Here is a 144,179-nt window from a genome sequence, read left to right on the forward strand (position 1 = left end):
AGTGGAATACATTTTAAAAGTAACCTTCCCAACACTGGTTATAATGGATTTTGGCTAATAGTTCTTCAGGAATGGCCTTGTTGGTGCAGAAATGCTATTTTGTGCCTGTGTTGGCCTTTACACTGAAATGGGAACAAATCGTGTTTTGTGACAGGCACTTTGTTACTGGCAGGCTAAGGATTACAATCTAAAACTGGTTCTTTTATGGAGACACTGGTTCATCCTTTTACGGTCATGATTCATAGGTTTGCATTAAGTTGCTTAGCAAAACAAACAAAAAAAAAAAAAAGTACAAAAACTGAAATGAGTGAAAAAGTAGCCAATGTCCACAGAAAAACTTTGAAAGACCTTCAGAATTAGTTTAAGCTAACTAATAACCCCAAACAAAAATAAAGTAAGGGCACTGCTTTTTTGGGGGAGGGGGCACAGTACTCCCATCTCACAACTAAAGTGTAAAGAATCACACTTGTGAGAGCTATCAATCTTTCCTTACATGCAACAGAATAAAGTAATGAGTATTTTTGAAAGATCCAAGTCAGTTTTAGTAATTTGACTTAAATTTTAACCCAAAGACTTTATTTAAAACATGGGTAAAACATTGGCGTGGCCGACTTGTATAGCCAGAGCTTAAATATCAAACTACTAATATCCTACATTATTTATGACATTCATATATGTGTAATTTGAACATACTGTTCAGTAAGACTTCCAATGTAAATACCAGTGAAACTGCTTGAGGAATTCAGTGTCACAATTGTTTTAGACCTGATAGTGGGTGCCTAAGTATACCCTTTATATTTCTGACCATGTACAAGTAAACTCGCAGATAAACCAAAGTTAACCTCACTTGTATTATCTGTACAGTTTGGCAACCTTGAAAACACCCACACAGACACACACATATAAAAGAAGGGTCTGAACAAATCACATTTAATGCCCTGGGCTTTATTGTCTTATTTTAGTGAGAGTTTTGTCACATTTTTTTTTAGTCTTTTCAGCCTCCAGGTGGGACAAGTAAACCTCAAGGATATATCCTGCCATTGGACTGGGCATTCAGATTCTGACAAAGACGAGAAGCACTACTAAGTAATGCTGCCTTTGTGCCTAACTCTTCATAGAAGAGAGAACATAAAATTCCCCAAAGGAAGGCACCCAATACTTGTGGTTTTTGGCCTTGCAGCCGTCTGGAGATTCTTTTTTCAAAGAAAAAAAAGAAAAGAAAAAAGAAATAAACAAAAAAAAGAACTTGAAGAAAAGGGAAGAGAGGAGAGAACAGATGCTTTCTCACAACTCTCTGCCCCTTCATTAGCATTTTTTGTTATTAAAAACTGGAATGACGAAACACGTACAGCGATTACTGTCCATTCACCTCCCTTATCACCTATGCATGAACAAGTAACAAACAAACAAAAGAATGAAGTCTTTCAATGAACGAAGGCTTACAATCAAGTTTACCACAAGAGAGAGAAAAAAAATACAAAAATAACTGATTTTCTTTTACATAAAAATGTTTGTGGGATAAAACAAATACAAAAACGGGGGACTCCGCTTGCATGAAAATGAAGGACAACCCCATAAAGAACAAATAAAATATAAAAGCAGCATTGATATTCATCAAAACCATCAAAAAAAGAAAAAATACAATAGTGCTTAAATCAGAAGCGGCAGAAGCTTCTGGGAAGAGACTTCATCCCTGTTTTGTTACTTGTAATTGGGATAATGTTAATGGAAGCCCCCTGAAGAGAGGAGTGCCTCTCCATGAGGGAACCACACCACCTCCTCTTCAACCACCTCCTCCACCCACTTCTCCTGGCCTCCAGGTCTGTCTGTATGTATGTCACCACTGATTTTAACACGATCCACAGAGAGAAGCACGGGGAGCCAAAATAAATCTGTGTGTGTGTTTGTAGGGGGGGTGAGACCTGCTTTGTGTTCACAATATACAAAAATACCCAGGAGTCCGTAGCTACCTAACATTTACTACAGCACAGGAACCAACAAAAGGTACAGTGTACAAATAAAAATCAAAACAAAACAAAAATTAAAAAAACAAAACAAAGAAACTGTAAACACAGCACAATAAATAGATAAAAACAGCAGGCTCCGCACCATGCACATGATGTAATAAAACTCTTCTCTATACAACTCGCACGTCTCTCACACTCGCCACAAGTTACTTGGCTCACTTTTTTTTTTCCTTTGACTCCCAAGTGCAAAACATCAAAAATGGACAGTTCTGTATTCAAGTAGTATATATACACTGGGTGGTGGGGAGGATATTACAAATATGAAGTTACTGTACAGATACTAACTTTGCCATATTCATAATTTACAGGTGTCAATATTTTACTTTTAACAGTAACAAAAAAAAACCAAAAGGGAAGAAAGAAAAGGTTTAAAAAGTATGAGAGAGATGAGAATTGCGAGCGGCCGCGGCCACACGTCCCGTCTGCGAGTCCGAGTCCTGCCGTCCCTTTTGCATTCCCGATGCTACGATGCACAGCACCTAAAGAGCGGACTCTTTGCTGCACCGCTACTACGTCACCTCCATGGCCACTGTGTTGTCTGCTATATTGTTCAGTGCTGGCTTTTCTTCATCGTGATTTTCCCTGTGGAGACAAAGAAAAACATTAATCCCTGCTGTTCTTCAAACTTTTCTCCCACACACTTTATGTGCCACTTGTGGCTTGCTGGCAGTTATTTTGGTCATATCTGCCAGGTCCAGCTGACTACTTAAACCAGGGATTGTGTCTCGTAATGCAAAAGCTTTAGCGCTTATCTCGAAACAAACATGATATAAAAGTGAATCTGAGACTTCTGCAACACTGACAATCTTACAATAAAGTCTCTTGTGAGTTGTTTTGTACAGTCTGTGTAATATGTGATGACTGAATGAATACATATCAAAATATCTCTTCCTCTATGCATGTTTATGTTTCTTCAATTCAGGTAGGTTTATGTTGTGTCTGGGCAGCTTTGGTTCTGCTGTAAATTAATTAAAGATTGTGACAGTGTGAAGTCAGTCAAAACAACAACAACAAAATGAACAGAACGCAATGCCACAAAGTGTAATGATGCTGAAATCCTTTAACTCTGAAAGGGTGTGTACAGGCAGGACGGAAGGAAGTGATGTGGCAACTACGCCAATAAAACAACAGGGGGGAACAAAATATTTTAAAAAAAAATTGTAACTCCGACTCGAGTTTTGAACTGAAGCAACGAATAGTGCTGACTGATATTACAAATGTGACCAACTGTCATCTATGTAGTTATCAGCAGCGAGTTTTACTCAGATTGATCCAATATGCAACCTCTGAGTGCCAAATCTGCCTAATATTTCAAGAAGTCTGTCCAGCTGCCTATCTGATGATATTTAGATCAGCAATTGTCATATTTTGGCTAAAGATTCTCTGGGCTCTGTTACCAGTGTTTCCCCAGTCAGTGCTGGGGAAATGCTGGTATTTTCTTGTGTATTGGAGATGACTGGACACGTGTAAGCCTCATTAGTCAATATGCAGTTAAGGCAAGGGGCCTGTTAATGTCACTTCATGTCCTGAACAAAATTAAATTCCCCTGAATGGAAAGTCAAAACCTCTTTCATGGGGGCTAAAAAGAACTGAGCATGAGCATGTAGGGATAAACCCTTACCCTAACCCAGGAGTTCTCAAGCTTTGAGGCACCAACAGATGGGGGATGACAAAAAAATTGAATGGAGAAAAATTTCTTGGGGAATTAAACATGACATACTACTGCACTGAGGTCTTTTTTTCTTCTTCTTTAAAAAAATAAAAATAAAACTCAGCTTGAGTGAGGAAATAATTTGTTGGGGTGGGGCGTAAAAATGTTTTGCTTCTGAAGGGGTTAGGTCAGGGCAGCATGAGAGTTACTGCCCTGACCTAAACTCTCCTTTTCTTCAAGTGTTAGCACTTAATTAGGCTTTTGAAATTGTGTGAAAAAAGACGTTGAACTAAATGTAATCACAAAACTAAAAATGGTTCTCATAAAGATAGCTGGACGTGGTTGTATTTTAATTGATTTTTTTGGCTTCGGTTTCCTGTTTATACATGACAGCAACCCAAACCCATACATGACTGCCACAATCTCACACAGTGATTATATTCAACAAGTGTATCTTTCTTTATGGAGGCATGTGGGACATTTGTCCAATGGTTCTTATAGGACACAGCGTAAGTACAGTACATATAACAGAACTTAGCAATTTCATGCTTACTCAGCATTATCCCAGTTCCCTTAAGCTTAACAATAAAGATTAGTAAAAAACAAACTTATATTTACCTGCCACACATTAGAAATGCTGAGCAAAGCCTCACCTGGAGCTCATGTCCATGGATGTTGCTCCAGATACTTTGGGGATCTGCAAGTTGGTGGTGGTGGACAGCTTTAAGGCAGAGGATGGCACATTGCCAAGGGTCCGGGGGATATGGCGTGCAGCCAGGCTGGCGGCCGACGACACGCCCAGACAGATGTTGTTCCCGAGGAGGACCTGAGTGGTGGCAGGGGTGGCACTGGCAGCGCTGCACCCCAGGAGCCCCAGTGCCGCTGCTGCATGAGCGCCGGGGTTGGAGTTGAGGGAGGTGGGGACGGCATTTGCGGGCGAAGGGGTGGCCGAGTTGGAGGAAGGTTGGAGGAAAGTGGGGGCTGCGGTGGTGGTAGTGTGCGTCGTCTGGTTGGTCTGGTGATGGGCTGCTGTTGTGCTGGATAGGTGCAAACCTTTGAAAACACCTGGTGGATGAAGAAAAGGTCTCATGAATGCAAATGATAACAGCTAATGTAGTCAGGCAGCCACACAAACCTGGAGCTATAAAGTTCCCTGTGCAATGACAAAATACCATTTTGGATCAGAGGTGCACCTGCACAATCTAATGCAACCCTAACCAACAGTGCTGCAATAACTTCCATCTCTCTGAAGCTTATGTTAAGTTTGTTGACACTGTCAGAGGTGCTGATGCAACACTATGGTAATTGTGAGGCTGTTGGCAGCGTTATTTTTTTGTTGTCGTCGTTTGCTTTTTTTTGGGCTTGTTTTTTCTCCCCAGCCTCTGAGGTGACATGAATGCACAATCTAAACCAAGTATTTCCAAAAATTGAGCCCTAAAGACATTACTTTAAATTGGTCTCTCCAACTATTATGTATCCTAGAAATTGTCCCTCAGATCTTTGGCTCATGCTCCTTTTAACATAAAGATATATGCACATAGCGACTACATATTTGTGTCACTCACCTGCACCTGGGAGGATCCCATTGACTCCACTCGTGACTACCGGTACTGGGTCCTCTTTGGACTTACAAGCCAGCAGCTGATCCGTGGTGACGAGGGCTGAAGCAGCAAACTGGGCACTGGCCTGGTCTAATGTCTTGGATATGAGCGCCTGGAAACCAGAGACATGTAGAAAAAAGAAAACGTGGGTCTGTGCCAAATACTTGACTCCTGTGTTAAAATGTATGAAACTGCTGAAACAACTGAGCTCAGCACTTTTGTGGCCAAATCAGCTAAGGGCATTAATGCTGCTCGTGGGAATGAGGATGTGTCCCACTTCCTAAGGATGAGGGAAGTGACCTTCAGCTGTAAATCAGTGGGAGAAGTCTGGCTCATTTAGTTTGACTACTTGGCCAGAAAAGCACATTTTAAATGTGCCACTTGGTTGCAGAGAATGACACAAGTGTTGAGAATCATCCCAGCAATTCTGGACAGAATATTACACTTCTGTGGTAATACCACCTCCTCCTAATCCCGTTGCCTTCTTAATACTGGACAGCTACCCGAGTCTACTACAATAAAAAGGTACAGAAAGAGTACACACTGACCTGTGTGTTGGTAGTTGTAGGAACAATGTTGGCTTGTTGCTGCTGCTGTTCGCTCTGCTCCAGCTGCTGTTTCTGCATGAGGGCCAGCTGCTCCTGGTGCTGCTGGTACTGCTCAGCCGTGAACACTGTGTGAGAGAAAAGGCAAGGGTGAAAAACAGGATGGGGGAAATGCGCTTTTTCGCTTCAACATTCCTTGGATTGGCTTCTACACAGCAGTAAAGACTGCAGGACTGTTAAGGGTGTGTGTTTATGCTCCAGCTGTCAGCAAGCAGATTATGGTTGTTAAATCAATTCCCAGATAAAAATTGATCCTGAAAATGCTTACTATTGGATTATTTACTCATTTGTGACAGTATTGATACCAACAGTGCTGTCTTTGCCTCCTCCAGCTTACACACAACTTCAGCTAACACTGCTGCCGACAGGCAGGCACACAGTCCCCCTTCACTAGCAACTGCAGTAGTTCACCTTTACAATGCTAAACAACACAAGAGGTCACTACTCCTGTTTCAACTCCTTTTAATGAACACTTATCCATAATATTAACCCTGGCTGGTGCATACATACAAGGTAGCCACTTTTAGCAGCTACCCAACAGTAACACACCCAGCTTCTGGGAGTCACAAGCTAGTGTACTCCTGGTGCCTGTTAAAGGCTCAGATAATTGGCAGAGCTGCGACAGGAAGCTCATCTGGCATAAAAATCAGTGACAAATTAAACATGTGGATTAATGTGCTCTGTCAGCCTTTGTGGAAATAATTTGTTATGATAGCAGCAAGCAGATAAAGCAAATTTAAAACAGCTAACTATAGGTGCTATGCAGCAAGAGCCATCAGTTTGTCCATTTGTAAAGTTAATAGATGGTTAATTTAGCAGCATACCATAGTTTTATTTAAAGACTGTGGTTTCTCTTAAAGTCCCAGATTAAAGCTGTGAAATTTCTAGCATCAGTCAGAAAAAGGGGCCGCCAATAACGGTCCTTTATCAAGCCACTTCATCAACATGCTTAAAGATGAAGAAAGCTAATCTTTTCAGCTGCTTCCAACGACCAACACGTTGTTTTACATAGAAATGAAGGTGCTGAAGTAAGAACAAGCTGAAACAACACATTTCTAAGCAGATGTTGGGTTTAGCGTAATTTTTTAATCTGGCTGATTTCTTTGGCTGCTGATAGCCTGCAGGCATGTCAAAAGAGGGAAATAGTGTTTGGTTTACTACATTAAAAAAAAAAAATAAATCTTTAGATACTTTATTAATAATGTTATATGAAGTATCTAAAACATGATTCCATATTGTTACAATTCAAGCTACTCCCGCCTTTTTAGCAGACAAAAGAAAAACGTAGGCGGCCAGTAAACCCGATCTGCTGGTCGAATTCATCTGCTCAATGAATTTAAAATAAATTACATATACATGCAGCATTTATTTATTTCAAAATCATTCAAGAATGATTGTTAATACAAGCAGTTACAGACACAACTTGGCTTTCTGCAGATGTATATAAAATGTAGTTCCTTTGGGGGGCTTTTAGAGAGAACGATCCAAAGGTTTGGTTGGTGTAGGCGTCTTGCCACAGGGTACAGAAAAATGTATAATAAGCTAGAAAGACCAGTTTGAAGGCCTCTCAAACACAGTCACACAGTGGTTTATGCTCAGGGGGCATGACTGTACATTTCAAACCTGTATATGCACAGTGATATAAGGTTCATGCTAGCAGGGCTTGTGGCCACTTCGTGAGCTTGCACATGTTGGAGAGCTCAACAGTGTACGACACTGCACTGTGACCAAGAAGGTGTCAAGCTAGGACAAGAATAACAATAGCAAACAGGGACATATTTCATGTTTTCATACATAGTTTGTTTTACACTGTATTGTAAACAGTAGAGCAGGGCGATATGGCCAAAAATATTTATCACGATATATATTTGAAAATTTGCGATAACGATATAACTGACGATATAATTGATGCGAGACAAAATGCAACTCCACAACATTACTAGCGCAAAAAGACAACCTTCCATTTATTTTCACTTAAACAAGAAGCTGGTTTTTATGTACATTAAAGCTTTATAAAAATGTAACAGTGCAAATGCAAATTCCTTGCTGAAAGTTTAACCAAAAGGCATTTCCAGTAGAAATGGGCTGACATATACTGAGCATAACCATGTATAATATCCACTGAAATTAAAAAGGTGCTTTGCAACATTAAACTGTAGTGTGCAGTACGTATTTTTCGGACCATAAGGTGCACAGGATTATAAGGCACATTAAGCGAAACAAAGCAGTCAGATAAATCAAACTTTATTAAACTCATTCTTCTTGCTTCCTCCACTTCTGTACCATTGATTCATTAATGTTGAATTCTCTGGCAGCTGATCTATTCCCATGTTGTTGCAGTATATTAATGACTAACCTTGTATTGTGGATGGATTATCTCAGTTGTTCTCCTGACTGAAGTTTGGTCCGTTTACAGCATCCTGCCATGCGATTGCATTTGTCTCTAACTATCAGGAACCTTAACGTTAACTTTTATAAGTGGAAAAGTGTTAGTGTTCGTCCTCCAGCTTCACTGTTTATGTTATGCTAACATAGCTGTGTCGCTAGCGATCACGTAGCACATCATTATATATCAGCTAGCCCAACTTCAGTAACCCCACAAACGTCACTGCTTTTTAGTTTTCTGTCTTCATTTATGTTGGAAGTGATAGCAGAGCTGTACGTTTGAATTTTTTCAGATATCTCTCAGTCAGAACGTGCTATATCATGCTTAGGTAACTAGCGAAACTAGCGAGCTAACTTCCGCTAGCTTCCTGCTAACTTCTAACTCCGTTAAATGTAATAAATTTTGTTTTCATGGATGCCTGGAAGTTAAACTTCATAGTTACACCTGGTAAAGCAGCAATGCTGATCGTTTTATTAAAGATGAAAGAATTTAGACAGTTTTTAACTCTCAGTGATGCTGCAGTGTTCGTTTGACCTGAAAAAGACGGAGTTTAGGACCCAGATTACTCCCAGATTTAAGAGCATCTTAGTCCGACAAACACGGCAATAACGACGGCCGCTTGCATGTTCTGCAAAAAAAATGTGCTTTGTCGTGTATCTGACGGACAAACACCAAACCAGTTCCACATCACTGAAGTTGCACCATTTTTACAAACCAATTCTGGTTCATCTGTTTCACTCAACAATCGGCCATGTGCGTATGAAAACAAAGGCACTGCGCATGCGCGTTTTACTCATATTCTATCGCGATATTTCATTTTCCTATCGTTGCCTAACATTATACCGGTATTACCGTGAACGGTATAATATGGCCCAGCCCTAGTAAACAGCAAAATCTCTATTCATGTTTAAACTATGGCTCAATGATTTGAAAGAATGAGCTCAAATGCTTAATAAGAGAAGACAACCCCCCCCCAAAAAATGTAGTTTACAGTTATTATCTGAAGCTAAATAGCTTCTCAGATATCCACCAATTACAGGCTATCCAATTACATGACTGCCACCTCATGACTCCATGCTGTGGACATGCACACAATCAACATCATTTCATTTCAAGTTTTTCAAAGGTGGCAGCAAAGGCTGGGCAAAAAATACATTTTAATTAAAAATAAGATTTTGTTTTTGAATAATTGAAAAGAAAAAAAAAAAAAAAAAGCTGAATTTTTGGTATAAATGTTCACTACTTGCTTTTAGGAAGTTTGTCCTATAAAATAGTGTGTCTTTGCCCCTCTCTGAAAACCCTAACTCAACTATTTAGTTAATTTTGGGTCAATAAAATGATTCATAGATCAGCTAGACCATAGGTGTCAAACTCTGGCCCGCGGGCCAAATTTGGCCCGCAGCCTAATTACATTTGGCCCGCAAAGCCATACCAAATTACTATTAGAGCTGGCCTACTGGTATTATACAGCTAATATATATATTGTTTAGTATTAAGCTTTGCTTGTTCCATATTCAGTTTTTCAGCAAAATGTGTTTGAGTCCATAAGAAAAGATTCATTCTTATATCTGGAGGAATAAATATATTTCAATAAATATTAACATTAGCCCGTGACTTTGTTCCAGTTTTGAATTTTGGCCCACTGTGTATTTGAGTTTGACACCCCTGAGCTAGACTAACAGGTGCCCTCATGCCCTTGCTTGGTCAGGAACCAGCTCCTTACCAGATAACCTTGTGCGCCCCACCTCCCCAACGTCTGTATTTTATCCATTTATTTCACTCTCCCTTAACCACTCATCCTACTCAGGGTCACAAAGAAGCTGGAGCCTATCCCAGTCACAGGGTGAGGGAGGCTACACCCTGCAGGGGATACCAGACTTATTTTAAATTAAAATTATATTTAAAATATAAAGAAATTTGGTTCTTTCTTTATTTACTAAAGGGACAGCCACAGTAGATGGATCCACATGTTTAGTTTGGCACAGATTTTACACTGGATGACCTTTCTGACGCAACACTCCCATTTATCCGGGCTTTTGACCGACAATATGAGCACACAAGCCCCATGAATTTGTGTCTCCTCTTAAACTGAGGATTTTTTGCAATGTATGACGCTTAATGTCTGAACAAATCTGCTTGGGCCAAATTCTTACATGTCAGCTCATTCTGACACAGCTGCCAGACAACCACTTATTTCCTACACCAAAGTATTGCAGGACTGCACTGCTCCTCACAGCTTTCAGCTGACTAAACTTTACATGTTGCTTATCTAAAATGTCCCATCACAGAGAGAGGTGGAGTATCTGTCTGAGTTGACCGTACTTGTTTACAGCATCCTTTACAGATATAAGCACTGTCAGGAGCTGTGAGGGCTGAACAGCAAAACAGTGAACTGGTGATAGTGAGTAAGTAACCTGGCAGTCTCATTGCTTTCCTTTTTTGTAAAGGCAGACGAAATGTTGAGAAGACATGGAGGAAAAATTGGTTTCATCTGTGCTTAATTTTTGTCGTTACACAATAAAATCAATAAGAGTTTCCTCTTTAACTTGCCAGTACTGTCAAACAAATAAGTGTAAACTAAGTCAAGCCAGGCTTCTGGTAAATTCATATCCTCTTTAACCCTTTAAGACCTACCATAGAACCAAGTCCGCCAGAGCTTATATTATATTTTTACATGCTGTGTAGCCATTTTTGGGAGCATTTCAAGTTGCTATACATCAATACAACCATTATAGCCCAAACTTTAATAATATGTCTGCATTAGGTGCATAGTAATTACATAAATTGCAAAAAAGTGCAATAAACTACAAAAAAAATTGAAAATCGTTTTTGTTTTTTTAACATATATTTCTAGTTAGAGAAATTTAAGAGGCTCATCCCTCAAAACTGTAAATACAAAAAAGTTGCACAAACTAGTTTCCCACCACAGGAAATTTATTTTGAGTGTCTTCATAGTTTTATTTTTGAAATACACCAATTTTTATATACTGCAGGAAAAACGAAAATAAATATTATAGTGCAAATTTGCAAAATAACAGCATATGCATCAAAATAAACTATTTCCAGCAGTGCAATATGAGTCCTAAGCATCCCAGAAACGACACAGAAAGTCATAAACTCAAACATAACTTTTTAAAACACAAGTATAGGCTCATAAGGCCCCGATCGTAAAAAAACTACATTTCCGCAAAATGACGTCACTTCCGGTTTCGGGCAGGTCATGCGGTCATGTGATAGTTCGCGCTGATGGACGTAGGAAGTGTTACAAACAGCTGATCGGATCGGCGAAGCGTGTTTCTGGAATATCATGTTTTTGTTGCTGCAAGTGATTTTTGTGGAAGGAAACTGTGACCTAGGACAAGCTGATAGCATAAGATGTAAGTACAACTCCTCCGGTTTCATATGCAAAAAAAATTATTGCACTAGCTTACGTGGTTGCAGTGCTACCGGGATTTAAAAATAGTTACGCAAAATGGAGCGTGCCCGCTCCGATCGCCTGTAAAGGGTTAAATTGTTACCCAGTCTCTGAAATCACCACCCTGTTTTCCTATCTCCAGCATTGATTCACTTCACAGGATATTCCAAATCTGTTTAGAAAAAGCCATGTTCTAAGTGAATCCCCCAAGCTAGGGGAACATATCATTTTATGTATGAAAAGGAAAGGGGGAACGAAAGTACAAAGTTTGTGATTTTACTAGGCATGAGCAGCGCAATCTACCTTTAAGGTGCCTCATCAAAAAATGTTACACAGGTCACATCCCAAAATAAATGCCAACTAACACCATTATTGTTGCATTATGCGTGGATAAACCTAACTGCACTGCTCCATGTGCAACCCAGAAAAACAATTCTGCAGGATGTGTTTTTGTAAACACAAGATGAGCTGAAAACTGACAAAATCAAGAAGCAATAAGAAAACAATCATAAAGTACAGCACGGTGCTCTACAAACCCCACTCCAAACAAGTCTCCAGATTCTTAGAAGATGACTGAACACCCATAATTAAAGCAGCTGTAAAATTAACTGAAAACAAAACTGTATTTCTTCGTGTGTGTGTGTGTGTGTGTGTGTGTGTGTGTGTGTGTGTGTGTGTGTGTGTGTGTGTGTAAGTAAAATACAAAATGATGTGTTTATAGTTGTGACATGGAGCTAGCAGTGGCTGCACACTCCTGATGCCATAATAAACTTCGTTTGAGCACAGAATGCGTTTATAGAACTGTTGGGACATAGCGTAAAACTTCAAAACACTTAAAAAAGAAAAAAAAAAAAGTTTGATCATTGGCAAAAAAAACCAAACAAACAAAAAAATCAATACCAACATTGTGTAATGCACACCAAAAGACAAAAAATAAATAAATCTCTGGATGCAGCAGCCAAAGCTGGAAACTAACGCAGGTTCTGTAGTGAAAAATCTATTCCTGGACCTCTCTGAAAACCACTGTCAGTGAACACAGTGGATCACTGAACGCAACTGAAATGTTTACCATGCAAAGAAAAACAAAGCATAGATGTACAACAGTCTCCAATAGGCCCTAGTTCATTTTAAGTAAGACTAAGGTTTAAAAAGGAAAACTGTCTGCATAAAAACTGGACACTGAATGGCCCACGAGATCTGTTATTATTCCACAGTCCAAAATTTCAGTAATGAAGTTACATGACAGCATAGCACTGTATCTACACCAGCATTTGATAACACTCTGCTTTCAAAACTAGAAGAATTGGTTTTCTCATTTCAGCGCCCTCCAAGCAAGCACTGTTTAAAGATGAGGTGATCCTCAGTGGTACCAAGGCTCCAAAACCAACATTTTACTGTTTTTTAAAAAATTTGATGCCAGCAACACATTTCCGAAAACAAAATTTGCCTGTACATTTTATGTGCTGGCCTATTTCCAATTAAAGATTGTCTTACAAATGTATATTTTACTCAGATGAACCAATTTCTTCGAACACACAATTCAGTGTTTTACCATCTTCCACTCAGAGCTATGACAATAAACACAAAGTGAAAACAGCCTTCCCAGAGAGTCCCACATTTGGGATTTAAACCTTTCAGTATACTTTTTTTATAGCCATGTAGACAACTAATGTTATTTAACTGGATGCGTAGGGACACTTGTGACTGAGTAATGTAAACCTATCCCTAAAAAATAATAACCAGCATGGTAGAATAAACAAGTGACTTACCATTTACAGGAGTGGTGGCTGGCCCAATGCGATTCTGGGCGCTGGCTCCTCCAGACAGGGTTCGGTTTAGTCCCGACACAGTCCAGCTAAAATCCCTAAATCCTCTGCGTGACAAATCTCCACCCAAAGGGTGATGAGATAGCGTCCGTGGTCTGAAGTGCCTCCAGCGGCAAGATTTAATGTTCAAAAGAATCTGGCTGAGGTCCTTCGGTTTTAATGACGACAGGGGTGATGAAGATGGGGGAAGGTGGAAGGAGCTGGCTGGGTCCGAGGTATTGGTTTCTGAGGTACTGGCGTTGGAGATGTGGAGCGGAGAGCTTGGAAGTGGTGAGGCGAGTGGTTCGGGCTCTGGGTCAGAGTCCAGGCTCTGGCAGATGTTGTCTACATCTGTGTGCGCTCTGTCCAACAAGATCCTAAAACATCAACATGTTACGTGAGCTTTTTACTACTAGTCATTAAAGGTCTGTTTACATGAAAAACATGCTTTAGTCATTAACAGCACAACATCAAGGTCCTACGATAATGACTGCACTGAGTGACGCATTTCCCTGTGAAACAATAAAAATGTTCACTGGAGAGGACCTCATATAGTGGGCTATTTCATGAGAAAAACAGAATACTTTTGTAATGACATAAGTCTAGCTTATTACTTCATAGGTTCAGCTGGGTAATATTTAGCAAAAAATGAGACAACTGCTGTTAGAAGTACAGCCTTATCACTCAAACTGCAAGGCCATGTTCTAGCCCTAGTAAAAAACATACAGAGACATTTTAAGATGTTATAATATTTAAAATTGTGCTTGAAATGTCAGAAAACAACCCAAAACATAATGCACTGAAGCACAGTACTACAATTTATACGTATGTCTTACAGGTTTTAGTTAAGAGTTTATTTTTTTAAATAACACTTTATTTGAAGTTTAAGACCAACTTGCAGTTAAAATGCACATTAAAACTGAACATAATCAAATCAGTTCTTTGTGTTTTTAATGTATAGTTAAAAAGTGAATGAAAACATTTGAGACCATTCCAACTTTAAAACAATTTAACACCTTTAAAGAGTGTTTGTTACAAAATATCTTCTTAAAAAAAACAAAACTTTATCAACCTACACACATCCTCTTAAACAAAACAAGGCAAACAACTGAACCGTCACTGACATTACAAACCCCACAGCCACACTATTGTTAACCCACTTTCCATGCTTCCTAACACGATCAAGTATTACCATAGTACATTATACTGAAAAGATGTTTCAATTCAGAGCTAGAGGAATCCTTCAATCTCCCTTGGGGAAGTTGATAAGGTCACTGCAGACACAAACAGAACATTGCTTATCTCATGTGTGCCCGGGGAGCAGATACTGTGTGACCCTCGTTTGGTCTCTTTCACACCTGGCACTGAGGAAGCTGCTACCCAGCTCGGTGTATTTAACTGTCTGTGTAAATACTGAGGAGATATCAGAAAAGGCTGCAGGGCACATTTAAGTTTTGTTTTTTAAACTAAACACATGCTACAGTGACAGGTAAATCCTAAAATGGGACTGTCATGTTCATTTCACCTGCCAGCTTGATATTTATAATAAAATGTGCCTGCCAAACGGTCGCTGGTAACCTGCCAAAGAGTTGGAATGGTAAACAACCTTGGCAGTGACAGCTAACACTTGGCTCAATTTCCTCTGCTCCATTTGATACTGGCAACATTCCTAAACACATTTCATATTTAATTTCTCCAGAATTTGGAGAAGTTGGTACATCATGAAAACCATGAATAGTAATACCTTCGTGTCACCCTTATTGTTCTTCATGTCAGCAACAAGGGATGAAGTGCTTCGCAAAAATAATTAAAGAAATAACACTGTTTTTTCTTTTTTGTTAGAGTGGGGTGGGGCGGGTTGATTTACCCAAATGATCAACACATGCATGACCCTCAAAGGCTCTGTAACAAACAGCCAGACTGAACTCACCTGCCGCCTCTGGCCACACGGCGCCTTGACAAACCTATGCAGCGCCTTGGGATGTTCAGCGAGGTCAGACAGTAGCGGAAGCGTGGATTGCCGAGCCCACCATCTGACGGGCTTACCCAGGGCCAGCTGCCACTCTCGTCTGGACGATACTGAGGGAAGATAAAGGGGGAAAAAAACAAAAAACGATTAGATCTGAGAACAAACAGAAGTTGAAAATAAAACAGGTGATTTCATTATTGCATTGTTCTGTCCAGTAGAGTGTGGAAGAAAGAGCAGCCAGACTGGCCAGCCTGCTGTTGGCACTATAAATAGAAGCACGGGAGTCACAGGAGGGCACTCACAGCGTAGTACTGACAGCCGGCCTTCCTCCTGAACGCATAGCAGCCATCTGGGTCATTCTCTTCTTCTGCCTCTGAGGAACCTGAATGAATCTACACGACACAAAAAATGTAAGTAAAGGAAAAGCTAGGAACTTCAATTCATGCCCTCCTAAAGGGAAAATAAGAAATGTATTACTAGCCAAACATGGTTTTTACAGATGGAGCACACAATATCACTGCTTTCAACTTCTGTTCCATGTTTGTTCATGTATAATATTAGTCTCTGTAAAAATCCCACTGAAAATGCATCACAACCGAAGGGCTGGAACCAAATGTTACCTGTGAGAATGGTTCTTCATCTGAGCTGGGGAAATCATACTGGTTAAGGTCCTTGGGATTGAACACAGGGGGCCCTGAATGTTGAGGCGCTGACATAGGCAGGATTTTGGGTTTCTTTTCATATTTCCTTTTGGTTCGAACTGCCTCCGTCTTCTCAGGCTGTGAAGAAGGAAAGGAAATGAAAACATGTTTATACTGCAGTCTGTGTAATCAAGAACACTTTTTCATACGCGACACAATACTGCTGGCGGCAATTGAGTGTTGGTGGTCTATGCACAGGCACCTAGAGTGTGTGCAGAAACAACAGCAAGTAAAGAGAGGCATTGATATGCAGATGGTGGCACGTGCCAGATGCCGCTGCCTAGCCAGATGGCTGTCCTCCCCCTCCCTCCTAAATCTACCCCGTGCCACCTTTCACCCCCAAACTTCCCCAGTGGGACAACCCCTCCCTGTCTGAACACGATCCAACTTCTGCTAGGATTAGTAGGATTTCATTCAGTCCTTACACTCTGGGGACAAAGCAAACAGAGAGGCAGGGAGGCTACAGTGAAGAACGGCTGTGCCTAATCACTGTAAAAAAATAAGGGTCGGAGTGACGAGGGAGGAGGGGTAGAGTTAAACTGAAAATGAACGTGTGTAAATAAAAGCAAAAGGTCAGCCAGCTGGTAAAGGGGAAGAGGAGGAGACAGAAGATAAAAGAAGGGGAAATGGGTGTCTCATTGCAGGGCAAGGGGAGAGCTGGTGGACACTGGAGCTAATGAAGTTCCGATGACACCGAGGTCACAACTGTGCAAAGTAATTAAGTGCTATAATATGTAAACAAAGGGACGTTTAGCTTTATATCATTACATTTTACAACGGATAAACAGGATATTTATTGTGGTAAAACACTGTCCAACATTTGCTCCTGTGTGTTGTTAAGAACTGTTATACTATAATAAACTTAAGTACAAATTTGCAGTTTCTTATCCATAAGGGAAATTATTTTTAATAATTTAGACCTAGTTGTCATTTCAAACCATGCACCCTTTCAGAATGAAAATGCCAAGGTCTGATATGACTCAGTGTGCCAATACAGAGTACAGCATTAAGCAGCTTGAGTGAATTGACTCAACTAAAGGACGAATTCAAAGTCAATACAATTTCCCGTAGTTTGCTCATCATTCTGTATCCACACACACACACACACACACACACACACACACACACACACACACACACACACGATGAACATGTCCTTACTTTCTTGTAGTCCTTCATGTCCAAGTGGTCCTGATGTCTGTACTGGTTACTGCTGGACAGGGGAATGATGGGGATGGTGTAAACAGGCTTCACCAGAGCCCGCTGTGCCAGTGCTTCTGCCATCACCTCACTACCAAAGTCTGGCAACACATTCCTGGTGGACACAGAGAGAAAGGCAAAATATGAGGAAAATCAAAGCAAAGAAGTTAACATTTTTAGTAGGGGTGCAACGATACACTAAATTCACGGTTCGGTTCGATACTTTGGTGTCACGGTTCGATATTTTTTCGATACAAAAAATGTTGATGCCTTTTTAATTTGTAATTTATTAAAATTATAAATATATATTTTAACTCAAAAGTACAGTTTTTTAATTTAATGTTACTGAAACAACAATAATAAAAAAATTAATCTGATCGAGAAAAAAATCGCTAGCTCCGGGACGTCGGGCTAGCGATATTGCAAGCCCTGTATCTGATTGAGGAATCACTCATCTTTGGAAAAGAGAGTTTATTACAGAGAAATGGCTCCTACACTTTTGCACTTTTGGTGGTACTGTGTATTATTTCACACAGTCTGGGGTTACTTCAATACAACAGAGATGATCTACTACAACTAAGCCGTGGAGATCTTCAACTAACATCCGAGTATCTCATCCCCCCGGAGATCGTTAAGCAACCCCCGGGGCTACCCGCAACAGCAAGCCGCAGGAGGAGACGTTGCGAGCGGAGGCAGAAGAGAGGCAAGCGGGGAGGCCTGTGGGCACGGCTAAAGACTAGTCCGTTTAAACCACCACTCCCGATCATATTCCTCTCCAACGCCCGTTCAATCCGTTACAAACTGGATGAAATACGACTGCAGATCGCCACTCGACGGACTTTTAATAACTGTTCGTGCATGATTTTCACTGAAACCTGGCTGGACAGCGCCATTCCCGATGCGGCTATCGATCTAGCAGGCCGCACCGCCTATCGAGCCGACAGGTCTGCGGACTCGGGTAAGAAGACTGGCGGGGGGCTGTGCATCTATATTAACAACCTTTGGTGCACGAACGTCACGGTAACGGAAAAACTGCAGTACAGAGGTAGAACTGTTGGTGTTAAAGTGCCGTCCATTCTATCTCCCTCGGGAATTTTCTGCCGTTTACATCTGCGCTGTTTACATTCCACCAGATGCTAATGCTAAGCTAGCGTTAGCACAATTGAGCAGCAGCATCAATAACAGCCTGGTAGCACACCCGGACAGTGTCTTTATTGCGGCTGGGGATTTTAACCACGCGGACCTGAAATCTGTACTTCACAATTTCCACTGTAATGTGAAGTGTGCTACCAGAGGAGATAGAACGTTGGACCAGGTGTACACCAACATGGCGAATGCGTACAGAGCCCAGGCTTATCCCCACCTGGGTCTGTCAGACCATCTCTCCCTTCTGCTACACCCAATATACACACAAAAGATCAAGAGCACTGGGATTACAACCAAAACCGTGAGAACATGGCCGCAGGATGCTATTCCGATGCTTCAGGACTGTTTCCACTGCACAGACTGGGATGTATTCAAGGTGCAGGACACTGACAATCGTGTCGCATTGGACAGTTACACCTCCACTGTCTTGGACTACATCTGTTTCTGTGTGGACAATGTAACAACTTGGAAACGATTCCGTGTGTTCCCTAATAATCCACCCTGGATGACACACGGAGTTCAACAACTTATTCGAACAAGGAACAACGCTTTCAAATCCGGGGACCAGGAGGCATACAGTGCTGCCAGGGCCAACCTGAGAAGAGGCATCAAGACTGCCAAGCAGCAGCACAGGAGGCGTATCGAGGCCAGGTTTGAGAACAACACAAACCCAAGGCAGGTCTGGGAGGGCATCAGGGCTATCACGGACTACAAAAGAAGAACACCATCACCCTCAGCCGACAGTTCTACTCTGGCTGAGGATCTAAATCTCTTTTATGCCCGTTTTGACAGGGAGAACACCGACCCTGTCCTGTCCCCTCTCCCCTCAACCGACCCTGCTCCGGTCCTGAGCACTCATGAGCTGAGGCGTGTGTTCCGGAGCATTAACACCAGGAAGGCGGCCGGGCCGGATGGAGTGCTGGGCCGGGTGCTAAAAGACTGTGCTGCGGACCTGGCGGACGTCTTCACCTCTATATATAACACCTCGTTGTCCTGTTCACTGGTACCATCCTGTTTCAAAGCAGCAACCATCGTTCCCATCCCAAAACAGTCAAATGTCACATGTCTGAACGATTTCAGACCTGTGGCACTCACCCCCATTCCCGCCAAATGCCTGGAGAGACTGGTCATTAAACACATCAGAGCTGCTTTTCCACCATCCCTGGACTCGCACCAGTTTGCATACAGGGAGAACCGGTCAACCGAGGATGCGATCGCCACAGTGCTGCACACATTACTGAAGCACTTGGAACACAGGAACACCTATGCACGGCTCCTCTTTGTAGACTACAGCTCGGCTTTTAATACCATCCGGCCATACAAACTCCGTCCCAAACTCCACCAACTGGGACTTAACTCCTCTCTGTGCAACTGGATTGTGGACTTCCTCACTAACCGTAGACAGAGTGTCAGAGTGGGTAAGAACACCTCTTCCACCCTTGTGGTCAACACCGGTGCCCCTCAGGGGTGTGTTCTGAGCCCTCTGCTATACACTCTCTTCACCCATGACTGTATTTCCTCCTGCGCGTCCAATCTCATTGTTAAGTTTGCAGATGACACTACAGTGCTCGGACTTATATCCAACAATGATGAGACAAACTATAGGACAGAGGTGCAACAACTAGAGTCATGGTGCCATGACAATAACTTGGTCTTAAACACCAAAAAGACCAAGGAGATCATTGTAGATTTCCGGAAGAGGGGTCATAACAACCATCTGCCTCTCTTCATTGGCAGTGAGGCGGTGGAGAGGGTGAGCAGTTTTAAATTCTTGGGGGTAACTGTGACCGAGGACCTGTCCTGGGGCAACCATATCACCTCAGTTGTACGGAAGGCCCAACAGCGCCTCTACTACCTGAGGAGACTGCGGAGCGCACACATTCCCAGATCTCTGATGTTGAACTTCTACAACTGTGCCATCAGCAGCGTTCTGACGTATGGATTTCTAGTGTGGTTCCCCAGCTGCACCAAGGCCGATCAGCAAGCACTCCAGCGGGTGGTGAAAGAAGCTGGCAGAATTATTGGAACAAGTCTGCCAGAGATCAGTAATATCTTCCCCACTCGCTGTCTGAGGAGGGTGCACAGTATCCTGCGGGACCAACATCACCCTGCGCGCCACCTTTTCCATCTGCTGCCCTCAGGGAGAAGGTACAGGTCTATACAGGCCAGAACATCCAGACTGGCCAACAGCCTGTATCCACAGGCTGTGAGGCTCCTGAACTCTCTGCCCCCCTCTCACGGACAATAACCATATCCAACTTCTTAATAGCAATGAACTGGTCTGCATTGGTGCATCATATCTTTATTCTCTTCCCCCTCCTGCCCCCCCCCCCCCTTTCTTAAATAGATAACTATCATATCTGATATCATATCTCACAGTACAATAATATTGAATGGGTTGCATTGTTGTATTTTGTCATGTTTCTCAGGTCTTTGTCTGAATTTCTACGAACATTATTGCTAAGGATTGTCTTATTGCATTGGAGTCACACTGGGTTAAATATGTACACTTGGGTTTTAAGGGGTATTTATTATTTTCTTCTTTTTTTTGGGGGGGTTGTATGGAAGCCCCAAACGCAATTTCATTGTTCTTGACAATGACAATAAATAAATAAATACTAAATAAATACTAAATACTTTCCAAAATAAAAACTATACTATACGCTTCTTCTGGGCTATATTCTCAGCAGCATATTAAACATATCAGGTCCCCATAAGGAGAATCAGCCTAGGCAGAGTAGTCGAACGCAGATCCACTGAGCTCTCAACACAGACAGCATCGTCAGAAGAAAAGTTGATAAAATAAATAAAAACAATTTGTATTGTTCGATACATATGCATACCGAACCAAAAGCACTGTATCAAACGGTTCAATATCGATACGAGTATTGTTGCACCCCTAATTTTTAGTATTACAACTGCACTCCTGCCAACTTCAGCTTTATCAGCTCACACAGTAAGTATGAACAATTATTGGTAAAACAAAGCTCAATCGGATATTTGACAAAAGCCCATCTATAGCTGATCCAGTTTACTACACAATAAATCAGCAGCAGTGTATGAGTTGTCAGAAGGAGATAATGCATCAATAAAAAAGCTGGAAGTGTACAGGATACAAAGTAATAGTGCACTCAACTCCAGATCTGTGAAGATGGACAGAGTGCCCGGTTTTTACTGGCGATGACTTCTCTTTTTTTGCTGCATATTTGTTATAGAGGACGTTAACAGAAAAGTAATGGAGGGTTGGCTGCCTTAGAAATATAGAATGCTTCCGAGTTTCACAGTGAGGAGCAGAGTTTGTTTACTTAAGACTGGTATCGGATCAGAAATGAATAGTTGAATCAGTGCATCCCAACATGTCAGTTCAACAATAACATTAGACATAATAATACGAAATATTACACACTTAGGTTCAAGTTGTTTTTATTCGCTTCAGTTTTAAATATTGTAGATGACATACTGTCATGAAAACCGCTCGGGCTCTAACAGATGCATCTCCCACATAGTTTTAGTTGACTATATTAAGCTTGGAAATTTGTGTAAACTACTTCAATTTATCACTAACATTACCATGAATAATGTATAACTGCTAACATCATGCAACCACAGTTGAAACACAAAAGAACCTAAACTTCAATGCACAGTAAGGGCTTGAGACACACAAATGACAGACTGCACCCACCAGACATTACACCTGAGCCCCTCTACAGCAGCATAGCATCATAAAGTGACCGGGAAAAACTACCTACTGGGAACAGAGTGGTCCAGTCTGAGAGTGAGCACTAGCTGTGATGCGCAGGCAGAAACCAGGCCGGGATAACAAGAGGAAATTGAAATGTCACTACAAATCAAAAGCACTTCAAGGAGAAGGGTCCAATTTAAGCTCACGCTGACAGCTACTTTCAGAGTAAATTCATTCCATTCGGATGTCATGTTTAGATGGATTGCAAAGGCTCCACTGGGGGGTGGAGGGAGGACAATCCAAAATGGAGTTTGGAAAACACAAAGTTTATATTTTATAATACAGAGATACCCTGCCTCTCGCCCTATGACAGCTGGGATAGGCTCCAGCGCCCCCCGCGACCCTGAAAAGGATAAGCGGAAGCGAATGGATGGATGGAATACAGAGATAGAGTCCACTATACTGCTTAAAAGACTGGGGAAAGCAAAGCCTTGACCAGGACCCAGACATCACTGAGCTAATGTGGTCCAAACACTACTGAATAAACAAGGTGAACTTTGCATGGAAAAGTGCATTTAACTGTGACCCCAATTAACAGGAGCAGTGAAGCCTGGCCTTACAGAAAATATGTGGTTGACTTTTGTATGATCAGTCATGCAGACAAGCATTGTGCTGAATTTCAGACTTGGCAAGTAAACAACAGGCTAATCAAATATGAAGGTTCACCACATACACTGTCCAAAACACCACGCTGTTATCATCTCAGCTTCTTAAGATGTTATCAGAAAGCATTCCCAAAACAGGACAAGGGCACAGCCGTTAGCTATTACCCTGAATGACCCGCTTTTGAAAATGTCATCCAATCAGATAAGTGGGGCATGTGGTTTGAGAGTACAAGTGAAAAGGTCTCCTTTATAGCAACTACTTGTCTGACAAGGTGCAGTTTAGTCAACTTTCTTACCTCTTTTCCACAATTTCCAGTGTGAGGTGCAACAGTTCCCTCTTGCTCTTCTCTCTTCTTTTGATCATCTCTAAGATGGTGACAGCTCGACTCAAGTCCCTGCGCAGCTTCAGCATCTTCTCATATGAGGCCTCATCATTCTTTCGATTCTGAAAACAGAGCAGTGATGATTCAGTGTCAGAAATCTCAATTCCAATATTTTGCTTGTGAATACTGTATCAATACAGAAGCGTAGCTGCAATAGACAAAAGGTGATTAATCACAATGTTACTGCAATAGTCAGCAAATCACACAATCTAAAAAATAATCTTTTTTAAACAGCAAAATAATGTCATATTGTGAGTTAAATATTGTGATAATCTCATTCCGTGAGGTGTCTGGTGGATGTCACCTTAAATTAGTTTCCATTTTAACTGAAAATCTTTAAAAAGGTTAAGGTATGGAAATATTCAACTGCTCATCTTTCATCTTAGGGGAACACTACTGTAGGGACAAAATATTTATCTGCCTCATCTGAACCACTTTAAAGCCAATATGTTTGGACTAGGGGTGCAACGATATTCGTATCGATATTGAACCGTTCGATACAGTGCTTTCGGTTCGGTACGCATATGTATCGAACAATACAACATTTGTAATTTATTTTATCAATTTTCCTTCTGACGATGCTGTCTGTGTTGAGCGCTCAGTGAATCTGTGTTCGACTACTCCGCCTAGGCTGCACTGTCGAGCGCAGATCAGAAGGAAGAGCGCAGGGCAAGCTAGCGAGACAGAAGTTAAGCTCTCCTTGCAACAGGCAAATTGAACGTCATTCAGATCTGGCGTTTGGAATTATTTTGGTTTTCATGTGACGTATGACCCTGAAGGTAAGCGAGTCATGGACTAAAGTAAAACAGTATGTTGGATGTGCCATGCAATGCTCAATTACATTGGTGTGAACTAGTGTGTTAGCGCAGTTAGCTCGTTAACGTGTTGGCCGTCTAGCCCCATGCACGGAGTGATCGGCGGTAGCTCGTTAACGGAGATTTGCCGTGTTGTGGCGTTAAGGTCATTTCAACGAGATTAACCTGAAAGCACTAGTGGGAACACAACGAATATGACTGCACATTTACGCCGACATCATCCTAGTGCAAAGACAAGTGGAAGCAGACAAAAAAAAGCAAGCATGCTACTAACTTTAGCCGAGTCATTTAGACAGCTGTTAGCACATGATTCTCCTTATGCTGCTGAGAATATAGCCCAGAAGAAGCGGATAGTATAGCTTTTATTTTGGAAAGAGACATTTCTCTGTAATAAACTCTCTTTTCCAAAGATGAGTGATTCCTCAATCAGATACAGGGCTTGCAATATCGCTAGCCCGACGTCCCAGAGCTAGCGATTTTTTCAGTCGGGCTACCAAAATCTATCTCTTCCCTGCCCGTCGGGCTATTGTAGGAAAAATATATGTCAATGCTTTTGCATTCTTTCGGAAATGTAGCTGGGTAATTATGTCATTGGCATCGGTGAGCCACTGTCAATATGTGACATATTGAAGTCGCGTTTGAATTTGCGCTTGTTTTTTTGCTTTCACTTTGCAATCGCGTGAACTGTGTATAGAGAGCAACAGCACTGATCTGTGAGTGATGATAATTTGTGCACCAATTCCTCTGACATCGTCTTATTAATCGTTAGCTTACTATGCAAACATGACAAGTGAAATCTCCCGCAGCTTAAACATGTGAGAGGTTGATCGTGCAGAGAATCGCTGAGCTTATGTGAGTGTGTGTGTAAAAGCATTTCAGTTCTGCTGAGCCAAATAAGACAGGTCAGGGTGAAGAAGTGACAGCCAAAGAAAAGCTTACCACAAAACGGAGAAGTTATGACAAATCAGACTATAAGGCAAAAAGAAAGTGCAGCTTTATGGTTTCATGGACAAAAGAATTTCTGTGGCTGCAATATGATGAGCTAAATAACCAGGGCTGCACATAAGTGGTCCGCAGGTGCGCATTCGCTGTCAAAATAAAAAACACGCACAAGGGTTAGGGTTAAATTTAAAAACTGTACTTTTGAGTTAAAATATATATTTATAATTTTAATAAATGACAAATTAAAAATGCATGAACATTTTTTTTGTATCGAAAAAATATCGAACCGTGACACCAAAGTATCGAACCGAACCGTGAATTTTGTGTATCGTTGCACCCCTAGTTTGGACCATACCAAAACCCATGGAAACTGCTTATATAATTACGTTGGTAAAAAGATAATACAAGGGTTCTAGGTTTTTATCTTCAAAAGTTGGATTGGTGAAGCCCCAGTAGAAATGTAGGTCAGCATAATTTATGTCCTTTAATTTGCCTTTATCTTACTCATTTTTGGCTAGAAAGTCCTACCTTCCTAGTTTGCATCTTCTCTGTCCGTCGGCGAAAGCCCACATAAGGGTCGCAGGTGCTAGAGCCATCCCTCTTCTCCTGCTTGACGCTGGGGATGAGGCAGCCACCCTTGCTGGTTTTCCTCTTCCGGCTCCAGTAGTCAAAGACCTCCTTGATCAGTTCATCGTCCTCCTTCAGCAGCAGTTTGGCTTCCTGTAGACTGACAAGCTACAGAGCAACACAGGCCAGACCAAGTTAGTGTAATGGCCTGAGCCACATCATTCTGGAAATAATTATTACACATAGCTGAGCACTTAAGTCCAGCTGGTTTAAACAAGCAGTCACTATGAACACACCAAGACACAACAAAACAAAGGCTTTAGATTTTAAGCAGTCACGCTGCCTTCAGGCACATCACATAAACTCATATTTTGTCTTTTTCAATGTCATGTGAAGTGCTTATTCGTCAATAAATAGTAACTTTTAAAGAAACCACTGACAAAGAGAATAACAGGCCTCTCAAATGACTAAAATACAAGTTAAACATAATGGAGTAATGCAAAAAGTGACTCAGAGTGTACATTTTATTCAGTGTAAAGTGAATAAAAAGACTGTGTGCATGCAAAGCAATACTTTCCCCACACAGGGTTACATATACCTGCTGTCCACTGCCTTTTTCCAGCCGGTCTATCATTTCTTCAAACTGCAGAGCAGTGATTTCCATTTTCTTCTTCAGCTTATTCACAAACGTCTCATCCTCTGAATCTAGGTCATAGTCTGGCTGCTCTGTATCCAAACTAAAAGCTGTGGGAAAAAAAGAAAAAGAAAAAAAAGAGCTGGTTACTGGAGAGACAGATGCAGCCAAGAAAATATTTCAAAGACATTGCAGGAATGAGGCTGCTGAACTAAACAAAACATCACTTTTCTGAACAATACCAGCAGAGGCTGCAGTGTGTATCAAATTGATGAATCAATATTAGATAACTATGACACATTTCAGTCAGCAAAGCCTGGGCTTACAATACAGAGACTTTATAATTCACCATCATTTTGTATTTAGCAACAGTGCCTTTCAAGCAATGTCAATAACACAACCCATAGGATATGAACTGCTGAAGCCTTTATCTTCAGCCAACTGCAGCCGAACTATGCTCAAAAAATAAACAGCATTTTATCATAACAAAGCGCTGTGCTTCAGTTTAGTTGTGTGCTTTCACCCATTCAATAAGGCAACACTTTAGGACAAATATGAGATGTGAATGTAATCTACCATTTGAACATAAATATTGCCCCTGGCTTTGTATTTTTTTGGCCCTGCCAATCTGACATTGAGATTCTGCAGAAAATAAATTCAAAGTGGCTGTCACTACTGTGGCCCTCGGGTGAAAAAATAAGATGTTTACTGAACAGCCACTATCAGAGCCACTGTAATCAACACATTAACCTGTCAAAGCCAGTGGCATTTGGAAAAGCTTGCAGTGTTACCCTCACCGCCCCTACATTTAAAATGTTAAGATGACTGCCAAATTATGGTGAAAGTATCTGCAACAGCAGTCTCAAAGTTTGACATTTCACTAATGCGAACACAGGACATTTCATGGCTACAGTAAATGCCAAACAACAAGACTTAATCTTAAAGTTTTCTTAAGAAAAAAAAGCAACAACTATGTGTGTCAATATTATGTCCACATGAAAAAGCACTAACTTTCAGAAAACCGTCCAGAAAACAAAACATAAAATATAAATACACATCTCTTAGAAAAGCGCTTCTAATTACTCACAGGTTTCTCATCAAAACCACAAACACTAAAATCTCTCAATCAGCAGGACAAACACCCTGAAGCCATCCGGTGCAGCCAAACGGCAACATCACCACATGCTCACAGACCACTAACACAGCTAAGAAGATAATCCACTTGCACGCAGCCTGCTACTCACGCTGTATGTGATTAAGCTGCTTTGGCATTTTGAACTCCCCGGGGTAGAGGGACTCGTAGTGCGTGATGTTGCACTCCGCCTCGGGGACGGGGATAACCATGTTGTCCCGCTTCTCGCCATATACCTGCTGCGCTGAGATGGCCCGCTGGAGATGGTGCTCCTGAAAGAGAGAAAGAAGCTGCTGTTTAGAAAAAAATGTAAAGACTTCTGCAGTGATCAGTATCTTGATTTGTCAAGAGACATTTGTACACAAAGAATTATTAAAAAAAGGAAAAAAAAGACTCCGGATTGTTTCTTAAACCATCTTGTTTACAAGTTGACAAACTAAAAAAAAAATCTTTTAATTACTTCAATACTCATTTTACACATCACCCCCCCATTTCATTCTGTTGTGCATCTGCATGTACGTACAACAGTGTGTAATGGAAACAATGACAATGAGTGATTTAGTTAAGACCAAAAGTTGTTTCATTATGAGGTGCATGATATCGTTTCGCTGTGCTTGCACAGGACTAATAACCATAAGCAGTCCAGATGTTAAAGAACGCCAAGTGCTTAAAGTATTGTACTTAACAGGATAATAAATGTGATCTGTGGCGTCAGACCTCTCACATTAAAGAGATTACAGCCTAAACCTCTCACTGGACGAGCTCCAGAGGAAGGTCTGCGAGGACAGAGCTGTGAAATGTTTCATGTACATAACATCGAGAATCCGTATGTAAAACCAAAGGATGCACGTCAGGAGTGGCTGATATTAGCCTTTTTCTGCAAATGTCTTAGGCTGGCCAATGTTTATGGTCTGGCTGGCTTTCATCAGTATATTGGCAAATAAGATGGCAGCGGCTGATGTTTATCTATTGTGTTGGCTCAATTTTGCGCTGCCTAAATGTTGTTTTCATTCTGGAGATTTCTTTAGTTCCCTGGCACAGAAGAAATAATACAAAAAACACTGGCATTGCTTATTGCTCCGACTGATTGGTTTAAAACATCTGTCACACTGTGAAATACAGAATTATGAAATTCTGAGCCAATGCAGATGTTTGAAATATTTTGGCTGATAGTAGACTGAGGTACTGTTTACATCTTGTGCCAGAAAAAAAAATCTATACTCAAATTTACACCCAAAATTAACCAGGATTTAGTTTAGTTTTTGTCTTCCTTGAAATCAACACCAGGATAGTAATGTTTTCTTAGTTGGGCTTCATTTAGTGAAGCATAAACGCCATTGTTGGTTATCAAACAGCAATAGATACCACAAGAACAATCACAGACTTCTGTTAAATAAGGAACCCCAGACTCAGCTTTGTAAATCCAGCCTTTCGTATACCTGTTTAAGAGGCAGGAAACCCCCTGCAAACCAGTTTAAAGTCTACAATCCTTTTATCACACTAACCTTTGAATGAAATAAACACAGAAACAAAACAGAAATTTACACTTAACATATAAACATCAGCTACTGCAATCTTATTTGTCAGTGCAAAGCATGATGGCAGTTGTTCAAATACAAAATGTTCCAAAACAGGAAAGGCCTGCTACATGAATGGTCATCTCTCCATCCCTTGTGAAACCCTCACTGGCTTCATATGGTGCTGCCAACATTTCCTCTTCCTCTAGGGTGTATTCATCATCAAAAGTCAGGGACAAACATGTCAGCCGCTGGGTCAAAATAAAAATCGCACTCGTTTGAACATCCTGCACCTCCTGGGTGTGAATCCTCTCCAGTTCCCTTCGCTCATTATCTTTCAGTGTTTGTGTGGCATTTCTTAGCTGTCATTTTAAACCTAATCTCAATTCATTTGTCTAGGCTTGTCTGACAGGCAAAGCATAATATTTATCATAGTTTGTTATGTCTATATAATGTATGCCAACACAGTAATGATGTCTCAGAGAAATGAGTCATCAGCAGGAGAACAGCGTAGGAGTATCAGCAAGTGCACTGCCATGTCAATGAGTTTGGAAAGGTGAGCTTCACAGTCAGCCGAGTTGGACTTTGTAGCATGTGCTTTGTGGCAAACACCTCTTTTTGAGCACCCCTCAGGTAACCCCACTATCACTCACAACAATGACTCATTATTATTTACTGCATCTCTCAGGTGGAACAAATGGAGAGAGAAGAAAAAAGTTTACAGATATTCTGTTGCCTATGTTGAGCCAGTGGATCATATTAAAATACCTGCAAAGTTTCTTCAGCAGCAAATCTGGTACTCCAACTTGGCAGCAGAAGCATAAACGTGGGCAAATGACTCAGACTGTTTGACTCTTGAACTCAGCAAGTACAAAATGTTTTCATATTACACAACTGATAGTTACCTGAAATATATGTTGTTTGGAAGAATCCCACAAAAACATGAATCTTTTTCCCCCTGTATAAAACAGTGTCTTAATTTTCCAAACAGCATACTGCTCCTCGTAGGGCTGTGCGATATGACCAAAATCTCATATCCCGATATAAGAATTCTATCATCCCGATAACGATATAAATCACAAAAATGTAACATTTTCTGTAAATTCTGTGAATCTCGGGCAGCTCGACTTGCAGGAAGTGTTTCCAGCTGCGCGTCATGTAGCTGGAGTCGAGTGTTTTAACCGATGCATGAAACGATACATTTTTAGACATAAGTTGTAACGGCTGCCGTTTTCTTTGTGAGTATTTATTACACGGCGTGCTGCGGGGAAAAGCCTGTTCTAACGTTTGAGTCTAAGGTTTATTTTTTAGCACCTGACGGCTCTTTTTTAATTCTCATCCGTAAATAATCTTCAAAATAAACGGAATCACATGAAAGAGCAAAGTCTCAACAGGATCTTGAGCTTTATTGTGAAAGGTTTATGTGGAAAATAAACAAGCAGACACACGGTGGTTTTACCGTTGTTGTTGCTAACCACAACGCATAAAAACAGGCGCTTGTCCGTCCGTAGTGTGGTTATTAAAATATAAGAGAAAGAAAGAACTGTAATAAATTAATATAGCCACTACAGTGACCATTAAAACGATGAAAAAAATATTGCCGTAAACAGTTTATTTTGCGACACCCCGAAACAAACGATAGCGTAAAATGAAACGATAGACGTTTTTATATCGTCATCCGATATATATCGTTGTATCGAACGGCCCTAGCTCCTCGGAGTTCAGAATCAGTGTTATTACTAAATGACAGGAGTTTAAGCAAAGCTCTCGCTTATGCACTGGCATTAAGATCTGCATGAAAGACACTGCAACTTACTAGCACTGCACGCTCACTCTGTAGCGCACAATATCTGTAGGCCTTTTATTTGTGGTTGATGCAACAGACGGCCAATCAAGTCAAACCAACTCAAGATCTGTCTTGCTCTAACAAGTATTTTAACAGAGCTCCTACTCATTTTACACTTCACACACGTTTTCTCAACTACAGTTTATTGGCTAGAATCTGAAATGTGGGTCAATGTTAAGAGATACCAACTGCGCCTGGCAAATATGACCACAAACAAGCATTCCCTGACAACGACTCAGTTTTATACACTTCCACACTTGCATGGGTGTCTGAACTGCCTTAAATAAAAATTCAAAGCCACGAGGAGCTCTGCATGGAGTAACAGGGGAACCATATCAGAGCTGTGAACTGGCATCAAAGGACACAGCATGTGCCCAGAGCTGAACCATCTGCCCCTTGTAAACCCATCAAGCACAGTCTACGCCAAGAAAAACATCTTATTGTGTCAACTGCGAAAGTGTTCACCACTGAGGATTTTAGACATCATCCACAACATCCTAAATCCCAGCATTTCCTGCTTGCCGCAGGCTCTAAAAGAGCACAAGAGAGAAATACACAACTTTTTACCAAGCACTAACTTAACCACAATCTAAAGCTTGAATAGCACTCTCAACCAAGACTCAATTTGGCACGGTTACACAAATTGAAGGGTCAGGACAAAAACAAAGAACCAGATTTGGCTGCGACTGCGAGCGTGAGCAGGCTGGGCAGGCACACTTATTAAAAATTTCACACAGCCATGTTCACTGCCCACAAACACAACTTCCTGCAAATTAGCCAACAGCTCTGTGTCATTGTACATTTAAAAAGTCCTTCCTGGGTTAAACCCAAACTGCAGAAGCTGTGGTTCTCTGAGCTCAGAGACTTAAAACGTTAAAAGTTACGCTTTGCACGCACATTTACATCAGACTTCTCATATCTAAATTAAAAGCATAGTTTAAGTCTTTGAAACACCAGCCTGTATTGATAATTACAAGCAAAAATTGAAGCACAATGATGCAAGAAATCAAACCACTCCAAACTAGTATTCAACTGAAATACATTTCTTACAAAATGTACTTAACTGTTGTCTGCACTGTTACTCAGCAACTGTTACAGCTCAGAGAGTACTGCTTATCAAAGCGTTGTCTACTGACATGACATGAGCTTATGTAAACTACATGTTTGACTGGCACAGTGAAGGATGCGTTTGCTCATAAAACCGCCACAAAGACACTGCCCTCTCTGAACCCTACCGTCTGACATGCTGATGAACCCAGGAGCTTTGTGAGATAAGGAACCTGCATAAAGCGTGCACGTAAGGTGCCAATTAAACCTGAGCCTGGCCCAGACCTGCCTTTGCGAGCTTCTATAAAGGATATTGGTTCGGCAGGTTGCAGCAGGCAGCCCTGAGCCTTCTCTGACCTAAAGATATCCTGATCTTTCACAGCTGTGATCCTCACAAGCATGGTTCACAGCCTGGGATTTCCTCTGCAGAGGAGTTGAGAGTGTCGGATAAAAGGATTTTGTGAATGGCACATGAGAACAAGTGAACCAGGTTATTACGGGACCCACAGCAAAAGCCTGTGTTAGCCAAACTTTCAAGTTGATGTGCCATTATGCTGTTTGAACTTTCAACAGTTTTTGGATGCTGAAAATTACTTGTCCCTATGGTCTTGCTTCCAAAAAAGTAAAAATAAGAAACTGGGACTTTAAAAAAATTAAATTTTATGCTTTTTCTTATATCCTGCTTTGTACAATCAAGTTACAATGATGAAATGAGCATATTACAAAAAGCTAAAGGTTCAAATGATGAGTTTAGCATATTTACCAGTATCATACAAGGCCTGAAGCTCAGCCTTCACACTTATCTGAACACAATTTCTTTTCTGGCTCTGCATGATGTCAGTGAAAGCAGATCTCTCTCATATGGTCAAATCAGGGAACCAGCTTAGGGTGAGCACAGCGGCCACTCCCAACTTCAGGTCAATCCTTTTGTTTGTAAGATGCAGCCAATAAGAAGAAAGCTGGCTTAAATTTAGAGGAGCTTGCACAGTTTGCATCACACAAAGGACGAACTGAGGGGCTGCAAAGAATTAGTTTGAGCAGTGGATCATGCAAAGCTACTCTAATAGCTAATTAGTAGGCTTACTGTTCATTTTATAAGAATATGATGATTCATGATCATGTATTAGCACACTATGCTTTGTAATGTATGCATTTGACTTATTTTGGTACAGACAACGTTTTTGGTCTTGTGACACATCTAGTGCAAAGTGGGCACAAATAGTGAAAACAACTGGATACAAAGTAGCTTCTAACGGCTTTCCACCCGAGAAAATCTAATATTGAACCTCAGATTCTCTTGTTCTTCCCACACAAAATGTTCTGGGACTCAGTGGCAGTTATGCTTTCTGTCACGGTCACAGATGCAGATCGAGGAGAGACAAATGAAAATCTATTTTTCACAGCACCACGCGTTCCCTCCATTAAATGTTCCCAAGAAAAAATAGATGACTCCAATAAAAGTTGCCATGGCAACAAAAGTGTGGCCTCCAGCAGGTGTTTTCAGCTCAACATGCCCAGAGGAAGGCGAGGAAGTGAGGGTGGTGCATTTCAGCAAATCCAAGAACACATATTGTGTAAAATCCACAAGTACTGCTAGTTTTCCACAGATGAGAAAAAGTGATTTATGTTGAACAACACTCAAAATTCAGTGGAGAAACAATGTCGCTCAATATCAACCCTCACAAAACATCACGCAGGTGCATAAGTACTATATGATTAGTATGGGAGAGGGGGACGTCCTTTCAATTTAAAGCTAAAGTGGTCACGAATGCAAGCCCCCTCTAAAGTATTAACATTTTAAATTTAATAAAGGTTAACTTGACACATGCCCATACCTAATACTTGTTAAATGACCCTGTAGTCGAGCTGTAATATGGTAGCTTTATGGACGTAGTGTGCACCAGACATCATTTTTGTCCATTTGGTTTTTTTGAAGGAGATCCACACGGAGCATTTTGGTGGCTGTGTTTTGTTTGGCTTTACATGTTTCTCCTGTTTGCACAGAAGCATCCAATTTCACTGTGCCACACATTTTAGTAACACTACCAGAAATCAGTGACAATTCTAGAAATCACTCAATTTAAGACCGTTAGTCGATTAAACAAACTGTTCAATACTTTGTGTGTTAATAAATACACACAAAGAGAAATCATGACTGCAAACAGTGTGAAGGATAGATGTAGCTTCCAGGACTGAAAAGCGTATACCTGACAGCCAGCAGGGGGCGACTTCTCTAGGTGAATAAGGACATTACTGTTACAGATGGGAAAACTAGCCTCAACTCCCTTCCCCTCCATCAGTAAACCATTTCCTGCTGACTTAGCATCATACTAAATAAAACATTGAGACAATTCTGTAAATTATAATTAAAGACAGGAGGATTTACTGGCTGACGTATTGTGAATCATAAATTGTGGCGTCGCAGGGACAAAGTCCACCTCTAAAGCATTTTAATTTTGTAGTCAAAAACGTGGTTTACAGATTTACCTTTTAACTTCCCCAGACGTTATGGAACAATTCAATGTGAGTGTAAAGGTAACAGCCACTGGAACACACAAACTATTTACACTATGCAGGACATGGTGCAAGCAAAGATGTCCTGTTGCATTGCAAAAATAGATTGTGTCAGAAGTTAATTGTTTGCCAGAGGTTTGAAGGTTTAAATGCTGATGAAATTAGTTCCTTGATTATATTATAACAACAACAACAACAAAAACTTCCACCTGATTTAGATTCTGGTTACACTTGCAAGCTAAAATTATGAATTAAAGAGACAAAGTGATGCACATGCATTGTGACGCAACAAACACTCACAAACTGTGCCTGCTGGTAAGTTAGAACAACATAACTCTCAGCCAACATTTGGGTATTTAGTCAATGCAACAACACCCCACTGTTCCTGGACAGGATGTGGGTCAGGGAGCTAAGCCACGCACAGGCTTGGAGTAAAACTGTCCTCTTTATCTCTTCTGTCACACTGTTATGCAATTTCTGCTGTGTATGTGCACAGCAGGTTGAGGAGGGTATGAAAGCAGGATTTCAACTTGCTTTACATCCCATCTGTGGATCATGTTTGTGTCTGCTGAGGCATCTCAGGTGGTGTATAAAAGTGAATTAGAAAAAGTCAGTGGGGCCGACCAGATGAGCAGGTAATGCATGAGCAACTTAAACTTTGTGTACTATCAGAAAAACAGCTTTCATTTCAGGTATAAACTCTAAATGAAAGGCTTTGTGGTCAAAACATATAGACCAATCTGTCTACAGGCAAATGCAAATTTGTGTATTTGGATATAATTTGAATATGTGTAATCTCAAAACACGTGAGTAAAAGCAGAACAATATACTATAGTGTTAAAAAACAAAAATCCGACTAATACCACAGTACAGACATCTCAGTGGGCCAAACTCATGCAATTATGAAGGATTCAAGTAATAAATAAGTAGTTGCAATAAGACACTTTCATAAGAGTAATTTAAGCCCAATTTTCAGAAACATAACTGAAATTCTCTATCGTCACCGTTTTCTTGCCATCGACGCTTCTAACCAATAAGATACTTGGAATATGGCTCCAGAAAAGAAGACTACATCCACGTGCTGCACTACACGAATGAAACTTCCCCATGAATGGCACCGTCATGGCTACACCATGCATGTCGTAACACAGTTTACAGGAACTGAACCACGTATATGTGAAGAGGAGTGCCGTTATTAATCATAAAGCAGAGCTCTGGGACATATTTTTAAACTCCGCGTTCTCCGCGAAACAGGCAGCACACATGGCAGGGCTGTGGCTGTCAACACGAGGCGCCTAGCTGTCAACCGGGGCTGAAGGCTCAGTGTCTCCCCCTGGCATTCGCTAACGAAAAGTACACCACGTCCAAGGCCTATCCCGCTCGCCTTTACCAACGAGAAAGTCAACAAAATGGTGGAACAGATAGAGGTCACGTGACTTCTTTGTGCATTCAGGTACTGCTTAAAAGGAAATAAACGGACACAACACGGCTTACCAATAAAATATCACAATATTGCAACCTTACACAGCCACTCGTGGTGAAACGGGTTAGTAGAATTCAGTTTTCATCGAGCTCTATCGTGCGCACGAAAGAGAAAATATGGCGGCCATTTTGCACAAGCTTGCGCAGGCAACATAGCGGCGCCTCGCGCTATGAAAATGCCGCCAAAGATCCACCGCCAGTCGGGCAGCAATAAAATAACATACCGATTCCTCCTCTTTTTCCATCCCCGTTGGCATCTGCGGTACTGCCCGGTTGATTGAGGCATATTCGTGCAGGTCCGGCAAATCCTCGCAGCGGAAGACGGGCAGGGGCTTACTAGCATCCAGTGCCCGTGCCCGAAACGACAATTTACTCATTTTTATAATAAAAGATGCAGCATAAATCTATTCGATCTGCTAGGAATAACAGCAGGTCTGCCTCGAGTTCTCATGGATGAATCTGTGACGGTCTCTGAGAGTCAGCCGGTCGATTGAGGGCGGGCTTGGGTCCGTAGCAGCGCGAACAGAGCCGGGCAGGCCCGGATCTCGATCGCTCTCTGTCGGTCTCTTTCTCTCGTAGGCACCGCTGTTCCTCCCTGGTTCAATACGCCATTGCCAACATGGCGGACATTACAAACTCATGCAGCTCACCGCTCGCTCCAAGCGGCCCAACCCCCTCGATCATACAAACAGCCATTCCCACGCAGTTTCGCACGCGTGCGCGCTCGCGAGACCCTTGGGGTACGAGAAAAGGGAGGAAGGAGGGGCTGAATCGACAGCGGGGAAAAAAAAAACAACAACGCTGGATGCTGATGATGGGATGTGAACTTCCTAGGCTCGGGATGTTCTCATGCTGTTATACGACAGGCTGATGCTGACGTAAGAAAATACATATATTTTACATCTTCAAAAAAAAAAAAAAAAGTATATATAGATATTGTTTTTAAAAAATGTAAAAAGAACGTAACTCATTCATTATGCCGCCACATATAGACAGATCGTATTAAGGACTGACACACCACCCTAACTCAGAGGTTTCACGGGTGTTTTCTAACACAGCAAGGACGCAATTCTTCAAACTTGTATCGTGTGTTAAAATTATTATGAACAACCAGAACATGCTGTATCAATTAGTGAATTGTTTTGCAAATATCGCCACCCTGTGGTGCAAACACTACACTTTTAATTATAATTGGACTGACTTGTGTTCATGCGAATGCACAAAACGTATTAACGTGGTCAGAGCCAGGAAGTAGTCCGATGTGTCGTCATCACAGCCGCAACGTTACGCCCAAATACTACAGAAAATGCTCTAGAAGGTGAAAGCAACAGGAACAAAACTGGTTTAGGTTGAGCAATAAACAAATATGTATTCTGGCCTTATTTGTGTTGTTGTATGTGAAGAGCAGTTCACCCTGGAAACTGAATATAAAATACACTTACTGTAAAGAAGTTAATGTCCATATATATAAAAATGACAGTATCTTTTATATATTATATTATTATACACTATTGATCTATTGACTGTAGTGGCCATTGAAATACGGTGAACTCACTATCATGTTCATGAAAAGTATGATTTAGATGATTTCAGTTTCATGACATTATGTGTGCCACCAGAAGATGGGCACACTGGTCATTATGGGATAAATGTGGTCAGTACCAGCTTAGTTCAGTTACTACTAAGGGCCCCAAAGTAAATATCCCACAGAACATCATCCTGATCCATTAATAAAAAGCAGTATGGATCCACACTTTCATGTAGTTTACAACAACTTGTGACCCTTCCAAATGTCACAACAGAAAATGAAGACTCAAGCCTGGCAACATTTTTCCAAACTTCTACTGTCCAATTATGGTGAGTACTTGCAAACTGCGGGCTCAGTTTTTTGTTCTTAGCTGACAAGAGTTACACTCAGTGTAGTCTTCTGAGCTGTGGATCATCTGCTTTAAGGTTCACTGTGTTGTTCATTCACAGATGCTCTGTGTAACCACTGAGTATTTGACTTACTTTTACCTTGCCCATTAGCTTAAAGCTGTGTGGCCATTCTCCTCAGACCTCTAGCATCAACAAGGTACTTTCTCTTTTGTGAACATTTTCTGAAACCCTAGAGACGGTTGTGTGTGGAAAAATCCCAGTACATCAGCAGTTTCTGAACTACTCAGACCAGTCCATCTGGCACCAACATCCCAGGTTCAAAGCTACATAAACCATCTTTCTTTCCCCTTTCTGATGCTCAGTTTGAACTTCAGTAGGTTGCGTTGGCCATGTTTACATGCCTAAATGGATTGAGTTAGCACTAATGAAAAGGTATATCTAACAAAGTGATTACATCCCAATGTAAAAAAAACAACATCTGAATCCAGGAAGCACCCTTATTTATATCATTTTTCAAGTGCATCACTTTACTAAGTGACCTTTACTGTGTATTTCATATTTGACAATGTGCATCTTTTTGGTGCCTGGCCAGTAAGAATAAGAAGTACCCCAGAGCAATAACTCTTTCTAATCGGTACATACATGCCGTTTTAACCACAACAATGTTTCATGCCTTTTTTGGCAACAGAAACAAAAATACACTGGTGCATATAATGCTTTAATTTTTTAAGTGTCAATTTGCTGTGATTAACTGTAGCTTCATCTCGCCGAAGCTTCATCTTCTCATTGGTGGTTGCCAGTACAGGAAATGCTGCAGAAAAGTAAACCTACCACCCTGACTGGTTCTTCTGAGATGTAGTTTACATCTGACCAAATGTTAGATGACACATTTCTCACTTTCATTGGTGCATCATTATCAGCATCACAATTTCTCACTGCAGAGAGCTGAAATAAATCAGGGAAGCCACCAACTTCCAAACTTGTTCATTTCAGCAAATCTTTATCACAGCACATTTGCTGGTCCGTTTCATTTAATGGAACAATAATTAAATGCAATAGCTTCTTCATTCTTGACCATTAAGCCATTAGCTGCATGAATTCTTGTTTTCCATTTTTATAGTTGATCAAGAAAGTAGGCAGCCTGAATAAGGATATTTCTGGCTTTATGAACACAGCACTTTTTACTTTTAATATTACTGCTCCAAGATGATTTCTCGGCATGCAAACATGCACTATTATACACAAAGACTCAATACATTAAAAACTACAGCATTAATACAGATATTAGGAGGAGGCACAATAGATAGGGTTGAACGCACAGACCAGCTAGGGCCTTTTTGTGTTAAGTTTGCATCTTTTCCCTGTACATGCCTGGTCTCTCTCTACAGATACATTGGCTTGTTCCATTTCCTTGATTTCCTTGATCATTCCTGCACTGCAGCCTGTTTGTTCTTATTTTTATGCCTCACCCTCCTCCCCACTTTTCCCAGTTCTCACACCCCTCATTAGTACACAAGGATCTGTCTGACCTGGGGCCACTGCCAGTCCTCACCAAGGCCTTCAAATCCATAAATCTCAGACCTGCTACTAGCGAAATCGATGTTAGATTAAGCGGTGAGTCTAAATTCATCATAAATGTGAATCTATGTCTCTTTGTGTTAGCCCTGTGACAGATTGGCATCCTGTCCAGAGTTGTACCCCACCTCTTGCCCATTGACAACTGGAATAGAGATTGAAAATGTGACGTCATTCAGGGGTAACACCGCAAAGGATTCTGGGAAGTCGTGGCAAGAGGTACTAGCGCACACAGGCTTTCAATTGAAATCTGTTACACAGCGATAAAAGAAGCAAAAAAAAAAAATGGCAAGAAGCTGTTGTATTATTAACTGCAATAGCCGGTCGCATGTCAGCCACGGGAAGCCGACGGGTAAAGAGATCGGTTGTTATCGGATTACATCGTTGAAGAGAAATTGTTCAAGCCATGTTTCCGAAGTAACAAAGAGGCGACGGATGGCCTGGATTGCAGCCATTCAAAGACCAAATATAACGTCCCAGAACACTCCAGCTCACAGGTTAGTCTGCTCCAAGCATTCCCACAAAGGTTAGTGTTTTGTTGTAGTTAATACGTCATTTTTCTTAACATAATTGGTGATATAGTTTACAAGCAAGTCTGGTGCTGAACAGAAATTGTCGCGCTATGCTCCTTTGTTTATTGTGCATAAATAGTGAATTGTCCTGACACAATATTGTGTTTCGCTTCTGTTATTATGGTACATTGACAAAAACATATACTTTATTCACAGGATAAAACAGTTTTTTTGTATCACTAATTGCCCAGTACGATTACAGCATACAATATTATTGTCACTGCTACATTTCTGTAATGCGTACCAGAAATTATTTCCACTACTAATTAATTACAGTTTAGCTCAAAGTTCCCATTAATAAACTGTTAACGAATGTGTATTTATGAAGACGATTTGTGAGACTGGTAAACTTACATTTGTTCGTACGATGGTCTTTCGTTCTACACGGTGCATTTCAAGTTCCTGTACCCATCCGTCGGTAAACTGTACCTGGGCTTGTTGCAGTGACCTGAAGTTACTAAACTTCATGAGTGTATGCACTCACTCCAAGAACCGTATAATTAGCGTGGTGAAAGTTGGGCAGCACGCGAACGTATTTTGTCCACTCTGTGTGCTCGTACGGGTCTAACCCTTTCACTCCTTTGATTTTTTTTCCTCGTATCTTTCTTTGACTTTTCATCAAGTCTGTCTTTGTACGGACCGGCATTGTTCTCCTTCGTTTTGTACATACCTTTTTTGGGGAGCAAAGACAAAGCAAGAAGGTATTGGAACCGGAGAATGAACGTTTTGCGGTGCTGCAAATGCTTGCATTTGACGCGGTACTTGGATTGTTTTGCCACGAGTTCCCAGCATGCAATGCGCAAAAGTCACATGGTCTATCAATCTCTATCCGGTCGTTAAGTCTGACGTCACTAGCCGTGTCTGGGCCTAAACTCCGCTGCAGGTCCATATATCAAACGATCACTATGGCATTACTGAGAGTTGAAAAACTGTCTAAAGTCTTTCATCTTTAATAAAATGATCAGCGTTCTGCTCTACCAGGTGTAACAATTGAGTTTAACATCCAGGCATCCATGAAAACGGAATTTATGACATTTAACGGAGTTAGAAGTTAGCAGGGAGTTAGCTCGCTAGCTTCTATCTAAATACAATATAGCATGTCCTGACTGCGGGGTTTTGGAAACAAATTAAAACGTACAGCTCTGTTATCACTTCCAGCATAAATGAAGACAGAAAACTAAAAAGCAGTGACGTTTGTAGGGTTACTGAAGTTGGGCTAGCTGGTATATAATGATGTGCTACGTGACCGCTAGCGACACAGCTATGTTAGCATAATATAAACAAGCTAACTTTTTTTCCACTCGATAAAAGTTAACGTGAGTGTTCTCGGTGGTCAGGAACAAATGTAATCGCATGGCAGGATGGTGTAAAAGGACCAAACTTCAGCCAGGAGAACAACTGAGATAATCCATCCACAATACGAGGTTAGTCATTCATATACTGCTGCATGGGCTGGGCTGTAGTTACATCCTAAGGTTTTAAAAACTGAGCTTAAATAAATGATTAGCGGTAATAAAAGCGAGGGAGGTCAACAGTGATCACTGACTGTTTTAGGAGCTTTTTGAGATTAAATCGAAGAAAATACATAACATTAAACATGTTAACAACATAAAAGCCATATTAAACGCAGACTACTTTAGGCCCGGAAGTAGGATTCGTCGCGTCATCACTGAACAACCGGATAGGCCCCAGCCCTACTACGATCCTGAATTGGATAAGTGGAAGAAAACCATGGAAACCAGCTACCCTCCCGTTACAGTCTTCATCAAAATCACTGAAAATAAGAAGAAACGCAAATAACCTGAAGAGATGGGTGAAAATTTTTGTGGCGATGAATACAAGATCCAGGCGAAGATTTTGGTCACAATAATCGTCATCCATTTGGGAGACATAGGCTGACATCTGTAGACCATAATGGAGGCCTGTGAAACAAAATGAGTCAAAAAAGAAGAAGTGCTTATAAACATCATTATTACTGGAAGTTATTACTGGAAACAAATATAAATTCTAAGCCCAGAAGACATCTCGGCATCTGCTGTGAGGTTATTTTCTCTATAGGACTCTTTAACTCTGTATGCAGGTTTACAATGGAGAAAACGTCGACAATTTCTACATCTGCTATCTACGTATACACTAACGCTGCCAAGTAAATGTTTGTACGAATGAATTTTCCCATATCCATTGGCTTTGGACTGTTTTGAAGCACACACAGCAAGTTTTGCTCCTGCAATAGAGTACACAGTAGAGTAAGCCATATATGGTGGAACAGATGGGTAAACAGAACAGGACACGACAGCAAAAAAGCTGTAAGGTATCGTTTTAGCAAATGACAAGCAATTGGGCACCGCTTCGACCCCCCCAAAAATGAGTTTTCGAAGGCTTTTTAATTCGTTCAGTTCTCAAGACCAGACACAGCTGCTTGCACAAAGAAGAGCGATAGAGATGCTAGCTTAACGCTAGCTTAGCCCAGTTACCCTGACCCTGCGCCATTTACTAGCCAGCTAACAGTTTGCGGACAGCCACCAACAGTTTCATTTGAGCTCGCAAGTGACTTTAAAGCCACAACTTTCGCTTCCCAAGGATACAACACGGGGAAAACAAGCTTGAGCTTGACTCGCAACTTACCCGGTGCCAGCAAACCCACAGGGGAGGAGGAGGATGGTGATGGTGGCAGTTGTTCTTCTGGCTGTCATGCTAGCCTAATGCTAACGCTTGTTAGCTCCCTTCTAGGACGCCTCAGAGAGAGAAAAAAAAAAGAAGGATATTCAGTTTCTTTTTATGTATATGCAAATGCCGTTGATGCAAAAAGAGAGGTCATTGGAAGCCAACGCAAGGGTAAAGGAGGAGCTGTCCTGTCGCTGACGAAAAACTTGGTTAGTTAGCTCAGGTTACTTCGATCCAAAAAAAAAAAACAACCCAAAAACGATCCAAAGTGACCACCAAACCACTTTACAGGCGGATTGTGATTGGACGGTAAAAGCCACCAATCACCTGTGGAGAACTCGGGGAGGATGAGCTCACTAGTAACCCCGCCCACCCACGAATAACAACAACATAAGTAACAATAATAATAATAATAGGAAAAATGTTGTCATGCATTAATGCGAATTTATTACGGTAGTGTGCAAATAATAGGATTTAAATAGGCTTTTAAACACAGACGGAGTCAAAGGGCAAAACTTATTAGAGCCACTTACTGAACAGCAAATAATCAGATACATTTTTTTTTCATAACATAGCTGCAGTATTTGTTACATAACTGTCTCCTGGGCTGGTCACCTCCCTCCACCGCCCTCTGCCCCTCCACTAGTTTTGTCGCAGGGCAGGGCTGCTCCTGCTTCCTTTTTCCTTCCTTTTCTGATGCTCTGGTATCTGCACTGCACATTTTTCATGATCAGACACCGTCCAAAGAGAATGCTGCATAGTATAGTGGAAGCATATGGAGTCATTTTCTGTGCTGCTTCAACACCACCACCACTGCTGCTGCTGCCGCCGCCGCTTCCCACCTCCCACTACCCCCACTAGTTGTTAAAGCTGCATGCACGCCTGCCCAGTGACTCTGGGAGTGGAGGGGAGGCATCACTTTGATGAATATTGCTTTGCTCAACTCTCCCAGCAAGGTCATCAGCAGCCATCTGTAGGCAGTGGAAAAAAAACCCTAATATCCATTTAGATCTGAACATCCCATTGTTTCTCTGCGTTTACACGATTCAGCCCAGTGCACCGGTTAAGTGGTTGGCACATACACTAGCTGCACATTTAAAGTTGTGCAGCATATCTGTCTCTATATCTGTTTAACAAATGCACAGGTATGCTGGAGTACAAAAAAAAAAAATCCCAAGAGTCAGGATTTTGCACTGGTGTCAAAAATGTCATCTTCTATAGCTACAGTGACTCGAAGCACCTTCCATCTTTTCCTGCGTAGTGACACTTTCTTTTCCTCTCATCTAGAGGGCAGTGGAGACCTGCGCAAAGACCTGTGCTTCTGCTGGAATTGCAACGCAGAATGCAGGATGCTCACCTCACAATCTCTCGCCTCCTGAGCCCCGAGTTACACAGCTGAGCCAGCCATCAGCATAAATGGGAACCCCCCCCCCAAACACATATGCATGCCCCAACAAAATATTCAGCTATATGTAATTAGCCTTTGTGGAATTTCAAAATGTGAGGGCATAACTTTGCATATATCCCACGGACAGCAAGCTTGTATATAAGAAGCCGCTTATGATGGAAGGGAGATGCTCTTTGAATATGTGTGCGTGCCGTGCATGCAGTGAAGGATTGAAGACATGCAGTCCAAGGTTGCGTGTTTGAGATCAAAGGCGAGTAAGTTAGACATCAGCGTCAACATCCACCTCACCCTCACCCTCAGCCCCCCCACCAACCCACACAGACAAGTTGGTCCCATCTGTTGACAACAGTTCAGGGGGAAGGATGTTGTTTCATTGTGCTTCACGACGGGGATCCTGATTGAAAAGTTGATCTCCTTCCACGGCTGCTATCAGTTCTCTTTATATTTCCAGTTGACAACTGTCATGATGGCCCTTTTGTAGATGGTGTTGTCCTTCTGCAACACAACAAAACAAGTGTCACGACATGACTGTTATTCGGTATTTGATTTACTTTCCTATTGATTGACTGGAGGTGTAGGTGAATGAATGTTTTACTTTTAATGTAGTCATACATTTCTGTTTGCTATTGCTGAATTTCCTATTGCCTTGGTATTGAATTTACCCCACTTTATTGTGTTAACTGTTGATAGGTCTCTGTACTGGTGTTCCCTAGACAAACTCCTGCATTTATTGTGCAGTCTGTGACAGACTGAAGGATTTGTTTGGGCAGGGGCTCACCCTGTTCCAGCGTCTCTGCTCCAGCGCTCTCTGAAAGCGGGCAAACTCCCTGTGGTCATGGATGCTGGTGAGTAGTTTCCATAGCAGCAACAAAGCCACACCCAGCACCACAACAGAGCCTGAAAGCACTGTGGTAATCAGGATCACATTCGGCCCCGGTGGGCACTCTTGAAAGACAAGAAGAAGCCACAGCGCTTTAGCAGCCATAGACTGCGTGTTTGTGAATTTCAGATAAAATTAATGTGCTTGTACAATCTCACTGTGGCATCATTAACCAACTTACAAAGGGCAGACTGCAGAATACAAAGTCCTAAAGAATTCTACAGACGTGATTTGCATTTATGCCACCATCAGCCAATAAGGCGCATTAAAGAGGTTTAATCTATATCTCTGTTGGTGCCCTGCCTTTCCCTTATTACTATAATAAAATGTGTTTTTGCATAAAACAATTCCCTGGAGCTGCTACAACTGACAGAATTTCTTCATCTAATGTTGATATACTGGTGTAGTCATAAAAAAATTGAGCATTTGGCTCTGCTTACCTCGTTTGCAAGCTATATAGAAAGACTTTTCTCTTCCTAGGGTCCTCACCCAAAAATGCACTATACAGCCTTCTGAGTCCACTTCCATTCACCTGCAAAGGCCTGGGGAGAAAGCCACTGTTACTAAGACACCAGTCTGACCTACCAAGGCGAGGTTCAGGTGGGCACACTTCATCTTGCACTCATTTGGACTCAAGCCCACTGAGAAGGCCCTGCATGATACACATTCTCTGTGAAAAGAACCATAATCAAAAGTGAAAATGTGTTAGTAGGCTGCATACAAACCGACATGCACTTCATTTCTTGTATTGCAAAGGCAGCAACCTTGGAAAGTAGCAAGTGACTAACGTTACTCGACATATTCATGATTATGAAAATGTCAGCTTTTAAAAAAGAGTGTGGCAGAATCTTTCATTTTCATGTTTTCTTAATTGTGCCCTGAACTTTAAAGGTCGTAGTAGTGGTGCAAGTTACAGATGCTGGGACAAGAAGGGCAAAGCTCACAGGTCGGGCCCTGGAAGCGCTTGTCATGGCAAATGCAGGTGCCGCAGTGGCTGCCTCCACAAATCTGTCCATCCTGAGACAGACACTCGTAAGCTCGGCCCCTGAATGCTGGGGAACACAAACACTCCCCCCACACACACCTGCCGCGCCCTGGGACAGTAGAACAAACAATTTTAAAAAAGACATACTGGCCTCCTGTTATTTTTTTGTAGATGTGTTCCTGCTACTATACCTCCACATTGTAGTCCTCGGTACTGATCACAGCTGAAATCACTGCACTCACACAGCTCCCCATAGTACACATGGCTGGGCTTTTTGCTGCTCTTTTGACAAACACACCTCCCGCAAATGCACTTTCTGTGCCCACTGCACACTTCAGATGCATTATCACGGCGACAAAGGTGTGAGTCAACTGCTGTGCCCGACTCCTCTTGCTCACATTCAGAAAATGTCCCGGCTCTCCCTGCTTTACACCTGCAACACAGGAACACACATCAGCCTGTTTCCCCCCTTAATAACCTGGAATTAAACTTGTTAGCCAAATTGATGCCGTCAAGCCACTTCACCTATCTGCATGCGCCACACTCCAAAGTCCTGTTGCCATGGCTACATGAAGGACTGTGTGGGACCCTGTCCTTTTGACATGAACACTCACATATGGGGCTCAGCAGGACCTCAACCTCTTCACTATAGCCTTGGGGCTTAATAATAAAGCGGCATGGTCTTTGTGAAGCAGCCACACACAGAGGTGCTGTGATTCTTACATTAAAGCTCACCTAGAGGGGGGTGAGAATTCCTTGAGCACCATTATAATCCTCCACTAATGAGGTAATCATAATCAGCATTACCATCGCTTCAACCGAGGATGGCCGCATGCTAACAGAATCACTCACACAATTTACCACACACAGAGCCGCGGCTACATGCAGCTACTCACCTCGTCATCTACAGAGATGTTGGAGCATCTCCTCCCCTGTTCTCCATGCCTCGGCCTGTGGTCATTACAGTGGGAGTATAGGAGATGTGCTAGCCCGGTGGAAACTTGCTGTGCTCCATAACAACCTCAGAGGTCAGTGCCTATAGCCAGTAAAGCAGTTAACCTCTCAAAGATGAGGTGGTGTCAGCAAGCTATACACATGAGGCTAATGACCTCTGTAGGAAGGGAGTTTGTGGTTCACTTACACTATATGCTTCAACAATTATCTGCAGGATGTTGTGGGAGTTGTTGGACAGCATTCTGAGCTCACATTTTGGGAAGATGCTTCTTCCCGAAGAAGTATCTTCTTCCCAACGGCATCTTTAATGTCAAATTAATGCTTATGCATTTATTCAAAGTCTTCCAGCTGGACAAGCAAAAAACGAACCAAATGTTTCAGAGAGATTATAAGAGTTGATAAGTAAAGACGGTGGCGTACAACCTTTGCCCTTCCACGAGCTAAACTAACATATGAGCCTGTCGTGTTGTTGCACTGATGCATGCCAGAGGTTCACGATAGTTATAACAGAGAAGCAGGCAAGTATGCATTTTTCATGACTTACTGTATTCATAATGGGAATGATCATGGCATTTGTTCAAGTGCTCTGACAGATACAAACATGTCAAATCTCTGGACTGAACTACAGCTAATTCAAATGTGTATCACATAAACTGTGTGTGGAAGGATGGCTTTAGTTATTCATTAATTTATAGAAAAAGTCAATTCTTTGACTGGTTTTGAATGAACCAGCTATGCAATTAAATTAAAGATGTGGAACCTTTCATTTAGACAGGAGGCGTGCCTGGAGCTATAACAAGGATGGCTGCCAAGCAGATGACTTACTTAAGGGCTGTGGAACGTAGTGTCAGAGCACAGGGGCTTGCATAGTTATGGTGAAAATAACCCCCTCTGATGGATCAAGGTAAAGATTAACTTTAATTCTGGATTTACCAACATATAGCATAAAGATTCAGAACAACAGTGAACTGGCAATGTAGAACAACTCATTCCTGTGTGTTATAGATGTTGACTGTGTTCTTAAGGTTAGGGTCCATTTGCAGGCAAATCATCAGTAAAGTTTTTCATAGCTTTTTGCTTTTAAGTGGAAATAGGTGGTATTGGTCCTTGATTAGGCACCAGCACTCCATGTGCAGAAAATAGAGAACTGATAGTGAAACCCTTGCAATGAGTCTCATCTATCTTCATTATAATGCACTTGAGTAGTTTGGTTTACTTTAGCAACTGAGAGTTGCAGTTAATATTTACTGGAGCACCAAATGCACAGTGGAAAACAGTTCTACAATAATGCACATTGTTTTTTTGTTGTTGTTTTTTTAGGTCTTTAATATAAAAGGTAACCAGTGAAAATGCAATGTGGTGAAGGTTTTTGGCAAAAGTGCAGTGCAAGTGGTTAAAAAATTATAGATTTTCCAGAAACTGCTACATAATTTTACTCAGTTGGCATCGAAGGGAACAGGGAAGCTTAAAACGTAAACATTTTTACAGCAAATAGTAGAAATAAATAGTAAAATAGTACAATAGTTGGTTTTCCCGTTTAATACAGCTATACAAATCAAACTAAACTGAGTAAGATTTAAAGTTATGCATGGTAAAAGAGTATGTTATCTAACGTCAAGGCATTCAAAACATTCAAGACAGTTATCAGTCTTTCCAGGAGTGGGCATCCTAGCAAGTTCACCCCGTGGTCAGACATTTCAATGCTCAGAAAAACCCCTCAAGAGCTACATTTTAGACTCTACAAGCCTCCAAAAATGACTTGTTTGGAGGGGATTTCCTCTTCTCTTTAGAAAACAACATGGCAGCTTGGCTTAAGTTGCCATGTTGCTTCTGAACAAAACACAAAACTTCTGGAAAAATGTCCTTTGGATGGATGAAAAGAAGTGGAAATATTTGGCCATAATGCACACTGTCATGTTTGGAGATAATCAAACATGAAACTTCAGCACAAACACCTCATATCAACTATCAGAAGGGTGGTGGAGGGATGATAATTTGAGCTTGTTTTACAGCCACAGGACCAGGGCACCTGGCAATCATTAAAGCAACCATTAACTCCTTGGTATACCAAAGTATCCTGGAGTCAATTATGAGGCCATCTGTCTGACAGCTAAAGCTGGACTGAAACTGGGATCATGGCAGCAGGTCATGGGTCATTGGGGTCATTGCAGCAGAGCAGCAAATTTACAACAGAATGATTGAAAAAGAAAATAATCAAGGTGTTTTAATGGTCCGGTTAAAGTCCAAACCTCAACCACATTGTTATGCTGAAGTCAGACCTTAAGAGAGCTGTGCATAAAGAAATGCCAACAAACCTCAATGAAAAAGCTATGAAGAACAGTGGGCTAATATTCCTCCAAAACAATGTGAAAGACTGATAAAGTCGTACAGAAAATCATTGCTTCAGGTTATTGTTGCTAAAGGTATTGTTCCAAGCTACAAAACCTATTGAGTCATTTAGTTTTTCATGTGACTGCAGAATATCCTTTGAAAACTGTCATGGAGTGTTATCCAAGCTAGCTAGCATTAGCTAATCAATGCAAATATGATAATTTCTGGGTCCAATAAAACAACATGTAGACAGAAGAAATGCCACACTCGAGGCTTCCGAAATGTAGTCCATTAATCATTGGGTGATGTCATGGTGGATACTTCCATCTTTTATATGGGCTACAGTCTACAGTCAGCTTTAGATAAAAACTCAAACGGCAAAGCATCAAAATAAACACAAGCAAATAAATGATAAATTATTGCAGATAGGCCCTGCTATACCTTATACAAGGGTGCGACTTTTTCAGTGACAGCAAAGATGATCTGGACGTTCTTCTGTCTCAGTGTTTCAGCAATCTGAGCCACCGAAGGATGGTCCTGTCACAGTGGAATCAGGGCAGATGCAAATTGCAATGCATAACAGTCAGGCCAGAATATATATGTGTAATAAGTAGTTAAGCATGCTCTACCTCTTCCTTCTATTGCTGTCCTCCCTCTTTCCCTCCCATCTAACAACTCTTTCTATTGCTCATTTCATTCACTCACCGTAACAGACTTTCCATTCCCTCCAAATAGATAAATAAGTCCCATTCAAAGAGGAGTGACGCCCGTATCTTGCACATCCATTTTCAGCCTTGGGTGGCCATGCATTCAGACAGAAATAGATTAATAATGCATCCATATTCACTCCACCTGTCAAGTGTCTGGACTGGAATGAGGTCAGGACACTAACAGTCTCATGAACCTAACGAGACACCTATATGGATGTTTAATACACGCGTATAAAGAATTACACTCACAAGCACACATCCAGGCGTGCATGCTCTTTGAGCACCTGCACAGCACACACCCACCCAGCCTTCTATACACAACCCGGGTGAGATTAAGAGATGAAAGCTTTGGTTTGAATTACTCCACAAACACTCCAGCTGTTTCCCATCAGGGTGTGCCTGTCAGCATCTTCTCTACCCAGGGAACTGTGCTGTTGATTCTGACCTTTAAATCACTGTCTTTGACTTTCTCTGCAGCTGCCTGGACCTCTATTTCACTGCAGACGGGAATCAATTTAGCACGCGTTGCAATATCTGGTCCATAGGATAAACACTGTATGCTCCTTGGGACCACAGTCACCCAAGCATGCATGAAAGTAAGTGAAAACACATATACCTCTATGATGGCTCATTCTGGCAAGGTAAAGCTTCGGTTTTTACCTGTGAGTATAACTGTGGGATTTCACAAGGCAGGATTAATCCGTTTTCTCAACAAGTGAGATGAGTTTGAAAAGAAACTGACAGACAATCCCAGTAGACAACGAGCAGCATTATTACCCTATTAAACTGTGTTGTAGAGCAATAAAAGGATAGAAATCTGATATTTACACTCCTTTTAGTTCTTGCAAGGTCTTTATTAATTCATGAAAAATATTTGTCTTTTGTTGCTGGTGTATATTTTGGGTCTATAAAAGCCTTTTTAGTGAAAATGGATCTAAAAGTAATTTGCATTGCTCTGAAATGCTATGTTTGCTAGAAGTAGCAGAAGTAGCACTATCTATCTATCTATCTATCTATCTATCTATCTATCTATCTATCTATCTATCTATCTATCTATCTATCTATCTATCTATCTATCTATCTATCTATCTATCTATCTATCTATCTATCTATCTATCTATCTGTAATCTCAAAAGTATCTGCTTGTCTGCCTCTGTAACATTCAGTCCAATTCAATTTTATTTATAAAGCGCCAAATCACAACAGCAGTCACCTCGAGGTGCTAAACATCCCATTCTTAATCCACAGGGTTTAATATGGATTACCCATCGGAGATATAACAGCTTCGGCTCTTCTGGTAAGGCTTTCCACAAGGTTTACAAGTGTGTTTATGGGAATGTTTAACCATCTTCCCAGACCTGGTTTGCAGTTTCTGGTCTAATTCATCTAAAAGGTGTTTTATAAGGTTGAGGTCAGGACTCTATGCAGGCCAGTCACGTTCTTTCACACCCGCTCACTTATCTATGTCTTTATGGACCTAGCTTTGTGCACTGGTACGCGATCATGTGGGAGCACGAAGGCGCCCTCACCAAACTGTTCCCAAAAAGTTGGGAGCATGAAACAGTCCTAAATGTCTTGTTATGTTGACACATTAAAAGTTCCTTTATTTAGATCTAAGGGACTGAGCCCAACTCCTGAAATACTACAACATATAATCGCCTTTCCACCAGAGGCCATCGAAGGTATTGGAACACCTGAATTCAGTAATTTGGATTGGTGTACCTGTCTATAGAGTCCAGTGACAGAGGAGAACACACTTTTACTGTAGCACTACACATCTAACAGATCACACCATGAGAGTGCTTGTGTTTTTCATGGGCTAAAAAATATTATCCATGGTCTGCTGTAGCACACTGAAGTAACATAGACATATTGTTGATTTATGCATCCGTGGTTTTTTTTAACAGGGGGCTAGAGCCTATCCCAACTGATAATGGGTGAGTCTGTAACAGGACTAATACAGGGAGACAGACAGTCACTCAGCCCTATGGCCAATTTAGAATCACCAATTAACCTGACATGCATGTCTCTGGACTGTGAGAGGAAGCTGGAATACCTGGAGGGACCCAATGCATGCACAGGGAGAACATGCAAGTCCCATACAGCTGACAGGTTTGAACTAGGAATCCTAAAACCATTAAATAAAACATTAATTCTGCAATGATTTTCAATGTTTGGCCCATTTCAGTGTAAGTCCAACTATAATAGACCTATAATGAAAACACCATTTAAGCTTGAACTTTTTTTCTTTAGTAAAAAAAAAAAATTAAAGTTCTTCTAAAAAATGTATATATTTGTAGCAAGTGACACTTCCCATCATTTGGAAGCACAATGCAGGATAATTTTCCATCTCCAGCAACGTGGAAAACAGCATCCGTGGAGAACACCAGCAGACGGGTCACGTTTCTCCAGCCAATCTGCCGCTGCAAGTGAAGAACATTTAGTCAATAAATTACCGATTGGCAGAAAATTGAACACAGCGACCACGACCTAAGTGTTTCTGACAGACTTCTAGAAAAGAATTACCTTCCTGCTTTTCTATGTAATCAAATAACTGTGAATGAGTAATACTTTGTGCCTTCAAGTTTAGGGCTTAGATCAAAAACCTGTGAAATTCAATTATAGAAATCAAATTTTCATGTTTAAGAGCTTGTGAGTCTAAGATACACCCAAAACTGAGCGATGCAGTTTCCCAAAGGAAGCTTAGTATTCTGTAATAGCCCTTTCATCTATTGTCTGCAGTCTTTCCACTTCCTCCACATAACACCCACTCAAACAAAAGCAACAATATCTGTATTGCAGTCGAGCTCCCTGCTGGGCTTTCTCACATTACCTCACACATGGTGGCCTGCATCAGGTCATTCAACCCAACCTCTGGTGAATCCAGGTTACTGGAGATCCGTTGCCCCCCTACCAGCTCTGTGAAGAGGCTTCCGTTGGTGGTGAGGCTTAGGATGTTGTGGTAGGTGAAGGGAGGGGTGCAGGGCCAGGGCTAAGTCCTTTTACAGGGATTTCGGAGCATGTCCTTTGCAGTGTTGATGTATAGAATCACTGTCTTTCCCACAAATGCAACAAAACCTTTTGGAAGTGGAAGTGGAAAGGAACAAAGGAAAATAAGAAGTACTGTGTGCTGTGAGAAGTGAATGAAAAAAAAAAGGTTGGGGTGGGGGTGGGGGGGAAGTAAGATAACTAATGGTTTCCTGTCTCCCAAAAGCTACCAGTTGTCCTTGAGCAAAGCACCTAATTCCCAATCACTCCAGCAGTGCTGCTCAGTGGTCAGTAGTAAGATTATGATTATACTGGGCAGCTCCCAGGTGTATAACTATGTAAATGGGGCACAAGGGTATTCAAAAAAAAAAAATGAATATACAGATATAAAAAGTTATAAGAAAATTGCATTGACCTAAATTTCATATGATAAGGAAACTGAGGCAAACAGACCCAATCTGAAGTCACTGGTGATATTCTTCATTTCTTTCATGAGGTCAGCCCCCAACTTTTTAACATTCATCAGGTCATCCTCCATGGAAAAAGACAGATCCATCAGGTAGTACAGGTCTATGAGGTAGTCCTTCACCTGTTTGAACTTCACCTCAAAGCTCTGGGGTTCTCCTATAGATGTGAAATGTGGAAATTCTACTGCAAAACACACCACAGCTATAAAAGTAGCTCGGTACTATTTGGAAGTGTGCACACATCACACACTGTTTCAGGCTGATTCTGATATTTGTGGAAGGTTTCTACTTTTACATTTGATATTTTATGCAGTTGATACAAAAAGATTTTGTGGTTCATGGTTTCTTTTGTGTGTGGGTGTCGCTGGGTGTTTTTGGTCTCCTCATTACTCAGCCAAGGTTGTGCACAAAACCCTGTAAACCTGATTTGGTCATTGCTTCTAAAGGTATTTTTTTTTTATTTTGACTGACTTACGATGGCTTTAGTTTCATAAGATGAACAGGAAAGCTTGAAGGAAAGCTGTCATTAGGTGAAATCAGTCACAAGGAGAGAGCTGCACCAAAAATCTCCAGACTACTTTGGTCACTAGCAGATTGCCACAGTCATCCGTTATGTCTACATGGAACACCTTGACTTGTCTTCAAACACTTGTTAATTGCTAGCTGAGTGATATTAAAAACTTGAGAAGGAGTAACACAGACTAGAAATGGAGAGAGTTCAGTTTCAAAATGCAACTTATGCGTCAGTGCTGAAGCCAACACATTTCACCAGGTGGAACTTTAAAAGCAATGCATTTTATGTCTCACTGTTCAGAGTTTCAGTACTGCTTATAAAAAGTATTTTTAGACAAGTAAGCAAACTAGTAATCTGCTAGTGACTCAAGCAATTGCAATTTTTTGGCCAATACACATTTTTCCCTAGCAAATATCAATCCACTCTGATCCACCATCCATTATTTCCGCTTATCCTCTCTGCTACCAGGCTGGAGCCTAACCCAGCTACCATAGCGCAAGAGGGTGAGAGGCAGGGCTAACACATAAAGACACTCACATTAACACCTATGGGCAATTTAGAATTACTAGTTAATCTAATCAAATGTCTTTGGACTGTGGCAGGAAGCTGGAGTACTCAGAGAGAACAACAGTCCTAATCACCGCACCACCTTGCTGCCACCCCAGCAACCAGTGGTTGCAAATTGGCTGCAGACTGGTCTTTAGGGCTGTGTGGCTCGGGCCTTATTCACTTGACTTTGCATTGTCACCATGATACAATACATGTAGTGTCCTTTCCTTCCCGTGATGTTATCACGATTAAGGCTAAGTGCTTAAAAAATTGCATTACACAAACTAATGACATTGGCTACATCCCTCTTTTATGTGCAGTTTGCTAAAGCTAATAAGTGACATTACTAATGTAATTAAAAATGCATTAATTATACTGGTAATTTATACCCACCTGGTCTGAGGTGCAGCAGGACAGTCTGAGGCTGGAGCTGGGTCACTACTCTGTGCAAGCGTTTATGTCTTTGTTCTTTAGGATGAAAGGTGATCTTCTGGTTTTTCAGAAGGACAGTGGAACCTCTAGGGTCCTCCAGGTGATCAAAAGGACAGCCCCTCTTTAGCAGGGCTCCAGCTGTGTCGCAGCGCTCCCATATGTGCTGACCCACTTCTAGAAAATTCTTTACACAGGTTTAAGTTAAGTTCAACGCCTTACATCAACACTGACTGCAAAAAGGGCAAAGTCAGTGCTGCAGTTAATGGAAGCAGTACAGAAAGGATGTGAATGTGTGTGTGTGTCTCTGTGTGTTTCTTTTAACTCAAAAAACAAAGCCCGTCATCTTTCAACAACATCATTAAAATGGAACACATATGATGTTCCATATTCAAAATTTGCTTACAGGGTTTACTGTTGTTATAAAACACACGCTTACATCACTGTTTGATACAACACAACATGCACACGACAACATATGATGTACTAAATATACAGTACTGTGCAAAAGTTTTGAACCACCCTCGAATAGTTTATATTTTTGCTTCCAAGGAGTCAGACATTCATGCAGTTGTTTTTAAAAGGCGTCTTGAGCTATAATTTTTCAGACTTTCTGAAGGTCTTGCTAAGTTTTCCTTTGGACAGTGGCTCCTTTTTCACTCATTTTCAGTTCAGTCCTTGTATCTGACCATTTTTAGAGGGATCTTTTTTAGTTGTTAAACCATTAAACACTGAGAGAAAGAGAGATAGGAAGAGATAACACAATTTAATAGACATAAAATAGTACTTTTGAACCAACAAGCTGATTCTATGAGCTGAAAAGATGCGATATTTTGGCATCGTGTGCAGTCTGCCCATAAAAAAATCAAAGAAACTGGAGAACTGGACAAATAGAGGACAGAAGAAGTGGCAGGCCTAAAAAAGCCATAGCTTCATCAGCTATCGCTATAGCTATAGCAAAATGAAGATTATATGAAAGTTGTGTTCTTCCGAAATAGGAAAAAGTGCAGCAAATACCTGACATAGCACCTGTGAGAGGCGCTTGAGTTTAATCTTGATCAGAAATGTTCTCAGTTGAAGGGTGGCTGTCGTGAAGCCATTTTTAAAAAAAATATTCACCTTCAAGTTCCTTAGATTGCACAGACTCTGTTTTTGCCTTCTATATTTTGCACCTATTTCCTAAGCAGCATATGAAGATATAAGGTGTGGCTTGAGACTTTTACACAGTACTGTAATTGAAGTTATTAAATATGTAATTACTTAATTTTATTAGGATTAATCAGTAATAGCATTCAATCTTAATACAAAATGCAAACTAGGACTTAACCCATCCACTGCTAACTTTTCAAGGTCTCCACTCAAATAAATTGGAGATTTCTATATCCACTAAGCATCTCTCTGTTAAAGGAACAGATCTGGAGTACTGAAAAACTTTTTGTGGACCAAAAATATACTTGGTGTTCAGTTAACAGTGAACCCGCCAAAAAAGAAGTCACAGCGTATTTCCGAGGCCATTCACCTCCTAAGTACACCAGGCACAATGTGGCCCTGCTGCCAGGCACTCTCCACAGCTCCTGACCCCTTGACTTTCACATTTGTGATGTGAATGGTCTGCAAGAGAACAGAAACTAGCAAGAGGCTCCAATATTCCATCATGTGAATGCACCGTACGCAGAAGAAAAGCAAACTTAGATTTTTATGCTCTGTACTGGATACATTTTGGAAGTCAAGGGATTAGCCGATCAGATTTTTCCTCTCTCTGTTTCTCATAGCACAAAATCACAAATTGTCAATGCACATTTTTCCTTGTCAGTCACCTAGCAACGCTTTTCTTACAACTTAAAAAACATTCTATAGTTTGTACTTGACCCATGTTAAAAATGCAGGCTTTGTGAATTACATTTCAAGTCAATATATGATCAGAATCACACTGCTGGCTGTTTGTCATCAGTTTAGTCACACTAAAAATCTGTATGCATCAATACCTCCTAAATTGTAGTCCATAAATAGATTTTTTTTTTTAAACTACAGAGGTATCTTAACTGTTTAAGCTAACTGAATCTCTATAAACTGATATCTGCTTATGAATACGCAGATAACTGTAGTCTAGCAAACAGGTGTTTTGTAGCACTTTCTGTTGATCAGTCACACCTGAGAACATTTTGTTGTGTGGATACAGGATGTCATGCCACTGACATATTCCCACCATGTAATAATAATTCAAAAGTTGAAAAACTAACACCGAAACCAATAAAAACTAAACTAAAACAAGAAAATCCACTCTGGAAACTAACTGAAATGGAACTGAAATAAACCCCCCAAACAAACAAACAAGTCAGAATGCAATTTAAAAAAAAATTCAAACTCCCCTGCAGCCCTGAATTTGATATGCATAATGAAATGGGTGGATAGATGGAAACAATGGCTTTATTTAGAGCCACAACTATTTGGAAACAGTTGGACTTCACATGGTGGGCATACTGGTGGCTAGTAGAGTTTATGAGCCAAACAAAAAATACTGTTGCCCCCAAAGGATAAATCGGCTAACTAGCCGATTGGTTCCCTCATCCGTAGTGAGCTAATGCAGCGGTCCCCAACCACCGGTCCATGAGTCTTTTGGTACCGGACTGCGAGAGTGGAGGCTCAGGTGTGAAATGTATGTTTTTTATTGGTTTTTATCGTTATTTTGTTATTGTTTTTATCGTTAACTAGGTTTCCCTGGGTCTTTTCCCATGTGTTATGAATAAATCTTCTTTTTTTTGGTAGTGGTACTGGTTTTATTTTGTTGTATTTAGCCGCGACACTTTAAAGGACGACCCCTGAAAATACTGTCGGACATAAACCGGTTGGACCGCTGAGCTAATGTACCTGACTGTTTGCTGCAGCTTCATATTTAGCATTCAGACACACTAGAGGGGAGTCCATCCTCTCACAACTGTCTGCGAATGAGTAGTGATTACACAGACGAGAGAAATCCTGGATATCTTTCTGTGAAGGCAACTAACATAAGTGTATTTCCTAAAATTTGATTCAAACCCATTTGCTTTTATCATTGTGACACACTGCAAAAAAAAGGAGAAAAGAATAAAAATTGCCCCACAGAAGTGAACGCACGTCCACCTGCTGTCCCATCGCGTCTGGAGCTGCGCTGCATATAAAAGAGAGAGCGGCTCAGCCTGCAGCAGATGACAAGAGCAAATTTTGACTGGCAAACAACTGGTGGGATCCGGGCTACAATCTAAATGAGAATTTCTGAGCGGCAAGAATAATGAGACGGTTTACTTTCATTGCATCCTCAATGAGAAAAGTATTGACCCACCTTGTGTTCCTGTGGCTTTGCATCTGCAGTACAATAACAGGACAACAGCAAATAGGATGCTCATCTGGAAGAGAAAAAAAAAGTAATTTACTGGCTAAAATGTTGACCATTCTTTCCTCTCAAATCATTAAGGCAGAGTGGAGTTGTAATTGCTGTTTAAGGAAAATAATCTCTGCACTGAGCAGCTTACAAAAGACTATGAATTTGACCTGTGGGTGTTTGGTTTATACAATAGAAATAAAAGGCACTTACCTTGACTGATTCTACTGTGTGTAGACAAACGTGAAGGAGAGTAGGGGTGCCTTCCCTCTGGGGGTGGGACCAGATGGTTTCTTTATACACATCCTGTGCAAAACACGAGCTGTGGGACTTTGCCACCTCTCCCTCCCTCTGTTATCCTCTTTCCTGTAGCAGCCACAAGTGGATCAACTGGCTTATGTTTCAGGGTCGTGAGCAGCAAATGATCTCTTCAAGTAAGGCCAAAGATAAAGAGAATAATTCCCCAGCTTTCTGCTGAGAAAAGCTGAAGAAAAGAAAAAGACACTTACTTGTCATACTTGTCCTCATATAGCACTGGGCCGGTGTTAGAGAGCACACGCTATCTCTTACAATCTTTGCAGAGCTCTGCTTTCTCGATTGTTTGGCCTTGCTGACCACAGCATGCGACTAAAGCCCCAAAAGATATTGACCCAGCAGCACACAAGCTAAATGAGTTTTGAGGACACAGTTCTTGCTCAAAATACAAAGGCTCAGGACTTTCCTCCACTTGCAAGAGGAGATATTTTAAACCTCAAATCCAATATGTTGAATTTGCAAGGTAGAGAAGTCAAAAAATAAGCTATGTGAATGATAACGGTAGCTTTATTTGCATGCAACTGGTGGGAATAATGAATAATAGTATGGTTTTATCTCGCGCAGCAATAGCTGACTGATCACATAGCATCACAAGCTAAAATAATAGGGAGATTTTCTGCAGAGCTCTATTAAAGACAGCAGTAAATATGTATAGAAATTTCCTCGAGATCAAGCGGCTCTCACTGCCCACTCTAAACCTACTATAACAGCAAAAACAATGGAATTAGTCAGTGTGCAAAAATGAGCTGGCCAATACAAAGACGTGACAGTTAGTTTGCTTTCCCGTCTTAAAGATAAAGGATTAAACAAAAAGACCACTTTCCACTATTGCTGACTTCGATTTGGTTTAATTCAATTCAAATTTCTTTATCAGCCCGTGAATGGAATTTTATTTGCAGAGTTTGAAACAGAAATCCATAACAAATCAGCTCATTCTCAAGCGTTCTGTCAAACTTTGCAAACAGTTCAGGGGAAAAAAAGGCAAAGAAAATGAAGTTTTCTCATAATATATGAAGCGATATGGTTCTAAGAGCAAAAAGTTACTGACTCATTTTAAAGCAAAATATAGAAAAGGCATCAAAGGACAGAGAAAGAAGACCACGCAGTGTTGGCTCAGGTCTTTTAAGGAGATTTTCTTTGCCCACCACCATCCTACTTGTATGCTGTTCTCTGTGTTTTTTTCCCTTTTACTTCCAACCGGCAGCTCTTCTGTTCTGCCCAAAGGGACATTGATCTCGGGTCACTGAGTATGGGCAGCCTTTGAGAGGCGAGTGTTAAGTGTCTGTGCTCCCTGCTGAAGAAATAATACACAGACCTCTTCCAAATTACATCATAGTGTACATTTTTACAGCTTGGTAAAGCATCTTCTTTGCTGTATTGGTGAGAATGGAGCTGGGTGGTTTTTCCAAGTTGAACTTGTATTTCAGTGGCAACCTTAAGGTCCATTTATTAGCACTTTCTAAAGATTCCAGCTGCATCCCACGGCCATCTCTAAAGTTTCATTATCAAGAGCAAAAATGATGTGACCTTGAAGTTAATTTTGCCTGACTGGTGTTTGGCCAAGATAGTTCAAGCTGATACTAAACAGCTTGTAGTATTTGTCAGCCGAAGGCCACGAGAAGGGATTGAGAGCATAGCATGGAACATCTTAGCATTTTGTTAAAGATATTTAAAAAAGCTAACAGTGTTATGACATTTTTGACCATGTGAATAATATGAACAAATTGTGTTTTATTCTGTTACAAGAAACCACTGCCATTGGGGTGCGCCAGGGAGCCCACTGGTTGCCATTGTTTTGGCAGGGTGTGCGTGTCAAATCAAAGGATTTCACACTGAAACGATTAATGTGTTTTGCTTCACTAGTTAGTGGTTTGAGTGTTGTGGCTAATGTGTATATGTGCATCAGTGGTTTTGAAAATAATCTAGATTTTTTTTTTTTTACAACCATGGACTTGAATATTAAACTTTAATATACAAACTGTCTCGTCTCTCTTGTGCTGTCTTTTTATTGCGCTCTCTTACACTTACAACTCTTACAATTGTCAGAAACAGTTTGAATCCATAGACAGTCCAAGCATTAGTTTTAAAAGATTTAACAACAAAAGGAAAATCCACCAATATCTGGTGGATTTTCCTTTTGTTGTTAAATCTTTTAAAACGTAATGTCTGATAAATAACACTGGATTTCACTGGCAATTATATTTGGCATCACGCTTGCATTTTAATCCAGCCTTTCCACGCCTTTCCCCTCCTGTAACATATTTGCATTTCAATTTAAAACTTCTCACTGGAAAATAACACATATTCTTAAGAAGGCTCTTTGCTGTTGTTTACAGCTCACACAAAGTGTGCAGGAGAAGATGCAGCTCTTTATCCCAGGGCTTCGTTTTAACGTGATAGAGGCCTGCCACTGTATATATATGGGTTGTGCTTTCAGTGTTTCCACAGGACTGTGGGTGCTCCTATGTAGGAGGAATGAAAACAAAGGGAAAGACAAGAGCGCTGTCATACTTCCTTCTTTTTCCTCAAAATATGCTGTGTGGTGATGGGGGAGTTTAAATAATAAAAAAAATAGATCAAAGAGGAAACAGCAATATTTTATCATCCTGGCTATGATTACCTCCCATTGCTCAAATGATAAATTTTTAGGTTTTTAGAATGAACCTCTTCACAGGCAGGTGATGTTGTGACTCATAATGATCTAAATGAGACCTTGAATCCATTAGTCTGAGCAGTGTGAATAACCAGGGGCTGGAGATTTTGTGGAGGTGGACAGCTCTGTCTCTGTATTGGCCAGAACCTCAGAATCAAAGGATATTCACCCACAAGAAACTAATGGAAGATGGAAATGAGCCTTTAGGGGAACCTGGGTTATTACTCTGGTAGAAAAACCTGACTTCAATCCAGAAAACTTTCTTGTCACAACACCTGTCCCAGGCACTTAGGCTCCCTGTGGTTCGTGAGCAGAGCTGGGGCAGCTGGTTCCATCCTTTCATTAGCCTTCTCGTGAATCTAATGCTTTAGTTGGATGATGCTGATGCTCCTTGTGCCCTCTGGCTCGAGGTTGTATGGCTCTCTGAGGCTGAATCAGTCCAGCTGCTCTTCCCTGCTGCTGCTGCTGCTTCGGCTTTGTCTCTGGTGGCATTAGCCTTCCCAGGCTGCTGGCATCAGTGGAGCTTGTGGTGCTGCTGCTGGGGCACCGGGAGGAGCTGCGTGATGCCCGCTGCCTGAGATTCTGCGAAATAGATCTATGGAGGTTCGTCATGGAGGAGTTGGCTGCCGTGGTGACCACCCAGGGGTGGCGGACGGCTTTTTCGGCAGTGAGGCGGGTGGCCGGGTCCAACACTAGCAGGTGCAGAATGAAGTCCTTAGCCAAGTTGGACACTGAAGGCCAAGGCTGTGGATAGAACAAGCAGACTATTAACACTCTCACCCAAGAAGATGACAATTCAGCCTACAAAACCCCTCACACACACACACAGACACCCACAGCGCTCTAATAGCTGGGTATCTAGAAGAGGCGCATGCACAGATTCCGAGCTGCTTCAAAGCGGGATGCAAGATTTCATTCTAACAAAGCAATAAAACTATGATCCCTGAGCTCTGCAGGCCTAACAAGCAGAACTAAACTCAAAAGAAAGCTAAATGTCACTGGGCAAAAGGAAGCAGCAGTCTTGGCTGAATGAATACAAAGACTGGGAGGTAGGACAGCTCTGCTGCATGTGTGGGATTTTTTTGGGTGCACAATAAAGGCAGCAAAGATGAGCTTCAGTGGAATCCATTGCAAATCATCCGCCTTGTCATGACCCAAGCTGACATTAAAGAGTGCTTTGAAATCGGCAAAGCCATCTTTGCAGGGTGAGAGAAGACATCAGAATCCTTATCATAATTCAAATTCATTAAATTATTCATCACAGCCTTGGTTCTTAGTCAGGGAATCAACTTTCTAGAGGCCTGCCTCGGGAAAGTGATGACCTTTGTGCTTCCATCAAATTTTAAATAAAAATATTATTGATACAGATTTTCAACTAGATTGATCTGGAATCAAAGCAAAAAGAAAAACAGGCAACTGGTTAATGTTGAATGGTCATAATCATTATCACAATTTTACAAAAATCCTTGATTACAATTAAACTAAGAAAACATACATATAAATATATTCAAAACAATAAAAACTTGACATAATAAAGCAATACTGTAAGTAAAAATGACAACAAAAGGTCGCTGTGCTTGATGTGACCAAGAAGTTTCACATTTAAAAGAAATTAACTTCTCTAATTGTACAAATTTCAGATGGTTCCACTTGTCTGGCTTTTAGCAAATTAAATCCATTTTTTTTTCTAATGTTGGCATTAAGAGACAGTTTTCATCTTAGAACCTGGTCCAGTGCAATACTGATTTATAGTTTCACATATATGTGAAGCCAGAGATTTGCCAAAACTCACTTATATGTTTTATTTAAAGCACAGTTTGTCATCCAGCCAAGCACATTTTTTTTATTTTTTAATGAGAGGATATTTTCAGTATGAGAGTTTTCAGTATGTGTCCTGCTGAAAGTAGTGATGTTTACTTCTAAAGGCAGCATTTAGATCTGAGTTTAAATAAATTTAGGATTGAATTGTAGGAGTACAGTACCACTTGGGCCACAAAAGGAACTATCGTCTATGAAAAAGTATTATTTAAAGATAGAGATGAATTGTAGTCCTTCTAAATTTTGACACTTTTAAAAAAATGGCAACTAAAAGAGGTCCTAAAACAGAACCCTGTGGTACACCTTTGTTAACACTTATGTAACTAGAGTAATTAGAAAACAAATTGCATGATTTTTCCATCAAATTTGGTGATTTCAATTATTACTGAGTAGTATTGAACACAATGAAAAGATCCCTTTCTTAATCTCTGTTCTCTATTTCCATATTCAGCACAGTGCGCTCAAATATTTCTGTGGCATGTTTGTCTGAGGACTGAAAAAGCTAAACGCAGTGAAATCAGAGTGTAAAACTCTCTGCTTCTTTGCTCAACCTTGCTCAGACTAAATCTCACTCTTTAGGGAGGTCTAGCTCTCCATTTTAATCCTGAAATACATTTCTCTCTCCTTTTTTTGTCTCTGGCGGAGTAATGACAATTAATCAAGCATGAAATTGACAATCGCGAGACTGTTGCCGGTGAGAGGAATTCAAAGAAGTGGGGGACTTTCTTATTCTCACAGTGTAGTGACTGGGGGTGGGGTGGGGAGTGTGAGTGTATAAGCACAGCACAGGGTGCTGAGCTGCCAGCAGAACGAGTCATAAAAAAAAGAAAAGATTCTCAGTCAAACTTTCTTCTCACACTGTTGTTATTTCACACCTGAGAGGCAGGCAGAGTGACACCGTTTGATTGAGCTCCCACGACTAACAAGTCTGACTTTCCCCTTTATCTGGCACTGGTGGTGATTTGGCGAGGCCTCTTATTACCTTGCCATGAAATACACACTTGATAGCAGCTGTGGCTAGCAGATGCCTTTTGTCCTTGATCTGAAATAACGGGAATACATACGTTTAGTGCCTGATGGCAATGTATGAGAAAAAAGCTGGAATTATGCAGTAAAAGTCTTTGATGCTGCTGTTGAGAGGTATCAAAAGTTTCCCTTCCTCCTGTACACTTAAAGAAGAAGAGACATAACTGAGTTGCCTCCTTGGAACCGAGCCTCCTTCAGGAAGTTTATCTCTCCCCCTTATTTTGAACATTTTTCACGTCAAAATACACAAAGGCTTTATTGCGTTTAGAGGAAGGGGGCGAGAGCTAGTGTTATACATCACTGCTGAGCTGAGAGCTAGCCAACGAGGGGAGAGAAAGAGAGAGGAGGGAGATGAGTGGAGTGCAGATACGGTATAAGCAGTGGAAAAACCTACAGGGCTTGGCTTATTGAGCAACATCTTGTTAGAGTGAATGAGAAGCTCCAGTGACTGTGTTTGCGCCACGCTACATCTTTACCTGACAAAGCTGTAATTGCAACAAATGAAGAAAACGCTAGAAGCTTGGATTGCGCTAATGTGATCAGGAGGATAACGCACTTTTGAGTAATGAGTGTTACCGGCTCAGCTCAGGCCCGCAACAAACAAAGGACAACCGGGTTCAATTTCCTGATCAGTTTATCTAATTGAACATGTAGTGGGTTGTGGACGTGTCAGGTGTCAGTGGTGCATGGTAAATGTTTGCAGGGTGCTGGACAGGGAGAAGCAGAAGATGCCCAGAGAGTGGACTAAAAGAGCAGGCGTTATACCCTTTGTTACTCTCACCTCTCAGGTGCAACCATCAAGGCTCCTGCTGGGAGTAAAAAGGGAGAAGCAGCAAGAGCAGATCACATGAAGCACTCCACGAGTGTCTGTCTCACAATTTACTGCAATCTGATTCACCTGGCAGCCTTCCCCGAGCAAGAAAGCCAAGGTAAATATGCTTCATCATAATAAGTCCAAATAGAGAAGGTGGCCTGTTGCTAATTCAGGTGAAAGTACCAGCTAACCCACAGTAATCAAAATATCAATACTCGGATGCAGGAGAGAGTGGGCTGTCATGTACAATATACTGTGGCCAAGTGGAGGCTGGGGCTGTTCACATGGTGCTCACTAGGGGGCAGACTGGCCTAACCATTACCCCATTTGGCCTCCTGCTTGGAGATGTAGACATTTGGGCTGGGTCAGGAAAGTGTGGCTTCCATAACACAGCGGCAGAATGCAGAGGAGGTTACCAGGCTACCTGGACAGAACTAATGCGAGGACTGCTGCTTTACATGCAAAAGACTGCCACACATTCACGCTCGCAGGCACACAAACAAAATACAGTCACACAGATGAGATGTCCCCGATTATGTGCAAAGGAAATTATTTGTCTTATACAGAGAGAAGGGACTAAGTGATAAGGCGTTCAAAGCCCTTGAGGCTACATCCGTTCCTTCTTCTGTCCTGCTTGTCCTCTGCCCCCTCCTCTTTTCCTCACTCGCATCCTCCCTCACTCCCGTGCCATCAACCCCCGGCTCCCCCTCTTCCTCACGCTCACTACTGAGCAAACACATCAGCGTGAGTTTGCACTACAGGTCCTCAGGCGAGGAGCTGCTGCACCTGTGAGTGGAGCGTGCATGGCACGTATGAATGTACCGTTTGTGTGTCTGCTGCTAGTGCAATAAAAGAAGGGGTGGGGGCTGCCGGTGAGACAAAGGGACTCAATTCGTGGGAAGGTGCCAGCGGCCTTCTGCATTTCCGATTCAGTCTCACCTTCGCCTCTCTCCTCAAACCTCCCCCATCCCACTCACATTTTCACGCAAAATTACACACATGCATGTGCCCAAAGTCCCCGTTCAGCCTGAATAAAAACAAAAGGTTGCTGATACATTTGGAAAAATGTTTGTAATTGCAGCCCCTGTGTATTAATTTACATAGTGAGGAAGAGGAGAAAAAACAGTTATGTCCATCTGTACCTGAAGTTAATCCTTTTTGCTACACTGCATCATTGAATACATATTTATACATGGTCTCCGATGACTGCAGTCTGCTGTAAATGCTTAAAAAAACCCCATGTGTTAATGCATGTGGTTATACAGAAATATGCTAACTTACTTAACATGGCTTTGGGCTGGGTAGAGTGAAACTTTTAGGCTTAAAAGTAATAACTCATTCCTGTAACACTGTAAATGCAAACAATACCCTCACTTATATTGAGTTATCTGCATTGAGTTTTTGCTTTAGAGTACAGCCTTGCATACTTGTTTGATTTAATAATTTGATCTGGTTTCATCGTCTGCACTGTTAATATTTAACTTTAAACCCTTAAGTTAGCAGCGCAGGGATTTTTGTTTCAGTAATTTTGCAGTCTTGTGGTGATTGAGATTCTTGTTTTGATTAGTGCTCCTGGTCAGTGGTGTTGTTAGGGTTTGTGGACCTGTTATTGCGCAGCGCATGGGGAACAGAAATGTAACAAAAGTGGGATTTTTTTAGTTCTCTTTTCTTTTTAAATGATAAAATTTGCTAAACCTAGGTTGTCCAAAGTGCATTTAATTCAAACTGAAATTCTTTTAGTTCATGTGAATTATCCTCATTAGTACTAAACACTCAAAATATTATTATTCACCCTTATTAAGCAGATACGCATATTTTACGAGGCAGCAAGTCTACATAATTTTTATGCATTTATTTATTTATTTTTTGTAAAGCCCATTAAACAAATTTGTGTTGCCGTAACACTTCATAATGCAAAAGGGGCTGATACGCTGGATAGGTAACAAAAATCTAATAAATGTACCGGGCTTGCTCTAATACAGCACTGCAGGTTTTCAATAAATTAATAGCAGCGGGTATTTGGGTTTTAAACCATATCTAGATTTACCAGATGGTTTCCACTGTTTAATATTATCACTTGTTGTGTCAAATTGTACTAATTTACTGCATCTCTGCCATCTTGTTGAAGCAGAATGTGCACTGCCAGCAAATGTCTTCAAAGGCTGTCTTGCCATGCTGACTGCATCTGTGATCATACCAACTTTATTTTTACTCCTTTTTTTCCTATTGACCACAGAAATCGAGTTAATTATGTCTTCATTCCTTTCGACTGCTTTACTTTCAGTGTCTCGCTATGGCATTTGCTTTGTTTGCACTGTTACGCCATACTGGGACACTTGATTGGAACGAGCCATTGTTCATGTTATTGGCAACACCTGCTCTCCAGTCTCTGTGGAGGTGAAAATGCACAGATTGGATTGACATCCAATCACATTCACTTGTAACATCTCAAGTCAAGAAGATATCACTCCAGGCAAACCACCCCTGTCATTCAGTAGTAGTACGCCGTAAGACACTGAGGATCCAGTCAGTCAGTGTTCCCCTTCTTGCTGCGAAAAGCACATTTTTTGGGAAGGGGGCAAAGTCCAATAGTCACTTTGTTTAATTGGTGGACATATCATTCCAACTGATGCGCTTCAAGTCAAGTTTAGTATGTGAAAGAAATTCCTGAGGCACCCAAAGAGAGGAACCCTTCTTAATGACATGAGGAGCCCTTGTGATGACAGACGTCCACGTTTTGTGGGTACTTGTCAACCTTCACTACATTATTATCACAGCGTGCGCGCTTAACTGTGTTGTCACTCTGCTGGAGAGGGTGGATACTCGCACATGACAGAGAATAAGTGCCTTGTCAACATGGAAATGTGATTGATGGCTGATCTATCAAGCCCTGGACTGTTACTCAGCCATGTATGATGTCTTTATAATACGACCATATGAATTTACAGATTGATGCCTTGACTGCATCTCACTGAGATGTGAGAGACTGAGCGTACGGTTCTATAAATGTTGCTTTTAGCTTTAATGTCAAGACTTTTTCCTCACTAGCGTGGCCTACATATGTGCTATGTCAAAAACCACCGTGAAAAACATAAAATAAGCTCTTGCATGAAGTTTAGAAGGATTTTGCATTATTGTTCAGCTGGTGGTCAGTGCAGCGGTAAACACAGGGATAATAGTCCAGGGCCTATGTAAGGGAGCCTCTTGTATGCCAGACTAAAATGTCAGACTGCATCCCTAAGAATCGAGCCAGGCTTAAAGCCCAGTGAATAATCCAGCGTTGTGTGTAATCAGCGTGAAAGAACAAGCCCGAACTCACTACTGAGCTTGACTGAATAGGCTTTTAAAAACACCCACTTCAGTTATATGATATAGGGAAGTGGGGAGAAAATCACGCAAGGCCCCATTTCCCACCATTTCAAAGCATTCTCAAAGAACCAAACCAAGCGAGGAACTCAAAGACATCACAACAAACTTTCACATTTTCTTTCATGTGCTTTGCAATATTGCAGAAGAAGACATGAAAACAAGGAGAGGTTCACCTTGTTACCACACCAGTACTGCAATGTGCTGAGCTGACTTTTTTTTCCTACTTATGTCAGGCAAGGATGGAAGGATGGTGCCATTTCTGGTAGTTCTAAAAGCGCAGTGATTAAGGTATGAATTATTATTGTGTGGTGAGTAGATGTAATGACCATATGTGAAGAAATGTTTTGCATAATTTCAGAGCATGCACGTCATAAATAATGCCAGATTATACTATAGGGAGAAGACCAGATGTCAAAATGAAAATCAGGGATTTAGTTAAAACTACATTTTTTTCAATGATTATGCTGGAAGCAGATGCACTTCAGTGGGTGAGGCCACAGCTGGCCAAAGAGTTGAAAATGAACAAAGACGCATTTCTAATAGATGCTCAAGGTTACCTTGACAGTTTTCTCCAGCTTCCTTCTGTTTTCAAGATTAAGATTTAATGCCTTATGCCAAAACAAACTGGGTTTTTCCCTAACAAAAGTAAAGTTGGTATTTAAAAAGAGAGCGCAATGGCAAGATTGCTTGTAAGAGGTGGAAACTTGGAGATTTTTGCAACTGAGCCTCCTGCATATGCATTCCTGGCAGTTTCTTTCTCAAGGCATAAAATATAGAAAGAGGAATATTTAAATCAAGCATGAAAACTCATGCAGGTGCAGGATTATCATAGCCTGCACGATCAGATTTGAAGTGAAATAGCTGAAGAACTGAGAGAACAAAGGGATGACGGCATGGACTTTGAACCCTATCTTGAAAACAATCGTGCCTCAGATAGAGATCAAACACAGTCAAATTAAACTGTTAAAATTTCAGGACCATGGACAGCGCTCACAGTTTTCACCATAATCTCATGAGTTGTCCTCTAACACGACCTGCACGGATTGTCAGACACAGACACACACACACACACACACACACACAAGATTCCCCATGAAATCTGCAAAAAAATGCGTTGCACATGTTGACGGTAAAGAAATAAACTTTTGTTAATCAGGCATTTCCTGAAGTGATCTAAGTTGTTTTAATAGAAGAGCGCAACGGAACCAATGTCAAAAAATATTTGCACGGTTTGCAGTCCCACATTAGAGCCTGTCAGTTACTGAAGAATGTTTTCATTATAATGATTCTCTGCCACATTAGATTTAACATATATATGTATGACCTAAATTTAAATGCTTTTCTGGTTGCAATTAACAAGCTGTGCCTGTCCTGTTAGGAAATTACCTGAATCTCATCACTCAGTTTGCGATCATGGTCCAAACTGAATGGCTCCTGGGAGATTGGGCATGTTATATTGAAATAAACCGACTGTTTAGAAACCAGTGCAACATGTAGATCACAAATAAAAGTTACCACAGCACTATTTGGGAAGTATAAAAGAAGTATAAAACTTGATCATAATTTTGCATTCCATAAACCAAGCAATCACTGTGCTAGCAACAAGCTACAGCACGTTAACAGTTACTTTAAACAGACAGTTTCGCTGAGTGTTGCTAGAGTTCAGCATATGAATACCACTCTCAGTGGGGGAAAAGTCACCTCACAATATAAAATGCAAAGAAAACACATTTAACTGTATAAAAATATGATTTCAGTATGGAATTATTTTAGCACTCTACCTAGTTAGCTGCTAAAAGGCTAATATTAGCTATGTGCTAGCAACCTATACTGGCTTGACCTAAGGCACTTCGAAACATATTGATGTTAATAATACTTTAGCTTTTAAATCATCCACATTCTACACCGACACAAGTGACATGGTTTAGGTTAATTTGGATACTTATCAGTAAGTCGGCCTACAGATTTTCAGGATCCTACTGTGTTAGGTTTTGTATTGTTGATTGTCATTTATGCTTAGAAATATTTAACCATATATGCTTAGAGGTGTATAATCATTTGTAGATTGAAAGAATGTCTCATCCTAGGAGGTCTGTAACAACTCTGAGTAGCATGAAGGGGGAGGGCGTTCACTCCTCTACAGAGTGTTCTGGCATAGATCACACACCTCCTAGGAGAGGTCGTATTTTCTCTTTGTTGATATATGTCATAGCAAACATATGTATATCTCTTTAAGTATAAGAGCCTTTTGTTCAGATGGACCCGCTAGACTCCTGGCACCAGCGTTTGGGGAGTCTTCACAGGGTCACATCTTGACCTCACACACACACACACACATACAACACACACACACACACACATACACAGTATTCTTTGTTCACATGTATACCTATGTAAGATGTTATATGTTAATGACCCTATGCATATTCATGTAACCACAATAAAAGGAGTGCTATGGGGAACCTGGCTGAGAGTCTGACGGAGGTCAAGTGGGGGAACGACGCTTGACCCCAGGCAGGTCTCCCTCATGCATGAGTAACATGAAGAACTTTGCCTACTTCGGGTCTTGCTTGCTGTGTAATTATATTGTCCTCAACGTTCCAGCGAATAGGTTCAAGCTACAAACCTATCATACTGTTTTCCATTTTCACCTGGTCCTTACGGCTGATATCCACTTGTTTGTCATTAAAGGGTATGTTTTTCAGTTCAGCCTGTAAATTACATCTGTGGGCTACTTTTCCTGCTCATAGTGTCTCTAACAACATTTTGTGTATTTTTCATTTCATGATTAGCAGAAAAACATCAACAAACAGGCACATTTACCCACCAAAAAATTAATAAAAAGACAAAAATTCTTCTTGAATCTGCTGTGGGTCGCACTTAAATCCAATCTGTCTTCATATTTCCTTTATTCTGGTCAAAGAGTTTTAGCAGTAGCACAACGTGCTTATGGTGCAAAATTTTCTCATTTAGTTTATTAAATCCTCTAGAACCTCTATTTGCTATCCAAAATTACTTACTAAACATAACTGAACAAAAAGTCCAGTAAACTTACATTTCCACGGAAGCTATATTTTCCTCTCACAATGGATCTGTAGAGCCGTGTGCGGCTGTCATCCTCAAACGGCACAGTTCCACTCAGCAAAATGTAGGCAATTACCCCTAAAGCCCACATGTCCACTGCACAGGAATAGGGTCTCCTCAGCAACATTTCAGGAGCCATGTACTCAGGGGTTCCACAAGTGGTCCTCAAAGACCACGACTCTCCAGTTTCCTCGTTGCCTCGTTCAGAAATCTCACACCTGGTGAGTGTGCTGGCAAAAGCAGACAATCCAAAGTCGGTCACCAACAATCTGGAGTCTGCTCCGGGGTGGTAGTACAGAAGATTCTCAGGCTTCAAGTCTCTGTGGGTGATTCCCAGGCTGTGCAGGTATACCAATGCAGCCAGTATCATCTGGATGGCCTGGGTAGCATCTCGCTCAGTGAAGTGGCCCCTGCTGACAACACGGTCCAAAAGTTCCCCTCCTGTCGCCAGTTCCAGTACCATGTAAACACGCTGTGGAAACTGGAACACCTCAACCAGCTGAATGACATTAGCATGGCTCACCCTCTGCAGCACTGCTAGTTCAGAATCACACACCTCACGACCCTCTGGGGCCTCTACCTCCATCATTTTTATGGCAAAGGGCTGGCGAGTTGCCCTGTGCTCCACACGCACAACACGACTGAAGCTTCCACGACCAATCAGGGCTTTGATGTCATACCTGACAGGGCAGAAGGGGAATGGTGACTCATTACAGCATAACTATCTCATGATACACTGCTGCAAAGCACTAAATGTCTCTCCCTGCAGCTGCAGTCCTGATGTATGGGAATATATGTTTTGCACTATGCTATACAGCATGCAAAGTCGATCAAACCAATATGTATGATCCTGATTTAGATCGCCAATAAACAAGGCAATACTTTATGCAAGCTTTGAATTATGGGATGATGAGCAATACACATGTTTCCCCTTAAAAAGGAATCAGTTTTGTTCCTTTAATTGTTTCTAGGCCTTTATCTGACAAGTACAGGAAGGCGGTGTTTCCGGCATTAAAACCCCCAAGGATCTCAAATGACTGTCTACCATTATTGCAGGATGTTGGGTTGGAAAGAATGAGAAAGACGAATGTTAAAAGGCTCCTATGAGCACCGCAAATGCAGGCTTTTCCACTTATGTTTGGCTGTAAATTGCTATTGCCAAATAATGTACTGGCCTCAAGATTAGTGGATAAAAGCCAATCTATCAGTTGCCACTTTCCTGGATTTTGAGGGGCCTAAATTTCAACCATCCACCATGTTATATTTGATTCTTGATTTTTTTTTTTCCAGTACAAGATTGGCAGATTTAAATATCATGGATGTACAAAATACAATTTCCAGCAAGCATAGCATGAAAAATACTGTCTGCTTTAAAAACTCTGAAGAAATAATTATTCAAACTGTGAACACTTACCGTGCTGTGACGCGTGGCTCAAACTTGTCCTTATACCTGGGAACCTTGTTCCATTCTTGTCTTTGTTTGATTTGCTGTTTGCTGCTTGGTCCTAGGTGAGGATTATCAACACTGGCAGAAAACCATGGATTTTTTTGCTTCTTCTTTTGTTTCTTTGGCTCATCATCATCCTCATGTCCTTTACTGAAAGCTACTAGTGACTGCACCACACTTACATAGCTTTTCTTAGATGCCTCAGGCAGCACCTTACTGTTCCCACAACCCATTTCTAAGACCAACATTTACTATGGAGCGAGCCGAGATTCCCCTTCATCTGCTGTGAACTGAAAGTGGCCTGAAAAAAAGAAAAAGAAAACCCAAACAAACCCAACTACCTGCTTGAGGTGTGTACACAGCAACAGTAAAGCTCCACCTTCCCACTAAGTTTGAATTTGTCAGGTGTGTGAAGTGATCCTTTCAGTCACTTGTGGTAAAAATGTCACGTAAACAGCAGTTGTTTTGAAGCTATTGTCACTCCTTGCAGATTGTTGCTATACTGCCACAGTAGCAGGAAAAGGAGTCAGGACTCCTGTCACTAGGCAACATAACACTGTAACCAAGAAAAAACAAAAAAGTGGAAAAAAAGAGAACAAATTCTTCTCCAAATTAAACATATAACTAAATAAATAGTCTTTCTACATGCAGATATGTGAGTGCCGGGAGTCAAATATTGCTGATGAGGCATTTCTTTTGATTTAAAATAAATTTAGCATGGGAGTCTAAGGAGATCCAGCCTCAGGTGGCAGATGTGGCAAGCAGGTTTCTCCTTGCTTGTTGGTCACAATAGTTGTGACTAACAAGTCCTAAATCATGCCTTGATTTGCAACATGTTTTACTCTGTGGGATCATTTAAAAGCTATCTTTTGAACATAGACATCTAAAGAACTGAAAGTCCTTTTAAAGCAAAGGAGTCGCCTCCTGCTGGATTAACTTTGGGGTTATTTCCATTTAAAAGAATATCTTATATGTATGTATATATGTATGTATGTCCAGTCTTTACATTGTAGATGTATGATTCCTGTCTGGATTAAAAACTGGATGGTGAATTTTGCTCTATTTCTATGTGCCCCCACATTTGTATATACATACATTTCAGAGGCCTGCAGTAACTGTGGTTCTCACACAGTGAAAAAAGTGGTGGATTTTAAAGCACCAGAGGCCAGCATATTTGTGAGTACCAGAGTGCCAAAAATACTGGACTCCCAAAATGCAGCTCAATAGCACCCTGATGACATCATCAGGTTTATTCTTTCCAGCTCTGAAAAGCTCACTTCAGAGCTACAGGAAACATTATCCAAAATCCTGGGCCCCATTGAACTTCATGCATAAAAATCAACGGTGGCATGGTGGTGCATTGGTTAGCACAGCAAGAATTTCATGGGCTCAGATCTTCCTGGGGGCTTTCTGTGAGCAGTTGGCATGTTCTTCCTGTTTCTGTATATTTATTTATTTTTTTGTCTCTGGGTGCACTGATTTCCTTTCACAGCCAAAAGATATCTAAGGTTAACCGGTGAGTCTGAAATGTCTATAGGTATAGATTTGAGAAGGTGACGTGTTGTATGAATGTGGTTTGTGGTGTAAAAGCACTGTGAGCGGTCAGTAAACGCTGAAACTGCTACATAAATACCAGTCTATTTTTTTTAAAGGGGGTTTACAATACACAGATGCAATACAGGATTCCAGGATTCCTGCTACATTTCTCTCTCCTACTTTTGTGTCTTTTTGTGTTAGAAACCAATGCAAAATGTATGTTCACTGTATTGTTTGATTGTTAAGCACAGTCTGTCTTTCAGTGTCCCTGTCAAGCCTGTGAGAAGCGCTAAGCTACTTTTTTCTATTTTCTGCATTATGTTGTGCTGCTGTCATCATATGTTCATAATCTTCAGAGAATGGAACGAGGAAGGCGGGGGGAAAACAAAAAGACATACAGCCTCCTCCATGCCCGCCTTTGCCCAGGACATTGTTTCGAGGAGCTAAACCTTGAAGAAACTGAAGACGACAGGAGGACATGCATTTATTTATTTATTCATGCAAGGCTGCTGAGCAGAGCCAAGACATCACAAATAGGGGGAGAAGCTCCCTTTTACCACAAGCACGCTGTACATCGAGTTTAAATTATTCTTTTTCACTTGAGCAGCACATAAATAATGTGCTTATGAGGCCTGTATAATGAGTTCATGTTTATGAATAAATTGTGCATGAAGTTTGCATGCTCATGAACATTTGGAGCTCACAGAGGAAAGTAAAACATATTTATAGAAAGATATCCATAACTTCTAGACACTTCTTTTATGATACTTGAAAAGGTTATTTTGGGTTTTGTGACATTTCTATGGCAGCATTATTTTAATCAGTTGTTTGTGGTATTGTCAGATATATATTTTTCATAACTTTTCTGTAGGTAGTGCTTTGCAACTCGAATTTTTATTTATTTATTTTTTTACAATTGTCTTTTTAAGTCAGTTAAGTGGATCTGTGTTACTCTGGGTAGACGGAGTAAACTTAAACACCATCCTTTTGGTGCATTTTTTCCCCTGGACACTGGATGATGGATGTGGTTGAATAGTCAATTTTGCTCTGAAATTCTCCCAGCTGAGAATATTGAGCAAGAATGATCTGAGTGGCTGTCATAACAACAACTGTCCAAGTTCTCAAAGTCTAAGGAAAGGTGCTTCAGTGCTTCCCTTATTACCTCCTTTAGTAAAAGATTTGCTTGTTCCTCCTTTATGAAAGGAAAGACAATAATTCATCTGTTCTCGGAATCAACTGACACAACCCATACATGGCGCACATCATGTAGATGGTAATTGGAAGTGCATTTTCCATTTCATATCAGTGATTGCTGATCCAGGTGCTAAAAACACAGCTGAACTGTGAACAATTTGCTGCTGTAATACAATCTTCTTGTCATGGTGTTGCTCCTTTAAATCAAGATTACGAGTTCCATTAACTATATCAAAGTGTGGTTAAGGTTTGCATTAAAAAAAGGTGAAATCAATTTTTACTTTGTCTTAGATTCAGTCTCAGAAACTCTCTCCAGCAGAAAAACCAAAAATTTTTTCTCTTCATTTTATAGGTGGTATATTGCCTTTTCTTTAAAAGATGTATTTTTTCTCAGGGCTTCTCATTAATATAACACTTTGAGGGGACGTAAGATGCACAATTTGTAGTTGATTTTTGTTGTCGAAGTTGTTTGAATGATGCACAGTTTGTATGTTTGCCAAGAAAATATCTGCCACATCATTACACCACCAGAAATATCCTGAACAAGTGACACAAGGCAGGATGGATCCATGCGTTCGTGTTGTCGACGTGACGTTATGACCCTGTCATCTGAAATGTTTTCCAATCTCCTACTGTCCAATTTTAATGAGGCTGTATGAATTGTTTCCTGTGTTTCCTGTTCCTGTGTGGTCTTCTGCTGCTGCAGCCCATCGCATGTTGTGCGTTTAGACAATCTTTCCTGCATGCATTGGCTGTAATAAGAGGTGTAATGATACCATTCAGATATTCAGTTGGAGCCAGGTCTACATGCCTAAATGTTAACGGATAAATCAGATATTTTCATCAAGAGGTTTACCTAACAAACTGGCTAATCAGTGTATATAACTGGTTGTTTTAATTTGTTTCCACTCTATAACAATATTAAGACATTCTCTGTATATATTTTACAGTGATGCTGATGAAGACCCTCAAGCTGAAATGTTTTTCTGTAGCCCTCTGTGCTCTCTTTCTACAGCTTTGTAAAGAATTTTACCCTCTTGCCACTTTCTCTGTCTTTCATTTCTTTTATTTTCTTGTATTTATTAAAAATGTGCGTCACTCTTGCTTTGTGAGAAAAAAAATCATTTCCTGTGGGCCACCAAGCTTATTCCCATAAAAAGGTCTACAGCATGGCACGTATGTACATATATATATATTTGTAAAATCAAATCAAAGAAAAACAGTAAATGGAAATGCTTTCAGGATATGAGCAGAGGTTTAGCCCCTATTGCGTAATATTTGTTTTGCATTATGAGGGATGGAAATGTTTATTTATATGAAAATGTCAAAGACGCTATTATGCATCGATGTGTCTTTTCAGAGGTGTAAATTGTGTTGTCACTGGACAGAATATAAGGCTGCATCATCAGATGCTTGTCTGCTGCTATTTTTTTTCCAGAGGAGCCAAAGGGGATTCTGGGCCTATCAGTCTGTTCTTCTGTCACACACTGTCTATCCCTTCTCAAAGGACTGTACACACACATATACCCCACGCCTCCTCCATATACAGACACACAGAGCCAGCAGAGGGTAGACATCACATCAGCACTGAGGTGGTAAATCGCCCTTCAGAAGCCTTCCTCGAGGGAGTCAGCAGTTCAGCGTTTATCGAACCTCTATCTGATTACTAAAAGGCTGTCCTTGGTTATAAATGAACCCGCAACATGTGTGTGGTATTGGTAATACTGGAGCGTTGGGAATAAAAAAACCATTATGGGTTGAAGTGAATCGGTTTAAGTCAGAGGAGCGGTCAGAGCACAGCTGCCACTTGCCAGTCAGTTCATTACTGTTGTTATTGTAGTGGCAGGATGCGATACCTGTGTGTGAGAGGAGTGGACTGATGCTAGAACAAACTAATGGCTGTGGACTGAAGAGCAGGTGTTCCTAGGCTGAGAGTGGGAAAAAATGGGTTTGAAAAAACCCCCCCAAAACTAGAGAATAGTTCAATGAATACTTGAACTTTGAAAATGTATGCTAAGGTGGGCGAGACAGCATGGAGCCTATTCTGGTGTGCACTTGAAATGACAACTAGCAAGGATGATTGGAAGCAGCATGTTTAAAAAAAGCTGGACCTCCCAGAGGTTGCATAATTCTTTCTTTCCTTACGTTGCCTCGACTATTATTCAGTATGAAAACTACACTCAAATGCATGTGGTCTGAGCATGTTTTCCATGGTTTGGTTAGGCCCCTCGGCTCTAATTAGGAGAAATTTTAATGCTTCAGCATTCAGTGATATTATAGAGAAGAGTGTGCTTCCAGCAGTAGTTTGTGCTCGACCCTTTCCTTTTTCACCTTGGCAATCCCCCCACCCCATCCCACCTGACAAATTGGCACAAAGCCAGGTCTATAAAGAAAAACTTCTCCCAGTTTGATTTAGAAGATCCTAACTGGCCTACACAGCGCCCTGACCTAAAACACCATCCAACAGCTTTGGGATAAATTGGAACTCAGACTGCGAGTCAGACCTTATCACCATCAGTGGCCAGCTTCAGTAATGCCTTTGTGCTGAATAGGAGCCAGTCTTTAAAGCCAGGTTTCAGTATTTTATAGGCCACTGGAGTGGCATACAAATCTATGATTCACAATTTTCTAAGAGTAAATATCACTTTTTAGGTTTTGTTTTTTTTAAGTTTTAAATTAAAAGTACTTTCACGAGTTTTATGTTCTGCTTTGCACACACGTGCTTGCTCATTTTTGGTTCTGTCACCTGTTTTGGTTCAGTTCCTAGATATGATGCATGTTTTTGATGTTGTGCTTTGCACTGCTTCAAATCACGCACACAGATTGGGAGCTTTTGAGGAGCAGCGTGGTTTGTCTTTTATTTTGAAAAATGACTGGATTCTTTATACCATTCCCATCTGACTTCCTGCCCTCTGTACGCTTGATGTAGCTTTTTTGGGGAGGGGGGGGGGGACCCAGTGCTATTTTAAGTGACACAGAGTGTAGAGCTGCTTCTGGGACCCTGTTCCTGGTTTAGTACACACACACACACACACACACATATCCTTCAACATGGTGTTCAGTGATTGATTTCTGGATCACAGGCAGGAGGACAGAAGACAAAGGAGACAGGGAGATGCAAATTAGGGAAACGAAAAAAGGCCACTGGGTTTAGAGGTGCTGTTTTATTGTGGTTAGAAAGTGTAGTTGAGTAGCACAGGTTTATTTTATTTTGTTCTTTTAAACTCAATCTTTTCTTGTCAGACAAAGTCTCCATTAGTTCTTCATTTGTTGCCCACAAATTATAAAATGTACCCATTAATGTCCCTAATGCACACGCATGCTGATCACCCACCTTCATGTGCCAATCACAGCAGTTCCCTGAACCTCGCAGCTTGACGTTTTCTGTAAAAAAATCCAATGTCTGGCACAGCAGAGGGGAAAGAGCTCGACTCTAGAAGTGGATCATCATCTGTCATTTGGAAATACTATCATGGATTTAGGACAAATGATGTTAGCCAAGAAGAAATTATATAGAGAATTATATAGAGAGTAATGTAGAGTTGTGTGTGAGCCACAGAGCAACACAACTAACCACAAATAGCAGCATAACTAATGCATGAAGGCCAAGAAAAACAATGCAGTGGTTGCTAACGTGAATCATCTGCTCAACATCAGCTCAGACGTTCATGAGAGTGAGTCTCTACAGTGTGTCATTGTATCCATCCAGCTCACACGCATTCTCTGAAATCATCAACCTAATCACGTTTGAACAAAGATACGTGTCCAGGAAACACAAAGGCTTCAGGAAAATGGTCAACTTACTGGACAAAGGATATTTTATCCCCACATGCAATTGCTTTTCTAAAATAGCAGTGTGCACAAAACATCACAAGGGAAATATAAAGGGATCTCACAGGTGCTGAGTACTTTGCTACAAGTGTTATTGATGTCCATCATGTAGATTCAATGAATGGAGTGAAAGGCCCCATCTAATTTTTTTTTATTTAGTTGTATTAACATATTTTTTTTCCGATTTCTAGGAATGTAGCACAATATAAAGTCAAGAGCAGTGCCCTCTTGATTTAATCAAACCAATTTATTAAAGCTTTAGTAACTTAGCAACTTTTGAAATTACATTTGATATTTTTCTTTAAAGAGATCCACTGAATTCAGGTGAACTAAAAGGACGTTTTATTTTGACGCAGCTGAAGATGTAAAAGCAGTGTTCTGTTTACATGAAGAGGTCATGGAAACGTTTCTCGCATAATCATCTCTGGTCCTATTGTGCACGTGCCCTAACTTGAAGAACTTTATCAGCCTGTTACATCATTTTGAAGGAAGTTTGAGCCATTCTTCTCTATAACATAGCTTCAATTAATTGAAGTTGGAAGCATGCATTTAATCACAGCTATCTTCAATCAGGCTGAGGTTTGGACTTTGACTGAGTCACTTTCTTTTTAATCCATTCTGTTGTAGATTTGCTGCTGAGCTTGTGATTATTGTCTTGTTGCTTGACTTTGCAACCGTCAGACAGACGCACTCACATTTGACTCTAAAATATACTCCTTTTTGAAATAAAGGACTACCTCTGTCTATATCTGGTCAGATATGCCTAGTTAAGATAAATGTTTTGCCAAAATTGTCTTTCCTGTTTCCGTGTGTCCCCATTTTTTATCTCCAAATCCTTTTTCAGGAAACTTGATTTGATCTTAGGGTTTGTTTGGAATAAAACACCCTCAAGGATCAGTAAAATATTTCTACAGAGGCCTGGGAGGTTGGAGGAATGGCGCTACCAAATTTCCCTTTATTACTGGGCATCTACCCTCCATATACTGCAGTACTGGCTGCATGAGAACGATGCACCTGACATCCCAGAGTGGCTGAGAATAGCGAGTTCTTCCTGTGTACCATCATCCCTGACTGCTCTGGTCTAGACCTCTAGAGGTCCAGACATTGCAGAATACTGCAGAAATTTATCAGGGAAGAAGACCCTTAAAATCTGGAATCAATTACGTGCCACCGTGGCCTGCAAATTATGAATCAGGAATCATATTTTTAGTACTTTGCTAGGGGAAGGAGGCTTTGTTACTTTGTGTATAAAATCATTTAATAAGGATTTCATGATCTGTATACTGTGGAAGTTTTCCCTTCCTCCGAACAACTTGTAGCTAAGTATAGGATCCTGAAAAAACGACTTTTTCAGATACCTTCAAGTTCGCAATTTCAGGAGTGACCCACCATTTTCCCTCTCAACCTTTAACTCCACCCACTGACACCTTTTTACTTCCACTTCGGAATAAAAAAGGTGCAATTTCATCCAGCTACAAAAGAAACCTCTCTTCAGAGTGCCCCATTGTCAGCTATTAGTTCACTTTGGGAGCAGGACTTGGAGAAGTGTATCCTCACAAAGTCCTGGGCAATTTCCTGATCCAAGTAAACTCATTATCTATTAGTGCTAGTCCAGTTTAGGGGCTGTACTATGCAGACTAATCAAAACCCAAGCTTTCCAAAAAATCTACCCCGATGTTGACTCTGTCTGTGATAGACGTAAACAAGCTCCTGGCTCACTGATGCGCATGCTCTGGTTCTGTCCCTTTGGTCAGAAATTTTCAGTAAACTGTCAGAGGTACTTCAGGCACACCTAGATCCAACTGCCCCAGTTGCTCTGTTTGGTGTGACACCTGGCGAGATTGTTTTGCCAAAACGTGACCCTTTTAACTCTCGTCTGATTTTGCTCCAGTGGAAGTCATCCTCCTCTTCCTCACATGAGGCCTGGATCAGAGATTCGCTTCATTTTAATAAGTTGGAAAAGATCAAATATACTCTACGTGGGTCAACTGCAACATTTTTGAACACATGGAAACTCTTTTTCAACCATTTAGAAATATTACCTTACCGTGTAGCTATATCTGGGTGAAACTGGCTGCCCCAATTCTATTCTATCTTACTCTGTGTTGTTTCATTCACTTTTATTTTCATTCATTATTTTCCTCTCTTACTCATAAGGTTATCTATTTTTAGTCTGTTTATCTACCAAAGATATCCTTGAGTTACTGTGCACAACTGTAAATATCCCATTCTGTCTTATTCTCTGTTCATGAAAGAGCTTAGGTTTGTTTTACATGCATAGCCACAATGCCACTTTGACCTCCACTTTTAGGCATAGCATGTGACTGTAATGTAATTTTAACAGTTTAGAAAATAAAAAACAAACAAAAAGATGTCGATGATAATTTAATCAAAGACATTTGAATAACTGCTGCTTACCATCCCACTATCCCCTTACGTTTCTCACACTGCTTCAGCATTATAGCTTAGGTTTTTTCCTAAATAAACAATGAGACAATGCAACATGTCATCTGTTATTATATTAAAATAATGTATTTAAATAATTTTAAGACCTGCTAAGGACCAGATGTAATGTAAACCCTTAAAAGTGAAAGAGCATGTACTTTTATTTTGTTCAGATTTAATTTGGTAGTGCACACAAATTGCACGCTACTAATGTTTAGAGAGCATGCCTAAGTGTGAGATGAAACCAGAATCTCAATCTTTTTTCCATTATTTTCTTTGAGAGAGCTGTCTATTCTTCTTCAATACTCTTCTCAAAATTGAGTCATAAGTGCAAATTATTTCCTCGAGCTACAATATTTCCAAAATACAGGGCACATTCTCTTTGCCTCAGTTAGCTATTTCTAGCATAAATCCCCGAGTTCATTTGACTCTTGGTATTGGCTTTAGATTCATGGGCAAACAAGCGCCGGTTACAACAGGTTGGTAAATAAGCCTGTTACGTTGCAAGAAAATATATCTGTCTGCAGACGACGAGCACGGTTTCCTTAAACCGTGGTATCATTTCCACAATCAGACATAATGCTAAATCTGGTTTTGTCCTGGTTCCATGTTCCTTAAATCCTGTGCACACCAGATAACTGCTACCAGAGAGACCACGTGTTGGCTGATAAAATAACATTCTGCTGCTGTTCATCAGTCTCCGAGATTTGCTCTCCCATCCGTGATGGGCCAAGCCCCCACATGACCTTTTTCTTCTGCACTGATCCTACATGCACCATTATCCAGCTGATTAATTAAAGTTATCCACAGATCATCAGTGGAACACTGGGCTGTAATTGTTGCAAATAAGCAGGGAGCTGGACACAAAAAGTATGTTTACTTATTACCAGCTGAGAGCAGGAGAAATCAGTGTTTGAGGAGAAAGCTTGCTTTTCATGTCAGAGCATTTAAAAGCAGCCTTGTTTAATGCAACACTGTGGAATGAGCCCTGACTGCACACGGCTATGCAGCAATAAAGTAGAGCTGCTGAGCACAATGGTAGTGAAACAAAACTAATTACAGTGACAAGTGAGGCAGGCGCCAGGTCTGTCAACAGAGGGGGAGGATGCTACATCTCCCAAAGGCAAGACCCTTTGGGACGGCTGACGGATACTCTAATTTTCTTTTCTGTGAAGAGCTCGGAGGTGGCCGAGGCGTACCAGACAAATTGTCTGTGACGTCTTGATTGAACAAATCACGAACGTCCGGCAAGTTGGCAAAATTGGATTCAGCTGACAGATACAGTCACCTGCCCGGGCAGCGCTCCGATGTCAGGCCATGAACTCATAAGTAATTAATGAACGGCCGTGCTAATTACTCTTTAGCAGACTGAGGGATAAAGCAAACAACTAAGGGTTTGGCAGTCACTGACTTTGAAGATGAAGAGCCACTGTGCCTTCTTTGTAAAAGAATACAATGAGTCATATCCTGAGAAGTCTGAAGTAATGCCTAGGTCTCCCCTTAAATTACAGATATAAATAACTGAAGTAATTATTTGTGGAACTGTGTCATCTTAATCTCTTCTGCATAGAAGCATGCATTTAAATGCAGTATTTTACTCTAACAGTACAGTACTGTGCAAAAGTCTTGAACCACCATCCCTCATTTTTAAAAAAGTTTTCCTTCCATTGAGCCAGATTTACAATGGCCTTTGGCATTTCACAGTTTTTCTTTGGGCACTGGCTCAGTTTATTTCTTGTACGTGATAATTTTCAGAGGAATGATTTTTTATTTGTTAATCCACTTAACATTGACCCATGAATCATTCAAGCATAAAAACAGAACTCAGTGGAAGAAGCACTCTGGTGTTTGCACAGCTTAGCAAAAAGCCTATTTTAAATTATACCTTTTGGCATTTTATTACTGGCAGCTTGTTGCAAACAATAACTTGTTCCCATTTCTGTAGTTGAATCTATGAAAAATGCCAAAGATAGCACAGTTTGATAAGAATAAAATAGGATTTTTCCATCAACAAGTTGAGTCCCAAAGAATTCACAACTTTTTAACTCAGTATGTGCATGCAGAGGACAAGAGAAGAAGTGGTAGGCTTTAAAAGTATCCACAGCAGATGAACAGAATCATCAGAAGTCATGTCCCTAAGAAATAGAAAAATTGACACTGGACCTGAAAGATATATCTGGACCTTTAGTTGATCAAAACAGGACGGGGCTGACTGTCAAGAAGCCATTCTTAAGGAAGAGAAACCAGGAGAAAAGGCTGAGGTATCATACTCAAACCATATAAGCAATGGAAGTCAGGCAATAGGTATTACGGAGTGATCAATCCAATATTTGAAATCTGAGACATACAGAAGAAGCCCAACCCATGTTGGATCAGCTTGACAGAGAAAAGTATATGCATATGGCTTGTGTACAGTGAAGACACGAGTCATATGCAAAGCTTTATTCTTAAAGAAATGCAAAGACGAATTCAGGCTGTGCTGAAGAATAAAGATGGACATATCAAAAAAGACTTTTAAGCTGGTTAAAATGATACAAACCTGCTCTTTGCTTATATTTTTTCCATGTATGTTTGCTCATATTCAAAATCCCAAGATATAAAGAAATAAGGAGTTGTTCAAGACAGTATCGTGCAACCTGGAGACCGAGGAAAGTTTACCTCTGAAGGTTCTTCAGTTGGAGCTAGAGCTCTGTCTTCATGACACAGAAGTCACTATTTGTAACCATCAGATCTGACCTTTAAAAACACCTGGCAGCAAGGACGTGAAGATAGTTAAAACACACACACACACACACACACACACACACTAGTCAATAAAAATTATTAAAAAGCAACTAGTAAATGTTTAATTAAAACCAACAAGTTTCATGTCAACTGCACAAAATAAAACTGACACAATCTTAGAGTGCTGGCGTAAAAATGAGTCATTTTAAGTCCTCTGCTTACAAATAGTTATGCTGCTGGGGATAGACTCATCCACCCTTTTGAAATATTGACTGATAAATTTAAGGAAGCAACATTTTTCTCACACAGATATATTGCATTTTTTATGGGAGAAGTCTTCAATTATTTAGTCACCCAGTGGCAGAAACTTCAGAGTTTGAAGTGATGGAAATCTAATATCTGTATCACATCCATCAAGCCTTGAGGGAAGTTATTCAAATGGAGGATTTGCTTCCAAGAGATGAGCACACACACTCCTCTCACCACGAACACCAAAATTTAATTTGAAAATGGGCAGCGGGATTATTCCCATTATCCTGCTCTCAAACATTCATTTTTAAATGACAGACAGAAATATGTAAGTGGCTGTAATAATATTGTGAGCGCAGGATGGTTTTCCTTTAATTTTTCATTGTACCGGTGGTTTTTAGCTGTTATTACTGGACGTTGCACGGAAGTTTAATCAGCTGGGCATTGAGTTTCATATTAACACCTCAGAGTTACAAAAATAGAAATTTAAATAATAAATTGATGGTATGACTCATTTTATCGACAATAAGATCATTTAAATTCGTGTGACAAGGGTGTGGATGTGACACTTTTATACTTGTATGAATAAGTGCAGTATAAAAAATCTGCTGCAAGTTTTTTCTGCTTTCTGGCAGTGAAAGTAATTACACCAAAACTGACAACACCTCCTAAGTTTTCACCGTGCTCCTAATTTCTTGATATGAAGCCAGAGCCACAGCCGTGGTAACTGCTGTTTTTAGTGTAGGTAAGCTAATCATATGCACACACATACAGTACATGTGGACGCTGCACTTGTTAGGTTCAGTTCTTTCTATTTTATTTGTTTTTTTTTAATATTGTGAGGCTTTTAAAATGAAATGCCAAATCTAACAGAGAAGAATTCTTTTGGAAATTTTTGCATGAATAAATACGTTGATATCTTGAGTATGTACACTCACCGGGCAGTCTGTTAGTTCCATGTTGCTTGTACCTGGTTGGACCCCCTTCATGGCACAGATCAGCAAGTTTCTGGAAACAGTCCTCAGAGTTTTTGCTTTATGTTGACGTGACAACATTATACAGTTACTGCAGACACATCCAAGATGGTAATTCCTTGTTTTACTGCAGCCCAAAGGTGCTCTTTTGGATTGAGATTTGATGACGGTGGAGGGCATGTGAGTACAGTGTCGTGTCCAAGAAACCACTTTGAGATGTTCTGACCTTTGTGACATGGTGCATTATCCTGCTAGATGCAGCCACCAGAAGATGGGTACACTGTGATCATAAAGAGACAGTCACGGTTGGAAACAATACTCAGGTAGACTGTGGCATTTAAATGATGCTCAGTCTGTAATAAGAGCCACTTAGTACCAGCTGGAATACCCTGAAACCATGAGCTGACTTTGGATAAGTAGAAGAAAATGGATGGGTGGATGGACAGATAAAAATGCAGGGAACACAGCAGCTAACTTGCACATTTGACTGAAATGTAGCTAAAAAACTACATGAACTACATGGTTGTTCAGACAGACCTGTGTACCAACCAGGAGATAAAGGTAGAGGACACGTGTCAAAGACCCATTTTCTGGTCATTTGTGCAAAGTTGGCGCTTCTGTAAAGTGAAACTTAGAAACTGTATCTGTTGACTTAAACAATTTACCAATTAACAGGTTTCAATACAGCCAATTCAAACACATGATTGCAAAAAGTATCTAAAGAATTTAAATACTGATTTTAAAAATTACATTAAAGAAATTACTTTTACTATTTGTCAGGGACCAAGCAGTAAAGCATAAAGGACACAGGTGTTTAATTCAAAAAAGGGGTTTTATTGACCCAAAAAATATGAAAATATATTTAACAAAGCCAAAACTTAAACAGGCAGCCCAATAAAAGAGGTCAACTAAATAGACTAAACTCAAGATAACAATTAGCAAAATCTCAAACAAACATAAGATAAACTGACCTCCTGAAATGACACAGGGGGAACTTAAATTCCTCGTTTAGCTAAACCAGATGACACACCTTTTGCCAGGCAGGAGGAGAAGCCAAACCCCAGGTAACTCAAACAAAGAAAGATATATTAATATAACATAAAACAGAACTTTGACCTTGCAGTGTTAATATGTGTGCACGCCATATAAACATTGGAAGGTGTGATAGAAAAATAAATAAATTTAATAAAGAAACAACACTGAACAATAAGTAGAATATATTAAAGTAGTGACTGCAACGTAAACTAAAGTGAATCACCTGGTGGTGAGGTGTGGAGCTTACCATGTGTGGCATGCCATCACACTATTATAATACAGTTTTTTACAGTCGCTAACAAGCGCCTACCCATACTTCAGATACTTTTTCTAAACTCTTAACACAGACCCACACCTACAAAACACAATTGGCCAAATGGATAATATCCTTCCCAAAAATACACTTTGTTAAATATATACTAACTCCTCATTTCAAAATTAGAACACATCGTTCTCTGCACACACTAACTGTACAAAAACACTATAAATCTGACTCAAAATGAAATTAGTCTGTCAAAGAATAACACTTGTTTTCACTTCACAAGGTACATGCAGTCAATCAAAGTACACCAGGTTTCAAAATACTGGCTATTATTGACATTACAAAAACTGCATAGACTTTTATGTTTCAGTTTCACAGGTATTTGCATGCGAAACATGCAATCCACCATATTGACACCAGAAATGTCTTGGTTGGTAACTGTATGTCCACATGTACAGTAATGTTCACATTCAAAAGCATTCCAGTAAAAAGCAAACAAGTTTTTGTTTCTTTACTGTTTACCACAGGAGGTACAGTAGAAACACGGTATGATAGGACAGAGAAAGTTTTACAGTATTGCTTACAGTGAACAAAATATCCATGAAACACACAAGAGCATTCTGAACAAAAAAACAACAGCAAAAAGCCAAGATAAAAAGGGGGGGAGGGGGAGGGGGGCTAAAAAAAGGCAAAAGATTTGCATCTAATCTCTGCGATCTTCAGGGTTAGGCCACATGTTTTCATCAACATCACATCTGATGTTATCCAAGTCGATGCACCTGGGATAAAACCGCCTGGTATGTCGGATCCACCGACATATCATTGCAGAAGCAGAGGTTTTTATACTGTATCTAAGGTTTGGAATATTGTTTTTGCTATTGTGGGATGTTGTGTGTTAACATTCGTAGATACTACAAGAACAGTCCATAGTTTTGTTGGGAGGTATAACTTGTCTGTTAAGAAAATGTAAGCATTGTGGAAATGTGTTCACTGACTGCATATTGGGTGAACACGACATGAAATGTGTGAATGGTATGGCCACAACAGACCGATGCTGTGCTAATTGTGTTTAGAGTTTTGCAAATGTGACAACTGTTTGGACAAACGCTTGTTAGCGACTGTAAAAAACTGTAAGATGCAGTGCTTTTATAAAAGAAAATACACACTTTTAATCACAAATAAGCATTTAGCATTTGTACTGCAGAAATCCACATGAAATTTCAGTGAGTTATGATGCTAATTGTGGATCCAGGCGCCACACATATATGAATTCAAAGAATTGGCTTCCTCTGACCAATGAGGCATCTAAATATGCATCTTTATGAGCTATTACTGGTTGATATAAGATGTGTAGATGTCATATTAGATGCAGACTCATAGGCACACAGGGATCAAATGAAAATAAGCTTTTACTGGAAGCGAGGCAGTAGTGCGGTTGACAACAATAACAAAGTCCATGAACAAACATAGGATGCACTAGGGGTTACTCCAGGAACTCTGACACAACTTGGGAAACAGAAACAGTACGATGTGACAAGGAACTGAGACAAACAGGGGATAAATACACAGGAGGTGATGAGGGCAAAGTGGAACTGTACGGGGCCGAGCTAAATCTGAATAATGAGACACGGGAAGTAAAGTAAGAATAAGGCTCATGACTGAACAGGGTGGTGGAGACGTAACTGTACATCTTTTTACTCTGGAGGAGGCTGTAAAACTTTCTGAAAAGAGTCCGATGCGAGCTCACGTCTGTTAAATGCCAGCAATACTGAGGTGAGTTAAGGATATCCTGAATTTTTCTGTCAGTAAGTACTGCTGTTATCTGCTGTTAGCCAGTGTTAGTGAAAATTTATTTGAAGTGGAAATTGTTGGATTTAGACATGAACAAGTAAGCTTATAACCAGCTGCTGTTGTTTAGCTGGCTTTGTTGTGTAAGTACTGTAATTGCAAAAATATCTGGAATAAATAAACATTTATAAGCACTCCAAAAGTTGATTCTGGTCATCTGGATGGAGCGTTTTCAATGGAAGAAACTTTTCATCACTCATCCAAGTGACTTCTTCAGTCTCAGCTGACTGCAGGTTTTCCCTGCTTTATAAACAACAATGGGCTGTGAGGTCAGTTCCTTGATCATTGATATGCAAATTGTCATGACCATGGAACAACAAACACTGATCATTGAGCATGCATCAGGACTTTTTTATGCACATTTTGAAGTTTTAGATGTCAATTCTCCCATTCATTTGACTTCAGTTTTCTCCAAGTGCAAAGTTTCTCTTATGTGTCTCGATGCAAAGTTCTCAAACACACATTAAACTAGAAAAGGACTAATTTTGTTTCTTTATATTTCACTTTCTAGGACTTTATTCACTTCAGAAATACACACAGTAGCTTTCCTTCAGTGCAGACTAATCAAGGATGCATCCCAACTATGTTGATAATCCCTATAAAGAGCAGATAGAGCAGTGTTTTCTTGTTGCCATGCCAACTGCCCAACTGGGGAGCTACTCGGTGATTGCTCTTGTTTTCTCTTATTTTATTCATTTTTATCACAGAGAGAAAACTTCTCAGTAGGGCTGGGTATCGTCACTGATTTCTAGAATCGATTCGATTCCGATTCACAAGGTCTTGAATCGATTTGATCCACGATTCGATTCGATTCAAATCGATTTGAATCGGGGAAATTTTGCCTCAGACAGTCAGAAATATTATAATTCAGATCAGTACATTTACATATTTTTGTATCTATAAAAAGGCAGCTGACACTTTCCAGATTTTATCAAAGGTGTGACCGTCACAGCAGATGCCTTTGTGTCAAAGTAGCTGAAGATAAAACAGAAAAACATGAAGGTGATTTTCCTGGCCTGGGATTTTATAAAAATATTCTGCAGTACATCAAAAAACGAAAGAAACCCATTAATCAACATATGAACATTACCTCTGAAGTTACAGCGGTTTTATTAGAGACACGGCTAAGCGTTTTGCATTTTGTATAATTTTAAAAAGTTTACATTTGTTCAGAAGCCTGTTGAACAGCAGAAATTAGGTTTTGTTTTCGGAAGAATGTAAAAGGAAAAAAAAACATTGGCCGACGGCGCTGTAAACAACGGTCGTCTTGTGCGTAGCAAGCAAGCGAATAATGAAGAAAACAGATTTTTAGACAGGAAACTGTTCTTGAAGTACACTGAGAAAGAGAGAGAGAGCTGTGCATGAAGTGTGATTTTATCGTGGTGGAAGCAAAACAGCAAAAGTCAGAGGGAATCCATGACGATGTTTATGTGAAGCTTAGTTTGAATCTTCTTTTGCTGCTGGTTCGGTCAATATTGTTTGGAGAGAGATCAAACTAACAGCTTTAGAATCAGCGCAAAAAGGACATAAACACAAAGCGCGAACCCCTGAAACATCAGAATCAGTGAGCTGTCGGCTTTCAGCCCCGACCGTGTCCGTGCCGTCGGGTGAGAAAGGCAACATCTCACTGCTTCTGATCTGTGGGTCCGCGCTTTGTGGTTACGTCTTTGTGCAGAAGCCGTGTTCCTGCTCTCATTTACTGATTTAAATGTTTGGTGGTTGTCAAAATTTTGTGACGTTTCACCTGAGATTCTGGAATTTTGGGCAAAATACATTTATATAAAAAAATCGATTCAGGATTTTAATGAATGGATATCACATTATCCAAGCCAGAATCGATTTTAATCGATGAATCGATTATCAAAACCCACCCCTACTTCTCAGTCTGTGCACATTCATTTTAAGGCTTGTAAAAGAGATTTTGCTTCCCCACAGGATGCTCTTTTAAAAAATCATATTCGGCACAACATTACTACTGGTTGCACATTTTAGTCACCAGCTTTATTTTTGTAAATTGCAGAACAGAAGCATGGATGTAGGGACATCTGCTGTTTAACTACATTAAAATCTATTGAAATTACAGATTTCATGAGAGGTTATTACTCAAACTTTCCTTATTATATTCATCTGTGGCGATTCACAGCAGAGAGGATCCAAACATAGGAGAAGAGAGACAGGCAAAAGTAAAAAATCCCAAACTTTAATAACACCCTAGGTTACACGCAGGTTGTCATCTATTGAAGCAACCTAAGCAAGGATGAGGAAAAAAAAGGCAAAAGCCAGAGAGAGAAAGACCAAAACACACACTAAATAACGTACAAAGGTGAAAACTCGGACAAAAGTCCCAGAACAGACTAGAGGTCGCAAAGAACAACCCTAACAAGAAAACATAAGGAAAACAAACTTGAGAATGGCCGATGCCTGACTGCAGTGGACCTTTGGTTCAAAGACAGTCTGGCAACACAACAGTGAGCAGCTACGGTGCCAGGTGTACTGACTAGCTCAAATAACACAGGCGATAACCAAAATTGGTGGAAAGAAGAACAAAGGTAGGTGAAACAGAGTAGAATGATGATGTTAACTGAGATTTAAAACATGAACAAAAAGAAATGGAACAGCAATCAAAGCAAACATCGAAAAGCATGATGACATTAGCTGTGCAGAGAATATTGTTTCCCTCAACTACGACCTTCCAGATGTACCGGAACTCAATGCACGTGCTTTCAACTGCAATGGATGGGCACAACAACTAGTTTTAGTTGTGTTTACTGTCATTTTCACATTCAGTGGTTCCCACAATGACATGATACCAAAGCTAGAATTAAAAGTTTTCTTGTGACATGAGTGTTGTATTACTCTACACACAGACAAACACATATTGTAGTGCAATTTTGCACAGATAGTTAAAGCCCCCAAAAATGACTCCCACTTCTCAGTGTTTTCATATCTGCAGTGTTTAGTAGTTTAAATATAACTCTGGCTTTTCCTGTGCAGATTTGAACACAGTAATCAAATATGTGTACAGACCAAAATTACTGGACCAAGACCCTTTGGAGTAGGTGTTCTCAGTCCGGTTCCAAAAGAACTCCAGAGGTTTGTTTATGGTGTGAACACGATCTGACCTCAAACAGACTCAACTACCAAGTGTATGTTGCAAGTCTGAGCTAAACACCAAACAACACAAACATGCGAAAACTTACCTAATCCTGTGCATTTTGGAAAACTGCCCATGAGCCTCAGAACTTCTGAACTAAAGAGTTACCTGGAAGATTACTCGCTTGATCTGAATCCCTATTGTGATATTATCTGCAAATGTTATTTGCTGGTGTTATCTGAAGAACTGTTGATTAAAACCACGAAAGACACAGCCAAATTTCCCTATTTTTAAATCAGATTTCTCAACAACTATTTGATGGCTCAACATGTCATTTCGATCATCTTGGTCATAGTGTCTAGAATTTGAGTGTCAGTGACGTTTCACCCAAGTTTTGTTTTAGAGCCATGATCTTTTCTGTTTCAGGTCTCATCAACATTTGCATGGTTTGATATGACATTATTTATAGACATTCATTGTCCCCGTAAGGTTGGATTTTTATTAACTTTGGTGGCATTTTAATTTTCCCATCCCACTGCCATCATTAGCTCATCATGTAAAAATGCCAAATCCTGCAAATACCTGTGAAACTAATGACAATATCATTATCAAAAAACACCACTCCTAAGCCACTTGATGACCACAGGCCTGTGACATTTGCCTCTGTTATAATGCAGTAATTTGAGATGATAGTTAAAGAGATGCTTCCACACACAGTGCAGGCAAATCTAAACCCATTCCAGATTGGTTTTAGGTCATGCAGGGGTACTGATGATGCACTGGGCACTCTATGGTCCTGCCAAACTTAGAGGGTGCAAAGACTTTTGCACATTAAAAAAAGGTGTCTTTTTCTTTTAGAATCTTGTAAGTAGCCCAAGGCTTTAGCAGGAGAGTTTGCAAGTATTTATTACATTCCTAAAAGCTGGCTCGATATGTTGAATATAAGGGTGTTTATCTGATGTTCTTCTCTGCTGCTTTGGAACACCACAGAGCTGCTTATTTATTTGTGCCATACACCAACCAGCGCTAAAGCCAATACGTGAGGCGGCATATTTTTAAGTTTGCAGACAGGGCAGTCAGTGTGACTTTACTGGGTAGTGATGACCTGATCTTGGCTCTGTTGTTAGGACTGGTGCAAGTTGTTCTTATTCAACACTAAAGAGATGATCATGGATTTTAGGATGGATTCTACAACCATCTCGCCTGCGGTGTTAAAGGTTTGTGTACTAGTCTAAACATCTTGGCACTATAATTAATCAGCTGACCTTTGAGTTTGAGGTGGATGTTCTCTGTAGAACTTCTATTGTGAGCTATGTGGTTTTTCTTTCAACAGCCCTTTTTATTGAATCTGTTATTACATTTTTTTTTCGTTAGCTGCTATGAGTCACTGAACCTAAAAAAAGAAAAAGAGACTTAAAGGTATATTCAAAATGAACAGCGAAACAAGTTAGAACTTTGAACAAGGCCTTGCCACCCCTTATCTAAGGAGCTCAAGTTGCTTCTGTGTGGCTACATGGCAACACGCAGGATAAATAGACATAAAAGTTCACTGTGTTTCCAATGCTGCTTTTTTCTAAGTGTGTTTGTTTTCATTTGATTTATTTATTATTGTTTGATGGTTGTGTGATTTCTGCTGATAACAAATTGCCCCTTGGAGGATAATAAAGACACCCTTGATCAGCCTCGTCTGCACGTTAAGATTACTGAAGGAGTTCTGAATCTTGTTGAAAAATGATTATTCATACAAGGGTTGAAAAAATAATGGATGGATCCAGTTAAAGTGTGGTCTAGATCAGTCATTCTCAAAGTGGTACGCGGGCTTCTCTGGTAGTACGTGTACCACTAGTGGTACTTGGGTGGTACGCGGGAAATCTCCAATTTTTTTAAGATTAAATAATATACCATTCCTAGCAAGGACAGCGTGCTCTCCATGAGCTTGAGAGCAGTACCATCACCCAGGCCTGAGAGAGAGGAGTTTCTTGGCCGTTCTGCATCGGAGCAGCGCCTTGAGAGCGGTGTATTTCCCTTGGGTTGGGGGATCCCAGAGGAGGGTCATCACACGGCGGGTGGACAGCGGATCCAGCGAGGCCACCGCATGATGGTATTTTGTATCATCGCCCAAAACGCCACGAAGAGCAAACTGAGTTGCGATGTGCACGAACCATGAAGGAGGGTCGTGAAGCCAAAAATCCGGCAGCTTAACTGCCACAGCAAAAATTTAAATGTACAGCTCTGCTATCACTTCCGACATAAATGAAGACAGAAAACTAAACAGCAGTGATGTTTGTAGTGTTACTGAAGTTGGGCTAGCTGGTATATAATGATGTGCTATGTGGTGGGTAGCTACACAGCTATGGTTAGCATCATATAAACCCTCAATGAGGGTTCCAGATGGTTAGGAACAAATGTAGCTGCATGGCAGGAGAACAACTGCAATATAAGGTTAGTCATTAATATACTGCTGCATGGGCTGGGCTGTAGTTACATCGTAAGGTTTTAATAAAACTGAGCTTTGAATAGTGATGACAAAAACTGAGAGAGGCAAACAGTAATCACTGATTTTTTTAGGGGCTTGTTCAGATTATGTAGAACAAGACGCAAAACATTAAAAAAAATGTTAAAAACACAACAGCCTTAATAAATGCACAGTAGTTGGGACCTGGAAGCAGGGTTCATCAGGTCATCACTTAAAGATTGGATATCCCACCTGCTGTGAATGTTTTAATGCAGTACAGTTGTTATTATTATCACTTGTCACGTCCTGTTTATGACATTTAAAATAAATAGTATTCATATAAGAAATAAAACTGTCTTGTGTAAACTGTATGTGGTGTTAAATAGGCCTATACTACTGTATTTTAATGTTGGTCATAAGGGTGGTTCTTCAAGAGCCATATATTTTATGAGGTGGTACTCATTGTGAAAAGTTTGAGAACCACTGGTCTAAATGAACTTGTAAACTTCTGACTCTTTGTGTCTTTGCTTAGTTTTGTGTTGCACAGCTGTCAGTATATTGCTCCATTCTATAATGAGTAAAACTAAAGACCCTGGTATTAAAAAACAAACAAACTTGAGTTTTGCTTTAAGGCTTCCAGCTGCTGAGGTGTCATAATCAACTGCTTCACAGCATTTAGGCTTAAGAGTACAGTATATTATACATAAATTCAATAACATTTTCAATGTTATAAACCAGAACACAGTAAGAGAAAACCACTGGGAATGAAACTAAGCAGCTGCAGCTGTTACTTTGAAAATTAATTAATCACTTGGTAGAAAGTTGGCCCGTATCTAAACTTGGACATCTTTGTGTTGCAGCTCATCAGCTTTAAATTTAAATCAAACATTGTTAAGCAGAGAGACACAGAGAGAGGAAAAACCAGCTGACTCATTTCAAACAACTTTGCTGTGTTTTGTGTACTCCTGATGTTACACTGTTTAGCTTGACGCCACAGAAATCCTAATCCTGTGATAATGACGCCTTGTGCACTCTTGACAATACCTTGCTGTCCTTTTCTCCTCTCAGCATTCCTGTCAAACACCCATAAGCACGGTAATTAACGCCCTCTCAGGTGCTATAACATGGCATACCAATAGCCGTTATCTCTTCACCGTCTTATCGTCTCCTAGCAGCTCTACCGTGGAATATATGCCTTCTGGGTAAAAAAATGGACTCAGTCAGGTGACTTATTATCAAGCCAAATCATTGCAGCCCACTCAACGAGCACAAGGTGTCAATAAGGAATGGATGGAGTGACATTGCATGTGAGCTGCTTGGTTTCATAAGTTATGTGCATGAGACTAATGAGAGGGAAGGTAATGTGAGTGTATGTACAGTTTCACATAATGTTAGAATCCATCACCTTCAGCAAAGCAGACGCTAATGGCGAAAGCCACTCTGCTTTCCCAAGCAGGGCAAGAGACCCTTACAATAGCCAAGGAGGGATTCAGTAATCAGGGCACGCCCGTTTCTTCATATGTTGGACAGTGTTAGAGTGAACTGAAGGCTGCATAAGGACATTATAGCATACAGCATTGCTGCAGTTGCAGTATTGGTTATACTACTTGAAGGAACAGCCTCACTGAAAATACAGTACTTTTTCCCTCTCAGTGAGCACAGATTGGATGATTTGGAGGTGAAGAAGTTAATGTAAAAGGTAATGATTGTGGTTATATGTGGTTACTCTGTTTTTTGGACAATTTTGACATGTTACTCCCACACCATAACCCCACAACATAAAAAGTGCAGACATTGAGCTTTTTTCAATTTTAGGTGAAAAGACATTTGCATTAATCCAGCCAAGCTATGGGGCTGTTTACATCAGTGATTCATTGGGCCACTGAAAGAACAGCTCTGGGCCATCTCCTATTTCTTGATATTTTGGTAGGAAAGTTAGGAATAGGCGTAGCAATTTATTGAAACGTGTAAAGGTACTTGGAGATAAAATATATAAGGCAAAAACAGAGCTTGTATAATTCTAATGAGCTGAAAGTGAAGGAAATGACAAGAAAACGGCTAAGAGAGTCCATGCTGTGTTGAAGAATAACAGTGGTCATGCCAAATCTTAAGTATGCTTCAGGGATAATTTTCTAGGCTTCTTGAAGGGCTTTCAAAGGATGTGTGTTGCCGTTTGCTTGTTCTTGTCAAGATGATCCCACACTATTTCAGTAACTTTGAGGTCTGGGCTCTGGGGAGGCTAATCCATGACTGATGGTGTTCCACAGTGTGTTTTTCAGTCCAGGTATGCTTTTACCGCATTGGCAGTATGATTGGGATCATTGTTATGCTGAAAATTGAAGCCGTTGCCAACGTTACACTTTTCAGATGTAATTGCATGATGGATCAAAATCTGACGGTGCTTTTCTGTGTTCATAATTCCATCAGGCAAGATCCCCAGTCCGTCTGGCTGAAATGCAGCCCCAAACCACAGCAGAGCATCCACCATGTTTTACAGATGGCTGTAGACTCAATGTTGTACCTCTCTCCTGACCTCCTCTATACATATTGATGGTAGTTTGAACCAAAATGTACAAATTTGTTTTCCTCATGCCATCAGACCTTTTGCCAGTGACTTTTAATCCAGTTCTTTTGTAATTTGTAATAACTTTTCTACCTGTTTACCTTCCTTAAGAATGGCTGTCCCACCCTCACCCTTCCATTCAGACCATTTCTGATGAACCTTCAACTTCAGCTCCAGATGCATCTCTTAGATACTGTTTCCAGTCTTTGATGGATTTCCCCCCCTATTTCTTAAGGGCACGGCAGAAACTGCTCATCTCCTGTAGATAGTTTTTGGCGCAAAAATACAATTTTATGCCTGTCAAACTGTTACCTTTGACATTTTTCTTGAGAAATTGTAACAAATTATACATTTTGTGGCAGGGAAGCTACATCTTAAAACTGGTTCTTTGCTAACTTGTCTGTTTTTTGTAAACACAACACTTGCTCATAATGTCATCCCTTGGGTTAGGAGCCTTTTTATGCTAGAATCATTCATAGGTCAGTGTTAAGTGGCTTAACAAACCAAACAAAACAAAAACATTCCTCTGGAAATGGTCAGATACAAGAATTGAAAGAATAGAATAGAATAAAATTCAACTTTATTGTTATTGCACATGTCACAGGTACAGGGCAACGAAATGCAGTTTGCATCCATCCAGAAGTGCTTTAGCCATGATATAGATATATTACAATATATATTAGTAATAATATAGATATGTAAGTATATTACAGAAATGGGTCTATTACAGTATGTAATATGTACACGGTATGAAGTATGTTATGAATATTCTACAAGAAAGCAACCGATATCCAAAGAAAAGCTTTGAAATATATTCTGAAACCCTGTATTGTGTATTGATTGATAATAACTGTGTGGGGTTGGTGGATAAACATTTAGTCCGTTTTAAAGTGAGATAAGCTAACCACTACCAGAGATGGGCAGTAGTGCGTTACAGCGCGTTACTGTAATCCGATTACTTTTTTCAAGTAATGAGTAAAGTAAGGGATTACTATTGCCAAAAAGGTAATTAGATTACTGTTACTTTCCCGTAAGCACGCTGCGTTACTGCATTGCTAAAACCGTGATTTTTTTGTGAGAGTGTCTCATGACAGTGACGTAAGCGAGTGCGACGTTCATGACAACAGCTGTGTGCAGATCAACAATGGATAATATATCGAGTGCAGGAGAGAGTATGACCGTGTAGCGTTTAAAGTGTGGAAGTACTGACCTTACTTTGAGTTTGATTCTGTAAAAAGTGACGAAAACATGAGCGTCCGCTGCTCACTGCGTGGGAAGAAAACTTCTTTTTAAAGCAAAAAAACCCCTAAACTTCTGAGCAAGCACCGAATACGCTGCCATGTAATGGGAAATTCCCAGAGAAACTCGCGGATTCTTCCACTGACTGCTGCGGCACACCTGCACCAGGGCAAACCTCCGCCTTCCCCACTCCTGCTATACAGGTGAAAATAGAGCAACAGGACCGCTGAGTCTTTGATTTTATTTATTTTCTGCTGTGTTTCACTTGAATTTATTTGAAAGAGTGAGTGTAAACACAAAAACCTATTTTATTTTATGTGCTGGAATGTGCAGAAATCAGGTTTAAATGTTAAACAAATTTCTTCCAGTCAGAGAATGTTGCATATAATTTAATGTTTGCTTCATGCGTAAAGTTTTAAAAAGAGACTTTTCCATTTGATTACATTTTATATGATGGATTATGCAGAAAAAATAGAATTAGGCTGAAAGATCTATCACTTTATTACCTATTTAGGTTGTAAATCATGTTTTTAAAAAGTAACTAAGTAACTAATTACTTTTGAAAATAAGTAATCAGTAAAGTAACTGGATTACTTTTTGGGGGAAGTAATCAGTAATTAGTTACTGATTACTTTTTTCAAGTAACTTGACCAACACTGACCACTACACACATAAGTGCATGGATTTCCCTATTCATTTGTATTGACAATATTAATATAATATGATCATATAAAATTAAGATAATAGTAAAAGTACTCTTCTTAATTAATTAATTAAAATCCTTCATTAATAAACACATTACCAAGATGTCTTCAAGCAGGACACCAGTGACTGCCCAGCTTCCTTATAATGCTACGGTAATCCTTCACAAACACAAAGCCGTCACATCACTCAGTACGTGTGATATGCAACATAGATTTAGTTGTCAGAAATAACAATAATTTAATCAGGTTTATCCATAATTGTGGCTGATTGATTGATAATTGTTTTGACTGACATTTGGCAAGACTCTAATTGGGAGCCTCTGGAGCTTCTCAGAGGGATTAGCATTAGTCTTTGCCCCCCTCCCGTCAGATCATTATGATGTAGTGCAGGTTGATTGATGGACAGATGAATAGAGTGTGCCAATTTGACTCCAGTGTGTTAAGACAGAATCACCCGTGCACTCATCGCCCACACACATATGCTTGTGGGTGATGAGTGCACATGGGTGGAAACCCCCCCCAAAACAGTCACTCTTGATATATGAATATGAACAATAATTAAACAGTCATTTTTCTTTATTTTGCAGCTTTTCAATTTTACTATGAGGCACAGAATGTGTTGCACTGTATATGAAATCTATTACTAATTTTCCCTTTTACAAAGCTTCTGTGTAAAATACTTTCTAATGTACACTGAATTATATTTTTCCAAGTTGCTGCATCATTAACCCAAGAAATCTGTTCGCTGTTGATTATATTTAGACTTTTGAAGCCCTTAATTGTGTTTTACTTTATTTTCTTTGTTAAACTGAGCTCTTTTCCCATTTGTAATTTTTCCTGATTGAGCCTTTCCCCCCATTTTTTGTCTTATTGACCTAGTCTAGTTTATTTAAGCTATTTGCAATACATGTCTTTATGCATACATGGATTCAGGTAAGGAAATGTCAGACAGTTGATTGTGTTATTCTAGACACAGTGTTTTCAGTGAAACATTTCATTTGTCTGCGTGACACATAATGCTTTGAATGTTATGGTCTTTAATGATCTTAGAACTGTTCTTTGTCCAAGGAGGAATGATTGTTTTTTTAATCATGTATGCTGTACAAGACTTTTGAGCACAAGTTGGGCTTTTTTTTGGATTTTCTGTAATCCACACAGGGTCACACACAGGAGATATACATACACACCTATTAATATTTGGTTAAATGTTACTTTGCAAGTTTTACCTTGACCAAATGCTTTTGATCAAGGTGAAACTCTATATGACTATGCTGTTTTTTGGTCAAGGTGAATAATTCTGACATGATATTTGACCACTTGTCTTGGCGGAAAAAATCTCATTTAAATTGGTTGGTTTGTTGGCACTGACCTGGCCTTTAGACGAATTTCCAATACGGTTGTTTTTTTATTTTTCTTTCTTTCTTTTTTACTTCTGGAGTTCAGGAATATTTTAAACTCTATATGAATATGCTGTTTATTGACTTCACTTCTGCACATACAGTGGGGCAAAAAAGTATTTAGTCAGCCACCGATTGTGCAAGTTCCCCCACCTAAAATGATGACAGAGGTCAGTAATTTGCACTAGAGGTACACTTCAACTGTGAGAGACAGAATGTGAAAAAAAAATCCATGAATCCACATGGTAGGATTTGTAAAGAATTTATTCGTAAATTAGGGTGGAAAATAAGTATTTGGTCACCTCAAACAAGGAAAATCTCTGGCTCTCACAGACATGTAACGTCTTCTGTAAGAAGCTTTTCTGTCCCCCACTCGTTACCTGTATGAATGGCACCTGTTTGAACTCATCATCTGTATAAAAGACACCTGTCCACAGCCTCAAACAGTCAGACTCCAAACTCCGCCATGGCCAAGACCAAAGAGCTTTCGAAGGATACCAGGAAAAGTATTGTAGACCTGCACCAGACTGGGAAGAGTGAATCTACAATAGGCAAGCAGCTTGGTGTGAAAAAATCAACTGTGGGAGCAATCATCAGAAAATGGAAGACATACAAGACCACTGATAATCTCCCTCGATCTGGGGCTCCACGCAAGATCTCATCCCGTGGGGTCAAAATGATCATGAGAACGGTGAGCAAAGATCCCAGAACCACACGGGGGGACCTGGTGAATGACCTGCAGAGAGCTGGGACCAAAGTAACAAAGGTCACCATCAGTAACACACTACAACGGCAGGGAATCAAATCCCGCAGTGCCAGACGTGTTCCGCTGCTGAAGCCAGTGCATGTCCAGGCCCGTCTGAAGTTTGCCAGAGAGCACATGGATGATACAGCAGAGGATTGGGAGAATGTCATGTGGTCAGATGAAACCAAAGTAGAACTTTTTGGTATAAACTCAACTCGTCGTGTTTGGAGGAAGAAGAATACTGAGTTGCATCCCAAGAACACCATACCTACTGTGAAGCATGGGGGTGGAAACATCATGCTATGGGGCTGTTTTTCTGCCAAGGGGACAGGACGACTGATCCGTGTTAAGGACAGAATGAATGGGGCCATGTATCGTGAGATTTTGAGCCAAAACCTCCTTCCATCAGTGAGAACTTTGAAGATGAAACGAGGCTGGGTCTTCCAACATGACAATGATCCAAAACACACCGCCCGGGCAACAAAGGAGTGGCTCCGTAAGAAGCATTTGAAAGTCCTGGAGTGGCCTAGCCAGTCTCCAGACCTCAACCCCATAGAAAATCTGTGGTGGGAGTTGAAAGTCCGTGTTGCTCGGCGACAGCCCCAAAACATCACTGCTCTCGAGAAGATCTGCATGGAGGAATGGGCCAAAATACCAGCTACTGTGTGTGCAAACCTGGTAAAGACCTATAGTAAACGTTTGACCTCTGTTATTGCCAACAAAGGTTATGTTACAAAGTATTGAGTTGTATTTTTGTTATTGACCAAATACTTATTTTCCACCCTGATTTACGAATAAATTCTTTACAAATCCTACCATATGGATTCATGGATTTTATTTTCACATTCTGTCTCTCACAGTTGAAGTGTACCTCTGGTGCAAATTACTGACCTCTGTCATCATTTTAGGTGGGGGAACTTGCACAATCGGTGGCTGACTAAATACTTTTTTGCCCCACTGTACATAAAGGTTCTTTTTGTTTGAGTTCGGCCTAAAGAGTGAGGCATTTGGGTCCTTCTTTCCCAAACGTAATATATGATCCAGAAAGATTGTTATTCTCTCTGGGCCAAAACACATTTAACATGAGTGAGGCAAAGTAAAAAAAAAAAACAACTGTTCTGTGGTCAGACGAATGGAAATTTAAAACTCTTTTTTTTGGAAAACATGAACATTTCATCTTCCAGACTAAAGACCAGAAAGACCATAAGGGTTCAATGCTCAGATCAAAGCTAGCATCTTTGATATTATGGGGGTAAATTAGGGCCTGACAGCTGGAACTGACAGCTTGCACCTGGAAGCCCCATCAATGGTGAAAGTTACATATCAGTTTTAGAGCCACATTTGTTTGTATTAACATCTTTCTCGAGTAAACCATTGACACAGAGTAATTCCTATTTGTTGAAGCCTGTACATACTGCTTTGTTTTGAGCCCTCTATTGACAACATGCACACACACACACACACACACGCAGTTAAAAAAGTACCTCCTGTCGCTCAGCTGTAGCCTTGGCCACAGCCTTTCCAAAGTCACTGCACAATTCATTTGATCCATGGTTCCATGAGTCAAAGGCTGAATGCTAACCTTTCACAATGCCAGCACAATAGAGAGACTCATGACATAGACAGGGGGATCATCTGTTACTGCTCCTGGTTAAAGACACAAAACAACAGCAAGCAGGGCTTTACTGTATCTCACTCTGACAAATGGTACCATTTTTAAGTATGAAAACATCCCTGTGCTATAACTGGAACTGATATTTTTACTGAATATAAGCAATCTCAGAGTTTTTCTTAATGCAGTAAAAATATTTCAAATATTGTATGTATTGACATATAAATAGCAAAATCAACACATAGCATGTAAGAAACATGTTGGTAAGAAATGTTCCCAACTTGCCCAGAGGGCCTCACTCATATATGCTTTCCAACTCTGAGGAAGGCCACATGACTATATAAGTTTTTTGTCACGGCTGCGGTGGCAAGCCATGTGGAGTTTGTGAGAGAGGACCCAAAATGCAGCCACGGCTGAGATGCGAGTGAGCTTTATTCAGGAGGTAGTGTACAAACCGAACGCATGAACAGAAACTAAGGATAACCTGTACTGGGAAGCTAAGAAAACAGACCAGAAACCTTAAACGTGCAGCGGAAACACAGAGCGACTCAGGGATACAGCACAGACAGACCAGTGACGAGCACAAGAGGACACACACTATAAATACACAGAGAGAAACGAGGAAACTACACACAGGAGGGAGACACGGCTGAACCTAATTAACATGACGACATAGGGAGGGTGCAAAACTGAACACACTGACATCAGACACATACCTTCAAAGTAAAACAGGAAATACACAGAATGGACTCAGAGACACGGTACAGACAGAGAACAGAGGGAACACACGGGCAGACACAAAACAGAGGAAGCAAAGAACCAAAACCCTAAGAACTAAAGTCTTAGGTCTAAACCCAAATACATAGACAGAATACACTACAATGTCAGAAATTCATACTCGGCAACAAAGTTTCCAAAACTACAGCTTTTTAAGAAGCTTCACAAATATAAAACAAATTAGTGACACTTAAAATGTGTCAATGGCATGTGCAGTATTTTTTTTTCCTTTTTCCAGATTTCCCAACTTTCTCATTTAAAGTCCAGTTTTAGCTTCAAGTTGACAAGATTAGAGTGTTACTGTTGATAAAACACCAGCAGTTCAGTCCCAAATTAATCTCTGCCTGAGATGAAACCAAATTAATTTTGTGGGTCTGACAATGCAGAGTAACAAAACACTGGAAGATGGAGTGCTGAAAATAATTTTGAGATGAATTGATATTCTAAGCTGTGAAGGTCATAAACCCTCTGGATTAAATGCAGACCACATTGTGTTTGCTGATTGATTTTTGGTTGTGGCTATTTTTCTTCAGTGAGCACTGACATATTGTGCATTAACAACACACACCTAACTAAAAGAAACGGTACACTGAACAATGCTGAGGAGTGAAAAGCACTTTCAGATGCAGCTGTAGAGCAAATGTTGAAAATAATGATGACGCTCTATTTTAAGAATATGTATCTTAAAGTTGGTCTGAAAATTATCTTATGGTATATTTCTGTGGTAACCTTGTAATTAAGTTCATGTGTTGGTTCCTTAATATATATTCAGATCTATTCCCTTCCACCTTTTCATTAAGCCTCCAAGCACCGCTGTTTGCTGTGTACCAGCCACTTGCCTCATTGTTGATTCTACAATTCCCTGCAAACGTGAGAACCTGTGGTCAAAGATGCTGCAGAACAGTTTCCAAATTTATATTCTGATATTAAGGTCTGATCAGATCACCTGTTTCTGTAGAGAAAACATGAGACTTGCATATTTTATTAAAATCATAAAAAATGAGAATATTACAATTTTATTTAAAAAATGTATTATACGCTTTGCTGTTGTTATATGTTTAAGCTCTGAACTTCCTTGGCTGATTGTCTTCATTACTTTAAATTGTTTTAAAATGTTACTGTTCCCTTTACAAACTTGAGCAATCTGGTTTTTAAGGGTTACAGTCAATAAGATGATGACCTGTAAGATGTCTTAATCCAGCGGTCTCCAACCTTTTTTGCGCCACGGACCGGTTTATGCCCGACAATATTTTCACGGACCGGCCTTTAATGTGTCGCAGATAAATACAACAAGATAAAACTAGTACTGGTACCGAAAAAAAGAAGATTTATTCATAACACACGTGAAAAGACCAAGGAAAACCAAGTTAACGATAAAAACGATAACAAAATAACGCTGAAAACCGATAAAAACCCTGAAAACCATACATTTCACACCTGAGCCTCAACTCTCGCGGCCCGGTACCAAACAACTCACGGACCGGTACCGGTCCGAGGCCCGGGGGTTAGGGACCGCTGTCTTAATCTACAGGCGTCGAAGTATTTTGACTAATTTTCAGTTGTGCACCAGGAGCTTCAGCTTGTATTTCTATTCTGTTTAGAGGCAGTTTGTGATGTTCTGTCCAGGGAGTAGTACAAACCTTTGCATGAAGTCATTCTGGGTAATTTCCTGTACTTACAATACTCTGATAGTCTAAAAATGGACTTCTGGAAACTTGTCAAAGTCTAAAATGCTTTAATGCCTCTTTAATCATTTGAACTGTCTTTTCTGTGCTCCGATAATTAAAAAAAAAAGAGAAATCCTTTCTAAACATCAATTAGTCTTTTTACCTTGATAAACCTGCATCACACAACACAGTGTGTCACTGGAACACAGAAGTGATGGATTCTGACAATAGGCCTCTTTTGCAGATACTGAATTAAAGTTATAAATTATTTGTGCTTTTTCTTTCAAAATCAATGAAATCTCTAAGTAACTAAGCAGATTACAATATGGTACTTGATTGCATTCACCTTACAGTTGTAGATTTATCTGCAGAAGTGGTTAAATGAGCTCCACTGATAAATGGCACTGCTCGTATTATAGCACTGTGCATGGACTTTTTAGCATAACTTTGTTTGGTCTCACATAAGCAGACCTTACTTTTTATATATTAGCTGTAATAATCAGTTAATAAGTTTAATATTCATGAAGTCACGCCGAGTAAGCCGTGTTAATAACCTCCATGAACCTCTTTATTGGTTTCTACATGAGCTCTGGTAACCAGGATGGAGTTATGAATCTCTTGTTTATCATTTAACAGTACAGTTTTGAGCCAGTAAGAACAGTGAATGCTGATAAAAAGGCTTGCATGTTTGCTCCGTCTTTGCAAATCAGTCATGCATTTTCCAATTACAGCTCTACAGTCACCAGACCATTCGGAACCACCAGAGCAGAGACAAACAAGAAGATTAAGAAAAAATTATATGACACACAATCACATCTCTAACCAGACCATGACAGAAATAACCAACACAGCCGGACCCTTCACAGGAAAGGCAAAAATGGAAATCTTCAAACTGTGAGGGCGAAGTGAGAAATAGGCAAAAAGATATGTGGTGACGACAGAAGCTGTTGTGATTGATTACATGTGATGTAGAGCAATTAAAAGAAATTAACAATTTGCATTTTAATAACATTATTATCATCAGTTAAATGAATTCATTAGTCTTGATTAGTTTGGTATCAGTATGACAAGTGCAGCTCAATAGAGCGTGATGACACTAATAGAAGGCTGAGGAATGCAACAGAGCTGAGACAGATAGGAGGCTTGTGGTGAAGGGGGGTCATATATGTATGGGGAGGGGGGATTTTGTAAGATAAAGAGCTTCTCAAAGCTGTGTATGAAGAGTGCTGCACACACACACACACACACACACACACGCAAATCACATCAGTGTTTGGCTCAAATTTGCATGTTTTTTGCCTTAGATGTTGAGTATATAAATTTCAAATAATGCTGCAAAGCTCCACAGACTTTTGCAATGGGTTTAAGTGTTCCATTGTTTGGACTAAAGTTACCCTAACTATATAAAAGCTGGGATTTCAATATGGGAGTGAGCTACTGGAATGAAAAACAATTGGTAGATAAAACAGATAAAAGTCAAGTTTATGACTGATATAATTTAATGCATTTTACATTAACTCTAAGAAGGTTTGATGTGTGCTAAAAAGCCGCTCTCTGAATTTGGTGGAGTGCAAAATGACGCAGTTGATATTAACAAAGTCATATACATGGATTGGTCTTTTAAGTAAAGACAGTTAAAGGGAACATGCTAAAATATAAAAATATACACTACATACACATTAATTTTGGATATAGAGAAAGCCAGCGTGCCGTGATGTTCTGCTCAAACCACGTTATCTAGCTAAACCTTGCAAGTCGACAGCATTTGGTCCGTAGGCTTTGTATGTGAAACCCTGGCTGCTTTTGAAATTGTCATTGGTGCATTGCAGTTAACAGGAGGGGAACTCAGGACTGTTTACTAGGGGTGCAACGATACACAAAATTCACGGTTCGGTTCGGTTCGATACTTTGGTGTCACGGTTCGATATTTTTTCGATACAAAAAAATGTTCATGCCTTTTTAATTTGTCATTTATTAAAATTATAAATATATATTTTAACTCAAAAGTACAGTTTTTAAATTTAACCCTAACCCTTGTGCGCGTTTTTTTTTTTGACAGCGAATACGCACCTGCGGACCACTTATGTGCAGCCCTGGTTATTTTGCTCGTCATATTGCAGCCACAGAAATTCTTTTGTCCATGAAACCATAAAGCTGTACTTTCTTTTTGCCTTATAGTCTGATTTGTCATAACTTCTCCGTTTTGTGGTAAGCTTTTCTTTGGCTGTCACTTCTTCACCCTGACCTGTCTTATTTGGCTCAGCAGAACTAAAATATATATCTGTCTGTGAAGGTTCTCAGTCATCCAGGTCATCGTAGTCAAATATAAATCCTGCTGCTTTTACACACGGACTCACATAAGCTCAGCGATTCTCTGCGCGATCAACCTCTCACATGTTTAAGCTGCGGGAGATTTCACTTGTCATGTTTGCATAGTAAGCTAACGATTAATAAGACGATGTCAGAGGAATTGGTGCACAAATTATCATCACTCACAGATCAGTGCTGTCGCTCTCTATACACAGTTCGCACGATTGCAAAGTGAAAGCAAAAAAACAAGCGCAAATTCAAACGTGACTTCAATATGTCACATATTGACAGTGGCTCACCGATGCCAATGACATAATTACCCAGCTACATTTCTGAAAGAATGCAAAAGCATTGACATATATTTTTCCTTCCTACAAAAGCCCGACGGGCAGGGAAGAGATAGATTTTGGTAGCCCGACTGAAAAAAATCGCTAGCTCCAGGACGTCGGGCTAGCGATATTGCGAGCCCTGTATCTGATTGAGGAATCACTCATCTTTGGAAAAGAGTTTATTACAGAGAAATGTCTCTTTCCAAAATAAAAGCTATACTATCCGCTTCTTCTGGGCTATATTCTCAGCAGCATAAGGAGAATCATGTGCTAACAGCTGTCTAAATGACTCGGCTAAAGTTAGTAGCATGCTTGCTTGTTTTTTGTCTGCTTCCACTTGTCTTTGCACTAGGATGATGTCAGCGTAAATGTGCAGTCATATTTGTTGTGTTCCCACTAGTGCTTTCAGGTTAATCTCGTTGAAATGACCTTAACGCCACAACACAGCAAATCTCCGTTAACGAGCTACCGCCGATCGCCCCGTGCATGGGGCTAGACGGCCAACACGTTAACGAGCTAACTGCGCTAACACACTAGTTCCCACCCATGTAATTGAGCATTGCATGGCACATCCAACATACTGTTTTACTTTAGTCCATGACTCGCTTACCTTCAGGGTCATACGTCACATGAAAACCAAAATAATTCCAAACGCCAGATCTGAATGAGGGTGGGGGAGGTCCATGTTGTAAGGAGAGCTTAACTTCTGTCTCGCTAGCTTGCCCTGCGCTCTTCCTTCTGACGATGCTGTCTGTGTTGAGCGCTCAGTGAATCTGCGTTCGACTACTCCGCCTAGGCTGCACTGTCGACCCTAGGCGGAGTAGTCGAACGCAGATTCACTGAGCGCTCAACACAGACAGCATCGTCAGAAGGAAAGTTGATAAAATAAATTACAAATTTTGTATTGTTCGATACATATGCGTACCGAACCGAAAGCACTGTATCGAACGGTTCAATATCGATACGAATATCGTTGCACCCCTACTGTTTACCCAGCTTAGGTAAGACTACTCATACTCCTCTAGTTATACTTTGACCTCAGAAATAGTACACTGAAATAGAATGAGCATCACTTCTGAAACATTCAGCTACATTTGGAGTTCTTTCCAAATGGAGGGAGGATCTGAAATATCATTAGATGAGATAAAATCTAACCCAAGTCCCAGTGCATCAATCTGAGCAAGGGTTCGAGATTGCCTTTAGAAATACAGAGTGGTCCTTTAAAAAATACTAATGCTATTTCATTTAATTAATTTAAATCTTTTGGCCTAAGGAAATGTCATTCCTTCTTAATATCAACCATTTATTTGGTCTCATTCAGCTTTGCTGTTTTTTTTTTTTTTTGCACCAAGTCTTGATTAAGTGTTGTAGTTAAGTTAAAACTGTTATCCTCAGCTAAAAGACACCCCCACACAAATAAATAAATAAAAAGTTCAATATATGTGTGATTTCTCTTGAATATTATGGAAATTAAGTTCACTTATCTTGTGTTACTGTGAGCACAGAAAGACAGCATCCTTCTCTAGAAATCCACAAACCTTGATTTGTTTCATGTATAGCGGAAAAATATCTTTCTGTGGACAGTATCGTCGTGCACGAGGAAGTATGCAAATACTTGTTTTGGATTTTAAGCTTTGAGTCTTTTAAGTCCCACCTCAGCTTAGCTGCAGCTAGCTGTTCATGTGGTTGATGAATCAAAATTCATTACCTTCGATTTGCAGTATTGCAATGAAACCAACCAGTTAGTAACTGAACCTTTGTAAACACATGACCATAACTGAACTGAGCATCTTTCCCGGCAGATGAAATGATTAAAACACATCATATCAAACACATAATTTAAGATGGTTGAATCCTTGAATAAAGTCGATATTAAGAGCTAATGTAATGCTCTCAATAGGAAGGAAGAACCAATTTCTCCTTAATCGGTAGATCTGCACCAACATGTCTCATCTGCTCCTTGCAATTAGTACAATTACTTACCAGAGCTCTCCTAGGACTTCTGCAGGCTTGTACGTTATCTGCATGATTCTATAGTAGGTCCTGATGGGAGAAGATTATTGCTTCCACAAGCCAGCTCTTACTTTTGTTCCTCTCTTCTTTGTATATCCTCTCTGTGCTCAAACAAAAAATTTAAATCAGGGATTTTTAAATGCATCATGACTACAGCAGCCCAACTGAGGATTTATTTTTTCTGTCTTTAAAAAAAAATCCTACTGAAAGTGTTGCGTGGGGGCCTCCCTAGTGCTAAAGCTTAGGTAATTAATTTAGCCAAAAGCAGTACAATGCAATGTTAATTCTCTTTACTGAGCATCATTAATTAATTAACGGTTACATTTTGAGATAAGACAACTGCAGACATTTATGGAGCAATAACACAGAGGCCATTCAGCCAAAATCTGCAAAAGCTGAAATACTTCAGGGAACTACATAATCTGTCTGAGCAACAGAACCACGTGTACGACCTACGTGTGTGTGTGTGTGTGTGTGTGTGTGTGTGTGTGTGTGTGTGTGTGTGTGTGTGTGTGTGTGTGTGTGTGTGTGTGTGTGTGTGAAGTGAAGAAAAGTGGGTGTGGCTCTGATGGCTGATCTGACAGAGCCTCTTGTGCCTGATAAATCTATACAAAACAAAATATAAGATGTTATTATGAGATATAAATAAAGATCTGATATAGTGTAAGTATATATAAACAACAAGGGCTCTCTGTCTTTGGGTTAAATAATATTCATTTGTTCTTTTTTCAAAAAATTTTTTAGCACAAAAACAAGTCTGCCAAGATATCGCAGTACTGTAGAGCACAGAATGTTTGACTGGAAGATCCTAACACAACAAACAAAGAAACAAGTAAAAATGGAAAAAATAACACATGTTGGTAGTATCAAAATGGACTAAAAAAACAGACTCAATAGATCACTGGCAGGTTTACAGTTTTTATTGAAAAGAAACGGCGAGTTAACTGAAAGAGGGCAAGTGGCTCAGCAAAGAGGTCTCTCAGAAGGAAAACGACTGGGAGCTCTGCCAGAGAGAAGAGGATAGAATGGACAAAATGAGTATGAAATAATCTTGCAATGCTTGAGATAGAGTCTGAGACTTTACTCATACTCTGAAATTCTGAGGAGTTATTTGCTGGCAGGCAGAGAGTGAGCAGCAGAGAGTGAGCCGACAGGTGAGTTACAGGTAAGTATTTTCCTTTGCAGAGTAGAACAGAGGTTGGCTGGTAGTGTCAGTAAAACCCCTCAGGGGGAATGAGACAGACAAGCTTCAGATGGAGAAACAGCGTTACCAGGAACAAGCAGGTTTAAAAGAGGACCTGATTAAATTCATGCTGACAATAACTATCTGGCAGAGAAAAGCAGCGTCAGGCTGCTCTTAAATAACACCACCACGATGACTTAACTGGTGGATAGAAGGACAAACTCCACCCACAACTCCACCTGATACAGTGAGAGAGAGAAAGACAAAAGATGAAAAACCAACAACAGTTGGCAGGAAAGAAAAAAAATAATCTGAAATTGACAAACAGGATGAATCGGACAGCACGGCGAAAACAGGTACATGCTACTGTTATTGTGTAAAACATTACTGTAATCACGTAACATTTGTAACACTATACTAAATTCAGTGATCAGATTCCAGTTACAGTATTGTTGTTAATTGCATTGCATAGATTTTTGAATTATCTGCATATGGGCAAAAATGGTTGAGTGGTCCCAAAATTTTGAGGAGTGGTGGTAAAGATATTACTCCTTTTTTGCACACAGTGAAAAGAAAATGAAATAGTGCTAACTGCCCAGAGTATAAACAATTGTCTGCTGCTGAAAACAGTATTGACTCTTCTTCTGCACAGACAGCATGCTAACACAAAGCTAGTAAAGTACCCAGACTAAAGTTAAAGCTGACTCAGCAGGTAGCACAATCAATGATGAGCAGTGAGGTATATAAGCACTGTAGCCTCCATTTTTAGCCGCACTTGTTTCTACAGGGGAAAAACTTTGATGTGATCTTTGGACATGAGGCTCTAACCTTCAGAATGAACCAGAGACCAAACTGAACGAGGCATAAGCCGCACAGGAAGTAGGAAGAAAAAGTCAGAGGAAATCCTCAGAAAAGAGGACGTGACGTTGTCTGTTCTTCCATCCAACCAAACATTCAAGCAGTTCTTACCAAAGAAATTTGTGACTTTCTGCCATAATAACTGACTAGATCATTTTGGATACTTATAATTAGGTTGTCCTAGCATTTACAAATATTCATCTTCCTTTGGCTGCTACACAATCATCTGCCTCCATCTGGACCTTTATCAGTCAGGTATGGAATTATTCTCATCTGCATAAAGATTTGGCAAAAAGCTGGTGCTGGATGTCCTTCCTGATGCTGCAACCCTGCCCATTTATTCAGGCTTGGGATCGGCCAAATGAATACAATGGCTTGTGCTCCGTCTCACTCCACCCCATGTTCCTTGCAATAGGAAATACCAGATGCAAAAGTTTCTTTGAAATGTTCAGATTTCAATATTAGATTGTGAGCTGAAAAATCAGAGCAACATCAGCCAGTCCTGCAATGAACAACAGTTTCAAAATGAAGTGTTAAGCTGGCTAAATGTGTGGTTATTGAGTTGTTTTTGGACCGTAGCCTGGTTGTGTGTATCTTGGCAAATCTGCTTGGGGGGAAGCCCTTTGTGAAAGTGATTTGTACTTCCTGTTATCACCATACAGACAATTACCTGGATTTACTGAAAGGCGGGATAAATGATAATGAACCCGTGTTATATCATATTAAACATGTTGCAGCATAAAATTGTTTCATCACTTTGTATTTGGATAACTGTGATTTGTTTGTGGTTTGTGGATCTTCCCAACCTTTGACAGGAAGCATTAAACGGTCAGACGTTGTTAACAGTGTGCTGGAATGAATACATCACTGACAACTGGCTGCATCATGTCCTTTAACAACATCTGAATGTATTCTCTTTCAGAATGTCTGGGTATGGATTTATGTGTCTAGCTTTCTGACATTTCCTTTTGCTTTACGTTGGCTCATCTGACACTGAGCACAGTTGAGAAGTCACTTGCACAATTAAACCACGTTAAATAGGTTAACAGGTGCTGATAAAGGCACATAAACATTTTTATATCCTTTGTATTGTAACAGGAACTCAGCGGGGTGCACTGTATGTCTCTGTGTCCTTTATGACCTGTGAATGGGTGTATGTGTGGGTGCTTTCTGTCTGATATCTGCTGTTGACCATGTGGGTGGATGGATATGTGATGTGTATCAGCAGTGACTATTTGTGCAGAGAGGTCTTCCTCTAAAAAGCTCGCTGCCACAGGAAGAAGCACAAGTCTGGGAATACCTTTCCTCCAAGATCAATAAACAGCTTAACCAAGTATTTCACAGTGTGCTCCTGGGGGAGTGTGAGCCACTGCACGCAGTGCAGGACCAGGTCCTCTTTTACATCCTTCAGCTTCCTCTTAAGTAGGAGAATTGATATACAGCTACGCGATCTCCATTCATTTGTGAGGTCATTTATATCATTATTGCTTTTCTTGTGCGTGGGAAGGGCGAGGCAGTCTCCTTCCAAGCAAATGGACTTCACAGAGTTGAGGAAATTGAATGGATATATTCAGTGAAATGTGTGCGACAGGAGGAAATATCAGGCCAAGAAAAGCTAAAATTTCCTCTGGGGCTTCATTGTGTTTGGATTTGTTGCACCAAGCAGAAAGTTTTATGACATACAATGAATACACAATATCCTACCTGCACTGAAGTCAGCAATAAAGGTATTATGCGTGTGTGTGTGTGTGTGACATCTAGTGCTGCTAATCCTGCAGTAGATGGGGCTGAAGCACAGAGTTCAGGAGGAAAAAAACAGCCCAATCTTTTCACAAGGTTTGTTTTATACTAGCAGGTTATAATTTAAACGGGCGAATTAGACCCAGGAGCTGACAGGTGCTCCTAATGCACTGCTAATGGCGAAGCGGAGTGCCAGTTTGCAATTTTCTCCCACTGACTGATGACTGAATTCCACTCCCCATCTGAGTGTCCTCAGGTATCTCTTTGTGGAGATATCCATAAACAAATTTGTGGAGGAGTAAGAAGACTGAGCTTCTGTCAAGACGCATGTTGGGATTCTCCATATTTAAATGCACCTACTAAATGAGATCTGGTCCACTTTCTTACCTCTTTCAATAACCTGGTTATTACAAACGGATCCCCAAACCCCTGCACTCTGCAAATTAAAGACCCTCTCTTTCACCGGAGTCTACGATATTCAAATGGTTGTCAAATATGTCTCCTAGGATTGCCGGAGATGTGAAGGATTTTTTAACGGTCGAGGTGTTTAGTGAAAGCCAAAAAATAGATTACAGCATCTGTAATTGATGATTATGCCCTAATAGACTTTAAATACCTTGTGGATTGAACTGTTTTTAATAATGCTCAGCGTGAAGCAAGTTTCAGGGGGATTCCCAGAAAGATTCAATAAGTATACAATAATCATGATAAATGACACGTTGAAGTTGTTTGACTTCATTAGTCCCTCCTCAGGAGGAGGCACGCTTAACACCCTGTATAAGGAGTGAGTGTAGGCAATGACAAAGGACCTGGGAAAAAAAAGTTGATGAACAAAGTACTTCAGGAGTCCTGAAAGTACCAAGTGATTCTTTATTCCTAATCCATAAATGACCAGCTTGGCCTATTAGGAGATGATTTAAAGTGGAGACCTCTCGACCCTGAAGACAGTTCATAATCACTGCAAAATCATTAAAGGGTGTGTGAAGCATGGCAGATAGATAACAAGCTCTGATTCCTCTCCCATTACAGCTGGCCTGAGTCCCAAAAGTGGTCCCACTACACAGGCTGCTTCACAGGCATTTGGAGGCCGAGGGTGACTTTGAAAGAGTGCTCAACAAAGCCTTTGCCTTTACATGCAGGGGAGCGTGCCTTCGGTTGTGCACCAAAAGCGCAATTTATAATCTGTCTGACAACTTCCCCCCAGCCGGCGCAAAAACGCATCACTCATAGCGGCTGCGCTTTGCATATTGCGAGTCAAAAGCGTTTAATGGTGAGATGTAACTTCCCTCTCTTTCCATTGATCATGTGGCAGGCTGCGACTCCCATGAGCTGTGTGCATTAAGGCCAGTGACAAGCGGAAAACATTACAAATGAGCTTTAGCAAATTTGCAAGGCAGTGTCACCTCTTTGATGTATAGATAAGTGGTTGCTGACTTTTTCCCTCCTTCCGTTAGTCTGCTTCACTCTCTCCAGTTATCCCCCCCCCCCCCCCCCTTTCCATCCATCTCCACCTCTCTTCTTCTTCTCCTCTTCTGCTTTTGGATTAAACAAAACTGATGCCTGTGAAAAGTCCCCGTGATGAACGCATCGTCGTCCTGATGAGGCTGAGGGTGAGCGTGTCATAAATCATGCCCTCGAGAGCGAGGCAGCGGGGGGAAATTGTACTATGATAAACACTGAGAGGTGGAATGAGCAATAGTTTTGTCACAATACGGAGGCGCCCACGTCCCCCTTCCCTGTGAAATGTGGCTTTGTGATTGAGCCTGGGCAGGGGATGAGCCGAGAGCTGTAATTCAGGCAGCTACAGCCGAGGAAGGTTTTTGAAGCCACATGCATGCGTGACACAAAAGCGAATGATAAATTGTTATCCAAGCTGCGAATCTTATTCTTTTTTCACTGCTCTGCCAGACTTGGTAGACAAGTAATTGAGAGAGAACATGCAAACAAAGCTAATGATTTTCCTCCCACTTTACATTTCTTTCCCTGAGGCTCTTGTCTGCGAAGCTGAGCTCATACATCTTTCACTAAGTACAGCTCGGTGTCTCCTGACCCCCCTCGCACATTTTGAGGCAGGGAGAGTTAAAATGTCTACTTTTCCCTGACAAAAATAGAAGTCAGTGTCTCCTCCACTGATGATTGCATACTGTCTGGACCCTTTTTTGGAGAGGATGAGTTTGGTGGTGTGGATGCCTGGGGGGTGTTTTTCTTCAGATAAAAGGGTATTTACAGTTAATGAAAGGACCAAAAATTCCTACAAAAATAACTGTAGTGTGTAAACTATGGGGTGCTAAGGTTCATGTATATCAAGTGTGTTCTTTCAGAAACAGGACTGAGCTACCAGTACTTAAAAATGGGGATCGGCTTATTCACTGGATGTAGTTGGTGGTCACAGTCTCTGGGTCTGAAAAGTAAAGCCAAAGTGAAGAATCAAGGTGGTCGGATTGATTCAAATCAATACTATCGGTATTGATAACCCTGGTATTGGTAATAGATCAATAGTCGTGTGATAGCATCAATGCTTTGTTTCTATCATCTAAGTTCAGTATCTAGCCCACAGATTCGTGCTAAACAAATTATCTTTTGGAAATGAACTTGCACTATGAAAAATGTCTGAACCTTTTTGTGCTGATCTGTCACGTCCATTTAATTATCAGCTTATAGCACAATTAAACAGACGTTAAGTCCTTTTCCATTCCACATTCCATGTCTCAAAAAATCTAATTTCAATATACACAAAAAGCTGAAAGGTGTATTTCATTGTTTTAACTAAATACTGAGGGAAGTAAAAAATCACAGTGATTTAGTGGTTGTTAAAAAGTATTCAGAATTTGCTAATTGAGGATAATTCATCTCATAAGTCATGCTACACTGCTTTCATTAGATAAGCTGCCTTTATATGTTAAAGTCTCAGTATTGGTATTGATATCAGAATACTGGCCCTGTATTAACTTTGCAGTATCAGCACCAATAAAAAAAGTGGGTAAAACCTTCATTATTTGTGATGGCCAGCAGCCAGGGCAACTTTTGTCTGGTTGTATCTGCTAGTTAAGTCTGATGTCAGTCATCTCAATTCCCCAGAATAATCAAATATTGAGAGTTAAAAATGGTCATATTCTTTCATTTGCAATAAAATTATCAGTATTGATTATACTTGTTATATATATATATATATTTCACTTTAATAAACCCATACCACTGCTTGAACCTTCACATTGTGCCACAGTCATGCTAATGTATAAATCTTTGCATCAAAATAAAACTGGTCCTCTTCATTCATTTCACTTGATTTAGTGCTGCTCTTAGAAGAAGAGTTTTACAATAATAAAGTGTACCAACCACAAGGCTAAATCAAGTGCTTCACCTTTACCCTGTGCTATACTATTATTAATTAGACAAGTACATCACATAGAAGCCAAATATATATTCTTTCACTCTATTCATTCTGCTTTTGTTTTGTTCATTAAGTTCACCATTTTCCTGTAAAATCCATTACTCACATCGCACATCTTTACCCAAATGGAACGAGATTACATTGATTACAGTCTTATCTTCGTGACCTGGATGGATATGCTGACATGCTGTATAAGCGCCTTTTTATGGCCTTCTGTGATGTTGTGTTAATTATACTGCAGTTTGTGGTGTGTTTGCTTTGCAGCGCAGACACAACTCTGCAAAACAGTCTTATGTCGTCTTGGTTGCCAAGACAACACCTTCTGCTGTCCCAGACATTTTAATTTTAATGTATTTTTGTCCATTAAAGGACGCCAATGTCCATAGTTTGGACAGAGAAGACAGATGGTTCAAAAGACGAGTGAATGAAGCCATCTATGTCCACTGTGAACGACCATCTTTGAACTGAGGCTGTGGCAAATGACACTAACTGTCTGCCATCTATAATCCAATTTTGAGATCTCCTCCCAGATGCCTTAACGCCCACACATTTCCTGGGCCATTTGACCTCAGGAAATCACTTGACAAGGTGGGGCTAGGCTGCACAATGGGTCCACCCGGAACCTTGGCTGATTGTGACCCACACCCGCTTTCACACCTTGGCTTGAGTGATTAGATAGAGGATCAATAGGGGGTCCATGACGCTCTTGGGGACGCCATAGGGCTTAAAATCTGGGACTCTCCACACATTTAGCTAAGAGATGAACTCTTAATGAGTTGAGTTTTGTACAGTTCTTAGATTTACATTTTTTTAAGCACATGGTCAAGCTAGTGATTTAAAGAGTCCTTAATTTTCTGAAACTTTGTTTGCATTATATTGGGGGACGACACATTTTGCTTAATCACGTTTATTTAATTGTGGGAATTGTGACCTTGATTTGATTCAGATCAAATTTGAATCATTGTGCAGCTGAACTTTTGAGACATCCATGAAAAAGAGGACTTAAAAGGTTTAGCTGAGTTGGAAGTTAAGAGGAAATTAGCAAGCTAGTTTCCATCTAAAGATATGCCATGTTCTCACTGAAGTATGTCTGTGAAGGTTCTCAGTCATCCAGGTCATCGTAGTCAAAGGAGCTTGCAAAGAAAAGCGTCTGGACTTCTTTAAGTTGCTTGAAGACGTTTCACCTCTCATCCGAGAAGCTTCTTCAGTTCTAAGGTCAAATGGTGGAGAGTCCCAGATATAAACCTAGTGGGAGTTTCCCCCCACGGAGGGACAAAAGGACCCCCTGATGATCCTCTAATCGCCTGAGCCAAGGTGTGAAACTGGGTGTGGGTCCCCATCAGCCAGAGTTTCGGGTGTGTTCATTGTGAAACCTGGCCCCACCTTATCATGCGAATTCCTGAGGTCAGATGGCCCAGGATGTGAGTGGGCGTTAAGGCGTCTGGGAAGGGATCTCAAAACTGGATTATAGATGGCAGAGAGTTGGTGTCGTAAACCCCTACCTCTGTTCAAAGATGGTCGCTCACAGTGGACATAGATGGCTTCTTTCACTCCTCTTTCAAACCATCTGTCCTCTCTGTCCAAAATGTGAACATTGGCATCCTCGAAAGAGTGTCCTTTATCCTTAAGATGCAGATGGACTGCTGAGTCTTGTCCTGTGGAGGTGGCTCTTCTGTGTTGTGCCATGCGCTTGTGAAGTGGCTGTTTGGTCTCTCCAATGTAGAGGTCTTGAGCATTCCTCGCTGCACTGTACAGCATACACCACATTGTTAAGTCTGTGTTTTGGCGTTTTGTCTTTCGGGTGAACCAGTTTCTGTCTGAGCGTGTTGCTGGGTCTGAAATGCACCGGGATGTCATGCTTGGAGTCTCACTGAAGTAGTTTTCTGAAAGCACAAATTATTGGATATAACTAAGACAATTTAATATCATGGTTAAACTCAAAGGGAAGATTAAACTGTTATCTCTCAAAGTTCATGTTGAGAGTCCCATATCGGCAAAGACAAACACTGTCCTATTGCAGGAAGAAAATGCAGATAAATCGACAAAACTTTAAGCAAGAGAACATGTCTGAGCCCACCCACAACAAGAGATTAGTCATTAAAATGTTTCTGCATGGTTGCATGGTTTGAAAAGGTTCTGATCCTAAGCTAAATATCCATCCTGAAATCTAAGTGTGCCTGAGGGTGATTCTTTTCGGAAGCATTCAAATATTAGTCGTCCATGACACCCCGAGCACATAGTGTATGCTCGCTACGCAAAAATAGTGTTAATATAAAGCCTGACAGGTTTGAGAAAAGTCGCATATTGTTTTTGGGAGCGTTTGTTTCTGTTGAATTAAAAAGGAAAAAAAATAAACCATAAACCACTACAACGCAAAAGACGACATCCTCAATCAGTGCAGTAGACACTTGGGCTCATGAATAGACTTAGTACAGCTTCACTTAACAGGCGGATAGACATCTGTGAGAAAATTACCCATCTTCTCACAGAATTTATGACCTCAGTCAGCATTTTCCTGATGAGTTTATAGCCTCGATCACAAGTTTCAGACTAGATGATAAAGCACGGCATTCTTTAGGCCAGAACTAAATTGTAATTGACAGATTTTGACAGTATGAAGGCGGTCTGTCTCCAGTTTCTCATTTAGAGCCACCGCTCGCTCTTCTGGTGATGACTTCACTAACAAATGGGTGATGTCACTTTGACTACATCCATATTTTACACAGTCTGAGCTGGACTTTTCATTTGACATTACCAGCTAATTAACTTCATGCATAATGCAGCAGTTGTGAGGACTTGGCCCATGTCAAAGGTCACACTCGTTTTTTTTGCATTGTTTTCTGTTCTATTTTAATTTAATACATCCCTCTCCTCTGCTTCCTGCCCTTGTGTGTTTTCCACCAGTGTGATTACTGCTCTGCTTTAACAAGTGTCACCTGTGTTCAGCTCCCCTTCCCATTATGTACTTAGTCTTCCTTTCTTTCTCTGTCTCATTGTATTTGTTTTTGCAAATTGCAAACAAGTGTAAACAGAAATATTCCACGATGATGCAGAATTAGCCCGTAATTGACCTAAGAGGTAACCATTATAGTGGGTCCAGTATTTAGAATGACTCACACATGTAAGTGAAAAAGGACAGTTCAAGTCAGTGCCTACCCTGATTTTCCTGCAGTTTCTGCCATTCTAACAGATCTACAGAACAATCTAACATAGTCTCTTATAAGGTGATAACTTCAAGTAAACACGGACACAGACAACAAACAAGAAAGCAGGACCAAATTTTGAAAATAGGCCAAAATGATAATTTTTCTCTAACAAAACATGTTTGATTCATCTTGATAGACAGCAGTCTGCAGCTACTGTTTATGCAGTGAATTTACTATTTCATGTTTTAGAATCAGCCTCAAATCAGTTGCAACTGGGGCACTGAAGTCACATCCATGTATTAACCCGACTCTCAGCCGTTATTCCACAGAATCTCATTTAAATCATTGCTCATTATTAACACCCCAGTGAGTATATAACTCAGAATGAACTGATTCTCCGTGACACTAAAATATTTCTATGACGTTAGTAGGGTTTGTATTCTTTGAATGCCATTTCATTGTATTATAGTGGCAGTGTGGGTGAGCAGAGGTTGTTTCATAAGCAGAAAGCCAGAGGCTTTCCTTGAAAACTGCTACAACACGCATAAACAACGTTTGCCATGTTTGATAGCAAGACAGTTTTACGTTCTGTATTACACAACATAATACACAATGTAAAACTGTATATTTGCATTAAATCTGCGCTCCTAGGCAGCTGCACTTGCAAGCTGTCTTGCAGAACAACATATTCTATATCATTCAATAAGCAGTCTGCTCATCTTTACCCACAGATGTCTTAATTCCTATTATTGCTTTCTGTCACCATCTCCGGAGATCCCCAAACATGTCTTTCTTACTGCTGCCATCATTACACTGAAGAATCCAGCCACTGGTTCTTCTGGCTGTCTCAGGATAACCAAAAGGATCTCCGTCTCATCACTTTGTCTGTCTATGGACACTTTCTTAACTGTGGCAAGATAAACAAAAAAGGCATATGAAAACCTGCTGAACCAGGTTAATCAAAACTGCAGTTGCCATGCTGAAACATACGCACACATCCACACAGAGAGATTCAAAAGCATGAAACAATACCAGCCTTGCAACTGTGGCTGGTAATTAAGCTTCCATTAGGCACACTTATAAGCCATCAATACATACACACACACTTTCTGTGGACACGTCTTTTTGTCTGCAGGCTTCAATCATCCACCTGCAGAAATTAGAAGTGCGAGAGTTTTAGCAGACACACCATTAACTGTGTGGGACATTATTAAAAGGCAAAAACAGCTCTTGAAGTGTGACTGAGTGAGAGGCTTTTGTGCTTTTGTTCAGGCTGAATCTCAAAAGCTTTTTGAGGAACTGCCATTAAAACTTGAACAGCACTTTATTTTGGTCATCCCCTAGCTTTTTATCTGCTGCCACCACCACCTGGTCAAATCTTTGCTTGTCCAGCCCCTCTGAGGTTGAGGATTTGTGGCTGAGTGAACAGGTATGGGGCAGACTTTGCTGAACTGTAGTAGGTGTATAAATAAGAATTTATTTTTTCCTTAACATGTGGGGATTTTGATGGGGTGACTATGTAACCAGAGCGTTACACAGTAGCTCATCTGGCTCGGGATAAATGACAGCTCCCAGGTTATTGTAATGTATGAAGTACAAAAACAAAGTGATACGTTTTGGTTGGCTGCGCTGCATAAGCCAACAAAAACTCCACTGAGACGTCGAGGAGGCTCAGACCCACTCGTATCCAGGACAAATAATTCTTGTTCATCTCCCAGTGAAAGTGTTTGTGTGGTGGTCCATCGACTCTGTTGTCTGTTTTGGCGTTTTTCTCCCTGGTTTTTTTGGCTACTCTTTAGCTGCATTTGTCTTTATTTTCCTCCAGCTTTACTTTTGAATATCATTGTGGATTTACTCATTTCCTGATTTATTTGTATTAGAATTGCTATTCTGTTCATGCTGTGTTCATTCATGTTTTAGTATTTAGTGTAGGTTCTCGTGTATCTTCTTGTTAAGCTCTCAGCTCTTTTTACCGTTCCCCTACTGAGAATCTTCCTGTTTTATTTTGCTTGTTCCTCTCTCGTGTGTTTTGCTCTTAGTTTTATTTCTGGCCTAGTTGCTGCTTTAATTTGTTTCAACCGTGTCTCGTTACCCTCCTGTGTCCCCTTCCATTGATTGCCTCAGTGTGAGTATTGAAGCCCTGCCTTCCTTTAATATTTGTCAGGGTGTTTGTGTTGCCTGTCCTTGTGTGCTCCTGATTATGTTTATGGATTTTGTCTTTCGCTTTGGTGTTTTGGACTTTTCTGCACTACCTAATTAAGGGTCTGTTTTTCAGTCTTGTGTTTGGGTCAACTCCCAGCTTCAAACTATGATAGTCTGAGTTAAGGAGTAGTAGTACAAGAAGCTTATGCCTGAGATGCAATAGCAATTCTTGGGAAAATGGAAAAGAGCATGTAAAATAATAACTATAACCTATTTTGCTAGAAATGTAACCTTGACCTTGACCAGAATATGGATAGTGACCTATTAGGCTTATGTTTCATTATATTGTGACAACGCCTGCAATAGCATGAGCTCATCAGCTGTATGAGCTAAAAACAAGCAGATTTTCATAGTATTGCGTCTGCTAAACATTTGCATTTTGGATTGCAATTAGAAGCATATTTGCATTAAATTTTTATCTGACTAGCTTAGAAAAAGATTATTCAGAGAGCTGAAACCCAGCTGACAAAATGTTAACACACGGCTGAGGTGTTCACACAGGCTGATGCTGGTGCTAAAATTAAAATAGATTTATTTGTGATTCTGGAAGAGTCAAACAGTGACTTTGAACAGAGCTGGTTGGTTGAAATACTACATGGTAGTAAAATAAACTGACTAAATCATCTCTATATGAGTGTCATAGCACTTATGTTCAGCAAGAAAATGTTTACATAATCAATTATCATACCTGATATTTGGACTTGATAATTGAATCATAATCTTGAGGGATAAGAATTGTGATTCCTAAATCAGGCTCTTTTTTCTCCTCGCTCAAACTACGCAGCATAGCTAACCCGATGCTTAAAACAGATCTCAGTAGCTGCTTAATTCTTGTCTCACCCACACTTCGGGAGTTTCTGTTAAGCAGCATAAAAGGACCAAGACTTCATTTAGTTAGCAAAGATGGCTTAATTTATTGTGTTGCAAACAATCAGAGACAAATTGTTGCATGTTAGTTATGTCTTGCTCGATCAAAATGGATTTGCTTTTCTACTGAGATGGTTTAAGGAAAGTTAATTGCATTGTAGTAAAAATGCAACGGGTCCAAACATGAGGCAGCTGTATTCCTTATTTTCCTTTATAATCATTTCCAAAATGATGCGGTTGTTTCCTTTAATTTAAGTGTTTTGTTGCAGCAGATGTGCTTCATTCACCTCCACACACCAGCTTATTATGTGCTGACTAACTCACTCTTATACTCATAAATGTCTGCTTGTGCAATTGTTCCCACATCAATACGCAGACTGAAACAAAGCATTGGAGCAGTCTGTCAGTCAGCATGTGAACATCGTGCAGGAGCTAGCTCGCATGTCTCTTCGTCAATAATTGAACACATCCAGGGTGTGATACGGTGTTTGGGTGCATTCTCATGGTGCCATAAAGGTACTCAAGTGTGAGCAAAACACAGCCTTACTGTAAATATTAACCACATTTAACAGCATGGAAAGCAATTACACAGAGGCTGAATTAAACCATAATGACCAGTGAGACAAATGAGGACGTCACAAGGAAATGTCTAATAAAGACTTAACGACCTGTTTTAACGGCAACAAGCATATTTTGTCAACAAGAACGTCTTTGCGTGTTTGCTCCGGGTACCCGATGATGGACAGTCTCTCCCAGAAACAGCGTGTCTCCTGAGCATAGCGCTTATGCCAGTTTTTTTTTACTTACCTCTGGAGCAATCACAGAACTAGACATGCTGGATTTGACCTGACAAAGGAGTCTTATTACCCTTCCATAATTGGAAAGCCAAGTGAGGAGGGGGCGCCATATCATGATTCCATTTACAATATTTACAACTCAATAAACATTTCGTTTCATCCTCTGTCCTTCATGCCTGTGAATTCCAGATAACACAGAGGTTAAAGAGAACACTAAATATAAATTGGCTCAAAGAGCATATGGAAGTGGGGACTGAAGGATGCCTTTGAGATTGCCACTGCTTTACCTTCACATTACTGCCAAATGATATTGGGTGTGAGGCTTGAATTAGCACTGAAATCAGGCGTGGGATACAATCAGGCTTTTGAGGGTCTAGGCGCTCCAGCTGACATGTTGGAATATCCGTGGACTGCTGACTGACTCAAAGATGACTTGAACACAGGCCGTGGGCTTAATGCATGTTATCCTACAAGGAGTGGTGCCACCCGCTCCCGTCTGATACAGCTGAAGCATGTCGTACTGCGGCGCTGTGAGAATTTAATAGAGGGAAAATTGTTAGGTTGTGTCTGTGCAACACAAAACTGGCTGAACATACAAAAAGTCATGTCAAAATGCAGTTACCCATGAGGTAAAAGCCAGCCCCTGTACTCCCACCACTGGCAGCTGAAGTGGAGTTTGAAATCGTTATTACAGTTTTTCTTTTTTTTTGCCTTTGCATCATTGCAAATGTTATACAGGAAGAAGAAGAGGAAAACATAGCTATTTATTAACATGCCAGCATTATTGTATTATTTAGTATTATTATTTAGATACACATGAGAACAACCATCTCTAGCGCTGTAAGAGAAAAAGAGAAAATTTCCAGTGAGGAGCAGTTCTCTGGGAGAAAATACTGCTGTCTGAGGACAGACAAGAAGAATGGCCAGTCTGCTTCAAGCTGGCCATCAAATAATCATCAAATAACCACTTGTTACATCAGCTAGAAGCTAAACGCAGGAAACTGAGGCTACAATTCACGTGTTCACCAAAATTGGACAATAGAAGATTGTTAAAATGTTGCCTGGTCAGCTGAGTCTCAATTTAATGCTAAATTTCAAATTGTTGGGTCAGAATTTGGTATGAAAGCCTTCTATTACCAGCTCAGACTTTAGACATGGTGGTATAATGGTACAGGGGACTAACTGAATATTATTGCTGATCACACTCACCCCTTTATGACCTGCATATAATCCAGGATAACACGCCATGCCACAAAGCTTGAACAGGACAATAAGTGCACTGTACTCAAACGGCCTCCACAGTCACCAGATATCAAACCAAAAGAGCACCTTCAGGGTTGTTACATTGATAGATGTGGTGAATTCAACATCATGCATGTGCAGCAGTACAAATCAAAATCTGAGAATGTTTCAGCACCTTGTTGAATCTGTGCCTGAAAACCTAAAAGCAGTTCTGAAGGCAAAAAGACAGTCAAATCCAGTGGTGCATTTAACTTTTATTTTTTGACTTTTTCATGTGAAAATGAAAATACAAGGTGAGTTGCTTTTCCACACTTCTGTTGCCCAAATCATTGCTTAATTCTCCTGGATGTACTCCATAAATGCAGTGCAATTGCTGAGTATTAGGAAGTCAGGAGATCATATTTGATTGATGTTTTCTTGTAGACAGCATGTCTGTCTACCAATATAACATCAATATACTCCTGGCGAACATTCCTGTCTGCTTTCACAGTCTGAATTTAGTATACATGAATTCTGAAGAACACTAAGCATAACACGCTGACTGAAGTGCTAAAATAATTACTAAAAAAAATAACCATCTGCTGCCCAAGCCCTATCAGATAAGACTGCACACACATGGACACACATACACTCTTCCTTGGCTGTAATCCTCCGTCTACAGTGAACTCCCAGGGAGAGGTTACTAACAGACGTGCTGCTTGGATCTACGGTGTATTAGCCTTGATGAGGATGCAGTGGTGTTTAGCAACGAGGGGCTTCTGCCGTGGAGTTTGTACACTACATTAGCATCTGCTGGGCCATACGATAGGAGATAAACCTGAAGCAGGTGCGATGCATCTTCATTAAAGTCACCACCTCGCAAAAACACTGCCAAACACTCTCTGTGGCCAGATGCCACCTTTAAGCTTGGTTTGTTTGTTGTTGTTGTTGTTTTTAGAAACGGGTTTGACATGGACAAGCGAGAGAGCCTCAATTTGGGAGAGCGCTTTGTGCTGCTGCCAGGTAAATTTAGACATCAGTCTTAGTTAAACAATTACATGCTAAGATGGGAATTTACATAGTTTAATGGCAGCAGGGTACAACTATGGAACAGGCTTCTTTTCCTGCAGCTGTAATGCGTTAGTCAACCATTCAGACAATTTCTTCCCAGTATTACTCTGTCAAACTAAGTTTGTATACTCTGGTGGAAATAATGTGTTTCTCTTTCAGAGGAAGACACGACTATGGACCATGTCTTATGTGATAGCTGGTTTAAATGAAGCTTTTCCATTACAGAAGCTCAATACACTATGGCAAGTTATAAGATTAGTGATATGCTCCGTTCCCATCAGCTTGTCATTATTTGGCCAGTTTGCAATTTCCATTAGCTCTTTGTTGTAGTTGTACTAGCAGATCATCACTGGTTTACATTTCTAGCAGTCTTAGTAATGATGCTGGATGAATTATGTTTGAATTATGTGACTTTAGTGGACCCACAAATTGATTATTGATTATCAATTCACAAGCAGGTAAGGACCTAAATTTAGTTCATGAATATTCCGATAATGTTCAGGATGTGTAAAACATTTAGAAGTTAAACTGGTGACAATAGCTATGAATAAGTTAAGCTGTTTTGATGTGCTTGTTATAGCAATGGTGTCATGATCCTGGGTCTGCTGACCCAGCGTTTTGTGTTTAGTTTATGTAGCCTTCAGGTTTCCTAAGTTTATCATTATCATGCCTAGGTGTTACTAGTTATTTTCCCCTCGTGTTTCCACTATGTTAAGTCTCCCCTGCTTTCATGTATTTTATGTCTGTGGCGTATGTTGTCAGTCCAGGTTTTCATGTTTATATCTCACTGTTTCCTGTCTTATTGTGAAGAGGTCTGGTGTGTCTGTGTTCATCGTGTTCAGTTTTACTCTCCCATTGTCACGTCGTTATGTTCATGTGTGTCAGCTGGTTCCCCATGTGTTGCCACTTCCCTCATTATCCTCCTGTGTCCATTTAGTCTGTGTGCTCTCAGCCATTCTTTGTCAGGTCGTCTGCTCATCCATGTCTCATCTCCAGGTACCCATGTCAGTTCACTATGGTTAAGGTTTTTCATGTTTTGTTATTAGTTCACCCAGTTTAGGTTATTGTTTAGTTTTCAACGATGCCCTATTATTTTGTACCCTCATTACTAGTCTCATTAAACGGCTTGTTTTGTTAATCCACACCACGTTTCGGTCTGCGCTTGAGTCCTCCTCTGCAACACATACGGCCTGCCCCAGCCAGACCGTGACAGTACGACCTGACCACTATGGACTCAGCAGACCGCGAGCTTTACGAGCGTCGGGAGGCAGCCTTCGCCCAGCTGGAGGAGGAGCTCCGCTGGAAGCCGTGGCGTACCCCCGACTACGAGCGCATTTTCCATGGGACTCGGCTAGCTCTCGGAGGTCCCAAGAGCTGCCGAAAGTCCCCGCCTGTTGCGCTGCCTGCATCTAAGCCTCGCTCGCTTCAGGTGGGAGTCCTCCGTGTGGCTTCAGGCGCTCACGCTCCAGCCTCGGTGTCTCCGTTCTGTGCACCAGGGGCTCAGTCGCTCGCTCCGCCGGCTTCCTCCGCTCGAAGGAAGCGGCGCGCCACAAACTGGACAATGCCGAGCTCACGGTGGTGAGTGAAAATGACTTTTATTCTCACGTCCCGTCTGACATTAAAAACAATCGGCTCACTTCCGATCCATGGGGAATTTCCCTTATGGATGACTACGTGGACTGGGAGGATCCGTTTTGTTTTACTCCCTCTACACAGGGAGGGATGAAAAGCAATTCCCGCTCGCCTAAGCCTGCACATAGGGTTAAAGGACAGACTGTTAATTACGTTACCAGGACAAACACACTCAGTTCCACTTCCGTCTGTTCAGGTTCTGTCAGGTCCGGTTCAGTCATCCTCGAGTCAACCCGCTCTGCAACTGTTAACTCAAGGATTTTGAAAACCGTTAAAACTAAGACTGCTAAGGCTAAGACTGCTAAACATGAAGTGGACAGCGGGTTTATTTTTGATAGATCCGTGTTTGTCGAACCTGTATATGTTGACCCTGAGCCTACTCCCGTTCCTGCTCGTGTTTCTCCTCCCGGGGCAGCTCGGGCCCAGCGTACCTCTGCACCCGTGTCTGTTCCTCGGGTGGGGGAGACTGAGGCCCAGTTGGCTCCCGCTCTGGTTTCCAGGCCAGCTGAGGCTCTGACCCTTTCTGCACCCGTACCTGCTCCTCGGGTGGGAAGGGCAGTTGCCCAGCCGTTGCCGGTACCTGTTCCGGTCCCCAGGGTGAGGGCAGCCAGGATACAGCCCGTCTCCGCACCCGTACCTACTTCTCGGGTGGGAGTGGCTAGTGTCCGGCATGCTCCTGCACCCGTCCCTGTCTCTACTGAGGGCTCAGGAGAATTCGGTCTGCAATCCACGCCGCCATTGCTACTGCATGCCTTTCAGTCGTTAGCCCAGTCGTTAGCTCTGTTAGCAGCCCGGTCCATAGTTCACTTTCCTGTGCTTCCGTTAGCTCAGCCCTTAGCCCACTGTGCAGCTCAGCCAGCTCCCCATTGTTCAGCTCAGTTATTTGCTCAATCACCTGCTCAGCCTTTTGTTCAGCCAGTAGTCTCGGCACCTACTGGTCCTGCCACTGCTTCTGCTGGAGGGCCCGAGGAGCCCGTCCAGCCTCATGCCTCGTCTGCTGGAGGGCCCAAGGAGCCCGTCCAGCCTCATGCCTCGTCAGCTGGAGGGCCCGAGGAGCCCGTCCAGCCTCATGCCACGTCAGCTGGGGGTTCAGGAGAACCGCACCAGCCTCATGCCACGTCAGCTGGGGGTTCAGGAGAACCGCACCAGCCTCAAGCCACGTCAGCTGGAGGGCCCGAGGAGCCCGTCCAGCCTCAAGCCACGTCAGCTGGAGGGCCCGAGGAGCCCGTTCAGCCGCCTTCAGATTCTGCTTCTGTTTCGCCTGGTCCAGCTTCAGCCTGTGCTTCGCCTGGTCCAGCTCCAGCCTGTGCTTCGTCTGCTGCAGCTCCAGCCTGTGCTTCGTCTGCTGCAGCTCCAGCCTGTGCTTCGTCTGCTGCAGCTCCAGCCTGTGCTTCGTCTGCTGCAGCTCCAGCCTGTGCTTCGTCTGCTGCAGCTCCAGCCTGTGCTTCGTCCTCGTCTGCTGCAGCCTCCGAGTCTTCGTCCTCGTCTGCTGCAGCCTCCGAGTCTTCGTCCTCGTCTGGTGCAGCCTCATCAGAGCCTTCGTCCTCGCCTGGTGCGGCTTCATCAGAGCCTTCGTCCTCGCCTGGTGCGGCTTCATCAGAGCCTTCGTCCTCGCCTGGTGCGGCTTCATCAGAGCCTTCGTCCTCGCCTGGTGCGGCTTCATCAGAGCCTTCGTCCTCGCCTGGTCCGGCTTCATCAGAGCCTTCGTCTTCGCCTGGTCCGGCTTCTGCTTCTGCCTTGTCTGGTCCAGCCTCGGCCTCAGCTCCTGCTTCGCTGTCGCCTGGTCAAGCTTCAGCCACTGCTTCTGTGTCGGCCTCGCCTGGTCCTGCGGCTGTGTTGCCACCGCCCAAGCCGCGTTTTGCCCCTTGGAATCGCCGGCCGCTTTCCGGGCCGTTAGCTGGACATCGTTACCATCGGGGTCGGCCCCCTGAACCTTCGAACTATGACCTGCTATGCCGTCGGCCCCCGGGCCGGCCCCCTGATCACATGGACTATGACTTTCTGGACCGTCACCCTCCGGGTCGGCCCCCTGAGGAGTCGTGAACTGTTCCCTGCACTCCTTTGCTTTTGGTGGACATTTTGGTTTTGTGGCCTTGTTTCTGGCCCTCCGTCCTGGGCCCCCGCCGCCCGCCCTTGGTGGGTTGTCTTTTTGTTTTGTCTTTTCGGGGTTTTGGGCGTCTGGAATCCGCCCTTGAAGGGGGGGCTCTGTCATGATCCTGGGTCTGCTGACCCAGCGTTTTGTGTTTAGTTTATGTAGCCTTCAGGTTTCCTAAGTTTATCATTATCATGCCTAGGTGTTACTAGTTATTTTCCCCTCGTGTTTCCACTATGTTAAGTCTCCCCTGCTTTCATGTATTTTATGTCTGTGGCGTATGTTGTCAGTCCAGGTTGTCATGTTTATATCTCACTGTTTCCTGTCTTATTGTGAAGAGGTCTGGTGTGTCTGTGTTCATCGTGTTCAGTTTTACTCTCCCATTGTCACGTCGTTATGTTCATGTGTGTCAGCTGGTTCCCCATGTGTTGCCACTTCCCTCATTATTCTCCTGTGTCCATTTAGTCTGTGTGCTCTCAGCCATTCTTTGTCAGGTCGTCTGCTCATCCATGTCTCATCTCCAGGTACCCATGTCAGTTCACTATGGTTAAGGTTTTTCATGTTTTGTTATTAGTTCACCCAGTTTAGGTTATTGTTTAGTTTTCAACGATGCCCTATTATTTTGTACCCTCATTACTAGTCTCATTAAACGGCTTGTTTTGTTAATCCACACCACGTTTCGGTCTGCGCTTGAGTCCTCCTCTGCAACACATACGGCCTGCCCCAGCCAGACCGTGACAAATGGTGCATTTGCGCTGTAGCTAAATACAAACTTGAAGTATTTTTACACAACCATTTCCACCACATTCTGCTTTCTTATACCACAGGCAAATATTTACTAATACTTTTAACTGTTATGTATGTTTTTGTAAAATGTTCATTATAGACAAGAAAAATATATGTTGAGATTATTTCCACCATTCAAAACTGTTCAAATTTGTCACAGACTGACCAGTTATGGTTGTTAAATATCAATCACATATTATTGTACATGTCACACAGTAAAATTTAAAGCTATATTTAACTTTGATGATGGCATGCATTCACTATTCATGCAATGTCATAATTATTTCCATCCAGTTTTTATTCTGGGAGTGTCACTAAAGTCCTCTCCAGTACTTCCCAAAGACATCCCAAAGATTCTCCGTGTATTAATGTGTGGACTCTGTGGAGGCCAAGCCATGTGGGAGCATCATGTCGTGACTTCTGAGCCTCTCTCTGTTATAATGTCTGTAAATAAACTGCTGAACTGTTTCTGGTCTGAGTCCTGCGCTTATGTCCATATTTACTAAGAACTTCAGAGTCACAGATTGAGCACTTCTGAACAGGTGAGTAAACAGGTAGGCTGAATTTTGCCACAGAAGTGTATGTGTGGGTAGATTTGGCAGAAGTAAAGATAACTGTGATTGGTTGAGGTTGTTTTAAGTCCTGGTTTGATTGCTTACTTGTTTACTTTGTTATGGCAGGCTGCAGGGAGGCAAGCAGGCAGGCCAGAGGTGCTAAGGGGAGGTGGAGGTGAGCAATTGGTAAGTGTTTCTCTTTTGAGTAGAAGTAGACTGGCTCCAGGATACAGTTGAGTTGGATTTGCAGGAGTCAACTTGAATTTCCCCACAGGGAAGCATTTCTAGCCGTCAAAACACCAAATGATTACTATGAGACACACAAGAAAGTGGAGTTAGAAAATTCCGAAGGCAAGAACAGAGGGGGAAACATTAGTAGCCTAATTACTACCACTGAGGAGGCAACAATCTGGCAGATTGTGGAGGCTCAATCGGCTCTTTAAATACTGGTTTGATGAGTCGATGACAAGAGCCTGTGAAAACTGGAGGGCCCGCCTGCAGATGAGCAAATCTAAAGCACCAGTCTACTGCTCCACCTGAGAGGAGAAAGAAAGAGAAAAAAGAAGGAAAACAAACCTATCTTGCCGGGACCATGACACTTTCACAACTGAATGCTGCTATTGCCATTTTGGAATAACTAACAGGAAAAAACCTGGTTGTTGTGAATTTTTAGGCAGGCAGCTCACCTCATTGTTTGTTCACATTGCTCAACCTAAACATCCAATGTAATGGATGATGTAATGATGTAATGTAATGATGTTGCTCTACTCTAAGTCTTTTTTTGTACTGAACTTTTGTTCTAAGCAAATATACAAGTTCTTTTATGTCAAAGCGACTTGTATTTTGAATGTTGGTATAATGTCACCTATTAATATTTGTCATCTAAGAATCTGGACAATAAGTGACATTTATAAGGAGAAGGAAAAACCAAAGCCAAAGTTCAAGGACCACTAAAACCAGAAAACTATTCAGACCTCCCCTTTTCACGGGTTTCATGATGATAAGACTGCTGTAACTTTTCATTCACCTGAGATTCTGTAACCAGCCATCAATTCGCCCACCTGCTGAGCATCCCAGTATGATAATTTTTGGGAACAAGAGTAGGTGTGTGGGGATAAAACACAGTACGTCTGATGAAAGCAAAGCCTTGTGGACTGCATTAGACAGATTAAAGAAGCTGAGATCACCTGGTGAGTCTTGTCACAGTTTGAACTGATCAAGGAAAATTCTACTAGTCCAGATGATTTACTTCAGAGGGAGAGACATCTTCCCGAGAAACACTGATCGGTCACCCTGCGTCTTGCAACTGACATTTCATCTGTGCTTTGGGATGATTGTACTTTGGCATTCATTTCATTCAAACAGAGAAGGTCATTGTTGTTTGTTCCTAAACTCAGTGCTGAAACACAAAAACAAAAACACAAAGCAGGTTACTTTCACAAAAGAAGACAGTCATAGATCATAGCTTATCTCTTTACAAGAGGAGTTCAAAAAGAGATAATCCATATAGTTGATTGCCATTACTGCTGATGTGCAATCCTTTCTTGCTCCTATGCTGATTTGGGCCACACACACACTGGAAATTGTACTGCGAATCCACAACAAAGTCTTAACAAACACTTACATGGTTCAGATCATGAAATAACTTTTAACATAAGGGGAAAAATACCTGAGTAAATACAAAGTGAGGAGTGCATTCTCAGAAAGCTATCTAAACCTAACTGATCTCTGTGAAAAAGTAGCTGCCCTCCTCCATTGTTAAATCGTGGATCAGATGTGATTAACCATATTTTTTGGAAAGCTCAGTTCATGTTCACTGGCCACATCCAGGCCTGATCACTGCCAGACCTGTTTAATCAAGGAAACATTTAAAAATAACCTGTACGATAAAGTGAAGTAGGTTAAAATCTCAAGAACCAACACATTACTCCACAATCTAAAGAAACTCAAAAACAGCTGAGAAATGAAGTCATTGACATCGATCGGTCTGGAAAGCCATTTCTAAGGCTTTGGAAGTCCACCGAGCTATGGTGGGATTATCATCCACAAATGGAGAAAAATTGGAATTGGTAAACCTTCTCAGGAGTGTCCAACCAAACCTACCAACGCTACCTCATCTATTACTTAACAAGAAGGTCATAAAAGATCCCAGGACCGTATCTAAAGAACTGCAGGCCTCACTTGCCTCAGTTAAGGACAGAGTTCATGATTCAAGATGACCATAAATGGCATCCACGACACGAGTTTCAAGGCAAAAAACATTGCTGACCGAAAAGAACACAAAGGCTTGTCTCACATTTGTAAAAAAACATAAAAAATGCTGACTTTTGGAAAAATATTCTGTGGACTGATCAGGCATCAGGCATAAAACTAACACAGTATTTCATAAAAAGAACATCAGAGCAACAGTCAAACATGGTAGTGGTAGTGTGATGGTCTGGGGCTGGTTTGCTATTTCAGTCATTCTACTTCTGGATGACTTGCCCCAATTTGTGGAACCGTGAATTTTGCTACATCAAGAAAATCCTGAAGGAGAAGGTCGAGCCATCAGCCGGTGCCCAGAACATCAAGCGTACTTAGGTTATGCAGCAGGACAATGATCAGAAATCAGCAAATCCATCTCGGAATGGCAATTTTGGAGTGGCCTTATCAAAGTGAGGTGCATTTGCATGACTTGTAACAGTTTCATGTCACTGAATCAAAACAATTCTGCAAAGAAAAGTAGACTAAAATTCTTCCACAGTGATGTGAAAGACCACTTGATCACCGTTTTTGCTACCAAATGTGGAACAAGCAGTTAATAGGTCTAGCATACAATTACATTTTATACATTTCTCTTCTTTAGTAGAGGCTGTTGTTTACATGACTAATGCTTTACAAATGTTTACGTAGGTTTTCTAAAATGACAGTTGCTTGTGCTCATTCACGTTCATTCTTGTGCTGGGAGCAAAACTATGCTGAAGTAGAAGCTAATACAGACCCTGAAATCAGAAGCTCTACGAATCTGTCCCCAGGCCCTGCAGATACCTCCTCAAATAATTCGCACCATTTTCAGCAGAATTATAAGAAAAGTTCCTCCAGGTCCAAAAATGCGCCTATTATTTACACACATCTCAGCACAGCGAAGGAGAGCTTGGCATCATGTCCACTTCACACGCACTTCAACATATCAATAAAGCATATGGGAAATTATTTTACAAATCAATAACCACACACATAATGCTCCAGTGTGAGAGATTGAGCTGATGTATGCCCACAGTGAACAAGGTCACATACCCCCTCAGACTTGCTCAAACACATTTCAAATCCATCAAATTAAATTCGATAAAAAGCCTTTGCAATTTAGCAGTATTCTCAAATGAGGTTCTGAGAGACCAGAAAAGGGGCAAGTACAGTTCAAGTTCAAAGCCAAAGGCTCATCTTTCATGCTGTGGCACTGAGGGACACGTTTGTTCGCTGCTGCAACAATGATCTGTCAGTGTTAATGAGTGATGAGTGGAGATTTATTTTTGCTGCAGTGCTGCGTTAAACAAATCACTTCATAATCCAGTCCTATAATATCCCCTATTATAACAAGGATGCTTATATCAGTATGAATGAGTGGGAGAGACACACTTGCAACCAAATTATTATTTGGGCGCTCGAGGGTGGATGATTTTGAGGAATTTACAGAATACATTTTTAAAGAAAAAAATGACAAGAAAATGTTAAGATCTCATTCTAGAGGTCATAGGGTGAGAAGGATGGTACACCCTGCATCTGTGCCGTAGGTACGTCGTAACAATAAACCCACATGACTTGATTGAATGACTGTAATTGGTCCATTCACTACTGTAATGTTCTCCTATGCATTTCCAGCAAATCTCTGGTCTCATAGGGCTCCCAGGATGCCTGCCATCGAGCCCTGTTGTGCTAGTGTCAGCAACATATGCACAACAACTTGAAAATGTGGAGGAATATTAAGTTCAGCAATGAGTCCCGATTCTACCTACCACAACTGGATCATAGGGTCAAAGTGTAGAGAGGACACAGAGCATGCTGTGCTGATTGCTGCACCAATAAGTTAACAGCTTTTGGTGAAAACAGTGTGATTGTGTGGGACGGCATCTATCAAGATGCAATTCTGCAACCAGTGGCAGTCCCATATCTTCAGAGTCTGGGACTGAACTCAACATTTAGGAATGGAGAGGATTGAATGGCCTGCCTGCAGCCCTAACTGCAACCCCATTGAAAACTTTGGAATCAGCTTGGGCGAACTGTACCTGCCAGAGTGAACAACACAACCACACTGGCTCACTTACAACAAATGCTTGTTGAAGAATGGGATGCCATTCCACAGCAGTGTGTGACCAAGCTGGTGAGGAGGAGGTGCCAGGCTTTTATGGATGTGTATAGTTCTTCCAGATGTTTCCGAGGCACCTTTGTTTATTAATTGAGTAAGTGGTTAAGATGCCAATATGCTTTGTATCTTCAGACTTCAATAATCTAATCCAATCAACGATACTATGATAGTATGATCAACAGCAGAAAAAGCTTTTTTCAAGATTGGACGAGTTTTTTTTCATCGGGACAACCAACATTCCCAACTCTGCTGCTCAACCCAGAAATGCATTTTCCTTATAAATATGGGATAATTTAAGGTGAAATAAACAGGCTTTCCCATTCTATTACCGAGAAGCATTGTTTCAACCAAACATATATGTCATAGTCTGGCTGAAGCAGACTGTGTGAGGTGAGGAGGTGGACCCAAGTGCAGACACTCAAAACTAAACTTGGTTTTAACAAAGGGTGAGCCATTTATTGGAGGCTGATAAAACAGTACAAGAACAAAGATGAAGGTGAAACCAAACAATAACCGTAATTGGGAGAACCAAGTTTAAACATAAAAAACCCTGGAACGTGAACATAAAAATAGAAATCTGACATGAGAAACCCGAAACATGAAGACTTGGCATGAACTGATAAACCTGGAAACTTGGCATGACATGGTAGCAAAGCAGGACGAACGGACGAGGGATTGAGTGAAAACACAGAGACTAAATACTCACATGAGGTGATCAGGGGAAGTGGAAACACCTAATTGAATGACACAATGACGCCATAGGGGAAGTGAAACTAAACACACTGAGCATGGAACACCAGACCTCTTCAAAATAAAACAGGAAACCTAACGGGACACAAACATGACAAAACAAGCTTGATGACATAGCACGTGCAGACATGACACACATAACAGACTAAGACATGCTGACTTAACATGGCGAAGTGATGAGGAACACGTACACTATAAATGCACAGAGAGTAAAAAGGGAACTGGAGATGAGACAGACATCACAGAAACACATGAAGGGCAAGAGAGACTTAAACACAAGGGGTGATGACGCAAAGGGGATCTAAAAATCATTGAACTAACACGGCAACCTTGGCGAAATAGAATGAGCTGAACTTAAACATAAACCATAAGCCATAAAAATATGAGGCAACTCAAACAATGGGTCACACGACCCAGGATCGTGACAATAAATGTCCTTACTTTTTGTGGTAATTGTATATAAAATTAGCAGAACATTGGTTCTACTTACCGCCTTAATTGCTGTGAAAGCAGTAAGGATATACTTAGCTTTTCGCACACTCCTTCTGCATATCCACCCAACACCTTCTCTGTCTACCAGTGCTCTGTGCCTTATTCCTTGTAATGTTTCTAAAAATATAAATAAATAAAAGAATGGCTAGAGTCTGAAAAGAAAAATCCCCCCAAAAAGAACTGCTGAAAGACTATTGCAGGAATAAACATGTTCAAATCAAACAGTCCCTGACATTTAGAGCAGATGCAGGCAGCCTCATACTCCTTGCACCATAGAACATGGGCTGCAGTGACATCTCTATCTTTGATGACAGTCATTTCCACTGCAACTATTGTTATTCCAAAGTCAGTGATAGGGTGCTGGTTAAATGGGAAAAAAAAGCTTGAATTCAGTCCCATTTTTCACTGTTCTTTTTGCTATTTGTGCAGGGTGAAGAGGAGAGAACAGATAAACAAGCAGTGTTGTTTTGCTATTCTTGGAAACCGACTGTATCCACCTGTATCATGTTTTTATTCAAAACCAATTTCTAGAAAATGCCAAACAAGAAGCCAGACAATGAAAATGTTCTGTCTGCATAATTATGAAGATAGCTCTGCAAAGGTTAACAAGACTTGATTCAACAGCCATCAATGCATAAAACAGACTCTGCATTTATTAGGAGAATACTTACTTTATCTTACCAGACATACATTTGTATGACTTGTGAGAGTTCATAACAGTAAGCAAAAGTGACCTTCAAGCATCTCCTGGGGCAAATCAAGCTTGATATTTTTTTTCCAGATAAAGTTGTAAATGTGGTAAGTAACTCCAGGTGTTAAAATTCAGACGATGTTTCAACGCAATTTGCTCAAATAGTTTTGCCATTCAGACACAGCTCAAGTGGCAATCATAGGCATGTTTTCTCTTTGTCAACATGTTTCTTGAAAAGCGGGGGTGCTGTCCAATTTCTGTGAATCCACACAATTCCCAGTGATCATTTGTCAATCAGACATTGTGCATTTGTGTTCTGTCTTTTTAGTTGGCTTTCTTTTGAAACGGCATTCAATCCAGCCCCCTTCACCAGAAAGCAGCCAGGCTGCTGCTCTTGTTTGTTTATTGTGGTTCCATACTTGATGCATTTTCCAGTGAAAGTTGCTCATCTGACGAAGGATGCTGAAGACAGTTTGATTATTATAGCTATAAGCTTAAAAAGAAGAAGAAAATTACATCGAATTTTCATAATTGTGTTTCTGGTGGTTTTGTTAATAATTATTTCAAAGAGAAGACCTTTATTTGCACTTTGCCAAAATAAGCTCCCAGCCTTCCAGTCTCTCGCTCTCATTTTTTTTTTATTAAAGATTTGGTGGCCTGTGCATCCTGCATATAAACAAGTAATGATAATTTACCAATTATACTTTAAGCCAGGTTTGAAAATTTGTACAAGAGTTAGGATGTTTATGAAACAGAGGCTGCCTCATAGTGTGAGGTGTTTCTCCACCCAGCTTAGGCAATGAAACATGTTTACAGTCTGCCGGTCCAAAATAAAATGATAGGGATGGCTATTCTGCAGCTGCACACCATCCCAAAAGGTTTGTACTTTAGTTATAGTGAAGTTTTTGTGCTTTTATTTGCCTTAAGCACTCACTAGAGGGTATTCATCTCTACAATGTACCCGTTAAAGTCTATTAATCGTTTCTAGCATCAGCGCATAAGTCAGCACCTCACCCTCTTCTTCAAATATGGTCATTTACTGTCCCCCCCCCCACACACGCACACACACAAAAAAAACCCAGACTGAAACAATATGTAAATCTGACTCTTCTCCCTCCTACTTATCGTGGTAGAGCTGTTCAGGCCTTTTGCTATGTTTTAATGTCAACACACCTTCAACTTGTACTCACCTGCCTTGTTCTCTTTCTTCCTAGGGAAATTACCTGCCAGCTTGCCTGTCAGTGCTGTTCACTGCCTCCTTGTTGGAGGAAAACACACGCGCAAAACCAGCAAGACTGAGTTGAGTTACCAGTTTAGCTGTTTTGGAACTCTCTCATCTGTTTTGTACTTCAGGAAAGTTGGACTTGGGTTTGAGCAGACCTTTTTGTCCATATCTTCATTAAAAACCTTTGAACTTCCATTTGAACGATCTGCATGTGAACCCCTCTTGCTAAACTGCAACAAATTAAGTTTGATTTCAAATTTCAAAAACAAAAAACCCCCAAATAAAACAAAAAAAGTTACTTGGTCTTGCTGAGCCTCTTCCATGTTTTGGTAGCAGTCTGGGTGTGAGCACAGAGCAGCTGCAGGGTGTCCTGTTCAAAGTGATGCTTGTTAGAAGATCATCTTCCCGACAGATGACAGATAATTTATCCCATTATTCATCCTTTTGCACCCAAACAAATGTTCTCACTCTCTCATCTTTGCAACAGAGAGAAAAAGAATTCATATGTGAAGTGCCATCATCCTCATTAACTTCAGTTGAAACTTGACTGGAAAAGCATGTCATCCAGAAAGACTGGATGACATGAAGAAAAACCCCTTTTCCCCTCTAACTAAAAGAGTCTTTATTAGCTCTTTTAGTTTGTTTTTAGATTAAAACAATCTAGTTTCAGTAATTTACTTCAAAAGTAAAACCATTCACAAACTTTATAAAGTGCTATTCTAATCCCGTGGATGAAGAGTAGCCATGCAAAATGAATTTAGTGCATGGAAAATACAAAAAAAATCCTTCCCTCCCTCATCTGTTTTGTTTGAAAGCCTATTTTACGATTGGTTTAGTTCAATTTAATTAAATTTAGTTGAAATAGCAGCAAATCACAACAATAGTTGCCTCAAGGGACTTTATACTGTAAGGTAAAGACTCTGCAATAATACAAGGAAAGTAGAAAAACACAAATATCATATGACCCACTATGAGCAAGCTTTTTGGTGGCAGTGGGAAGGAAAAATTCCCTTCTAGCAGGAAGAAGCCTTGAACAGAACCAGGCTCTGGAACAGGCGGCCACAGGGTATTCTAGAGGCTACTTTTTTAAAAGCCTTTTTGTCAAGTCAGTGTAGAGAATGGATAGAAAAGAGGGGTGTAGACTGAGGGTAAGTAACATACGCTCTGGGGTTGACCTAAGTGGAGGTCCCTCAGTGGGACTCAAAGCTGTAAAATGTGAGCTGTAAAACTGCTCAGCCAGGTTAGAGGCTCCTGAATCACAGACACATCTGTCAAGAATACCTACCTGTGGATGCTTGCTTATTTCTCTAACCTTTTGCACATTTATGGGGTTAAGAACTGTTGTAAATCTGCAGAGAAAATTGAGCTAGTTAATTCTGCAAGGTCACAAAATCAAACTACAAGTCCAACAGGTCAGCTGACCTCAACACCAGACCACATGAAGTGCTGGCTCAGCCAAAATCCTTTTTTGAAAAATCACATAGCAAGTAGTCTTTTTAAGTTGCTTTGCACCTGCAAACCCCTTGGCAACCCATTTCCACCTGCCTCCATTCATGCTACATGTGACTTGGGGTGTTTTGACACCTGCACCGTTTGGCAGTTTAAATCAAACTCTGTTTTGCGGAGACATGAACAGTCTAATTGAACCCTGGTGAGGACCCCCACCCCCTAGACTCCTCAGACTACTGTAGATAGAAACATACATTTTTCTTTCACTATATTGATCTAACTGAAAGGTATTTGCTCAACAGGCCAAAATTAAAACGAACACAGTGAAATGAAGCCAAACAGAAAAGTTAGCTTTTCTTGACATGATGTGAAAACTAAATTTCTCAATATTACTTTTCTTGCCTTTTAAAAAACTATATTCCATATATATATTATTATCGGAATATCATATGAATATAGAAGTATGCTGTTTTCTGGGGTGACTCTGGTATATGGTAACAATATGTTGATAAACCTGAGCTATAAATCACTACATGGTAGCATACATCTTTTGAAGTGTCCTCAGTTTACTATCTCATCCTTTTCTTGGTTCTGCCTTTTTGTGTTTTGAATAAACAGCACAATACTTAAACTCAGGCCCTTTTCCCTTATCTTGACTTCCATACCGTCCTTGCTTATTGAAGTCCAGGGTTTACAACTTCATAAAGCTCAAACACTTTATAAAGATAACTATCCGTGCAAATATTCAGGGTTTTTTAGACCTCACTTGTCCTACAGCCGTGGGACTATGGGATATCACACTCTGGGAATAATGACTTACACACCAAAGCATAACACTTACATCCATATGGGCTTGTTGGTTTTCTGGATGACCACGTTTATATTGTGGATGTCTTCAAGGCATGTACGCTTGAGTCAATAGGTGTTGCTGTGCTTCTCTTATTTCTTTAAGACCTCGTATCAATAGAAACACTGTTCAAAGCTGCCATTTATGGAAAATGAATAAGTGTATGTCCTCACCACTTAAATATAGGTGTAGGGTATGTGCAAGAAGAACATTGCAGGAGGAAAAAAAGCTTAATGAGGTCAAAATAAACATAATAAAGTCAACACCACATCTTACAACTCACAGAAAAGCTTCTACGTAGAAGGCCACTACATAAAAGAGTCAGCTGGTTGATGTAAGTTTGAATCTTTTTAAATAAACAAAAATGAAAATGACTTGACATTTAAATTAGATTTAAATATTAAAAGATCTATTTGTATAATGAGGTTGGCTAGTCATTTAGTAACTACATACTTTCTCCTTAGACATGATTACAGTTACAGATTTACATTTAATTTGTTTCTACCTTTCATATTGATTATAGTTTGGGCAAATACTCTCCACAGAATTCTTGTCCTTCAGAAACCTTTTTCTTTTTAGATTTGTTGCCCACTCACATTCATTTATGCCATCTGCTCCTTTATTTCAGAAACTGAAGATTCTTACTATTTATAATATCAGTATCTATCAGATATGTGTCTTTATTTGAGACATATATTTAATATATATTCTAGCGAGGAAATATCGCTGAGCAGCTTAAGACTTACTTTAATGTTAACTCACAGCTACAGTCTTACTGAACTCTTTATTTGACTATATTTCTCACTTGTGGAGGTGAATTTTCTATAAGATTTAATGGTTATAAATAATGGAATGGTTTTTCCATTTGTTAAACGTCAGTTCCTCTATAAAGAGCTAAAAAAGGTGTGTGAAATACAATCTAATCCATGTCCACTGTGAGCGACCATCTTTGAACAGAGGTAGGGGTTTACGACACCAACTCTCTGCCATCTATAATCCAGTTTTGAGATCCCTTCCCAGACGCCTTAACGCCCACTCACATCCTGGGCCATCTGACCTCAGGAATTCGCATGATAGGGTGGGGCCAGGTTTCACAATGAACACACCCGAAACTCTGGCTGATTGGGACCCACACCCAGTTTCACACCTTGGCTCAGGCGATTAGAGGATCATCAGGGGGTCCTTTTGTCCCTCTGTGGGGGGTTTCTCCCACTAGGTTTATATCTGGGACTCTCCACCATTTGACCTTAGAACTGAAGAAGCTTCTCGGATGAGACTGTCACGGCGACGGATGGCCGGTACTGAATAGGACTCAGGTGCAGAAACCCAGAGCGGAGACAGTAGATGATTTAACAGTTTATTACGGTTAAGTGCAAGGGGGGAAAAAAAAGGGAAACGTGGCAAAGACAGAAAATGACGAGACGTGGAGCCTTGGTGTGGCGTGCCCAGGGGAACGTGGCTAGGGCGAGGGAACGAGGCCTGAGAAGTGGAACGGAGCTGAGTGGGGAACAGTCACACTGAGGGGAGAGGATATAGGAGTTAGGCAGGTAGTGAAGGCAGCTCAGAAGTGGCCAGTATAAGAGCAGCAATTCTTACTTGCAGTTAGGGACCTGGAGTGTTTGAGAGGGGGATGATGAAGATCCAGGGGAGGCTGAGTGGCGTGGAAAGGCTGACCTGAGATCCGGGGCTCCAGATGGAGTGTGATGGCAGGAGGGCAGGCAGGTGAGGCACAGAGGGATTTCCAAAATGATCACTAGGTATCCCGAGTCCGGAGGTGGAGTGAGCCAGGGTGGGTACAGCAACTGTAGCACAAAAGAGTCTTTGTTAGTAAGATAAATCACAGCGAGAATTTGAAACACAAGACCTGTTACCAACATGGGTTGATGACGAACTGGCAGTGAGTGAACATCGATGTGTGGTTTAAATCCCTCTGGCTTGATAGCCTGCAATAGGCTCCAGGTGTGCAGGAGCTGGAGTTGGCCCTGCCCAGGGGCGGATCCCAGGTCAGTTCAGGAGCCTAATGGAAACTCCAGCCACCCACCGTAGACCATGACAGAGAGGTGAAACGTCTTCAAGCAACTTAAAGAAGTCCAGACGCTTTTCTTTGCAAGCTCCTTTGACAATCTAATCGATGCTTTGTAACTGCTTTTCAAAAATATTGTTGCTCATGTTTCACTCATAGAGATGTGTATCACTTCTACCGCACAGCTATGAACAAAAAAAATCCTTTTTTTCTTTCTGCCGTGTCACCTTAAAATACATTGCGAACCTTGAGCACCACTTATTAAAAGATTTAAGTGAGTGTCTAAATATTTAAGCGTGCATCTTTACTTTTGACCTTAGATTAGAGACAAAATAAATGCAAGCTTGTGCAATTATTGTTTTTTTTAAGTAATTAAAGATGTATGCTGTAAATTTATTGTATTCTTGTATACTTCTTGTACTCCTCCCGCACTGTATGTTATTAATTTTTTTAAATCTTTATCATTTTTTGGTGATTTTTTAAGTTATGCAAAGCAGTTTGCTGAAGTCAAAATTAAAGGAAAGCCATGGAAACATGCTAGCAACCAATGCAACCAGCAAGGTGTTTTTTGTTTTAGCAGCTCTTTGCAAACAGTTTCACTTTACGACTGCCAGCAATAACTTGCCTACTGGTTGGAGAATACACATTTTTCCCTTAACCACCGGTTGCTGCCTCAGGATCGTTGATCAGCCATTAGACTTGTGTCGCTTTTGCCTAACAGATTTGAACCAGAAAATCATCAGAAATACAAGATGCATCACCCCCCGCAGATGCTATATCAGGCTGTTTATTCTGATTGAAGTGTTTACATGGAGCCTTTTCTATTCTGTTTGAGCTCTTAAATCAAGCATAATCAAAACATCAGGATCTAGTGTTTGTAATTTGCACACGTATATATCAACACAGGAATGTCCTCTACTTTATGCAGCTATATATGATTGAGGTCTAGTCAGGGGCAGAATGAAGGACTGGCAGGTGTGTGTAAATGCTGCAACTGATCATTTCTATCATATCATCCTCTGGTTGTAGGTCTGGGAACGAGTGACATGCCTCTGCTTCGCTGGATATGCGCCATTCCGGGCTAAACGAATGATGAAATGAAGCCAGATGGGAAAAGAACAAAACAGCTTCCTGAGAAAAAAAGGCAAAGGAGTGACGGAAAAAAAAACTATGAATGTCAGCCAAAGTCACAGGAGAGTGCACCATTTCATACAATAGTGAGCTCAATCCTACAAAAAAAAAAAAAAGAAACAGCAGAGAGAAAAGTTACACTCCAATGGCCATGAAACTATTGATT

The 144,179-nt window shown here is 40.8% G+C and overlaps 2 protein-coding genes, 1 long non-coding RNA gene and 2 pseudogenes across 7 annotated transcripts; 1 reads left to right on the forward strand and 4 right to left on the reverse strand.

The window, feature by feature from the left end:
- Positions 1-924: 924 nt before the first annotated feature.
- LOC147322257 (enhancer of polycomb homolog 1-like) lies at positions 925-42,972 on the reverse strand. 5 transcript variants are annotated; one of them, XM_086306742.1, is made up of 16 exons: positions 42,955-42,972; positions 42,383-42,492; positions 41,559-41,679; positions 27,439-27,598; positions 26,159-26,304; positions 25,522-25,728; positions 23,150-23,298; positions 17,322-17,475; positions 16,080-16,238; positions 15,762-15,851; positions 15,421-15,569; positions 13,455-13,867; positions 5,828-5,952; positions 5,244-5,391; positions 4,332-4,743; positions 925-2,609 (listed from the first exon to the last, which is right to left on the reverse strand). In XM_086306742.1, the coding sequence occupies exons 4-16, from the start codon at positions 27,536-27,538 to the stop codon at positions 2,537-2,539; spliced, it is 2,325 nt and encodes a 774-aa protein (XP_086162868.1). In that variant the 5' UTR covers positions 27,539-27,598; positions 41,559-41,679; positions 42,383-42,492; positions 42,955-42,972; the 3' UTR covers positions 925-2,536. The 5 variants fall into 5 exon arrangements, with proteins under 5 accessions (XP_086162868.1, XP_086162867.1, XP_086162869.1 ...); XM_086306741.1 differs by lacking the exon at positions 42,955-42,972 and having other exon boundaries at positions 42,383-42,805; XM_086306743.1 differs by lacking the exons at positions 41,559-41,679; positions 42,955-42,972 and having other exon boundaries at positions 42,383-42,806.
- Positions 42,973-45,318: 2,346 nt separating this feature from the next.
- On the reverse strand, positions 45,319-57,561 carry LOC147322258 (integrin beta-1-like; annotated as a pseudogene).
- A 3,743-nt stretch (positions 57,562-61,304) lies between these two features.
- Positions 61,305-73,069, reverse strand: LOC147322259 (serine/threonine-protein kinase H1-like). The gene is made up of 3 exons (XM_086305035.1): positions 72,488-73,069; positions 71,045-71,753; positions 61,305-61,706 (listed from the first exon to the last, which is right to left on the reverse strand). Exons 1-3 carry the CDS (start codon positions 72,766-72,768, stop codon positions 61,305-61,307), a joined length of 1,392 nt encoding a protein of 463 aa, XP_086161161.1. The 5' UTR covers positions 72,769-73,069.
- Positions 73,070-127,227: 54,158 nt separating this feature from the next.
- LOC147322260 (uncharacterized) lies at positions 127,228-129,674 on the forward strand (annotated as a pseudogene).
- A 12,582-nt stretch (positions 129,675-142,256) lies between these two features.
- On the reverse strand, positions 142,257-142,909 carry LOC147322261 (uncharacterized). Its single transcript, XR_015130908.1, has 3 exons — positions 142,735-142,909; positions 142,456-142,661; positions 142,257-142,376 (listed from the first exon to the last, which is right to left on the reverse strand). It is a non-coding gene; the product is annotated as an uncharacterized LOC147322261 (long non-coding RNA).
- Positions 142,910-144,179: the final 1,270 nt, after the last annotated feature.

This window comes from Aulonocara sp. 'chitande type north' Nkhata Bay, linkage group LG9, assembly GCF_057382095.1.
Source record: "Aulonocara sp. 'chitande type north' Nkhata Bay isolate Kocher_YH1m ecotype deep benthic linkage group LG9, A_spYH_male_GT1.1, whole genome shotgun sequence".
In the NCBI taxonomy this organism is placed as follows: Eukaryota; Metazoa; Chordata; class Actinopteri; order Cichliformes; family Cichlidae; genus Aulonocara; species Aulonocara sp. 'chitande type north' Nkhata Bay.

Coding starts and splice junctions, on each gene's coding strand:
- LOC147322257 (XM_086306739.1), bottom strand. CDS start 36,109: ATGAGTAAATTGTCGTTTCGGGCACGGGCACTGGATGCTAGTAAGCCC. Junction 25,729..26,158: donor AAAAAGGCAGTGGACAGCAG/GTATATGTAACC, acceptor GTTGCTCTGTAG/CTTGTCAGTCTACAGGAAGC. Junction 17,476..23,149: donor CTGGAAATTGTGGAAAAGAG/GTAAGAAAGTTG, acceptor TGTGTCCACCAG/GAATGTGTTGCCAGACTTTG.
- LOC147322259 (XM_086305035.1), bottom strand. CDS start 72,768: ATGTTGGTCTTAGAAATGGGTTGTGGGAACAGTAAGGTGCTGCCTGAG. Junction 71,754..72,487: donor GAGCCACGCGTCACAGCACG/GTAAGTGTTCAC, acceptor CTGCCCTGTCAG/GTATGACATCAAAGCCCTGA. Junction 61,707..71,044: donor AATATAGCTTCCGTGGAAAT/GTAAGTTTACTG, acceptor TTCTATCCACAG/CCTTGGCCTTCAGTGTCCAA.